This window comes from Nelumbo lutea, chromosome 2 (assembly GCF_056320005.1).
Source record: "Nelumbo lutea isolate HS-2025 chromosome 2, American lotus-T2T, whole genome shotgun sequence".
In the NCBI taxonomy this organism is placed as follows: domain Eukaryota; kingdom Viridiplantae; phylum Streptophyta; class Magnoliopsida; order Proteales; family Nelumbonaceae; genus Nelumbo; species Nelumbo lutea.
In genome coordinates this window covers 25,911,125-26,055,303 of record NC_142685.1, presented here as the reverse complement: position 1 = coordinate 26,055,303, position 144,179 = coordinate 25,911,125, and the positions used below count along the sequence as shown (strand labels likewise).

Below are 144,179 nucleotides of genomic sequence, written 5' to 3'. Positions count from 1 at the left end.
CCTATTATATATATGGGCCCTTTGGAAATCATCTGTAATGAAATCATTCCAATCAAATTTACCTAAACATTTCAGAGAAGAAATTTATCATCCAATATGGAACTATTAGTTCAATGAGAGTGATCAAGCAAAAATAACCATTCCCAAGTTAGATTCAGAGCAAGTTGCATTTTCCTCCAGGGACCATTTTACTTGTGTTCATGCCTTCATGGCATGGAAGGGCATATTGGCCTTCTCAATAAGGATAAGGGTGCTTTTGTCAACTTGAGGAGGCATGGAGGAACATTCAATGAAGTAATATGGAACAAGGAGAGTTCTCTGTTCTCATACCACTTTTATATTCCACGGCATCCCCAATGATTTCAAAAAGTTAGAATACTCGAAAACTGGGTAACCTAGATTTAATCAATGACATCGACATATGTTTCTAAGTTTAGAACTAACTGCCCTGTAAATTATATATTAACTAATTCCAAATCATGTGTGAACTAGGTAATTAACATGATCGGTTGTTGAATGTTAGTTACGGTTTTGTGTCATTTCTTTAAGTGGTTAAATGAAATTGAATCTACAAATACCAATGTTTTCAACTCGATGTTGACTCAATTGGTTAAACCGTTGCATGGGTTTGACTATGATTGAACCATTAACCTATTGATCCAATCAGTGGGTCAAACCCACAGGTTAGTGGACCCCTTCACAGGTTGGGTTCGAGTTGAGCTTTTACCAAAATTTGAATGGCCCAACCCAAAATAGTGTAAAATGTTTCATGGGCCGAACCCGAGCCCAAAACTCGGCCTGTGAACAGAACTACAGGTTAGACATCTTTTTTTTTTTTTTTGTCATTTTTATCCATTTAAAAATTAACAACAATACTTTTTATTTGTTGCATTTGCTTTGTTTAATGTGATCAATAAGTAAGATTAGAGGATGCTCAATTTTCTGTACTTTCTTTTATATTTTTTCTACCCCTTCTGGCCATTCCCATCATTATTTCTATTTGTTATACAAATCTTCTGCATTTACAAACATATGACATCATGGGTTGACCCACCCAACCCAAACGATCAAACAGGGTTGGCCTCTAAGAGGGTTTTTAAAACACTGACAGTTACTCTTCTTTCCCCCTTTTTCTTCTCCAAATCACTTTTGCTACACTGTTAGCCATGATGAGGCTAAAACCATGTCGTAGCAAAAGTGAACTCTTTCCTCTCGTTTGCGTTTGTGACTGAATTCAGTTAACATTAGAAGCCTAAGAAAGTGAAGGAAAATATGGATATAGCTCACCATAACAAAAGGTTTCAAATTGGAGAGAACCCAACAGCAATTACAAGGCGGAGTTGTTTGTTAAAAAAAAAACATTTGTTCATCTATGCAAGAGACAAGAGAGACCCATTTCCATTCGAGTGTCTTCAGTAAAGGTGATCCATGCAATTCCTAGGATTGGAGGGACAGAGACAGGGGACTGTGAGGACTGAGGAGGGACCAAATGGTGCCATCATTATGATCAATCCCGGAGATGAAGAAAAAGGAAAAGAAGAGAATATCATCATTGTGGTTACAGAGCATGTCATGGTGAAAGGATAAGAATGGTGAATACCTCATCTACCACCAGTACAATCCACATGAATGAGCACATGCTTGCACATGCACATGATCTAACACCTTTCAACTGTTTCCCAAATTTAAGGCTTAATGCATTAGTTGAACACATAACAAGTAGAATATTTCTTGGTATTGTTGTTGATGTGGATTTCAAGGGCTCAAATTACAGAGTTCTTTATGACTGATTTCACATCTGCTGCAACCAGATGCTGCCATGGTAGAAAGGAAATGCTGAGATGATTGCAGCAGATCTGGGCCCTAAAGTTCAACATCAACAATAAATCCTATTTTGAAAGGCGAGCAACCTTCTTTCCATCGTAAAGACTTTGATGATTATAAATCTCACCAAGGGTTGTATAATTATTACCACAACCACAGGTGAAGAGGACAAAAAGAGCAATTAAATTAAAATATCAGAAGGAATAGCAAGGACGAAAAGAGCAATTAAATTAAAATATCAGAAGGAATAGCTTAAGAAAGCTGTGTTAGGTAAATTTTTAAGATTTTTCCCTCAGCTTTTTGGTTCTCTCCTACTTTCTAATAAGCCAAACACAACCTTAAGCATAATGGATGCATCTATCGCTTTGTGTCAAGACTGACCCAATTATTATCAAATAAATTAGATCTTTCTCAAGTCTCCTATCAAAATAATGCTAGCATCACAGGCTTAGCCATCACATAGCTCTGCTCTTAAGGTCAGGTCAACCCAGGCCCAACCCTAAAAATTGGGGTTAAGGCCTAAACCTGAACTTAGCCCAAGGTCATGTCCAAACTGTGTAATCGGAGCCCAACCCATACTGAAATGTGATGCATTTAGGTTGGATTCAATGTCTAGGCTGGGATCGGGTTAACCGATCAGCCCATTTTGAAAGAGTACAAATTCAAATATGTACAGTACAAAATACATACAAAATAATATAAAATGCAAAGTTTTGCATTCTACAAATTTGTATTTGTACTCCTTCCAAACTGAATCCACGTGAAAAAAAATAATAAAACAAAAATCCAAACTTTTGTACCCAAGACTAGCCCAAATTACAGAAAAATAGACAGGCCCAATGCAGATTTCTGATTTCCACTGCAGAGTTATAAACATTCAAAATGTCAACAACCCACACTCTATGCACCAATGACCACCACTAAATTGGCATCAATTCCAAGCTGACACCTACCCCAACAGTACTTTGGGCCTACAAATTCTGATCCTGGCCTGAACCGTCTGCTCACAATGCTGGCAGGCCTGTGACGCACGCTTCTAACAATATGTGCATGTAGTTGTGTTCCTGGACGGTTGGACCTGGTTGATTTGCAGTGCAATTTCATTTGTATTGGTGCAAAAGTTTGAGTGTAAATTCTAATTAACTTTTGTTTCTACCTTTACCTTATTTTCTTTGATTGCAGTGAAGATGAACCCAAAGCAAATATAAACCCGAGTAAAAGTAAATCAGAATTTGCATTCTTCTCCTTTGCAATAGTGAATCAGAACTCTCTGCCTGATAGGAACTACGGCCAAATAAGATAATTTCCCTGATTAACATGTAGGAATAGCTATAACATATCAAGCAATTATTTGATCAGTAATAACCCTGCAAAACAAACTGAAATTAACATTCAAGTAGTTCTTGAAGTTTGAGGAGTTTTGTCATAAAAGACATGGCCCTTTGTACATGGGCGTCGCCCCTTTTAATCTTTCCACCCAACTTCAAGAAAAAAGGGGGTGGAAGAGGAGAGAGGTGTTTGAATCCTGAATCTTTCATTTACAAGATATGGAAAAACCATATTTCAACCCCTAAATAGTGTTCTAATATGGTACAATTTGAGCATATCTTAGATCTTACCAAGCATCTGCAAGTTACAAAAACAAGGGAAAAGAAGGGGAGGTGCAGCACAAGAAACAAGACTTGCATAATGCCTCAAAAGGAAACATGAATGTCTTACATTAAGAACCTTTTCTACTCCGGCTACTGATGCCAACAGGAGACCACTGACTAGTCGAGTCTGAAGAATTATAAGAATCCCTCTGACCCAGTTGTGGACTGCCCCGATGCCCATGAGTAGGATAATTCCTAGTAGACTCCATATTTGATTCACTCTCTCTGATTGCATCCATCTCCAATGTCTTGGCTTCCTCCGTCAGCATGGCCAACTGTTTTTTCAGAAAAGCATATCAGTGCCCTACCTTAAAATATGGATAAAGTACAGCATAACTGCAAACACTATCAGTTACATGGTATATCAATGGCATCACAGTACATGCTGGCAAAGTCCTATTAGGCCAAAGTGTTGGGTCCAAACATTTGGTGGGTACACTTCCTTACAGGTAAAAATGGCTTAATTGGGTGACCATCTATTTCAGACTTTGCCCTTTTCACCTGGTGGTTGCACCTCTTTCTTTTTCCCCTTTTCAACCTTCCAAACTGAATCATAGCTCCAAGAGCTAGGATTCACCAGCAGTTTCCTTCTTACTTCGTTTTCCTTTTTCTTTCTTTTGGATAAAGGATAATTCATTATCCCCACCCCCCACCCCCCCAAAAAAAGGGAAAAAAGAAACAAGTACATCATATGCCTTGCCATGAAGCAAATTAACCATCTTTAATGTCTTTGCAGAAGTTGAAGTGAGATTTCTCTAGAGAGTATGGAATTCAGTACCCTAATTTCATTTTCTCTGAAACGGTCCTGAAGAGCACTTATAGCTGGACTTAAACTGCAAATGGAATAAAAAGACGTAGTTAATAGTGATAAAAAAGCAGCAGTTAAAAGAAAATGTGATCTAATCGATTAATTCTAGTATGACTATAAATGAGTGAGCCTTTCTAAAAATATATATAATAAAAACATAAAGCATTGAAACAAAATGAAATGTTCAGATACAATAGTAAAAGAAGAGAAAAATAAGAGGACTTGTCCTAACCAATACTCCATTAACTTGCACATTGAAGCCTGGTATGTTGATGTGTGATGGATGAAGGCAAGGGGATGTATCTTCCCATCCCTAAAATTAGAGATTGAGACAAATGGAATAAATAAATGATGATGATAAAGCCACTAAGAGGATGCTTATGCACGACTTTGCTTTAAAAAAAATAAAATCATGCATATTGGCAAATAACCCCTAAATGGGCATGTAAAATACTTTAGGTATGGAAGCATGTGGTCGGGTATCATTTGTTTACCGCATATTCTGTAAAATGGCTTGGTTATATGCTGCCCTCTCCTCCTCAAACAATACCCGCTGCAACTCCATGAATGAAGTTAAAGGAGAATCGAGCTTTAAAAGAGATGATGTTGGCAAGACTATCAAAGGAATTTCCTTCCTGACATATTCTGCACCACTATTACCCAAAATCACCTAATTAGCAGAGACAAAATTGAAAGCACACTTTTGGCACCTAAAATAACTAGATCATGCATTTTTTTCAGAAACAACAAATCTGGACTTGTATAGACAAGAAGGGTCAAACAAACACCTAAAATTGGAAAAAATGGAGACAAAATTTAAACCCAAACCGCATAAAAATAAAATAAACCTAAACTACATCAGAATGCTCAAGTTTTCCCAACAAGAAACCCCTACTTCTATCAAGCATCCATTCAAGGTGCCTCTCCCACTTCTGTAATTTCTCCTATCCCTGCTCCATAACACTTCTCTCATTTTTTTTTTTTAATTAGAAACTATGATTTGTATTAATCATAAGAAACATCTCTGTATCCAGACACATACAGACAACACGATACAAACAGCTCAAGCTGACTGACATCCTTAATTTTTTGTTACTATCATGGATTTACATCAAAACCCAGACTCGATGTCACCCACAAAAGTTGATCCCTGGATACTCCACTTCTTGCAAGGGCATCTGGTATTACATAGCCATGAAGGGTTTCCATCTGAATAAATGGTTCAGATTGGGTGCTAATGAAATAGTTTCTCTAACCACATTTCGAAGTGCCCAAGTGCAGACATCTCAGCTCTTTGTGAATTTCCTTGTCCAATTGGCCCTGTGAAACTCATAATAACATTTCCATGGTGATATCTAACACCCCCTATGACTAACGGCCCCAGGTTTCCAATGCTGCACCCATCAAAGTTGAGTTCCAATGTCCCTATTTCCAAGAAGTATCGATTCAGTTCAATATGCCAGACAGGGGATATCGGACTTTAACATCACATGCTTTTATTTTTTTTTTAGGTTTTTTAAAACAGGTTCAGGGGAGTCAGTATAAGGCCTCGCTACCCCCTGAAATAAGTCTTACTCTTACCCCAAAACTCCATGTATTTCGCATATCGATGGGTCACCGATACGATATGTATCAGTCAATATGGGCCAATACGTTACAAAATTTTGATCTGTCTCAGTTCTAGCCAAGTAGTAGTAATATGGTTTTTTCTATGGGTAAAGCTAGAAATTGTGGCCAATCCTCTTAATAAATCATCAACAGAAATAGAAGACAATTAGTAAACAACAGCAGGAAAGCAAGGATAGTGTGGAGCTGCATTCCTTTTGCAGTGTACTGGGTTCTTTGGAATGAAAGAAACAGAAGACTCTTTGAGGACAGATCAAAGAACACTGAAACACTAGTTGCTCTGGTTGGGAAGCTAGTAGTGGATTGGGTTTGGGTGCTACCAGAATTTGATCAAATCAGCAGATCTGAAATGGGGAGGAATTTTTGGAATATTCTAGAAACTCAGCGGTTGTAATTTGGATTAATGTCTGCTCTTATCAAGAGTTAGTTTGTTGTGTGAGCAGTGGTGACACCTCGTCACCATTTGGATTGTACTCTTCTTTTTTGATTTAATAAATTTTCATTTACTCCCAATAAGCTGTCTTCACCATGATGTTTATTATTTTAGGCAAGTTTGATATTAAGATATAGAAACTTTAAACTGCTAATATTATTCATTAAAAACACTAACCAAAGGTAGGAAAAAAAGCTGGCGTGGACTGGATGCTTGAATAGATTGCCAATCTAGAAGGTCCTGTACTTGGTGGATGGCTTGGAATATGCTTCCACATGGCAGATAACAGGTCACATAAGGAAGTTTCTACTTGATACAACTAGTGAACCTTTTTTCTATGTCTATGTTCGATTATATGTATACAAATGTGTGGTTATGCATATACAAAAATTTCTTTTCTCAAAAGCTTGAAAATTTTCTTTAAGGGCATTATAGAACATTCTAAATTCTCTCGATATTCTAAATTCCCCCACCTAATCTCTAGCACACACCCTTGAACTTATTAGGTTATTATTTAAGTCTACATGGCACCAATTTAGAAGACTGCAATTGCAATTAGATACTTTTCACCTTCCTTCGGAATCTAAAAGTGGGTTCTTATCATGATAAGTGGAAAGAAGAAGTCCGCCACAAAAAAAAAAAAAGTCGCCTGAATAACATCTGCAATATCAGAACATTGGACATAATAAAAGCAAGAAAAAAGAATGAAACAGTTATCAGGTGATCAAGTACATACTCATGTAATACCTCATGTCCAAATTTGACCGGTGCATTGCCTCCTGCATACTTGCAGTCATGTCCATGGAGTCTACATCAACAATGGCATTTTGTAGGTTGTCAGCATGGTAGTTTCCTCCCATTTTCTCTTTCCCAAGATAGTTGACATCAGCATGAGCAAAAAAACCTTCCAAGTCTGATGCTCTTCCTACACCCTAAACAACCATACAACCATATAACAGTACTCATAATCAGAAGACTAACTAAAAGAAGACTACCATCTAGTATATTATTACAAGTAAAGCTTTACCAGAGGAAAAGGCTGGAATTGTCAACATCCAGAGCAGGCCAATAACAAAGTATTAGCTAGTTTTTTTTTTTTTTCTTTTTGAAAAAAGAATTAGCTAGTATTGTCAATATGCTTTCCATTTAAGTTCTATAGCAAACTATCTGAAATATTTCTTAATACTCCTTGCATCAAGTCCTGCATTATTATTTTTGATAAATGATAACTAGGTCCTGCATTACTATTATTACTTTTTTTATCAATAGGTCATGCATTATTATCAGCTTCCAGGGATTGATGAGATTCCAAATACATACCCAAAAATAATATTTAAGTAGTTCTTTTTATGGGATTTCACACTTCAAGCAGCATTGACTGATTAGAACAAAAATGGAGCATGGTCCTGTCTAAAATATCAGTTAGCAATAGCAATTGGCTGAGCTCTGAATCCAGCCACAACACTATATATTTTATGACTGTCCTAATGAACGGCCACAGTTTCTATAGTTCAATTGAAACAACAAATAGTGAACGCATTGGAATACCATAAGAGCTTTATACATACTTTAGAAGGTCTCATGGTAGTTCTTGAATCAGCAGTATCCTGTTCAAGGCTTTCTGTCCTGACAGAGCCAGATCTTGTTGACACATTCTCTGAAGAATTCCAAGATGAGTCTACCTCTATAATTGAACTGCTATTAACAGGTGATACAGAAACTGGTCTTGACACATGCTTCTGCTTCCCATCCAAGGACTGGAACGCAATGACCTGGATTCTTCCAACCTGAAATAATTGCCAGAATGTTTACATCAAATGCCTAGAAATCCAGTTGCGATATTAGATTCATAAAATAGCATAAATTACAAAGCAGACCTTGTGAGCATCTTCACTGAAACAAGAAAATATCAATCCAATGAACCCAGAATCTAAAAGTTGATACATGGCCTGGGTCCGAACATCTGCAGAAGAAAGACTGCAGATATAAATCTCTTTCTCAAGCAAGCTCATAAAGGAATAAGTACTCAAAAGAGAACAGAGAATCACATTTAATCTTCATGCACTTGACAGGACTTTAACCTATGTTAAATGCATTCATACACAAAGCAGCTTTTATTGGAACACCATGCAATTTCAGAATAAATTATTTCAGCTAGTATTTGTGTCTTACATGATGAACAAAAAATGTCTACCTCTTCTAACTTATTTGATGAGAAAAGAAAGTTTTCATTGTAAAAGGGGAAAAAATCAGCCTGAAAGTTTTTCTGTCAATTTTATATTGAAACAAACATAGCCGTTATATCAATCATCTGGAGATAACTTTTCAGAGCAAAGGTTCAATTTGAATCTTCTGGGTAAAAAAAATGTAACTTCTCTATATCTATGGCCATTGTAATTTACATAGCCACATTAAAATTGACATCATCCAGGATAATGCCAATACAAGTTATGAATTCAGAGCTAGTCACCAATTCTAAAAATATGGGGTATTAGTGTTACATTGCAAACCAGCAGCATTTGCCAGTATTGTTCAGCTTTTTTCTCCATTGATGATAAATAAACACAAACCCCACTTAAAAAGGACACCCATTTTTTGAAGATGAACATGTTGGTGATCATGTTGTATCCACATTCTAGATTCATGCAAATATTTTATTTTGATAATTAATAATGATTTCATTAAATATAAAATTTGAGCATTACAAGCATCCCAAAGAGAGGCATGAGCTGCAGCCTCTCACATTGAAATACAATGGGAAACCTATTTCAGGTTTTCCAGACTCCAGAGTTTCTTTGTCATAAACCTTGTGATAATTGGACATCCTCATTAACCAAGATGCATAGGTAGTTACCAAAAGAGGAACAGGGGCACAACCCTTCAGTTACTGAATCAAGAGACAATTATTGATACTGATCCAATATTCCATAAGCTGATACCATAATTCTACATTAAGTTTTTTAAGCTATCTTTTCCAATACTAGTAACTTGCCAAATTTGGTTAAGGTTATTAACATTTCACAAAGTTCCTTGTAGTACGATTTGTTTGCATGCTACTATAAGTGTCTATTCAGTACACTATATTCTAGAAATATCCATGTCGCAACTCTCTATCCACTGATATCCTATTATCTTCATGTTAGATATACCAAGCACATTAAGGAGCCATGGGATCATAGCTTATTATATAGAGCTCACAAAGAAGTGAACACCCAGTTAAAATTTTATTAAGTAAATGTACAGCATGACAGGAGTCAAGCCCCAGACCTAGGATCAAATCCTGACTTCACCTACTAAACACTGGACATTGAGCTTGTTGATTTGAAAACAAAAAAAAATAACAAAAAAAAAAAAGCCCACAAAATCCAAATACATGCAGTTAGAAAGAAGGCCTAAAATTCCACCATTTACCTATTGACTCACAAACAACGCCCTAGATTATCACTCTATTATGTTTGGAACCCATTAATAGTCAATAACTCCACAAGCTTCATAATGATCAAGATATCCTCCATGCAAGCAAGTAACATAAGCAGGTATAAATCTTAAAAGCAGGTAGAGATCCTTAAAACCTCCATCTATGCATGATAAACTCCAATGTCCATGTACATGTGAAAGAACTCACATGGGACACAAAATCACATATGGTCTACCTCATCAAAAATATGCTACTGGGCTAGTCAGCATCTGCCACATTAACATTTAAGCCTCTTGCGAAGATTAAGTAACCAACAAAATTCCAGTGCCAATGTGATACAGAATTGACATGGTCTATCTTGATTGTCCAAGTACTATGAATAGAACTGTAGACAACTCATACTCACTTATGAGCAGGTATAGAATATAGAATTTTGAAGCCCTTGTATGTGCATGGTGAATGCCATGCACATGAGACATGGTTATGTGTCATGAGGCTATTGTTGATGCATGTAAGAACTGGCCTGCAATAATACCATCAGCACCAGGAGATGGAACCAACACTTTATCTTGAGGGTATAAATGCACCAAGGAAGAAATTACTAGGAAAATATCAAAAAAGAAAATACTAGGATAGTGACATATGCGAACACCCCATTTTTCATTTAAGGGGCAATCTTACAATGAAAAGATAAAAGATACCCTCATTTATGGTAAATAAAAATATTATTAAATCAATCACTTTTTTTGTTGCAAAATCGTGCACCAATTACCACCCAAATCTATTAGAAGTTGTTACTGTTAGAGGTCAGGTAGGCATGTTGTTCTCATCATCTAAGTAGACTTCACTTTCTTACTATAGTTCACACCAATAAAATTTAAGATTGTACATAACGGGGAACATAAAAAGTGGAGTATGCCTAAATAACAATACAACCAAAATAACTCAAATAATAATGTCAACAATATAATGAAATAATATTGTCAAGGTCATAATAGAATAGATTTTATTAAACAGCCTATGTACTTAGTTGTGTAGTTCCCATAAAAAATTAGACAATGGTTACTTTCTTTTCATTGGAAGTCTCCCTAAATCTTCTATGGTTGCACTTTATAATTTCTCCTTTCAAAAAAAAACTTTATAATGACAACATGGTAAAAGAAATGGCTAGGAAACACCAATCAGACAGATTTGGTTTCTTTAAACAAACATAAAGGTGGAACGATACCATCTATCATAATAATAATCCTATTATAGGTTGATGCTCCACACCCCCCCCCCACCAATTTACATAGCACACAAAATTAGTATCAACTAAAGTTTCATAGCTTCAATCAGCAAAAAATATGGCAGTTTTATCTTCCGGTGTTTATTCATTTTGTTAATCCTCTTTATAGATAGTAGGTGCAATAGGGTACAATACAACTCCTCACTACCACAGAAGGTAAGGCAAATACATATAGAAATATATAAAGATGTATCCATATGAATACATATATACATACATATGCACATACATCCATATATAAAAATGGACCACAAAAATGGCTAAATAGGGATCAAAGTGAACCATATTGTAAAATGAGAATAAAAAGAAGCATTTCCTGTAGCATGAAATTGAATGAACTTCACAAAGAACCTTGGTTAAGAAAAAATAATAAAAATTAATAGCTATTAATCATCCTTACCGACATGGGATGGAAGAACTGTAATGTGTGGATGTGAATGATACCACCCAATCACTCTTGTTGTTCTTCCTGTTGCCAGTGTCATTCTGTGCCATTAAAGAGTCAAGTTGAACTTGAAGATGCTAACCAACTGGCTTCAAATTTCAAATATCCAGTTACCAAAAAAAATGAAACCAAATTTGCTAAGCACATAAGAAACAAAGTATCAAGGATATCTCAGCCTGAGCTGATGCAGCAGCTAATTGTTCTGGATTAGTCTCTACCCGATCCTTGCGACGATCAGACCGCGTCTGAGGTGATGCTCCCCAGATTAGTGCGGTTGCACTCCCATTGTTTAAGTACTGAATATAACCAAGTAACCAACATCAAAACCAGAATTAAAGGGGAAACAGTAAATATTGAAGCTAATACAAAGATTCATTGAGCTTGTATTCAACCACTGAACCATTTGCTAGAAAGAATGATACAAAAAAAAAAAAAAAAAAAAAAAAAAAAAAAAAAAACATTGAGCAAATAACTGATCATCAAAAAGGCCTTTTTTATCCCATGAAATGTGCCATGCACCTGGAAGGTTCCATGGCCTAATGTATGACCAAAAGCATAATAAAACAAGACAACCAGCATGTAATGTCAGGGGGGGGGAGGAAAAAAAACCAAAATAAAATAAAATCGTGTTTCGCTTCTTAATCCAGGCTAGTTTCACCAGAATAATGACACAATTATTTTGTGAAAACTGCAGATAACATCACTTTCGGTTATCAAGTCCTGTCAATAAGGCACTCAAGATATACCTCCATCAAGCAATGCCAGCAATATTTCCATTAATGCCAAATCCATGGTTAGATTATACAGAATGACACCTAAGAAATCTGAAGGATAAAATGGAGGGTAAAGAATCTGTTCCCTAGAATCCCTAAATCAGAAAGCAGCAGCCGTTTGATCAATTCCAATCATATGGGAGTTCCAGTCTACACCTTGAGCATAAGGTTGCACTTGTTTCTCCATAAAATGGACATGATTTTTTTTTTTTCTGATTGAAATATTTCAACCATTATTTTTGTCCCTTTTACAGCTAAAACTTTGTTTTTACACCCCGTCTAATCATCTGATGTGATGATTGAAGAAATACAATTATTAGAACTTAATCCATCAAAATTGCATTTAGCAACTCGAAACCACTTGATTATGGCAATACTTTTCATGGAGTGGGAAAACCAGTAGGTCAAATAGAGATCTGATAACAATTTAAAACACCTAAATGAAGACATACAGAACCCATCACATTACTATAATTTACCCAGTAGATATCATAAAAACACTAACCAGAAGAACTAAAAAGAATTAAAAAGAAAAAGAACCAACTTCATTTCAAATTGTAAAGACCAAATTCGTTTCAAATTCCCCAACCCAACCATATTGATCCAATCAAAGAACCTCCAAAAGGCATCACATAACAAAACATTAGAAAACACAGGAGCTTATCCGATACTTTCAAATAAGTAAAAGACAATAATACCAAAATAAATAAGTAAAAGACAATAACCCAGTCGATTCAATTCCTCATATTCAATAACAAAGTACCAGTAAGAAAACCTAGTGCAAAATTCACAAATTACAAGACAAAGAGATGAAGAAAACAATCAAAAGCCACAAAATTCTGTACTTACTGAACTCCATTTCCACAGAAACAAAAATAGGATCTCTTCCATTGTTTTAAATGCGCAATACTCAACAGCTAAACAGAATTAAGTTTGATTAATAATAAAACCACTTATCACAATAAACTCTTTAGAAAAGATCACCAAGTAATAAAACAAGAAAAAACTTCACAAATCAACCCAAACCCCATTAAGCCTTAACTCCTTCCACCCCATTTCCAGCTGAATCACCCCCCCCCCCAACCCCAACACCCCTGAACTGGAACGAAGAAACCCAGAAGCTAAAGTTCATGAATATCGAATCCAACAAATATAAAATCAAAGAAATCAAACTGACCTGGATGTCTCCGAGGAGAAGACCCATGATTTCTTCTGTCTCCGTAGACAATGCATGCGTAAGGCATGTTAACCAGACATCTTCCGACATTTTCACACACGTTAAAGACATTTTTGTTCTCAATTTTTCCTTCGGAAACCTGAAGTCCTGAAGATAGATAGAACCAGATTCCTAAGATCCTCTAGGCTCCGCCTTCCCTGAGCCGAGAGGAAGCAAGGAGAGAGCTTCTAGGCGCTGGATGCCTGGATCTCAGCGCACGCTGATGTGGTAAGACCAGTAGCCCTCAGAAAAAATTGAAACCAGACTTGTATGCGGTTTGATCTGTGAAACAAATCATGGTTCACCGTCGTTGATGATGTCATGGTATACCAATCAAACGTCTATAGATCCCCTGGAAATTATATCAACGTCTGTAATGCTTTCTTTCACAGTTATCGACGTTTTCTTTTCTTTGGGGGACAATTACAGCACCGTCTGGCTGCAGCGCCATGCAGTTGAGGGTGTTTTGGTCATTTTATAAAGGGTGTTTTTGGTCAAATTAAATATGAAAAGCCAGTGTCTTTCCTAAATGTTAACGCTTCTGGACGCCTGCGACGTAGCCTCGTGATAGACAGCTGGAAAATATTTCCACATTGGCATGCACGCCGACAAAAAAGATATCAGAAGGCCGGGTTCGGTATCGGTTAGCTTCGACATCTCATTGGTTTCACAGCCCGCTCATCAATTAATGCGTTCAGCTAAACCTTAATCATGAGATTACACAACACCGGTCACCTGGGAGCTCATCCCCTGTGCCCATGGAAAATGAGATTTGCTCCAAGTCTCTACAATTGAGATACCATGAGTTGGTAGAGGGCATTGCATAGAAGATCATGTGAGATGCGTCTATGAATGTGGTTAAAATTTGCCAAGTTTTGGGACCTCAAGTACTATCACCAATTGGTTGCAAAGTTTTGTAAGAGTTTTCTCAATGTATTTAAAACTCAGTTTGGAAAGAGTATAAAGGCAAATATGTACGATACAAATTTATACAAAATATAAAGTTTTACACTCTACATAATTGTATTTATACTCCTTCCAAATGGAGCCTAAGTGTATTCTTTTCTTTCCATTGTGTTCATATATATCCAACGTTTATTACAATACATATTCATATTCATATCTAAAGGTGCAAGTTTCGGACTCAAACTTTGTCCAACCTAAAGTCAAGCTTCACTTTATCAACCCAAATCCAACTTGAACTTAACCCAATACAAATGATGCGGACTAGAACTCAGCTTGGGGCGAGCCAAGATTATTAGGGTTTTGGTGGGTTGATCAGGTTTGAATGAATTTTATAAATATATTTTTGTATAGTCATCTTTTATTGGGTTTTGTGGACTAACTTAGGAATATAATTGATTAAAAACATGTACAAATTTTATTTACAAATGTATATATTTATCTTATACAAACACAATTAAAAAAATTATTTTATATATCTATAAATACATGTATATATTTATTGAGATGGGCACAGGTTACGTCAGGTCAGACTTAAGCTATCCGATGCCTCAAACCAAGCCCAACTCAAGTTTAAATCAGGCTCAAATATTTTATCTCAGCCCTCAGACCTATCCATCCTACCCCTCACAAGACCTCTGATGGGTGAGACCAGCATAAACATTTTGAACTCTCACGCAAAAAAAAAAAAAAAAAACAGTCCATTATCTCTCCTTTAAAAAAGAAGTGCTCTCGTAACTCTGAACAACAAAACCACAACATTATATTGTGAAAGTTCAAGATTTTGTTGCTTTCATCCATCCACCATACCATGAAAAAGGGGAATTCTTCCTTCCTTATAAAAGGAGAGACGAATTTTCTCCAAACCAAATTCATTACGCAAAAATTGCAGCCTTGCTTTTGCCACGTGGTAAGGGTGTCTCCTACACCTTTTTTTCAGTGGTTCTTGTTGGGGAAGATGGGGTCACTGTAACTTAGGAGGAGAAGCTCTGAGGCGCGTCTGAAGACACTGTCTTTAGAACGTTATTTGCCCCTACTCAGTTTTACTGAGTTTGCTGTTGGGATACAGGCAAATTCGTTCCCAGGATACAACAGAGCCTTGGGTGAGAATCTGCAACCAGCAAAGTTGAAGAGTCTCCAAAGAAACCTTCTGTGAGACTGTAGCAGACCGGACAGAGAGAGAGAGATAGTGAATTTCGAAATTGTGTGTTTTGGAGTATGATTCATGCTCCTTAAATAATTTGTGAAGAGGTATGAGGAAAAGGTAGGTGCTGGTTTAGAAAAGGCACCTTGAACAGTCACAATTTCAACCATTGTGACTGTTTAAAAAGTTGTTAACAGTTGGTGACTGTTAACTTTGAATTTTGCCTCTTGATCACACCCGATCGAATCGTGACCGTTGATCTCATCAACGGTGATCAACGGTCATCAACACACCAAAATCAGAGCCGCCCATCGCGAGCCACGCAGGTGTGCGCGAAGTGCGAGCAAAGTGCGTCTCATTGCCCCACACACACGCGTGTGCGCGCGTTGCGCGGTATCGAATCCCCATACTCTCCTCTACTAATTCTAAGGAGTGCAAATCAGCTCCTATTGAAATACTAAATACAAACCTTGTAATTATCCAATGTGGGGCAAGTTCAAAACTGGGTTTTTTTTTTTTTTTGTAAGAGAAAAACTAATTTTTCAACCAAATGTGCAGGTGCAATTTCTCATGTAATTGACCAATCAAACCCATTGGGTTTAATTTCTTATGAGATTAAAACCCAACAATCCCCCATATTGATTGATCAATTACATAGTTCTCTCTCAATCCAAACTACTATGACACAGTTATGCATACAAAAGGTGTTTATCAACTTAAACATCTTGTTAGTATAGTTATCTCAGAGCCTTGTCAAAGTTATTGGTGGTAAGACCTTAAACCAACTACTCTCAAGACAGACCGAGACACCTATACACATAAAAATGTTCAGTCTCTGCAAGGAGTTTCAAATTTTGCTCAGCACTGTTATGGCCATGTGCTTCTTTCCTGGTTTCATGAACAATCCCGAGAGCAAACTCAAACCCTTATGAGAAGCGGCACCACTTCTATGTTCACATAAGTGAAGTTCCACTATGTGCTCCGTTATTTGACACATTTCAGAACTTCATTAAGAGTTTATCTCAACCTCTCATCATAACGAACAATACCGTTTATGTTGTGATGGGAAATTTCTCAATGTCAATGCTAACAGTCACATTGCTGTAACTTGTTGTTACCCATTAAACCCAATACTGATGGCTTTTCAGTTCAGGTTGGGTTACCATTACAGGTAACTAAGTAAAGGGTTTTAATCTCATCTTTTTGGTTGTCATTCTTACCAATTCTCTAGCTAAACCCTTGGTAAGAGGATCAGCCAAGTTTTTACTTGACCTCACATCGGTTATAGTGATGACTCCATCTTGAATCAGTTGCCTAACAAATTCATGTCTCAGACTTATATGTCTGGACTTACCATTGTAATTACCATTGTAGGCCCTTGATAGAGTTGCCTCACTATCACAGTAAATGGAAATAGGAGGCATAGGACTAGGCCAAAGTTTTATATCCAATAATGAATTCTTAATACATTCAGCCTCTTTTCCAGCAGCAGCTAAGGCTATGAATTCAGATTCCATGGTTGAGTGAGATATACAAGTTTGTCTCTTGGATGCCCAAGAGATCGCACCCCCACCAAGGACAAAAATCCATCCAGATGTGGACTTGTTATCTCCATTACCGATAATCCAACTTGCATCAGTGTACCCTTCTAATACAACTGGATAATCACAATAAAACAAGTCAAGTTCCAAGGTTCTCTTGAGATACCCAAGAACTCTCCTAATTGCCTTCCAGTGCTCTGCACTGGGATTACTTGTAAACCGTCTGAGTTTACTTACTGCAAATGCAATACCAGGTCTGGTACAAAGCATAGCATACATCAAGCTCCCTACTGCACTAGCATACTCAAGTTGTGCAATTGCTCTACCAGTATTTTCTACTAGCTTTATACTAGAATCATATGGTGTGCTATATTCTTTAAACCCTAAATGCTTAAATTTCTCAAGTACTTTCTCAATATAATGTGATTGGCTTAATGCATAGCCCCTACTATGCTTTTTAACTTTTATTCCCAATATGGTATCTACTTCTCCTAAATCTTTCATATTGAAAACAGAGGATAAGTAGTTTTTAGTTTCATTTATGCCAACCATATTTGTACCCACAATAAGCATATCATCCACATAAAGACACACAATTACTCCATAATTTTCAATGAATTTTGAGTAGATGCATCTATCAGCACTATTATGTTTAAAATCAAAAGCTAGAATGCAAGAATCAAATTTCTCATGCCACTGTTTATGTGCTTGTTTTAATCCATATAGTGATTTAACCAGTTTACAGACTTTCTTCTCGTTTCCAAGAAGAACAAATCCTTCTGGTTGTTCCTTGTAAACCTCTTCATTTAAATCACCATTTAAAAAAGCAGTTTTAACATCCATTTGGTGAACAAATAAGTGATAAATTGATGCTAATGCTATAAGTGTTCTAATAGAAGTTGTTCTAGCCACTGGTGCATAGGTGTCAAAGTAATCAATCCATTCCTTTTGACTAAATCCTTTGGCTACCAATCTAGCCTTAAAAATTTGCACAGTTCTATCAGTATTGTATTTTCTTCTAAACACCCATTTACATTTTATTGGTTTTGATCCTAGAGGCAGATCTACTAGTACCCATGTGTTATTTGACATTATTGAATCTATTTCATCATTTATAGCTTCCTTCCAAAAGGCAGCATCTCTAGAGGTCATGGCCTCACTATAGGTTTTTGGATCATTTTCAATGTTTAGGACAATGGGTATTTTATTTAAAATCTTCTCTCTATCAGTTTCAACCAAAAATACAATTGACTGAGTAGAGATAAAATCTGAACCTAAGTGTTTTTTTGTTCTTTGTCTTTGACTTCTTCTAAGTCCTTTTGTAGGTGTTATAGTTGTGTCATTTCTTCTTTCAGTCTCATTATTATCAACAGGTATTGAGATCTGAGTTTCTCTGTCATTTTCTATGGATTCATTTTCTACAGGTTCAGAACACAGTTTATTTTCAAAGAATTCAACATCTCTAGTTTCAATTATTATGTTGGACTCTAAGTTTAGAAGCCTATAGGCCTTGCTATGTTCTGCAAATCCAACAAACATATTTTTCTTAACTCTGAGTCCTAATTTGGTTCTTTTAGGATCTGAAACTCTATAATATGTTAAGCACCCCCACACTTTTAGATATGCTAAATTAGGTTTTCTTCATGTCCATAATTCATATGGGCATTTATTATTAACTCTATAAACAATTCTATTATGTGAATGGCAGGCAGTTAGGAGTGTTTCCCCCCACAGGTTTAAGGGTGCATTAGCTTTTAACAACATGCAGTTTATCATTTCTATAAGTGTTCTATTTTTCCTTTTAGTCAGGCCATTCTGCTGAGGGGTATAGGGAGCAGAACACTGATGTATTATTCCAAATTCTTCACAGAAAGAATTAAACTCATTTTTAAAGTATTCAACACCCCTATCACTTCTAAGGATTTTAATTTTCTTTTCTAGTTGATTTTCAACTTCAGTCTTATATATTTTAAACATGTCAAAGGCTTCATCCTTAGTTCTCATAAGGTAGACATAGGTGTACCTAAAAAAGTTATCTATAAATGTTATGAAGTATCTCTTGCCTCCTCTAGTTAATACACCATTGAATTCACAGATGTCAGAATAGATTGGTTCTAGAAGTTGAGAATTTCTCTCAACACTAGGGAAAGGTTTCTTAGCCATTTTAGATTTTACACATATTTCACATTTTTCAGTTGATTCATTACTGTAAGCAATTATACCCAGTTTGCTCATGTTCTTTATGGATTTAAAATTCAAGTGTGCTAATCTATCATGCCATAAAGAGAAAGAATCAACAATATAAGCAAAAACTTTTCCTTCATTAATATTTAATTTGAACATACCATTACAATCATATCCCTTTCCAACAAACATCCCATTCTTGGATATGATTAGTTTGTCGGATTCAAAAACAACTTTGAATCCCCTCTTACAAACAAGATTTACTGAGACTAAGTTCTTTCTAATGTCAGGAACATGGAGAATATTCAGGAGAGTCAGTGTCTTTCCGGAAGTGAAGTTCAACTCTACGTTGCCTCTTCCAGCAACTTTAGCACATGTTTGGTTTCCCATCTGTACCTCCTGGCCATCAGTCACTTTTTCATATGTCTTCATGGACTGTGGTGCCTAAATCAAACCACCATCCAGAAGACGATTCTGCCGTATTGACTTCAGCAATCATGGCCATGAGATTGTCTTCTACCATGTTTGCAGACTTGGTTCTGCCTTTCCGATATCGGCACTCGGGCATAATGCCCCTTCTTTCCACAAATATAGCAGGATCTTTTCTTATTGTTGCTCTTTTTGAAGTTTCCATCCTTTTTCTTTACTTGTAATGCAGGGTTAGTCTTCTTCGATCCATTTTCCACAAAATTTACCTTAGAGTTCAGCATACCGGTCAGGGTCTTATCCCTATTGTCTCTAATTCGAGACTCTTCTTCAATACGAAGGTGTTGCTGAATTTGCTCCAATGTAAGTTCTTCAGCCTTGTGCAGAAGCTTCTTCCTGTAATCTTTCCAAGAGTGTGGAAGTTTGGCAATGATTGCTTCCACTTGGAAAGATTCAGGAATGATGGTGTTAAGGGATCGAATTTTATTGACTATCACCTGTAGTTCATGAACTTGCTCCAGTATAGGTTTATGGTCATTCATGGTGAAGTCAAAGTATTCTGCAATAAGATACTTATTTGTACCTGCTTCTTGCACCTTGTATTTGAATTCCAAGGCCTTCCAGATTTCTTTTGGAGATGTAAGTTCCTTGTAGAAGTTGTAGAGCCGGTCTGATAAGGCATTCAATATGTGTCCTCAGCACAGAAGTGAGTCATCTTCCCGTTTTGCTCTTTCCTTCTTTAGTTTCTCAGAGTCTTTGTCAGTGGGTTCAGGAAGTGATTGCAGATTCGGGTCCAACAGATAGTATAGCTTCAGTGTGGTCAGAAAGAAGATCATCTTGTCTTGCCATCGGTTGAAATTTGCTCCATCGAACAGGTCTAGTCGAACAAGATCTTGGTTCATCATCTTGATCGAAGTCATGCTTGCTTCCACCTCCATTGCAAAATAACATTCTAAAATTGTTGGGGAAGATGGGGTCACTGTAACTTAGGAGGAGAAGCTCTGAGGTGCGTCTGAAGACACTGTCTTTAGAACGTTATTTGCCCCCACTCAGTTTTACTGAGTTTGCTATTGGGTTACAGGCAAATTCGTTCCTATGATACAATAGAGCCTTGGGTGAGAATCTGCAACTAGCAAAGTTGAAGGGTCTCCAAAGAAACCTTCTATGAGATTGTAGCAGATCGGACTGAGAGAGAGAGAGATAGTGAATTTCGAAATTGTGTGTTTTGGAGTATGATTCATGCTCCTTAAATAATTTGTGAAGAGGTATGAGGAAAAGGTAGGTGCTGGTTTAGAGAAGGCACCTTGAACAGTCACAATTTTAACCATTGTGAATGTTTAAAAAGTTGTTAACAGTTGGTGACTGTTAACTTTGAATTGTGCCTCTTGTTCACACCCGATCGAATCGTGACCGTTGATCTCATCAACGGTGATCAACGGTCATCAACGCACCAAAACCAGAGCCGCCCATCGCGAGCCACGCAAGTGTGCGCGAAGTGCGAGCAAAGTGCACCTCTTTGCGCCACACACACGCGTGTGCGCACGTTGCGCGGTATCGAATCCCTATACTCTCCTCTACTAATTCTAAGGAGTGCAAATCAGCTCCTATTGAAATATTGAAAATAAATCTTGTAATTATCCAATGTAGGAGAAGTTCAAAACTGGGTTTTTTTTTTTTTTTTGTAAGAGAAAAACTGATTTTCCATCCAAGTGTGTAGGTGCAATTTCTTATGTAATTGACCAATCAAACCCATTGGATTTAATCTCTTATGAGATTAAAACCCAACAGTTCTACCATGTTTTTTCTTTTAATTTTTATTTTGTATTAGTTCCACACCATGGTTAAAGACTTAACTCTTAATAGTAATGTTTTGAAAATTGAATCTTATATATATATATATTAATAGGAAATGGGTGTTTTCTACATCCAGGAATCTACTTGTGTAAGTAGATCCCACGTGAGAGCAACTCGGATTCGTGGGTGGCTGTATTTTCCTTTAATTACTGCCATTATAAATTATAAATAATTATTGTTATTATAAATAGTGTTAATAACTAGATATTTACTTTAATTTTACATTAAATTAAAATTATAAATATTGTTATTAAAAAATATTGTTAATAAATTCAGTAACCTAGTTTTAATAATTACTGATTATTACAGTAATTTAATGAATATATAATTAATGATTATTGTTATTATAAATAATGTTAATAACTAGATATTTACTTTACTTTTACTTTAAATTAAAATTATAAATATTGTTATTAAAAAATACTGTTAATAAATTTAGTAACCCGGTTTTAATAATTACTGATTATTACAGTAATTTAATAAATATATAATTAGTGATTATGATTAATAATTGCTATTGTTATAAATATTGTTAATAAATAGATATTTACTTTAATTTTACTTTAAATTAAATTTATAAATACTGTTAATAAATTTAGTAATTAATTTTATATTAAACATAATTAAAAATGTTATTAAAAGTATTGTTATTGGTTATTAAATAAAATATTATAATTATTGACTATTACTGATAAATATTGTTAATTTAATTTAATTTTGGTAATTATTAATTTAATGAATATTGTTATTAAATCCTATTCATAAATTTAATAATTCATGTTATATTAAAAATAACTAAATAATATTATTAAAACTATCATAAATAATTATTTAATTAAATAGTATAGTTACTTACTATTATTGATAAATATTGTTAATAACGTTCTGACAACCAACGGTTCGAACGGATGGCCCGTTTTGACAACAAAAGTTACAAGCAAAAAATTACGGAACCGTTCTAGCCATCAGTTTTTGGGTCAACGATTCGATCATTCAGTTCGAACGAACTATCCGTTCTGGCAACAAAAATTATAGGCAAAAAATTGAGTTTGTGATGTCTATTTAGTATCATGCGTGTTATGTCATTCGAGCGTGTGACTCATACGACTTGAAAACGGAACCACTCTAGCAACCAGTTTTTGGGTCGACGATTCAATTGTTCAGTTCAAATGGATGGCCCATTCTGACAACAAAAAATACGGAAACATTCTGACCATTGGTTTTCGGGTCGATGGTTCAATTGTTCGGTTTGAACGGATGACCCATTCTGACAACAAAAATTACAAGCAAAAACTTGAGTGTGTGAGGTCCATTGAGTAGTATCATACATGTTATGTCATTCGAGCGTGTGACTCATACAACCCGAAAATGAAACCGTTCTGGCCATCGGTTTTTTAGTCGATGATTCGACGGTTCGATTCAAACAAACAGCCCGTTCTGACAATAAAAACTAAAAAAAAAAAGGCCAAAAACCATTGAACTGATCAATGGGTTGATGACTCAACTACTTAGGTCAATGGGTCGTTGACCGATTCAACGGTTTTTGGCCATGGATTGGGATTGGGGTAAAACAGAACCGGTTGCTTGGACGGTTCCCAATTAAAAATAAATAAATAAATGGATGACCCGTTGTGAGGTCCATTAAGCAGTACCATACGTGTTATATCATTCGAGTGTGTGACTCATATGACCTAAAAATAGAACCATTCTGGCCACCAGTTTTTGGGTCGATGGTTCAATTGTTCGGTTTAAACAGATGGCCCGTTTTAACAACAAAAATAAAAATAAAAAATAAAAAATAAAAAAACAACAAAAAACTATTGAACGGGTCAACAGTTCTACCACTCGGGTCAATGGGTCGTTGACCGATTCAACAATTTTTTGCCAAGGACCAAGATTAGGATAAAACGGGACCAGTTGCCTGGATGGTTCCCAATTAAAAAATAAATAAATAATATCCAAAAATCATTAAACGGGTCAACAGATCGATGGTTCAACCACTCAAGTCAATGAATCATTAACCGATTCAATGGTTTTTGGCCAAAACCGGATCAACGAATCAACAGGTCGACAGTTGCATTCCAGCCCCTGCAAGCAGGGCCCCTCCGTTAGTCCGTTAGTTAGATATTAAACCAGAAACTCATCCTTTCTGATTTAACTCTAAACCTGCCAATCCAATCTGTTTTTTTTTTTTTCTCCAAAATATTGATTAAAAATAGAAAAAATTTATATAAGATGAGGCGGCAGTTGTTTGATTGGTAAGTGTTAACGTTCTATTGGGTTGTAGCGTGTGGGAAAAGACCTAGAATTGAATTCCGGGGTTGGGATCTTCTCTTGTATGTTATCCATTCGTCTAGCAAAAAAAATGTCACCTTACGATCCTTAATTCTCTGGATTTTCACCTTGCGTCCAACCAAACAAAAACTTAATGTTCAACACTTTCTCACCATTCTTTATTCTCTGGATTTTCAATGTATTTGGTATAACGTTTTTGTTTTGAAACATTTTGGGTTTACCAATATAGATTAGATATATGTTGTAATATGAGAGCCATTTTTGCTGAAATGTACTGTAGACTTCATCCCTCCCCTACCCGGGAAAAAAAAATCAATTTGATGACACTTTTACAAACAGCCTCCGAGACTACATTTTTAAAGTATGTATGTTTCAATTGTAAACGATCAAGCTCAGTTTAAAAAGAGTATATATATATATATATATTTGTATTCCTTTCAAATTAAGTCCAAGGCTGTATTTGGTTGTAGTGCAAATTTATTTATATTAATACAAATGCATGGGAGTGTAAATATAAAAGATGTAAATTTTTGTTTAATCTTGTTTTGGATTTTACTTTATGCTGTCTCATATCTTAATTTACTTTATTTTTACTGCAATCAAACAAAATAAAATAGAATTTGAAACAAGGTTTTGCATCAGTGCAAATTTAATTGCATTGCAATCAAACACAGCCTAAATAACAATTGTGTTCATGTAAAAACAGCAATAGTAGCAAAATAACCTTTATTGCACTTGATAACCAAACACAGCCTAAATAACAATTGTATCAGATTCTCAAGGGGTTGGCATATGTAGCACGGGTAGAATTCTAAAATATCCTTGCAATTCCAACCATGTTAGTCTGTATTGTATTTGCATCCATTGATGGTATTGATGTCGAAAAACAATTAAGGCTGCCTTTGAAACAATGCAAATAAGTGTGAATGCAAATATGTAGAGTGTAAAACAGTTCATATAAATTGCAAAATTGGGTCAGTTTTGCACCGACTAATTTATCTTCTTACCAAACATACTTTTAGCTGTAATGGATGCAAACATGAATTATTCCAATAAAACATTTTTTTTATCAAAAGCTCATTTGAATACAAATTTACTTCTTTTTTATTAATGTAGTTTTACATCTTATTATCAATATAAATATGCATTGGTCTGTCATTTGTCAATGCATAAATGTAATGTTGTCAAATACAGGCAAAAGTGAACCAGAGTGCAAATTTACCCTGAACCGAAATTTACACTTCATTTGCATCATTTCCAAATGCAACCTAAAGAAAAATTAAAATAAATGATCATTAAAACTAGTATTATACTTGTAGTCAATCAGATTTAGACTGATATTATTGACCATGGGATGATTTTTATGACTTTCTCATGTGCATTCATGTATATATGTGAATTATTCCACGGCATTGTACTTGAGCATGCATCCCTATTTGCATCTTAGGCTCAGTTTGAAAGGAATAGAAATACAAATATGTACAATGCAAATACATACAAAATAATATAAAATACAAGGTTTTACACTCTATATATTTGTATTTGTACTATCCTTTCAAACTAAGCTTTAGGTTCTATTTGCTTGCAATGCGATTCCATTTGTATTAGTACAAATGAATGAGAATTTTGCAAAATTTAGTTTGTTTTTTACTTGGCTTTTAAATTATTCTGCTTTAATTTTCATTGTATATTATATACACTGCAAATAAACAGAATAAAGTGAAACACGACAAAGTTAGACCATTATTGGACTCTAACTCATAGATGATAAAGAGAGAGAGAGAGTTACATTAATGAATAATGAGAGAGAGTGAAATACTCTCCCTTCTTACAAGAATGAAACAACATAACCACCTCCATAAGGGAAATGGCTTAAGCTTATAACAGAATTACAACATGATGGAAAGAAATAGTAATTCTGACTTGTGGGTATAGCAAATTAAGTAGTTTCCTTTTCACATTCTATCCTTAGCCAGGGTAATGCCTGGGTTATCTTCGTTGTTGAGGTTGCCAGGGTTATTGGAATTACCGTCGGTGTTCATCCCCAGAGTGTTCTTCACTTTTTCAGCTGCGTCTTGAGCCATGTTCTTTACTTGCTCCCCAGTCTCCAATAAAATATACATATAACAAGTTAGAATAATACATAGATAAATGACTCTGGTTTGAGAATAACCAATCCATTTTTATTCGATCGACTTATTGTGAACCGGCCTAGTTTGGAGTGATCAAATACATTGCCATGCTTTTTTTGGTATTACATAATACACACTGGTGGGGATTTAGGGGGGCTTGGGCTCACACAGAGTAAATTGAATATCTATTACCATTTATAAAAGTGAGAATGATCAATTTCTTTGGTCGAACACCCTGATTTTTATTTCCAATTTTACTTTTTTTAATATCTTTGAATTGATTGGCGAATATACTCAAAGCCTTTTATTTTGCCCCTATATATAAGAAGAGACAAGTGTCCCAAAATACTAGATAGCAAAAGTCTACATGATTTCTCTCAATTTATTTCTACAGTGAGCATAAGCCACGTGCAAAGAAGTGAGGACCCACTTCTATTTCAAGTACACTTGTTTAAAACTGTATTTGGAGGCTCTACATGAAGGCAAAAAATTTCATGGCAATGTATACGTGGTGCGCTACTGTGGAGATTATGATGTAAAAGAAATGCTAGGACATAATTTCATGATTTGAAAATTGTGAAATAACTTTTAATGTCAAAATTATTGAGGTTATTAATAGTTAAAAAGTAATAATAATAAATTTTAAAATGATTTACAATTATTACAAAAATATTGATAATTTAATAATAACTATTGACAATTATTTTGTTATTCAATAATTTGATAATTTCGTAATGATGGTAATTTCACTAGTCTTCATAAAATCGGTCATCATACCCACCTCACAGTCCTTACAACCGTGCATTAGGAACATCTCCCATGAATAAAAACATACAAGAATGATAATGTTCCCAATGCAATGCATGGCTACAAGGACTGTGAGAGATAGGTGTGAGGACCAATTTTGTGAGGATGAAATCGGAAGCCTTGGTAGAGGCCCACTAGCCATACCACATGGATTCTGCAATTCCATGGGTTTAATGCCATGCCTCCTTTTTTGAAAGGATGCAGAGTGACCATCTCAACTAGTGGGTCATCAGCATAATGAAGGGTCTAACCAGTGTTAAATCCAATTTGGAGCAGCTACTGCTTCAACTTTTGCACTTGGGGTCCTCTCTCTCTCTCTCTCTCTCTCTCTCTCTGAGTCATCTGTTGATGATCTTGAATTGGGCAATGTCATAAGATTGATAGAGATCAGACACATAGGACCAGATGGGTTGGAGACAAAATCATGTACACCAAGTTGGATAACCTCTCACAAGTGAATATGCTAGAATTCCATACACATGAGCCACATGAGACCCACACCTTATCCATATGAACTATTCACTCATACTTAGATTGTTCAGCCCAATGTGTATGATTTTGTTTCTAGCCAATCTGAACTCAGATCACATATATATGTTTTAACCGCAGAAAGATCTGTACCTGTTGAAGAAAGGTTGTCGTTTGGTCCATGGTTTCTTTGGCGGAATTTCTAATAGATTCGGCAGTTTCAGCTACCTTATCCTTGGCAGCTTGGACAGTTTCAGCTACCTTCTCCTGGCTCATCATACTCGTCTCATCCTTCCTAGCCTGCCCAAAAATTAACAAAAAATATGAAAAAAAAAAGTGAAAGAGAAAAAGAAATTGGGAGAGAGAGACAGGGATGTCATGATATTCATGGATTACATCTCAAGTATGACAGTGAATTCATCATTATTAATTATTATTAGGGAAAAGTATGGATAGGACACAGGCCCAATGCAGATTTATAGAATTATAAACATTCAAAATGTCAATAAAATGTTAATAATCACACTTTATGCATCAACGCCCGCCCCTAAATTAGCATCAATTCCGAATTGACACCTATCCCAACAGTATTTTGGGCCTATAAATTTTGACCCTAGGCTGAACCGTCATTCTCCCTCCCTTAATACGAAAAAATTTGTATGACATGACACAACATTTAAACAGATTAATTGAAACTCTCAAAGCATTAAAGAGAAGGAAAGATGAAACAGGATTCATATAGCGGATCCCATATTAGTGGGATAAGACTTAGATGACGATGATGATGTAGAAAATAGGTCAATCACCTGTGCGTGATTGGTACTTTCAATGGCATCGTATCTTATATTCTGCTGGCTTGCCATCTTTCTTTAATTTCTTCTCTGAATCAACACAAAAACGAAAGATATAGAGATATGACAAGGGACTTGAACCTTTTTTAGTCTCCCAAATTCTCTGTGTGAAGCGCAAAGTTCTTTGGATGGTCATTTATAGCTTTTGGTGTCCATCTGTAGGGTTACCACGTTCCCATTAATTAGATGGTTCTTGAGACTTTGGGTAAAGCAAACCCTTCCAATACATTTCCGCTTGACCAGGGCCTTGAAAATAATGAACGCCTCAAACAAGAAGCTCTTTGGGAGGAGAAAGATGTCGTCAAAAGAAAATATTTTAACAAGAAATTCTCCTCAGATCTGAAACATAGGCCTGAAGGAGTCCGATCTCTTAAATTTAAGGCTTTGTGCTAAGTTTTTTGAGTGTGTTATATGCAAGACGATAGTCACACCCTTTAAGCACGCATACTAAGAAGTTGTTTAGTATCGATGGTGTTTATAAGATAAACGTTTTGTACAATTTTATCTTGAAAGGTGAGGCAAAATCTGCTTTAAACGTTTTGTACAATTTTTTTACATATCAGCATCATTAGGCGCCATATAAGCCAAACAATAAAAAATCTGTCTTGAAAATGAAAAACATTAAAATTGGTGTTTTTTAATAATCCGTTCACATGATTTTCAAGAGAGCCATTTATCATGGCTCGACCAAATAACTTTTTAGGAATTTTTTGTTAAACGCATCTCCAATGCTGAACTGGCACCGTTTTTTTCCAAAAGCTATATAGATACCAAACACCATCTAACTAAGCACCACTCTCATTTTTGAGATTCTTGACTGATCATCAAAAACATTCATGATGAATTTGGATGTATTCTTTAACGGTTAATGTACAACTTAACACAAAGACTTAAGTTTAAGTGATTTTACCAAAGTGCCTTCCTGCACATGACTTTGGGCTTGGGCTTAAAAGTTAAAATAGGGCTCCAGTCATCTGTTTCTGAAGTAACAGAACAAGGGTTCTTACCATGGACAAATGGTTCCTAGTCATATGTTTAGTGAACCCATAGAGATATGGGCCGAGTTTGAATTTAGGACAAAAAAAAGGAAATAATGAAGAGGTTCCCTCCCATAGTAAAGGGATACAAAGTTCATAGTTTTGAACTTGAGTCAGAATCCTCTGCACCTTTTTCCTGCACTTGTTGGGTTAAGGAATCAGGTTGTGTTTGGCATGCTTTTAAAAGAATTGATTCTGGTGAATTTTGTGATTCTAAGAATCACTTTTAGGTTTGAATTTATGAAAATTGTTGTAATGAGTTCTTTTTTCTAGGTTCAAAATTTATTCCAGGAATTGATTCTTTGAACCTAAAAAGTCTAAAGATTCTTTAAACCTAAAGGTCTTGATATTAAAGCAGTGATTTATTGGAGCATAATTATAATGAATTCTGATCTGGAGTTTTCCACTGATGTTATTGGTTTAAAGGATGTAAGGACAATGTGAGGATTAAATCTGGTCTGGATTTTTCCACTGATGTTATTGGTTTGGAGCTTGCGTCTCTTGACAACAAAAAGTCTAAGAGCATGGGGTCCAGTTGCACATCAGGAATATTTCCCATACATGTATGTTAAATTCAAAGGAAGAAGAGGGGTCGTAAATTCAAAAAAGGTCAATACCTAAATAATCAAAGGAAAAAGAGGTGTGTAAATCCTCAAAGCCAAATAAAGGTTGTCACCCACTATATTTGACATGATTTTATGTTTTCTTTTTTATCCTTTAGGAGTCTATGTTTCATTGTTTTGGTTCGTTGAGGGGTAAGGCCTATGTCCTGGCGTAATTCGGAAACAAATCACATTCAAAGAAGCTTCAAAGAAAATAACCAAAGCCGTAACCCTACTAAATCTCTTCAAAAAAGCAAGAAAGTCCTAATTGAATACAAATTCGAAAATCTCGTTGAAATGCTAACTTAGTAATGCAAATCAAGATAGATAAATCCTACAATGATGCTATCTTGGTAAATACGAACTGAGATGGGTCATCGGAAGCCAACCTAGTAAATGTTTACTCAGTTGGGCCAAATCCCGTACTGCATCATGTCCCCCCTCTTTTAATTAATAAATTTTCTTTTTTCTTAAAAAATTAAAAAAAAAACTTGGAGAGATATTCCCAATGTGTGATTAGATACCTATGCTTTGAGAGTTTTTTCTTTCAAGATATCTCATTACACTGGTTTGATGAATAATAAGAACTTCCATGATCAACTTTTTTGTTTCTCTCTTATTTTCTATGAAACCAAACATAACCTAAGTTCTAGAGGCCAATTGCTTAATATAGCAAGTGAGGAGGGAAAGTACAGCAGCTTCGGATTCTATGTTACATATGGTATTTGAATTATGAAAAAATATATATAGAAATGCTTTTCATATTTTAAAAACTAGAATCCAATTCGCATATGCAAGAGGAAGCATTTCCCCCCTCTCTTTGTTTTTCTACTACATGACCAATCACCATAGTGTATCTCTCTTCTAACTTGCTTCCAATTCCTGAAATCCCTTTCCTACCTACTTTCTATCTTTCACTTTGAAACATTTTTTCTTCTTAAAATCCTCTATCCTATCTCTTCTCTTACTTTCTCTCTCACTCGAAATTAAAAATCTTACCCTCTTATATTGGATTTTTATTTTTATTTTTTGCCCATGCTTGTGCATCTAGGGATGCAACTTGGGTGGTCTCAGGTTAGGATTTTATCAAAATTTGAATGGAATAAGCCTGAAAACCACGACTCAAGTTTAGAAGAGGTGGACACGAATCAAGTTTTTCACAAGTAATTCGAGCTCAATTCGTGAAAAGCTCGATACGGCTCGGTCTAAACTAAACTTCAAGCCAAACTCAAGTTCAATATATAGGCTCATTTGCTAATTGAGCTGAGCTCAAGCCTGATAAAGCGCTCAATTCATGAGGCTCATGATTCTAATTGAGCTTTTATAAAATATTATATATAATATTTTTATTTTTTATATGTACAATAATAACTAGTTGAGTTGAGCTTGAACTTACAAGCTTTAGAGTCGAATTGAATTTGAGCTCAAGTCTTTAGCTTGAATTGAGGTTGAGCTCGAACTTGAGCCTCATATATTTAGGTAAGCTGAGCTCAAATAGCCAGATATTCGTCTCATCTCGGCTCAAGCCCACCCCTACTCAAATGTAAAATTTTTAAATTAGATAACTAATTTGCACCCCTAGTGCATCCACAAGGATGCACTAGTTGTCCTGCTTGTATCTACTATCTATACCATATATTATATTAATTAGGAAGGTAACTATGAAACTCTCCCTTTAAAATTTAATTCAAATGTGAGATTAGCTAGGTATGTATTCTCTATCCTTTTTCTTTAAACTTTTGTTTTTTCTCTTTAAGTTGCATATGAATGCAGTGAAAAAAATCCATTTTGTAAAAGTTAGTTGATGGAAAAATCCATCATGTAAAAGACCATTGGTTTAAAACTGCATGGACTGTTGGGAATTTTTAAGTGAGAACGGATGTAAAAGTACATCGATTTTATCGATGCATCATTTACATTGATTAACGATGTGAAAGTCAACAAAAAAAATAGGATTACATCGACTTTTTATGTAACTTTTACATGGGAAACAAGTGGCTGCAAAAGTAGATTGGGTGTAGAGTTTTACACTGGTCCACTTTTACACCGAAAACAAACAAAGTGTAAATTGGAACCAACAGTTCAGTTTTACATCAATTAACATTTACACCTCAATCAAGTGCAGCCTTATGTTTTAGTACCATATGACCAATCACTATTGTTCAGCTCTGTTGTAACTCTTAAACTCCTACTTTCTCTCTTCCAATCAAAATGATTTTTCCCTTCCTAAAATTTTCTCTCCAAATTCTTATCCTACTTTCCTTCTTCCAATTGAAAATGGTTTTTCCTTCCTGAAAATTTTCTCTCCTAACTCTCCTCCCACTTTATATTCTCACCAATATATATATATATATATATATATATATATATATATATATATATATATATATATTGTATTCTTTAAAAGTGTTGGAAATTCGATGCATGGGCTCTCATGCTAGTATATATAGTAAAACAAAGCCCTCAAACAAGGGGCTCTTCCTTCAAAAGTGGCTACCCTTCTATATTCGAAAAAGGGGTTTAAATAAAATTTAATTCGAATGAAATATACATAGAAAGAGAGAGAGAGATGGCCCCGTTGTTTTCTAATCTAGTTTCCTAACTCAAATTAAAAAACCCAATACAGAGGATTTCAAAAAATTTTGTTGTCTAAGTTATATTTTCTGAAAAAAAAAAGAAAAAAGATGTTTTACGAATTAAGACTTACATGGATATATAGTGGGTCTCAAATAAAATACTTATGATGATGACCTAGTAGTCCAGATTAGGGGTGCCCATGAAAAATCAAAAAAATAAACCGAATAGAGAAAACTAAACCGCAAAATGTGTTTAACCGAATCGATCGGTTTGATTTCGATTTGGAATTTTTGAAAAACTAAAGGACCGATTCGGTTTTCAGTTAACCTACAAAAAACGACAGTTAACTGAACCAACTGGTATATATATTTATATGTATATTTTATATATTTTTTTAATATACGTCACATATTTTCTATATATTATATATAAATATATATATATTCATTATATATATAAATACATTCTTATATTATATTTATAATAATCTGTTTATAAATATATTATATATTATATATTTTTAAAATATTTATAATATATTATATATCATTTATTATTTATAATATAATATTATACATATATTTATATAATATATATTATAAATATAAAAAAAATCGAAGAACCAAAGAACCAAACTGGTCAAAAACCAAAATAGGCGGACCAGTTAACTGGTGGTACCGGTTTGGTTTCAGTTTGGAGAAATGGAAAAACTGATACCACCGGTTTGATTTGCAAAAATTGCCCATGGTTCAGTTAACTGAACCGTGAACACCCAGATGATATTGACACTCCTCCAAGTGGGAGGTGTGGGATCAAATCTCTAGAACCACAATCTCTCCTCCTTGGTATGGCTAATGAACCTTACGTGCACCCTGATCAGCCCCATTCATGTTAATTACCTTTTAGTGTGTAGTATGTAATACCAAAAAAAAAAATACAAAAATACTTGCTTATAGTTGTCTAATGCATAGTAATTAGCTAACGAAAATAAAAGATAAATACCATGGTTTTCAAACCGCCATTGACCTAAACAGTCAAACCATTCGGCCTGGGAATTGTTTAGGCAGTTGGTTCCGTTTTATTCCAAACCCGGTCCCTGGCAAAAAAACAGTTGAATCAATCAATGACCCATTAACTTAGGTGGTCGAATCGTCGACTCATTCAACGGTTTTTGGCCATTTTTATTTTTTATTATTTTTTTAATTTTTTTATTAAAATGAATCGTCTATTCAAATTGGATGATCAAAACATCAACCCAAAAATCAGTGGTTAAAACAATTCCATTTCCATATCGTTTTTTAAAACCATAATAAACACATGGAGAATCCTAACAAAAACTAATGGTAATAAGGCAAAATCAATAATATATTCTATGAAAATTGTTACAACATAGCTCAAACATGAATGATGATATGAAAGTTGTTACAACATAGCTCAAACTAATAATATGCGTCTCTTTTAGATTATTCTTTTTTTCAGGATTTTTAGGATTCCAATTATAGAATTGGAAATCAATGTAAGACTCCCTAAATCCGGTTGGATTTCACTTCAATTACGAGACAGGTTATTTTGATAACCAAATCTGAATTTGTCTGGAAAGAACCCAAATCTGTCTGACTCAGTTCTTGAGTTATACAGCCCTACTCAAAGCTAGCAATACGTTAGATATATATTCAACAGACCATGATCCATAATATCCAGGATTTAAACCTTTATCTCCACGGTGGGTTCAACCAGCTCAGTAATGGGTCCCAATCGTCTGAGTTCTGGACATCTAGCAAGTGATGTGTCATGCGCCATGGCGGTGCCAAGGTATCAAAAGAGGTTTCTGACTCTACAGGGACCCATACTTTGGCTCTGAGCCCTCGTACTTAGCTTGACGCCAACCATTTCGATCAGATTGCATCCACCTAAAGTTACCATGGCCAAATAATCTCCACCGCCCTTCAGAAGAAATTACTTAAGAGGATGAATACAAAAACAGTCACAAACATCCATTTTTTTATTATTAATCTTTTCGTGAATGCTGCAGCCACGTTTCCCCACCAAGAACCCAGATGATTCTGAAGATTCTATCTCCCAAACTTTCAACAAAGCAATGTGGCAATCAAATATAGAGATTGCTCATCCTCCTAGATCTAGATGTCTTTCTGCTCGATCTTCTAGGCTCTAGCCACAGATTATTGTGTTATTCTGTCTTCTAGCTATTTTAATCTCTCCCTAGAAAAACCCATCTGACCAATATCAGCCTCATAGCTTACACTTGTTGAGAAGCTGGACACGAGTCCAACATTTTTAATTTTGCAGAGGTTATAAATATGCATGCGCAAGAGACTCTAGTCGTTACAGAAGATCTCGATCAATCTATTTATCGGCGATTCCAAATTCGAAAGTTCTGTTGAGTTATTTGGTGCAATCGTTCTAATCCAACCTGCGCAGGAGGAGAAAGATGGCAGATCAGGAGCAGTTGTACAGAACCAGCGAGGCTGAAGACCAAGCTCAGGTAAGTACTTGAACACTCTCTAAGTAGTCATGAACCAGAGTTGCATGTTTAATTGGTTTCATCTACCCATCGATTGAAACTGTAGCACAGTGGTCACCAGAAATAGTATTCAAGTTTTCTGCGTTTGGTAAAAAATGCTGAACCAGCAAATTTGCATTCTGGTTCAGTTTTAATTTGCAGGTATTTCCTGTATTGAAAATGAGAGTAAATTTTCTTTTCACGTATTTGCCTTCAAAATCGGAGCAAAATTTAGATATATACCATTCAAAATTTCTCCTAATTTCCTTATGCATCCACTCAGTTTGTCCTCTGCTTTTTTAATCACAAGTGTGTTAATGGAGTGTTCGGATGTCTTACCCACACATCACTACACTACAGCCTTACATTCAGAACATCTCACATATTTGCATGTTATCATAGATATTAATTCTCAATATATAACTGTAGTATCCTTTGCGTACTTACCCACACATCACTACATTGAGAACATCTCACACATCACTCAATATATAACTGTAGTGTCCTTTTGGGTGGGTGTGCTTCTTATGGGTAGCGTCCTATGGGTATGGGTGTATGGGTGTGAGTAAGACTCTGGGTAGCGTCCTATGGGTGTGAGTAGGATTTGAACCTGTCCGTTTTTAATGGATTTAGATTAGATTGAGTTGGATTGAACCAATATCATGTTCACAAGCGCCAATGGACTAGGTTTGGGTTGGAAGCAATCTAAATTAAAACCAATTTTTTTTCTGGTTTCTAATGATTCAAAATATTCTATTCATCAGTTTAAAATGGTCCAATTTGGGCTGGAACTAAATATAATTAAAATCAATTTCAACTTAATAGATTTAGGTTCAAAATGATTCAGAATATTCATCCATTCAAAATGATACACATGTTAATTTTGGAACCAATCTAAATTAAAACCAATTTGAACATATTCTGGTCTAAAATTATTCAAAATATTCATCAGTTCAAAATGTTCCACATTGGCTTTCATTAGCGCAAACCTGTTGTTACACCGTTTTAACAGCTTTTTGTAATGGATACGCATGAAATAAAGTACAAAAGTATGGAGATATTTTCCCCGAATGGGCTTTTGCTCTGACTGAAGCTGACTCGTCAATGAGCTAGATTTGGGTTGGAACCATTCTAAATTAAAACCAATTGAAGAGATTCTGATTCAAAATGATCATTTATCAGTCCAAAACGATCTAGATTGGAACAAATTTGATTCAATTGACACCCTGCCATTCATAACAGACACAAATATACATCCTAAAATATATGGGTCAACATCCAAATTAAAACGAGAGATTGCATATATACACTGTACTGTAATCTTGGAGAGACCTAATTCGAAATTGCTACATCAAGTGATACTTACCAGAAAACCCTTGATATATATATATATATATATATATATGATCATCAAGTTCTTATCTGTATATCTAGATTCCCCAGCATTTATGGGTGTTGTCTGTAGCAGTCGACATCAAGCAAACATTTAATTTTCACTCAATGAATGTGTTTTGTAGAATACAAATAAAACCTATTTACATGAACTGTATGTATATATTATATTTATAGTATTTACATGTATTTTCATTAATCGACATTTACATATGAACGTATTTACATTTGCACTCTGATTATGATGAATGGTTGCTTATCAATAAATGCAATGAATGACACATTTAGTTTATGTTTGGTCCCGTTAGAGTTTATTGAGAGGCCATTTATTACTTTTAAGTTTATTTGTATTATTCTACTTTAAACATTTTTTCATTTTAAGCATTTTACTGTTTTTTGTTTGGTTGAACATCACTTTAAAGGTTTATTGTTTTCTACGTCATATTGCATGCCAAAATATCGGGGTGTTAGGGGAAACAAATTTGACATTTCTTCAAATGTCTTATGCACAAAAAACCAAACTTTTTAGATTTTTAGTGTCTATTTGATAGGTGGTGAAATCAAGCAGTGGTTTCATAGTTTGGCATGCCAAACTATGGTGGTGTTTTTTAACCAAACATTGACTTAGTTTGGCATGCCATAAATGGTTTGGTATGCCATAAAGGGTTGTATATTTGTAGTATGCATGATAAATATGGATAGTCGGATGTTGCATGTACATTGATATTCATATGCTGCATGCATGGTCGTGGTTACGTACTAGTGAAGTAAATTGAAAACCATCATATTTCATTCATTGTATGATGCGTGGTTCATGTAATGCATATGCATGCAAATTGTTATGATGCTTCCTACTCTTTGCATGGTGGGTTTATAGGAGGAAATGGATCACCAGATGATGAAAGAAAGAGAGACCCAAGAGGACATGAAGGACAAGGCTTACGAAGCCCAGGATACACAAGAGAATGCCCAAGTTGTAGGAGGCCATACCCAAGAAATCAATAAGGATCCAAAGGAGAAGATCGATGAAATAGAAGAAAATAAAGAGTTGATGAGCATCCAAACTACTGAAGACCCTCACCAAGAGATAATTGACCAAACAAAAAGTCATTTCGATGACACCATCGACAAGCCAAAAGACAATAACATATCAGAGAGTGCACAAAGTTTTGACGATCATTCTGTGGAGAAGATGGATGAGCCAAACAACAAAGCATCGAAGACTGTCCAAGTTCTTGAAGGCCACGAGGCATCAAATGTTCAATTTTTCAATGAGCCAGAAAGTAAAGAATCATCAATTCTTGTCCCAGTTGTTGAAGACCACCCCCAAGAGAGTAAAGATGACCAAATAAAAATGGAAGAACCAAAAGACGAGACATCAGAGATTGTTGGAGCTCTTGAAGGTTATGCTCAAGAGACCGAAGACCCAATAGATGAGCCAGAAGACAAAGTATCAGACACTATTCAAGTTGTTGAAGGCCATCCCCAAGAGACTAAAGACCAAATAGATCAAACAGATGAGGCATCAGACATGGTTCAAGCTCTCGAAGGTCACCCCCAAGAGATAAAAGACCAAACGGAGAGTTATTTTGAGAAACAATCTGATGATTATTTCGAAGATAGTAATCTTGAGGACAAGTCAAACGAGTCAAATAACAAGATGAACAAGCCAAAAGATGATGCATCCCAGATTGCTCAAGCTCTCCAAAGTCATCCCCAAGATCAAATTGATAAAAATGAGGCGTCAGACATTATTCAAGCTCTCGAAGGTTACCCCGAAGAGATTAAAGACCAAATAGAGAATTATTTTGAGAGACAAGCAGATGATTCTTTTGATGATAGTAATCTTGAGGACAACGCAAATAGATTAACAATGGATAAAGTAGAGAATATTGATGCAGAGAAGGACAAGGCGTTGGAGACTACACAAGCGGCAAAGAATGAGGCATTGGATGCTACCCAAGTTGTTGAAGGCCATGCCCAAGAGACCAATGATCAAACAAATAATTATCTAAAAGAGAATAGGAACGAGCTAGAAGATTGTGAAGCATTGGAGACTATCCAAATTACTGGAAGCCATCCTCATGACAAGGCATTTGGTACTACCAAAGCTGCAATAGGTCGAATTCGAGAAATTAATGACCAAATGGATAGTTATCTCAAGGACAAGGTGTTGGATACTGCCCAAGCTAAAAGAACCTATGCACAAGAGGCTAAAGACCAAATGGGCAATGAAAAAGATGAACTATTAGACACAGCTAAAGAGGCAAATGAAAAGGGGTTACAAAATAACCAAAACGTCAGAGGTAATGCTCAAAAGGTTCATATGAGCAATCTTCTCAAGGAGGAAATGGATAAATCTAAAGATAAGGCACAAGAGAGTGCTCTAACTATGAAAGGCCATCTCCAAGAGACAAAGGGCCGAATAGATAGTTATGACAAGATGGATTCAACAAAAGACAAGGCATTGGATATTGCCCAAGCTACACTAGGCTACACCCATGAAGCTAAGGACCAAACAAGCAAATATTTCAAGGATAAAATGGGTGTTACAAATGAAAAGGTACAAGAGATCACCGAAACTGTTGAGAAAAAAGACCAAATGAGTAGTTATCTTAAGAGTAAGATGGATGCTACAAAGGATAGGGATTCAAAGATTGCCAAAATTGCTAAAGATCTTGACCAAGAAACCAAGGATCAAATGGTCAACTATCTCAAGGAAACGATGGACATAGCGAAGGATAAAGAATCAAAGATTGCCCAAGATGCTAAAGATATTACTCAAGTTACCCAAGATCAATTTGGTAGCTATCACAAGGACGAAGCAAACATAGAAACGGACCAAGCTACCAGAGGCTATGCCGAAGTGGCTAAGGACCAAAGGGGAAGTTATCATAAGGACAAGACATGGGGCGAAACTACTCAAGTTGTTGGAGGTTATTCTCAACCAATCAAGAACCAAACAAGTAGTTATCTCATGGACAAGAGAGACACTACCAATGATAAGGCAAACAGGTTGGATATGACAAAAGACAAGGTATTAGAAACCTCTCAAGCCATTAGAGGCCGTGCCCAAGAAAACAAAGAGCAAAGAATAAATCTTCTTAAGGACAACATAGATGCATCAAAGAAGTTAAATGTGGATATCAAAGGTCGTACCAAAGAGACAAAGGGTCAAAGAGGTAACTATCTCAATGAGAATGAGAAGAATGGTGCAACAAAAGACAAGGCATCAGAAACTGTTCAACCTACACAAGACATTACCAATTCAGATAAAGAGAAGAGAGGAAATTTTTTCCAAGAAAGGGCTGAGGAAGTCAAGGGGAAGGCGTTGGAGGCTGCCCAATTTGTTCAAGGCACAACACAAGCAGGCATGGAGATGACGGGTGGTTTTCTACAGCAGACAAACGATCAAGTGAAGAGCTTGGCCCAAGGTGCTGCTAATGCAATGAGGGAAACACTTGGTATGGATGACAAAAATGAAGATGGAACAACTACTTACAAGGACTAGTTGATATGCAACTACTTTAGTGATCAGTGCCTCATTTGTTGTGTTGGAAGTGTTATCCAGGGGCTGCTTTGTTTTCAATGTTTTAGGCAAGTTGGTTGAAGTTTGTGTGTAAGTGGAGTCATTTGGTGTAATTAAATAGTTTGAAAACTATGTTATGGCCAAAAGTAATTTCTTTCGTGTGTAATTTAAAAAAAATGCAATTTTATATTTCCTTTTTCTTAGTGGGTAATCCTATGGTATATATAATGATTTATTCTTTATTTAACAATTAAATACCAGAAATATACCACAATTTAATACCATTGAAATGCTTGTTTACGTTCACAATTTGCTTTCATATGTTCTTAAGTGCATCCTACAAAGCCACTCTACTCATTGACTATCTGTTTTCTGTAGATGATGAAGGATGGTTTGTTGTATAAGAAACAAAATTGATTAATTTTAAATTCCATGTAATAATGGCTACCATACAAATTTTCTTCCATATACTTCAAGCTCAAATTTTCTTGTAAGAAATGAAAACATTTCGTTTTGAACAATTGATTTATTTACTCTTTCTTAGTGCAAATACATCATGTATAAATTTCTAAATTTGTCTTGATTTAAGGTTATCATGTTTCATGTTTGTGTCTAATTAATTCTATCCCAGAAATTGGACTACGTGACAATTAGAATTAAAAGTTATGGGAAGGGGTGTTTCTAGAGGGACTGATTGGTGACATTTCCCTACCACCCCTAGAAGGGGATATATGGGCAATTCCTAGAAGCACGATTATGGGCATGTTTTCTTGTATGAAAGTTCTATAGTTTCCTAGTTGGACTAAAGCTCCTTTTTCCTAGGTTCGACTAGGTTCGAGACCAATTTCCTAGGTTACAAGCATATTTTTTACTTAAAGAATCTTCATATTCAATACTTTCTCTAATGGTCTTTGTTTGTAAACAAAAACACTAAACTATGCAAATATTTTTCTTTGTGTCACTGCTTTTTGGTTTTATCTGTTTTCAAATTATGCATGATTCATTTCTTCAATACCTCTATTATTAAGACATGAAGAAGTTAAGAGCATTTAATTTTATCTGCCTTCATCTTACAGATGTTTCCTAGTCTTTTCATCATCATATGTTAAGAATTATTTATTTTCCATTTAATAGGCATCTATGAACAGTCTCTTAAATCAAACTATGTCTACTAATTCCACTTGATTTGAGTGGCCAAGATTTCTTGAGGAAAGGTTATTATGTTATAGGTAGTCTTGGGGATATTCTATAAAAAAGGAATATTCTCATCTAAGGGTAAACAGCTTCGAATGGCCAAGTTTCTTCAGGAAAGGTTATTATGTTGATGTTATAATTACAAGAAACTTGTATAGGTGAATGACAACTCACGAAGCAGAATCTTGTCCCGTTTAAACGCTAAAGAAGGAATTTTCATGTGAAATTTTGTAGGGTGGGGTTTTCAAAGGTCTTGGAATTGTTGGTGGGGTCAAATGAGAAGAGCCAAAAAAAAGATTCTTGCTTTGATGAAGGGGTAAACAAAGGAATATCGAGGTGAAATTTGACAAGAGGGATTTTAGGGTACCTGGAGTCTTTAGGGGGTGTCAATTAGTCATGTGAAGCATTTAGGGGGGATTTGCAATTCAAAGGGGGTTATAGTGTCCACTTTTTGGTTGTTGACAACAACATTTCTTCTGTATATAGGTAAAATATCCACGGAAAATGTGCATATATACAACACTCTCTAGCTCTTTACCTGACTTCCTCGCTAACCAACCTCCTCGGCTCGACCCAATGGCCCCTTGCTCACTTACTGACTTAAGCATCAGAAAACTCACCCAAGGACATAATTCGAGACTCTTAATTTAACCCTTTTATAGGTTTTTGGAAGTAACTCAGTTTAACTACTCACCTTAGTTCACCCTTTTTCATCCTCTTTAGTTGTTGGCCAAATTTTCATAGCAACAAGGTGAGACCATGGTCTTAAATTTGAAACCTTTAGTTGTATAATAGGGTATTTTATTTCTCTAAGTTATATCAACATTCATACCTGTTTCATACATTATTCTTCACCTAGTATGCTAGTTTACTAAATGAGTATTCTTACTACTACAATAGTTGTAATTATAGGTAGTCTTTCTATCTTGTCATCATCCTTGACCACAAGGGTCTTCTTTTTTCTCCCAAGAATCTTCCTTTTCCATTAACGAAAATGGAAGCCACATTGACAAAAAGAAAAGAAAATACCAAATAGCAGTGTTCTCTTTATACCACAAAATTACAGATGTCTGTACACTCCTATAGGCATAAAATAACACTTTGTCATCTTCCAATTTGGGAAGGTAACAAATAGGACAATATCCATTAAAGGCAAGTCCTTGTGAGAAGAAATATCTATTGTTTAATTGGTTGGTTCCCTTCATCTGCTGCTTTGATTTTAGAAAGATTAACTACAATTCTTGATCCATTGAAAAAGCTAGAATTTTATCCCTATATAGAAATAACACCCCATATAGGGTGTTTCAAGCTCTAAAGAACATGATCATATGTAGTAGTGTCTAAGTATATCAACACAAATTTATATATAAAAAGAAACATCATGCATGGGGATGATTTCACTTGAAAAATCACAATTTTGCTAAAGGATCTTCTTCTGATTTTAAAGGTGTGTTACATCACACTTTACATTCCTTTTTGGCTCTTTTGCAATGTGAATTTCATCTACACTGGTATAAATGCAAGGGAGTGCAAATATGCATATAGCCCATTGATATTTATATCAAATCATTAAATGGCAAAGTGAGGGTGTCAATGGATCGGTATTGGATTAGACGGATCAACAATATATTGAATTGGATCAGTCCATACTTAATGGTTCAAGGTATTTATTGGATTGGATTGGACCTGGTCCATTTGTAATGAATTATATTGGATTGGGTTGGATCAAGACCAATATCTAGTCCATTTATAGAGGATAAAATTATAGGTTTCAATGAGCCAGGTTTGAATTAGAACTAATCTAAATTAAAACATATTTGAACAAATTGGATGATCCAAACATTGAATTGGACCAATCAAAAAATTCATTGAATTGAATTGGACCTGATTCATTTGTAATGGACTCACATTGGACAGGATCGGATTGGATCAAATCCAGTCCAATTGACACCATGGTGGGCATGGCCAACTACCATCTGTCGAATTGGTGGCACAAAACACTATATGTTTGTTACAACTGAGGGTTGGCTAGTTGGTGTGTTAGTTGGTTTGTTACAGTTGATGCTGAATTGAACCCCGCAACCAATACTTTGGGAAAAAAGGGGTCAAGTGGAAGTTATTAATGGTGCATGGCAACGAATACCCAAAATAAAAAGGGAAATTATCTAAAACTCATAATGAGTTTTCAACATTTCTCTTAAACTCACAACAACTTTTCAAAATGTCTAAAACTCACCATGTCGGTAAGTTTTTATTTTCCAAAACTCACCTTCCATTAGTGCACCGTTAATGCTTCTTAACAGAGGTGTCCACATCAGCATAAAATGACAATTTTCATGACCAAATTACCCTTGAATGGGGAGTTAGAGAAAATTTGGTCTGTTTTAGTTTTCAGTTTTCTTTTTTTTTTTTGCATTTTTAATGTTTTGTTATAATTTTCAATGTTTTTTACACTTTTCTATTTTCTACTATCTATAAACTTTCCTGTATTTTTGTTATTTATTTACAATTTCTGTATTTTTCTATAATTTTTGGTTTTTTCTACAACTTTTATTTTCTAATTTGTTTTTCAATTTCTATAGATCTATAATTTTGAAAATAATTTATTTATTTGTTTACAATTACTATAATTTTTTATATTTTTTGTAATTTCTATGTTTTTATGTATTTTATATTTGAAAATATTTTTTTTAACTTCTTCTTTTTTTCATGTCTAAATATTAAAATGGTAATATATTAACACCTGATAATTTATTTTATATATATTTTATAAATATTAAAAATGATAATATATTAATGCCCGTTAATCTATTTAACGTGAAATTAATGACATGGTGGTGAATTTAAGAGAAATACTCAAAACTCATGATCATGAGTTTTTAGACGATTTCCAAAAAAAAAGTTCACGCAGCATTTAAGCCTTATTAATCAAGCACACAGATAGCGCATTACAGCCTTATTAATCAAACACACAGATGACAAGATTCATCCAGGTTTTCCGATTTCTGAGGGGAAATCACGTGCCGAGCCGTACCTGACTTCAGGTCAGCCGCTGAAGTGCGTTGTTTGTTGTGTGGGCCCCAGAAAGAATCTTGGTAGACTAGGAATCTATGATGGCTGGCCAGCTGGGGAATCACTTTTGGTCATTTTCAGATGACCGTCCACGTGTACATGTCATCGTTTTTGGTCCACCTAAAATGGGGTACGTCAGTTGTCATGACGTGTCTGCGTTAAACGGTAACTGGCGGACTTTAATATAATTTGACTTGTGAATGCTAAGTTACGCCAATAGGCCCAAGACCCCATTTGAACGCGCAAACGTGACGGGATCTGCTCTCGCAAATGGGCGCTCACAAGAACATCTACCGTGCATTGGGAATATCTTCCGTACTCACGGGAGATGTTCCCAATGCATAATAGGATGTGATTGTTTGGCGCATGTAAGGCGCTAGGTGTGAGGAGTAGATTCGATCTCGCAAAATACACGCCGAAATGCTGTGCCGTCCGGTATGGAGGTTGAGTTTTGAATCCATATCGTAAGGAAGTTAGGCCGTGTTTGGTTAAAAGAAACACGTCTTCAACTGTCACTACCACCCGCATCCACACCCTTTTAACCGAGTTAAAATCAGCCCCCCACAACTTCCCACAGCATCCCCGCCGTGTATTGGGAATATTTCGTGACGATGATATCATTATTTCTGGTATCATCATCAGCAGATGTTTTCAATACACGGCGGGGATATGCTGTAGGATGTTGTGGGGGCAATCTTGTTGGGGGCTGATTTGTTCTCCCTCTCACCCTCTGATTGGAAATAATTTTGGCTATCTACATCCAATGTCCTGTGTGATCCTGTGTGATGTCCACGTGGGTCTCTTTATATGACACTTAATCCATACAAACTCCATGCAATAGTAATAACTAGCGAAGGGGCCTTGCAAATGGAACCGTTGACCTGTTGACCTATTGACCCGATCCCTAGTCAAAAATCATTAAATCGGTCAACGACCCATTGACTTGAGTGGTCGAATCATCGACTCGTTGACCTGTTCAATAGATTTTGGCCTTTTTTTTTTTAATTGGGAACCATCCAGGTAACCAATTTCATTTTATCATAATCTCGTCCCTAGCCAAAAATCGTTGAATCGGTCAACAACCCATTGACCCAGGCAATCGAATTGTTGACCCGTTCAATGGTTTTTGGTCATTTTTTTATTATTTTTTATTTTTGTTGTCAAAATGGGCCATCTCTTAGAACTGAACCGTCAAATCGAGAACCGGTGGCTAGAACGGTTCCGTTTTCAAGTCGTATGAGTCCCAAGCTCGAATGGCATAACACGAATGGTACTCCTTAATAGACCTCACATAATCAAATTTTTTATTGTAATTTTTTTTGTCAGAACGGGTCATCCATTTTTTATTTTTTTAATTGGGAATCGTTCAGGCAACCAATTTCGTTTTACCCCAATCCCAGTCCCTAGCCAAAAGCCGTTGAATCTGTCAACAACCCATTGACCCGAGTGGTCGAATCGTTAACCCGTTCAATGGTTTTTGGCCGTTTTTTTTATTTTTTACTTTTTGTTATTAGAACGGGCCGTCCGTTCGAATCGGATGGTTGAACCATCAACCCAAAAACCGGTGGCCAGAACGGTTCCATTTTCGGGTTGTATGAGTCACATGCTCGAATGGCATAACATGTATGATATTGCTTAATGGACCTCACACACTCAATTTTTTGCCTGTAATTTTTTGTTGTTAGAATGGATCATCCATTCGAACTAGATTATCAAACCATCGACCCGAAAACCAGTGGCCATAACGGTTCTGTAATTTTTTGTTGTCAAAACGAGCCGTTCGTTCGAACCGTCAACCCAAAAAAAAATCGATGGCCAGAATGGTTCCGTTTTCAAGTTGTATGAGTCACACGCTCGAATGACATAACACATATGGTATTACTTAATGGACCTCACAAACTCAATTTTTTGCCTATAATTTTTGTTGTCAGAATGGAATCGTCGACCTGTTGATCCTTTGACCCAGTCTTTGGCCAAAAACCGTTGAATTGACCAACGACCCATTGACTCGAGCGGTCGAACCATTGACCCATAAAATTAGCCATTTTTTTATTTTCTTAATTGGGATCTATCCAAGCAACCAGTTTCGTTTTATCTTAATCTCGGCCTCTGGCCAAAAATCGTTGAATCATTCAACGACCCATTGACTCGGGCTATCGAACCATTGACCCGTTTAATGGTTTTTGGTCATTTTTGTATTTTTTTTTAATTTTTGTTGTTAGAATGGGCCATCCATTCGAATCGAACAATCGAACCGTCGACCTAAAAACCGATGGCCATAACGATTCCGTTTTCAGGTCATTTGAGTAAAATGCTCAAATGATATTACACGTATGGTACTACTTAATTGACCTCACACACTCAATTTGTTGTTTGTAATTTTTGTTGTTTAGAGCGGGTTGTCCTTTTTTATTTTTTTAATTTGGAAATGTCCAGGCAACTAGTTATGTTTTACCTCAATCCCGGTCCCTGGCCAAAAACCATTGAATCGGTCAACAACCCATTGACCCAAGTGGTTGAACCGTCAACTTGTTGACCCGTTCAATGGTTTATGGTCATTTTTTATTTTTTTTTAATTTTTGTTGTCAGAACGGGCCATTCGTTCGAACCGAAATGTTGAACTGTTGACCAAAAAACCACTGGCCATAACGGTTCCATTTTCGAGTCATATGAGTCACACGCACGAATGACATAACATCATGGTTTTTAAAATCGACCTAGAGACCGATCAGTCAGGGGTTTGGTTACCGGGTCGAATGATTAGCCCATTCTGACAAAAAAAATAAAAAATAAAAAATGACCAAAACTATTCCAATGGTTTGAACGATTCAATATTTAATTATTAACTATTATATAATAACTATTATATATTTATATAATAATAGAATTAGATAATTATCTAACAATTTATATAATTAATAAGAAATGGGTGCTCTCAAAATCTACTCGCACGAATAAATTCCTTTTATCATCCCAATCGTATTAATATATATATAAAATATGCTCGAGCAAATGGCTGTATCAGGCATGAAGTATTATCTATCGTGTCATGCGTTGAGAGTGTGTAGACAGCCAAAGTTTTCTTCCTCTCATTAGTGGTTTTTACTGTCCGATGTGAAGGTTGGCTCTCTATAGTGACTTTTGATTTGATTCATTCCCCCATGTATCAATTTTTTAATAAAAACCTTTTTTTTTCAATAAAGTACATTAATAAAAGAGTTTAAATGTACCATATTATAAGTCTTGATAAGAGATATCTGACTTCAATAAATAATTTTCTAACTACCTTCATACAAAAAATTCATCAAAAAACTACTTTCATACAAAAAGCAACAATGGCTAAAGTCTTGTCCTAATTTTTAGGGCTCTTTGATATTTTATTAATTTTCTCTAAGAAAATAGGCAAATTACACTTACACGCTCTGTATTCTCAAATTTTTTATCCACCTCGCTTGTTTCTGAAAAATGATTTTGACCTCCACTTATAATAGTAGTAACACCCTTATGCCAAGTTGGTAAGAGAAAGGACATCACTCAAAATAAACTTTTAACTTTGAATGCCGATGAAAAATCTTATTTTTGAGCTTCAAGAATTATTTGAAATTACTCCATGACCTAGTGGTAAGATGGTCATGTACACCCTTCCAAAATTGCAGGTTCAAAGTATTAATACTCTTGATACTCTTTTTTTTTTTTTCATGTTTTGTTTGGTGATTCAACAAGGCACTAGACACATTAATTATTAAAATTTGAATAGTTAAAATATTGTAATTGCATAAATGCGTTACCCAAAAAGAGACCAAAACATGTAGTCAACTAAAATTTTCAAAACCATACGGAGCGTATTGTTAATTTACCCTAGGAAAATTGTATATTAACTATCATTTTGCAAGAACATCTATCTCTCAGGGGCCAATAATGGACTATTAGTGGCTGAACGGAATGATTTTTTGTTTTGTTTTTTAGTTTGTGTTTGGTTATAATGCAAAGTTTATTTGCATTGATGGTAATACAAATGATTTGAGAGCAAATTTTGATTTTTTTTTTCAAATTTCATGTTACCTTGTTTGATTGCAGTAGAAGTGAAGTAAAATAAGACTTGCATTCTTTTCATTTGCACTCCCATATTTGTACTAATCAAATAAAATTACAATACAACCAAATGCAGCATTAGGTTCAGTTTGAAAAGAGTGTAAATACAAATTTGTCCATACAAGGTATAAAAATATCATTGCAAGGTTTTGTAATTTGTAATATACACATCTGTATTTACACTCTTCCCAAACAGAGCCTTGGTAAATAAATTATTAAATATGAATATTCTATAGGGAAACTTCCAGATTAGTACCTTGTACTTTAGGCCTAGTGTCACTTTGGTCCTTGAACTTTAAAACGTGCCGATTCAATACCTAAACTTTCAAAATGTGTCAATTTAATCTCTAATGTAATAATGTTAGCAACTCGTCAATTATTTGTATTACATGGTGATATATGCGACTTAAAGCATTTAAAAACATCAAAACTACCCTTCAATAAAAGTCATTGTTCATTATCTTTTACCTTAAGACTGAACCAAAATAGACATTGTAGTCGCACTTAGGAGGTAGGGATGGCAACGGAGCGGGTTCGGGGAGGGTTTTGTAAATTCTAGACTCTACCCACCTCAAAACTTGTAGTGGGTTAGATTTTGAGAATCCAAACCCTCCCCGCATATGAAAGTATAAAAACCTCCCCAACCCTACCCTCTCCGCATTCAAGGGTAGGGGCGGGTTGGGCTTAAAACACACATCTAATTTCCTATTATTTCTTGTCATACATAAACAATAAACAAGTAAAATAACACAAATAAACATCAAAATTTCTAATTATTAGATTAACATAAATAAACTATATATCAATTATCATTCACATAAAATTCAAAATATTATTAAATTCAACAGACCTAATACATAAAATTTATATGTTTTCTAATATAATGTGGATCGAAAGGTGAGAAAGATTGGGTTTAACCCAATACCGTATCTTAGCTGATGGCTCTGGTGCATGTTCAGATCTAAAATCACCGACTGATCCCACCAATAATTTTCACTCGAAATGCATCGTCGGGGCGCTCTCATCAGCCGCCACAGACAACGGGCACTCACAGGCGTCAATCTCAAATCCTGTGTAAGAGGCAACGAACCTTGGGTCCAATTTATTTTGACTCGATCGGCCATCCTGGGAGGCCAGTCATCGACTTTCCATATATCGAGCTGTAAGCCTGTAAATACCCATTGGCTGGTCCTTGGGGCATGGTATCCCCTGTTTCTCTTTGTTAGTGAATGCGCGTACCAGCGTTTCATCCACCAGAAATTAAGCTGCAACCAATAACATAAGGACAATAAAGGAAAAAAAAAAAAAACTACTTTAATCCGTTTTTATATCAAACACTCTCACACAATTATCAGCACCACAAGATTCTCCCATCTCCACTCTTTTCAAAGCTCCTCCATGCCAAGCGGTACACAGTAGAAACATGACACATGAATGGGTTGAACCCTACTGCAAGAGAAGCTGGCAGTGTTGTATTCTCACTATCTGTTCTTCCAAAAAGGCTCCGAAGTTTGATTAGTCCATTTTCCATTCCAACTGCAACAAACCCATGATTCATGGAAGATAAGGCGATTACACCACTGTTGGACTGTGGCAAAAGCCATGAGCTGCTTCACTGAAGATCCATTCTCTACTACAGCCCATACCTTCACAGTTTTGTCCCTTGAGCCTATTGCAAACTCATCCAAATGGATTTCATGAAGAGATATCTTATAAATATAATGTGCTGAAACTAAAAGTGCTGAATTTACCTGTCCTATAAATATAATGTGTTGAAACTAAAAACCTAGTGACAACAAATTATTAGACAGTGCTGTAAATTAAAAGAGCTCAATTTACCTGACCTTTTAATTGAGAAGACTGAGAATTGATGATCCCTTCAGACAGCTAAAAGTAAAGAGTCGTCCCAGCAAAACTCCATTTGTGTCACTGTTAAGCTATGAGACTGCAGGTGACCCACTGCCTTCCAGGACTCCTCCTGCCATAGCCAGATTTCTGCCACCATTGTTGATTGTGCCTGTGAAATATTATAGTCACTGGATATATAATCCAACAATAATTGGGTAACATATATATGCAAAAAAAGAAAAGAAAACAAACGATGTATCTAGCCAGCCTATTTAAGAAGTATCTGATGGGAGGGAAAGGACTCGAATGCACATAAAACCTATTGATGTGATTTCTAGCATTGAATCAAGCAAATCGTTAACATCCAATGGATAATGATGGTGCTTAGGTCGCCCACGATCTTTCTGGATGACAACTCGAACAAAGAGATGTTGAGGTTGGCAGGCCGATTTGCAAAGACAGATGAAATTAGATTATAGTACTCGGGGGTTTGGACCAGGTTATTGGGCACTTGGATGCTTAAATCAGTCAAACTGGTTGGAAGAAGGTAGAGAATTTGAGAGCAAGAAAGTAGTCTTAGTTTGCACTTAATTGCGTGTACCTTGTGGAGGAATGAAGAAGTCTTTATATAGGCTCCGGGGTTCAGGAGCCGTGTCTAAGATATCTAATAGAAAAGTGTTTCAATAGGAAAGTGTACTAATAGGAAGGAGGATTTGTATCTTCGACCCAGCAAAATTAGGAGTCCTAAATTAGGTAGGTGATCATTGTTAAGACTTACTATTTTTTTGCTTACTATTTTTTTTTATCTTGTAACTTGTACATATGCTGTAGCCAACCTACCTTTGGGTTGCAAGTTTCTTATGAGAATATTTTTCTCCACCGGAACTCTTCTCTTCCACCTCTGAATTCCCTGAATCGGTTAGCATCTCTTTCATGGGTTTTGTCATGGTATCAGAGCTGTGGTGATCTTCACCACTGATCCATTCAGAGGGCACGCGCCCATTGAAGAAAGCGAGTTGTGTAACTCGTAGCAGTGAGGTTTGGTGTGTGCCGAGCCACTCATTCAACCCAGCAATTTCTAGGTAATTTCATGTCTGAAGCGATGATTGGCAACAACTCATCCGCCTCCTTCAAGATCCCATCGATCAGTGATCCCACATCTGTGTATTATCTGAGCTCCTCTGACAGTCCAGGTATGCTTCTGAGCCAAATCATTCTTAATGGAGAAAATTATCATGTTTGGGAAAAGGCTTTTCAAAGAGCTCTAAGATCTAAAAACAAATTGAGTTTCATTGATGGGACTCTAGGGAAAACTAAGGCTGATGATAGTGATAAGAATACTTGGGATAAATGCAATGCTATGGTTGTTTCATGGATTTTCAATTGTGTTGATAAAAGCATACAAAATACTATAATTTCCTTTGATGATGCTAGAGAGTTATGGACTAAACTCCAACAGAGTTATCATCAAGGGCATGGTCCCCGAATATACCCATTGAAAGGGGAATTAAATGAATTCAAGCAAGGGTCATTAAGTGTCACAGATTACTATGCTAAACTGAAAGAAATTTGGGACCAGCTGGATCAGTATACTAAAATCGATACTTGTGTGTGGATCGATGTGCAAAACGTTGATCAATATACTGGAAGAAAGGGAGAATGAAAAAGTCTATAAATTTTTTATGGGTCTCGATGATCGATACGGTACTGTCATATCAAATATTATAAGCATGGACTCACTACCTTCACTCACTTGCTGTTTTGCTATGATATCAAGAGAGAAATTGCAGTTGAAAGCGGGGCAACGCGAAGATCCAAGGATGCAAGTTGCTGCCTTCACAAGCCAAGGAAAGTTAGATCAAAAGATTTAGATGGAAGAAGGACGAGACTCTGCTGACCTACCCGTAGTGTGTGCTCATTGCAAAAGACCTGGACATGACAAATCTCGCTATTTTGAAATCGTTGGGTACCCGGAACACTGGAAAAATTGAAGTGGAGGTAAAGCAGGCCGTGGTCGAGGACAAGGCAATGGAAATCGCGGAGGCAAAGGAGCAACGGTCAATGCCATCCAGGGCCGAGCTGGTGCTGTTACTGAAGAAGTGGGAGCGTCGAGCAACACTATACAGATGTTGTCTCTCACACAAGCTCAACTTGATCGTTTAATGTATCTTGTGGGTACAGGTGATTCAGAAAACGCGATTCATGATGCACTGCCTAGTAAGAAAATTTCCTTGGTCCACTTGTCGAATTGGATTATTGACAGTGGTGCATCCCACCACGTCTCTAGTAACCTTAAAGCTTTTGAGAATGTTCGAGAAGCTGGAAGGGATGAAAGAGTTGTCACCCCGAATGGAGATTCTTTGGTAGTAAATAAAATAGGGGATATCATGATTGACAAGCATATAAATTGAAAGATGTTCTTTATGTTCTGGATTTTAAATGTAATTTGATATCATCAAGAAAGTTAAGTGAAGATGTGGGTTGTGCTATTACTTACTATTTTAATGTTTGTGTAATACAGAACCCCACCCGGTAGATGCTGATTGGACTGGGTGATCTTAAGGATGGCCTATACTATTTGCGAAACACATATAGTGCTCATGCAATGGCCGTCAAGAAGAATACAGAGAAGTTGTGCCACAAACGTTTAGAACACCTTTGTGACAAAAATTTATCATATTTATCTGAAGTGTGTGGTTTCAGCCGTAATAATAATTGTATTGAGTGTTGTGATGTATGTCATCGTGCAAAGCAGACACGAATTTCTTTTCCTTTAAGTGACAATAAAGCTTTTCATGCATTTAAATTAGTACATTAAGATCTATGGGGTCGGTATCACACTCCATCTCTCTTAGGAGCTCATTATTACTTAACTATCGTGGATGATTTTACACGTACTACGTAGATGTATCTTTTGCATGATAAATCAGAAACTCAAAATGTTTTCATGTCCTTTTGTGTTATGGTTAGGAGACAATTTGGGGTTGACATCAAGATGGTTCGTAGTGACAATGGAACAGGATTTTTGGGGACTCTCAATGAATTTTTTCTCAGCCAGGGAATTATTCATCAAACTTCTGGTGTTGGGACACCGTAACAAAACGGGAGAGTAGAAATGAAACACCAACACATCATCAATGTGGCAAGAGCATTACGTTTTCAGGCTAATCTACCTTTGAAACTTTGGGGAGAGTGTATTATGGCAGCAACTCATCTGATTAACTACACACCAAGTAGTGTAGTAGGAGGCCACACACCATTTGAAGTCTTGTTTGGAAAAACACCCAAATATTTTCACATTAAATTATTTGGGTGCCTTGTGTATGCCAAAAGACAAAGTATTGGAAAGGATTAGTTTGGAGAGCGTGCTGAAAAGTGTATTTTCTTTAGATTTCCGTATAGGAAGAAATGATAGAAAATGTACAATTTAGAAAAGGGAGATGCCTTTGTATCTCGAGATATATATTTTTATGAGGAAGTTTTCCCTTTCAGCAATAATGAGGCACTTGGAGAGGAACAACTTCCAAGTGAGGGGGAGCATGTGGTTGTGGAAGATGAAATCGATCCATTTAGGAATTATAAGAGTCTTGTTGGAACTAATGGAAACCAACATGTGGGCACAAATGAAGAAAGTGTCCACACAACCGATGTGGAAATAAATTCGGAAGAGCAACAAGGAACATGTACGTCCAACCAAGCTGTAGTGAGCACACCACAAAGAAATGAAAATGAACAATATGTTTTGCAACAAGAGTGACCTCAATAGGAAAGAAAATGCCCTAGGTATTTAAGAGGCTATGTGTGTGACGCGTTGTTATCGCCATCCAACGTGAACTAAGTTCGAAAAGCGCCCACAAGTAAGGCCCATCCTTTAACACATTATATTTGCTATAGTAAGTTTAGTCCAACTCATAAAGCTTTCTTAACGGTCATCGATTCTCATGATGAGCCAACCAATTATGCATAGGCAATCAAAGATGAACGATGGATTTGAGCAATGGACAAAGAGATTAAGGCCTTTGAAGAAAATAAAACATGGAAAATTATGAGTTTGCCCCCGGGAAAGAAAGTAGTCGGATGCAAATGGGTCTACAGAATTAAGTACAATTCGGATGGGAGTATTGAACGTTTCAAGGCCAGATTGGTTGTGCAAGGCTTTACTCAAAAATGGGGAGAAGATTATACAAACTTTCGCTCCAGTGACGAAGCATGCATCTGTTCATGTCTTTCTAGCAGTGGCAGTCGCAAAAGGATGGAAACTTCATCAAATGGACGTGAATATTGCCTTTCTTCATGGTGACCTCAAGGAAGATATTTACATGAAGTTCCCACCGGGTTTCAGTTCCGAAAAACCAAATGCAGTATGCAAGTTGCAAAAGTCTCTGTATGGCCTAAAACAAGCCTCTAGAAACCGGTTCGCAAATTCGGCAGCATCCTTGCGTGAGTATGGTTTCAAGCAATCCACTGTAGAGAGTACTCTTTTCATATACAGAAAAGGAAACATCTTCCTTGGTCTCCTAGTGTACGTTGATGATATTATACAAGCTGGGAACAATTTAGAAATGTGTGCAAAATTCAAGGCGTATCTCAATAGTTGTTTCAAGATAAAGGACTTGGGAAATTTGAAATATTTCTTTGGAATAGAGGTGGCCAGGTCTACTACCGGACTGTTTTTGAATCAACGCAAGTTTATCCTGGACATTTTGAAAGAAACTGGACTGATTGGATGCAAACCCGTAGACACCCCAATTGAGAAAAATCATCGTTTGGGACACGCCAATGGCAGTTTTCACTCTGATCCAAATCAGTACCGAAGATTAGTAAGACAACTGTTATACTTAACAAACACGAGACCCGACATCACTTATGTTGTGCATGTGCTTATTCAATTCGTCCAGCAACCCCAAATTGAGCATTGGAACAGCCTTGTACGTGTTCTGAGATATCTTAAAGGATGTCCAGGGCAATGTATACTACTAAGTGGTGAGAATGATATGGTGTTGCGAGGATACTATGGTACAGATTGGGCAAGTTGTCCTTTAACCAGAAAATTAGTAACCGGTTTGTACTTCTAGCTTGGTTTCTCTCCTATACTTTGGAGGAGTAAGAAACAACCCATAGTGTCTAGATCTTCGGCAAAAGCGGAATATGAAGCCATGGCTGTAGCTGCTAGTGAAGTGATTTGGTTGCGAAGGTTATTAAGTGAATTGTTAATGCCGCAGTTGGGAGCTACTAGTCTTTTCGGTGACAACAATGCGGCATTACACATTACAAACAATCATGTCTTTCATGAAATGACTAAACATATTGAAGTAGATTGTCACTTTGTTCGTGAGAATCTACTTTCTGGCGAAACCTTACCACGTTATCTTCCATCACATTTACGGTTAGCAGATTTATTTACTAAAGGTCTTGGCAAACGCCAATTTCAATTTGTTCTTTGCAAGTTGGGCATTCCGGATCCTCATGCTCCAACTTGAGGGGGAGTAATAGGAAAGTGTACTAATAGGAAGGAGGATTTGTATCCTTGACCCAACAAAATTAGGAGTCCTAAATTAGGTAGATGATCATTGTTAAGACTTACTATTTTCTCTTCCACCTCTGAATTCCCTGAATCGGTTATCATCTCTTTCATGGGTTTTGTCAATATCCGGGAGCGGGAAGCCTCATTGGCCCGTTATCTTCGGGGCACGTTGCACAGGTGTTGGCAATGATCCTCGTCATCCAGTCTCTCCAAAGTGTGCAAGGACCGGGGTCATCCCATGTCCCCATGTGGCGCTGAGATGTTAGTGAATGGTTCGGATTAGCCCTGTATCCCGTGGTAATTGATTGGCCAAATCGCCTCTCATCTCTCATCTGGTAACATAGAGAAGACTGTGGAATCGCCACTTATATTAATTCAATTGGACTTTATTCTATCATGACATGACATCCATTAGCATTACAAATTTAGCAGACAAGAAGTTCAATGTGTAACCAATGAATGCTTGTGACAGATACAAATAAAGCAAATGGGAAGCTGAGTGCAAAATAGCCTGTGTGTCTAGTGTTGCATAATAGTCCAAATGGATTCCAGATAAGGGTAAGCTTTCTAAGACTTGGAATGAAATGAGGTGTAATACAGTGACGCAATGGAAACAGAAGTGCAGCTTCTCTTTGTTAGTGAATACACGTACGTACCGGCGTTTCATCTACCAGAAAGCTGCACAAAACAACACCTTCACCTTTCATGAAATGGGGCCTATTACTGTGACAGAAGAGAAGAGGATGGAATAAGAATGGAAATCCTTGGTGGTTGTTACAACTTTGGCTTTGGGGAATAAGGGTATTTTACAGAATGCGAGGTTTACGTGGATATGATAAGTAAAAGAAAATTAGATGACACATAAAGGGTATTTATGTCTTTTTATATACCACCTAACATTGCCAAGTAAGCATGTTTGGACCAAAAAGTGATACCATGCTCAAAATAAAATACAGAATATCATTTTGTCATTTTGTAATATCACTAAAAGACAAAATAATAAAATAAATGGTTCAGTTCTCTCGCTTCAGTCGTTATCAAATGGCCCAGATTCCCAACATCACAATTTCGCGGAGAAAAAGTGTGTCGTTTTATTTGTACGTCCTACGCTCTATTCTTCAAATCAAGGGCATTCTAGATATTAAGATGAAATATAAGGTTTATAATATATCTCCCTTAATATTCAGTTTCCGCTTTCCAAACAATCAGGGGCCCCAACTCCCAGGTATCCAGGTTTCCAACAAGAAAAACAGCTGACAGGCAGGTATTTTGGAAATTAAAGGAACCCAGAAGGGCAAAGATGAAAGGCGCCGTCCTCCAATCCAAATAACTATATAAAGCACCATCTCTCCCTCCAACTTCGATTTCATTTTCACATCACTCTCTCTTCTTTTCTCTTTGCCTGTGCAAGCCATGAAAGAACCTCCGCTTTCCCGTCGTAAAGAACCGCCTTCTGTGCAGAAAATCAAGATTTTGTGCAGCTTTAATGGTGCTTTTCAACCCAGACCCCCTTCTGGAAAGCTCCGGTACATTGGCGGAGAGACTCGTATCGTTTCCATTGATCGAAATATCGGGCTCTCGCGATTTCGGTCCAAGATAAGGGAGCTTTGTCCTAATATCCCTTCGTTTTCTCTGAAATACCAGCTTCATGAACCTGAGGGCCCCGATGGTGATGCACCTCTTGTGTTGATTGCTAAAGACGACGATTTCCTGAACATGATCGATGAGTTCGACAATATGGAATCAGATGGGAAGCTTGCGAGGCTCTGGGTCTTTGTTTGCATTGATAACGGGTACGTGGGTTTGAAAAATGGTTCTTCTTTTAGTTTTTCTTGTGTCGAATCTGGTAATATGAATGTGAGGAGTGGAATTCCACAGGGAGAAACTCTATTTCATGATAAAAGAGAGAAAACCCGCTTGAACATCAGTGGTGGTTTGGGTGGGCATCAGACCCATGTGGCCACTGTTTTTAGCTCCGACCATATAGCCTTTTTAAACCCTCATGAACCCAGGATTTCAGTGAACGTCACTTCCGGAACTGGGAATGATGACGATTCACTTAGAAAAAGGTTGTTGGAACAACGAGTTTTGACAACCCATGAAACTCAATTTCAAAACTCCTTTCAATTTTTGCATTCAGAACCCTTGGGAACTGAAGTCCTATATAACTGCCCTACTGGAACAGAAAGAGTTTATAAATCACTTAAGGAAGTAACCCGTGAAGCATATGTTCCAACACATTGCACAGCTACAGTTAATAGTTTTGGTGATTCGTGCAGCATCAACATTCCAGTGACCCATATGTCAGGTCAAGGTTTTGGCACTTCAATTCCATTGGCAGAATCCCGCTTGCAGCCCTTTGATGTGAGTGGTGGAGATATAGGATTAAAGGCAAGCAATTCTATGCAACTTATGCCAAGAGGTTATGGTGGAGTTTTAATTGATGGATGCGGGGATAATGTTGGAAGATCTTATCAATCAGTTGCAACAGTACAGTTGCTTAACCAGTCACATATTCCTACTGTAATATCAACACCAACTACCTCCAATATTAAACAGGGTTCTAAAAATGGTGGGCATGTTTCTATGGGAAATTTTAATCGGGAAAATGTTATGTCATTGACAGGGGATACTCATTTACCTTCAGTTTCCTGCAGCAATCCATTGGTTGGGAAAGTCTCACCTTCGAAGTCTTCTATTTCAGGCAACAGGAATTTGGACTGTCATCAGTTAGGAATTCGAAACCATCGATTTGGTAATGTTGATATCATAAATCATCGGATTAGTGCATTTTCCATGCAGAACCATCAGAACTACCCTCCTGTAATGGTTAACCATCGAGTCACTGCACTTGATGGGAAGCCTTGTCCAGGGAAGTGCTATGCTGGGCTCAGGCCAAACCCAAACATTTCAAAATATGGGCAGGGTGCGAGATCACACTATGTGCAAATTTGGAAGCCTTGGCCTTCTTCCCATGATCATACATGGGAAGGAATGACATGGATGCTAGAGTCTAGCAAGAACACCCATTCTTCCTTCAATCTAAGAAATGGTAGAGGAATTTTGAGAGAGTGCATTGCTCAACCTATTGGTGGGAGATACCCTGCTGGTGTTCTAGCTATGAAATCTAGAAATCCAATTCCTCATGTAGGTTTTCACGGTCTATCCCATGGCACATTCTACCAACCTCTTTGTTCTGATAGGGTTATTGAAGACCCCGTACTCTGCTTCAGGCCGATGACTACTTCAGGAGCACCAAATTTTGAAGTTCCTTCTCAAGCTGTATGCAACAATTTCCATGGCATGTCTGGGAGCACCAATCACTCAGTAGATAGTAAACCTGGTTATTATGAGTTAAACAGGAAGCCATTCTTCATGTCCCCACAGAAGGATGTTGAGATGCCAGAATATTCCACTGATGCAGGTCATGTCAATAGTTCAGGACTTGGATGTAGCAGTGAATTTCCTTCATTTAAGCTCGAAGTCCAAGTAGGTCCACAGTCAAGTGTTAAAGCATTAACCAATGATTGTGATGGTTTCGAAACTTTATCCGGTGATATTGCAACTTCAGTGGATATTTCATTATGTAAACTTTCACTTTCTCCATTCAAAGAAGCAGAGCCCCCTGCACTTCCATCTTCTCCTGTTAGAGATGATCTTTCAGAACCCCTGGCAAGACATGAGATGGAGCCTCAAATAAATCTTTTGGATTTCATGGGTGAAGAAAAGTTGAGTTCAAGCCCATTTATTGAAGAATCAAGTGGAGTTGCATTTAATTCTTTCGTTAGTGGAGGAAATGTTTCCAAATCCTTGCCAAGACATGAAATGGATGCTCAGATAAATTCATTTGATATCATTGACATTGGAAAATTGAACCCAGGTCCACTCACTGAAAAATTGGAGAGAATTGCATCTAATTCAGAACAATTGGGAAACCACATTTCTCAAAGAGGAAAGAACCAACAAGAAAATGCAACCAGCTTAAGCATAGCTCAGAAGGTATTTGTTTATTGGCAAATAAATAAATAATAATAGTTGACTTCTCTTGGTTTCAATTGACCAAATATCTTGTTTTGGCAGGTTGAGATTAAGGGATCAATTAAATGTTCTAATGCCGTCGGTGGAGTGTATAGTGACCTGGCTATGTTCTATACTCATTTGGCTACCAAGGAGTTGCAGGTAGTTTATCATAGATAGTTTGCTTTTATACCAAAGAAAAAAGATAGTTTGGTTTAAGAAGGTCTTGTTGTTATTGCTGTTGCATGATTGAATTTTTTCTTTCATACTATATGCAGACAATTAAAAATTCTGACCTTGAAGATATAAGAGAACTTGGTTCTGGCACATATGGAACGGTTTTCTATGGAAAATGGAAGGGTTCTGATGTTGCAATCAAGCGGATAAAGCCAAGTTGCTTTGTTGGCAGTGAGAAGGATAGACTGGTGACTTTTTCTTTCTCCCTATTTTTTGAACCTTTATATTTTCCTTGTATGATTGTCAAACTCTACCAAATAATTTATTCAAGTTCCAAGTCAAACAATGAGTTCTTGAAATACAATATGTCCTAAATTTCCATTTCTCTTCATATTGTGCATTATTGTGAAGGTTAATAGTTTACCATGTTGCAACTAGCCAAAAATGACTACCCCCGGCTGCAACCCCTGCTTCTCTATTGTCACATAGCAGCTTAGGCTGGCAAGCCTGAAGAGCACCAAATGTTCTACCATCCATTCTCTTCACTTGAGAAGTTTCAGCCTAATAACCATTGCCATGTTGGGAGAAGAAAAGGATGATTGTTCCATGGGGGATAAGAATGAATGTTGTTTTTTGCCCAAAAAAGAGAAAGAAAAGAAAATGATATTGCTACATGGCTGATGTTTATTTGGCTGGAAAATGAAAAAAAAAATCTATAGAGAGAGAATGCAATTGGAAAACAGGTGAACCCTGTTTGGTGGACATGTCTTCTGCCATGCAAGGTTTTTAAATTGTGGTTCTATATTGAAAACCTAAACTTCTATCAAAATATTGGCAATCTAATGAAATTTTCTAGAAAAGTTTTTAGTACCTTCAATGATATTTCATCTCTTAAAATTTCTTTTTTTTTTTTCAATTTCAGTTATATTCTGTTTTTTCCATTATTATTGTCTAACACTATTTTGGCAAGGTATCTAAATTTTGTGTGTTCACAGTGATTAGATCTTCTGAAGGGCTACACAATGGGGGGTAGCCCATCCCCCAACCCATAGCCCCTCCAACCCAGGTGCACGCGGGATTCGATCCCAAGTCTCTGCTACGACCAGCAGGAGACCTTACCAACCAGCTGGTTGGCACCTTGCGTGATTATATAGTATGTTATTATGTGTAGTTCATTCTGCCTTCCTCAAAACTGGAAAAACATCTAAACTTCAAAAATATGATTGAATTTTAATCCTTGCTTCCATGTGGCAAATACCTCTCCTTGGAGACTAGATCTTCTGTGCTGTCCCTGCAGATTTATACATCTAACCTATTGAATTATTTATTGTCCCGATTCTCTATTCCTTGCAGATTGCAGACTTCTGGAAGGAAGCTCACATACTAAGTCAGCTTCACCATCCAAATGTGCTAGCATTTTATGGTGTAGTTACAGATGGGCAAATGACAAATTTAGCAACAGTTACGGAGTACATGGTGAATGGTTCCCTTAAACAGGTCCTACAAAGGAAAGATAGGTGTGGTATCTCATATTTTATTGGTTGTAAAACCATTGCCCTATCCAATGGAATTTGTTTACTTAAACCTCTTTGCTTCCTATTCTGCAAGTTTGATCATTTGAATTTACTGCATAGATCCTTCTAGAAATAGTTTTCTCTATTGTGTATGGTCACGGATGGAGGCATTATCACCTCTTTAACCCCTTCTAATATAGACTTTATATACCCATGTTATGCTGTATTACACAATGTCCCCAAAATAGTTCTGACCTGTTGACCCCTTCCTTAGTCAATTTATCAGCCAAAGCATTGGTTGACCTGTTTACCCATTTGATGACAATAAAGTCCCCTTCCCAATTTTGTATTTCCCTCATTAAGGAAGTCTTTCTTTAATACTGACAAAAAAAGATACAAAGGTTAGAGCTCATGTGCACCAAGGCACCCGTACACTGGGGACACAAAACACATAAGTTCCATTAGGAATCAATTTATAAACAAGTTGTCAAAAACACAATTGTAAGATATTCTTTTGAAATATTTGTGAACTGACAAACAAGAAAAAAGAGTGCTCACTGCCTGTTTCACAATTAATTCTTCCGAGAAAGTCTTGTTTTCAAAAATATGGGCTCCCCCCCCCCCAACATTGTCCACGATATAACTGATGGTATGCTTAGCCTGAGATCACCAGAGATCACTGTTCCTTTCTTTCTTAGGCTTGTCATATTCCAACTGTGAAAGAGGATTCTAGTGCCTATGGGAAACAACTTTTCAATCAAGAATGCTTATAAATATCACCCGTAGTAAGTGTGCCACATTACAATGAATGAGTAGGTGTATGTTGACTTCTTGGCTGCTGAACACGTGACACATTCTGCAGAAAATCAAGCTCCATATCTCTCCTGTGTAGGCTGTGAGTTAATTATCTTCTCAGAACGTCTGTTTGACCCAAAAATGCCACCATTAAGGGAATGATGGGTACCCAGATTTTTATGCTAGTGAAGCTGCTGCAGGCTGAAGAATTTAGTCTCTTGAAGAAGGTTTACACATGAAAGAGTTTGATCCATCCCATATCCAAACCCTTCTGTCACTCATATTTAAGCAATACCTCTCTTTATGGATCTTTGGATCTTCATTAGCGTTGTTAGGGGTGCTTTTATATATGTTCTTGGTGCTAGGGGGTTTTCTGTAATTATTATTATTTCAAGGGACTACTATGCAATTATTATTGCTAATAAATTATGGTGAAGTGGGTGCTGCCACTAACCCAGTTCGACTTCTATTTCTTTCTTCTCTTCTTCTCCCTTCCTCTCTTCTCTCTTGATTATTCCATGACTGATTACATAGTTTCTGAGCAATAACCTGTCATAGAATAATCAAGCTTTTTTCTTCTTTTCAGTTTGTATTCTGCACTCATTTTTTTCAAATAAATCAAGTGGACACACAGGCAGCCCCTTGATCTGATCGGCACATTCAAGACTACTCTCTTTTTTGTTTCTTGGTCGTAGGACCAAGTCGTTTCTCTGTTTCTGGGTTGATGCTCATGTAGAAGCATGTAAGAGGGCTACAGAAGGTACAACATGTGTGGTTGGGTGACCCGTTGAAAGAACAATTTCCCTCCATTTTTAGACTTTCTATTTTTAGGCCCAATTTACAACATGTGTTCATACTGCACATATTTGTATTTGCATTCTTTCCAAATTGAGCCTTAAGGGTGAACCTGTGTCTTCCTTTTTGTTACCTTCTAGCTCAGTTTTAGGCTTTGCTTGGAACTTGAGGTTTAGAAGGAGTCTTAGGGAGGCTGAATTGAGTAGTGTTTCAGTTTTACTTCACTATTTGGATGGGGTATTCTTGAACCCTTCAGAGTCGGATTGTAGGATTTGGTGTGTTGATTCTTTTTTTTTTTTATATATGTTTTGAAGGGCTACACAACAGGGGGTAGCCCATCCCCCAACCTAGGTGCAGGCGGAATTCGATCCCAAGTCTCTGCTATGACCAATAGAAAAGAAACCCTTCCGGTTTCTTTTCTTGTGCTTCCTTCTTTTCGACTTTGACCCAACCTTTTGATAATTCAGTGGTGACCTTTCCGGTGAAGGAGGTCTGGGATAAGCCAATTCCTCCTAGGATAAGTGGTTTATGTTGGGAAGTTTTCTTGGGTAGAATTAATACTTGTGATCTTCTTCAAAGAAAGAGACAAAATTGGTGCCTTTCCCCAAATTGGTGCATCCTTTGCAAGGCTAATGGTGAGACTAGTTACCACTTATTAATTTCCTGCCCTTTTGCTCTTTATATTTGGGTGGGAATGGTTTCTCTCTTTGTTTGGGTGCAGGTGGAACACCCCCCCTGCCAAATGTTCAAGGGATGAGATTGGCGAAACAATGGGGAATGCAACAATTAGAAGTGGAAGGATACTCCAAGCTGGTAATAAGGTGGATGCAATCTGGAAGCTTGGGAGTTTGGTCACTTAGACAGCCTCTAAGAGAGATTATTAGCTTAGCTTTGAGAACCCCCTATTTGCTAATGCTGTTCATTCATTCATTGCAATAAATATTTTCTTAAAAGGCAATGAAAATTATAAAATCATTATTTTTTATGTAAGAAATAAGAATTTCAGACCCTAACATAGACTCTTCGGGCTTGCCTCAAGGGGCGTGGTACAAAGGCGACTCATAGAATCAAGAATGCGATATGTTTTACATTACATTAGCTACTTGAAGCAATGCAATTAAGGAAAAAAGAGATTTTGGTTTTTACATGCTTGAAAATGCTTTATATGTTTGCTTTTATTTTTAAAATTTCATTTGAATACGCTTTACATGTTATGTTTATGTATTTTAATTTTAGATAATAGGTTTTTTAAAACATTTATTTTAAAATTTAAGTTTATATTTTTTATTAACATTATGTTTAATATTTTTTGCATTTTTTTGAATTTCTAACTTTTGTATTTTAAGGTTTTTTTTTTTTTTTGTAATTTTGTGCCTTGATTAAAAAGCACGCGCCTCACCTTGTGCATTGTGCCTCATGCACAAATTGGCCCTTGTGCTTTTAAAACACTGGGAAGAAGCTAGAGACAAAAGGGTTGAGCACACCCAAGGGGGAATTCCACCTGCAACCAAAAAAGAAGAGAACAAATGCCATAAATAAGAAGCAAAAGGATAAGAAATCAAAAGATGAGTCGGCGTCTCACCATTTCTTAAGCAAAGGCAACAAACATGTGGGGAATACCACACTTATTAGGAAAAGAGGCAAGCATAACAAAAGGCTAAGCTAAGGCATTGAAAAGAGAGGAACAAGAGAAAGTCCTTGAAGAAGAATCTTTCCAAATTCTACTGTTAGGGTAGGAAAGATCTAGGAAAACTGAACTCAACACAATGAACAACTCATCTACATAAGCCAATTCTGAATCCTTCAACCCTCTTCTCAAACCCAAATCCTAGGTCCCCTAAAAGACATGGAGTGAGGAGATGGTTTTGTATTTATTTAGAGAAAGAGAATACATTACCGGGAATCTATCTTTAAGGGGGGTATTCCCAGACCAAAGATCCTCCCAAAACAGAATTTTATTACCTAAGCACGCCAGCATCCCATCCATGAGTTGCCATCCCGTGAATACTTTCCCCCACCAAGTGCCACAAGCTGTCTTGCTCCAAAGGAAATCTCCACAACCACTTTCCTAACAAAGCTACATTTCTTAATCTGATATTGCCAATGCTTAGACCCCCGACTTCCTTTTTCTTAGAAACTACTTCCCACTTCACTAAATGGTCCTTTTTTGAGTCATCCAGTTCCCACAAAAAATCTCTCATGAGCTTCTCTAACTTATTGGCAACCTTGTCAAGAAGCTTAAAGGTGGACAAAAATACATTGGAAGGTTGGTCATAGTGGACTTGATTAAAGTGCTTCTACCCCCTAGTGAGATATAATTTCTCTTCCAACTTGCTAGATTCTTAGTGAGTCTTTCCAAAACTGGGTACCAAAAGCTTTCTTATTACAATTGACTTTTAGATTGGAGACTCTGTTAAGAACTCTCCAGATTCTTCATCTCCCAATGGAAGTATATCCTTGATCTGTTGAAGGACACTGGAAAGTTAGGGTGTAGACCAGCAACTTCTCCCATGGATCCAAGTCATAAACTTGGAAGTTGTGAGGAGGAGATAGTTTTCAGACGTTCATCAATATCAAAGACTCGTTGGAAGGCTGCTATATCTCCATGACAAGATCAGATATTGCCTTTGCTGTAAGTGTTCTAGGTTAGTATATGCACTCACCCAAACCTACTCAATTCAAGGCTGCTGAGAGAGTTGTGGCCTTTCTAAAAAGGTACCCAAGTAGGGGTCTCCTCTTTACTAGGCATAGTCATATGAGGGTGGAATGATACACAAATGCCAACTGGTTTGGCCCTATTGATGATAGGAGATCTACTACTGGTTACTGAACTTTTGTACGAGAAAATCTTGCCACTTGGAGAAGAAACAGTTTGTAGTGGAAAAGTCAAGGGCAAGAGCTGAGTATAGACTATAGAGCTGTCTCAAGGTGTTGCTGAATTTTTGTGGTTAAAAAATCTCCTTACCGAGCTGGGTATGTGGAAGTCAGATGCTATGTTATTGTACTGTGATAACAAGGCTGCTATCAGTATTGCTCATAACCCAGTTCTCCATGAACGGACCAAGCACATTGAAATTGGCGAACATTTCATTCGGGAAAAAGTGGAAAGGGATGAAATTTGTTTACTGTTTGTTGAATCAAGATATCAAGTGGCTAATATATTTACAAAAGGATTGAATTTCATGTGCCATGAAGAGTTATGTATCAAGTTGGGTATGCATGATATCTACAACCCAACTTGAGGGGCAGTGTTGTCATGGTTGTTTTTATTTATTAAGGTGAAGTGGGTGCTGCCACTAACCCAGTTCGACTTCTTCTATTAGCATTGCTGACATTTCTTTAATATCCTTATCATTTAAATTTCTTTATTCCTAGGATTCCATTACCACCTGTTCATTCAGAATTTCAATGTGGTCAGCTACCATAGCATTCCTATTACTTGCTACTGTAAATACTGCTGGGAACAGATCCATAAGTTGGTGGTTTTCACACCATGGGTCCCTCCAAAATCTCATCGTCAAGCCATTACCAACCTTATATTCAAGTATTTAAACCTTTTATAAAGTGTGAATAGCTCCTCTACGGGATGGGATGAGCTGCCCACAGAACGTGCCCCACAGCCCATCCCATCCATGCATTGGGAGTATCTCCACATGACAAACATGGGAGATGTTCCCAGTGCACGGAGGGGATGGGCTGTGGGGTGCCTGTGGGGTGCGCTCTGTGGGCAGCTGATCCGATCACCTTATCTACTCCTTTCCATGTTGCACATCCATATACCTCTAGCTTCCCCTGGTTCCCAATCAAGATTCTTTCTTCTGTATTTGGTTGCTATCAGATATAGTAAACTATATTGTAGTTTTGGCTTCCTACTTTTTATGTTGTTTTCTTCCCTAAAGATCTATTCAAAATAGTTGTGTGTGTCATATTGCTCAGAATCAAATAGAGGTAAATTTTTCAGTATTTGATACATAGAGCCTTTTGGCTCCAAAAGACAAAAAAGAGTTTATGAATTCAGCAAGATGTGTCATCCAATGAATTTGTTAGAAAACTTTACACAATGGAATATGTGTTCAAGGAGGAGATAAGATTGCAGGTGAAGCTCATAATATATGTTAAATTTATTTATATTTTCTTCAGATTACAAGTATAAAGGAAAAGAGAAAAGAACTCCACTAGTCTTCCACCCATCTGTGGAGCATACAAAAATAAATCTCACTGTCAGAAGAACTTGTTCAACATATTGTCCTTTTCCCTCAAAACAATTCATTTTTGCTTAAGTGGATTGTGACACACTATGATGAAATGTAGGTCAATTACCAACTGAAAGGAGTCATGAATTGTATGTAACCCTGAAAGAAGAAACTTTAACTAAGGAATATAGAAACATCCTCATGAATCTCTGGAAAAGGTGGGAGTATTTTCTTAATTAAAGAGATTGATATAAGACACGACAGATGCTTATAAAAAAATACATATATAAGAAACATCAGATAATGGGTGTGAGGTGGGGGAACTGCACAAGGACTGCAAAATGGACAAAAACGTTTTAGGTTGTGATGACAAAAATCATGAATGCCATCATATTGGCTTGAAGTTGGTGTGTACTTGAAGATCAAGAAATAAGAAATGACTGGAAATGGAAAAAGTTGGATAACCAGATTTAGGGAATAGTTTCTTCTGGTTGTAATGAGATCATACAAGACAAGTATACAATTTACAGAGAAGGAAAGAAATGCAGGGAAGATACACACTTGGCTAACCAGCATAATTGTTGGTAACTGAAGAGCTGAGCATATGGTATGTTGAGAAGATGGATAAAGAGGAACATATCAGCACCATTTGCAGTAATCAAATGTTCATCATGATATATATCCATACTATATAAAGGGGATACACGCCTTGGGTTCCATGCAGGTCATAAAAGTTAAATCCAAATAGCATATATCATATATATGGTTAATACATACTTGCACACATGCATAGAACATGCTCTTACACTAGTATATATAAACAGAATGGAATGACAAAACAGGATTCATGTGGCCAAGCCCATATACGGTGCACCTTTGTTTCAATTTCAAGGAACTCTTACAATAATGAGGGCATGAGCAATTCATGATAGGATCTTCAATGAGAACCATGCAAAGGTTTTTATCTAAATCTGACCCTCATAACTGGGTTTCTTCCTCTCAATTGTTTTCCCTTAAAACCTTTCAAGAAGCAAGAAGCCATAGTAGGATTCCTAGTCAGAATCATGCGACATGCCAAATTTTTCTGAAATTGCTATTCATAACTATGTTTAGTATTCTGAATCTTTTTCGTACTAAGATATTCAATGCAGTATTTTGTGTAATGCAAAAATTCTGGCTTTCTCTTTCACAAGTCATAGTACATCTCATGTATAGACCATACTAGCACAGTTTTGTATAACATGCGTTATGGGTCCTACAATTGGTGCATACTTGCAATTGTCATTTTCTTTGTCTAAAATTTTCATACTTCCCATGTACAGAACTATTGATCGTAGAAAGAGGCTAATCATAGCAATGGATGCAGCCTTTGGTGTGGAATACCTCCATGAGAAAAACATTGTCCATTTTGATTTGAAGTCCCATAACTTCCTAGTGAATATGCGGGATCCTCAGCGACCAGTGTGCAAGGTAATCAATGAAGAAGATATATGGATCCATTTATCATAAAAGAGAAAAAAAGAAAAAGAAAGAAAGAAGGTCCATGGGTCGACAGTTTGTCTTGGCATTTCTTATACATTTGGCTTTTCTTCTTATAGCTGTTCTGGTGCATGGATATTAATTTCTATGCCTCCAGTGATTAAAGCTTCATTATTTAAGCGGCTAATATTTCAGATCTTTCAATTTCTACTTCAGATTGGGGATCTGGGCTTGTCAAAAATTAAACAGAAGACACTAGTGTCTGGTGGGGTGCGTGGAACTATACCATGGATGGCCCCAGAGCTCTTAAGAAATAAAGAAAACATGGTAACAGAAAAGGTAATGTGAGTACATCAGGGAATTACTTAAAGCATTATGTCAGATTTTTCTTATCACCAGCTTCATTACCATCTTTATAACTACCCTTTTAATTTACTTATCTGTAGGTTGATGTGTACTCATTTGGGATAGTCATGTGGGAACTTCTAACTGGGGATGAACCTTATGCAGACCTGCGCTCAGAAGGAATAATTGGTAAAATTCAATTTGACATTTTCTGATGCTTATTAGGCAAAGTAATACCTTTTGCTATTTTTACAACTTAATGTGGTAAATAAGTTAAGAAGCCAATCTTAACAATGTAATTTCCTTACTGAACAAAGTTCCAATAATTATGCCTATATTTTTACTGTTTCTGCCATTTCCTATTTATTGCACCTTACCATAAGAAAAAGATTTTTTTTTTATTGCTTGATGTTTGATCATTTTGGCTTCTTTATCACTATGTACAAGTTACACAAAAAAAATTACAGTGCTACAATAGTTGTCTCAGAAACCATATGATTTGTACTTGCATCATAATATATTAGTATACGTTATAAAACAGTGCAATTGCAGATATCTTCACTCATTTGATACTATGAACCACAAATTGCATGCTGAAAAAATCCATATCACTGATATATAATCACAATATTCAGAGTGGAGAAATTTGAGTAATACACTTGCAGTGTATACCTGCCTGAAAGAACCTTACATCTTGGGTTTATATGGAAAGGAGAATATAGCTATCTATTAAGTGTCAGGAGATGTTATTTGCCATAAATCCTGACAACTTGGTGATATTTAGATACTTCAAGTAGAACGGAACAAATCATTGATGTTTTCCTGTACTGCAATAAAGTCACGTTATCCATGATGCCAAGGATACATGTGCATGGTTGCCATGTTGTGGCAGACAACAATCTTTAGGGTCAATGCTGTTAGTAGTGCAACTTGGGTGGGTTGGGCTGACCTTGTAGGCCCAGCTCGACCCAACCTTAACCTAAACACTTTTGGGCCTATGTCAGGCCAGGCTTGGGTTGGGCCTGCATATACAATAATTTTTGTGATATAAGAAATGAATTAAATTTGGCTTAACTTGTTGGAGGGCTGCTTACTATAGATGAGATTTAATGTTCAAATCCTTTTAAATGAGTAGTTTGGCATTATATATTGTAATTTACATCACACTTTTAGCATGTATAAATTCAATGAAATCAACCTAAAAGCAAACTTGGACCTACATTGGGCCAGGCTTTGGTTGGGCTCAGGCAACTCAATGGCTCAATCCAAGGCCAGGTCAAAGACACAATTTGAACTCAAGCCTGGGAAAAGTTCAGGTTAGGTTGGGCAATGCTCAGGTTAGGCCTGCCCAAGTTGCAGCCGTTAATGCTGTGTCTAGCATGTTGTCCAACTGTTTCCTTGCCATTTGGGTTATAGTGCACTATCTACTTGTAATAAATAGGAGCTTGTGCACTAAGGCTCCACCTCTTGAGTATATTTTATCGGATGTCTCCTTGCAGATTTCACAGAAAAAAATAATTTTTGATAATAGAAAGTGATGGTTCTTTTTTTTTTTTCCATTTCCGTCTATCAAGTTCAGTTCATCTCATCTCAACTTAGTCTTATTCCTGAGCTGAAATCGCACTCTGTCGACTGCAATTCAGATGTATCTGGGAAACAGATAAAGTTGATCAACAGAAAATGGATGCTTATTCCTCTCTTGCTAAGTAAAATTGCATTGCTCAAAAGAGGGATGGATTCCCTCAATAGAATGTCTATAATATTATTAAAAGTGTGGATGAGAGTGTGTAACTTTTGTTTGACTAAAATACCCCAATTTTTGGATTTGGTCCCTCTACAAGGACGGAAGTGTAATTTGAACAACCACTTTTCTCCTCGTCTTATATTTATGGTATTAATTCCCATTCTTTCATTGAATCCTGTATTAATCAACCATATTAACGAAAAACCAAGGAATAATTGTTATCATTGATAGTAGAAATAAAATACAAATTTAAAACCAACCCAAAAAGTGGAGTTGTTTTCTAGGTGGCAAGTCAGCAATTCAATCTTTTGGTTCAAATGTATCAACCCTTGATATCGTAATTAAATAGTAATAAAAATTTAAAAACATGAAAACACACAAAAGTATATAAAAATATAAAAAATTGTAGAAAACATTTGGGCACATCTCTAAATATGTATATCCATCATATGATACAAAAATAAGTGTGACAAATAAAAGTAATCTTTATAGACAAAAGTACAAAAAATTAAATTGTAGAAAACTTTGGAAACATATTATTTACTTTCATCATCATCATTATCAAAAATTGTCACGTGCAAAGCACGTGCACACTTACTAGTGATTATAAAAAGATATAAGCCCCAGACACAATGGGGGAAAAACAGAGATATCATCATTATCATCTAAGCCTTGTCCCAAGTCCCAACTTATTGGGGCCAGTTTCATGAATCCTGTTTCACCATTTCATTCTGTTCAGTGCCATATCCATTGTTAAATTATGGGCACATAAATCATTTCTTAATACTTCCATTCAAGTCCTTTTCAGTCTGGTCCTAGCTGGCTAGCTCTTACAGCCCCTTAAACCTTCTAAGAGATCACTTCTTCTAACAGGTGCAAAACAGGGATGTTTAAGGATACATACTTCTTATCAGTTCATGCCTGTTCATTGGAATCAAAAAGGATTTGCTCCCACTGGTTAGTAAACTGGGAAGGACTGAGGTCTTTAAAACCTTTAAGAATGTTTTCGCATCACATCAAACACTCTTCAACCTTCCATCTTCTGTCCTCAAAAATTCCTTTATTACACTCCAACCAAATGGACCAACAAAGGGATCCAGGGGCAAGTTTCCAAAATGGACACTTATTCTTTTTACCTAGGGCCCGTTTTGCATGTCTTTCCATGTGGTCTTTTGGCTGTTTACAAGCTGGGCAGACCAATTTTTGGTCTATTTCCCGTTTGGCTCGCGGAAGATCTAGCTGCCAAAAGCCGGAGAACCAAAAAGACGCGAGAAGCCCATTTTGGGCTGATTTCGGGAAGCTCCAAATGAAGATTTTTGTGTCTTTCGCATTTTATTCTCATGCAGAAAGGCGCACGGAAAGACATATGTCTGCCAAACTAGCTTCGGGCTGCTCAGATCTTCATGCAAAAGCTCAATGCGTCTTTTGACTATCAGAGCTACCAGAAGATCTTCCCAAAAAGACTTGCCAGACGGGCCCCTAGTTTGCCTGGTAATTGTGATGAAAATTTATTAAGTTGAAGTTATGGAAAACAAAGTATACAAGGGGGAAGAAGAAAACAAAACTAAGCAGATTATTCTGGCAATACTGCTTTACTAATGAAAAGCCAAGGAAACTGCTTCATTATGTTTTCCACCCCAACAAAAGTATCTACTTGGTATCCCTCCAAACCATTTTGGCAAAGAGTTGACTGACTTCAGTGTGGTCTGATCAGATCTCAACCAAGATAAATTAGTACGGAGCTGTCAACAACCTTGATTTGGTATAGTCTAATCTTGCCAAGTGAATGGGCTTTGTTGCACTGCCACCATACAAGAAAGAAAACAACAACCTGGGTATATCTATCCCAGCTAAGCACTTTCCATCCTGTATTAGATTCTATTTCTTCTTATATTATATTTTGTTATTCAATTTCACCATACTTTTCAATCTGTTTCTTGCTTATCAAATATTGATATTACCAGAGTTGAAGTTCTTTGGCTGCATCTGCCAAGTCAGGTTCAGTAAACTACCTGAGAAGACAAAGACTATGCTATAGTAGTTGCTATTAGTGTGTCATTACATGGTTGATGCCATTTTAGTCTATTCCATTTTTTATATTTTCAGCTGGTATAATCAAAGGTGATCTGCGGCCTGAGGTCCCTAGCTGGTGTGACCCTGCTTGGAGATCATTAATGGAGAGGTGTTGGTCTTCTGACCCTGATTCAAGACCAGCCTTCTCAGAGATTTCTAAGGAACTACGTGCCATGTCAGCAGCCATGAATATCAGGTGATTATGAAGCAAGTCTGGCTGAAAATGGAAACCTACATCAATTGACTGTACTGAAGTGGGCTGTAGGTTGAAACGGAGATCTGATTACATGGTTAATCATATTTGATCTGTCCGGCAATGTAATTACATTTAGAATACCAGGCACAGAAGCATGCTGAGATGTGATCAATTTTGCCATCCGGTGTTCTGTGTTTGACCTGAACATATCCATTATGTTTGAAAGGGTTGGATATGGATGGATTGAAGTGTATGAAAGAGATGTCTGTTTGTGGAAAGACAGCATTTTCATGCACTGTTGTATAGAGATAGACCATGGCAGTTGTCTCTAAGTGGTGGTCTTAACTGTTTTTCATATGGGTGCATGAACACGCTACACCAGGACAGCCATCATCATCTACACACTGCAGGCCTTACAAATTCTCTCAATAGAAGGGTGCTAGATACATGGTTTTTATGAACACATTAAATATTTCCAGGATTATGGCATCCACTAATGGGATCCATGATACCAATGGTTGATGATTGACCTAGACCCATCAGGGATGTGACAATTGCCTATATATCATAACTGCAAACTAAGGGATTGCTTTTATTTTGAAAAAACAAAATTATACGTATTGCCGAATACCCCTGAAGGATGTATTCTCCATGGTTGTTTTCCTGTTTTTCATTTGGCAGGTTCTTACTAGCAATAAACTTCTGTCACAAAATGCAGAAACCTGTTTTCCATTGCTGTCCTTGATTTTGAGTTTTGGAAATTGTCTACTGTCAGGAAACTGATTCTGGAGATTGGAAGAAGAAAGCTTCCAAAATGTGAAACCAAGTTGCCATCTCATGGAAATTTTTAGCAAGTCTACTAAAATGAGACCAACAGATATCATGGATTTGTGTTTACTATTTTGGCTTGTAATTCTCTCTTTAACTGCACTTTTCTATTAACTACTCTCCAGTGTTTTAAAAACTGACCCGGAGGCCAAACTGTTTTTGCCTCTGGGCGGGTCACTGGTTCGACCGGCTCAGACCATGCCATGTCAGCATGTATATGTATATGTGTATAAATATATATTTTAGCAATAAGTAATGTATAAATATCTTTTAGATGTGTTATATGTATTATTTTATATTTAATATATGTTTTTTAATTCAGTTTTTTATTTTTTATTTATAAAAAATATTAAAAATTACAATTTGAGGTCAAAAAATGTGTTTTTCGAAAAAAAAAGCAGGGCAAGGCGCCTATGGCCCCTTAGGATACATAGATCTCAAAAAGTAACCCAAGATCAAAAAAAGAAAGTTTGCATGCATTTAGTATTTTAGTGTGCAGGAATGGAAGAGTGTAAATTCTAATTCACCTTTACCATGAGTTTTACTTTAGGTTTTATTTTGCTTCATTCACACCACAAATAAATAGGAATGGCAATTTTTCCTACCTCTATTGGGTACTCAGCCTCCCCGACTTGATGGGGTCAGGGATGGAGAGTGAAGTCCCCATCCCGTCCCAACCTGATTATATATTAAATATAATTTACATTAAATGTGTATTATATATTAAATATATAATATTAGTTATATCAAAATATATTTAAACAATTATTTATATTTAAGATTTTCTTTCATTTTAAGTAAATCCATATTTTGAAAAACTTTTAATTAAAAAAGTTTGGGAATTGAGGTCTCCAATGGGTAACCCATCCTCATCAGGGATTCGGAATGGAGTGTAATTTTATTTCTAACGGGGATCAGTGTTGAGGACGAGGCTTATTTCAAAGTCGAGGTTGGGAATGGGGGGTATGGTCCCCTTCCCATTGCCATTCCTACAAATAAATAAAACAAAGAAAATTTTAAACATAAATAAATCAGAATTTGCATTTAACTCATTTGCACCACTGCAAACAAATTGCATTGCAAACAAACTAACTAGGCCTTGGTGTTTGGGAGAGCTTTCGTACTGTGGCTTTTAGCTTTCCAATGTGGGACCCATGCAGAGAGCTTATAAACAGGATTCAGATTTTCTATCACGAATAAGCTACCAACATGATCTTTTAACCAGAGTCACCAGACATCTCAAACTTGATTGCCGCATCAAAAGTATAAACCATTAACGAAATCATATAAGTGGGAAACCTGTTTGAAATGTGCCGCTATATATCATATTGGAACTTGGTAGGTATTGTTGGTAGCAATCCAGGTTCCACTATGTCCAGAGATGGTGGATACCATAAAACATTGGTTATTTGACCAAACAGCGGTAACAAAATTATTCTATTTTTCTTCCCCCCTTTTTTTATCTTTCCTTGATACATTTTCTTTCAAATTAAACAAATCCGGTGGCTTTACTAGTACATCGAGCTCATGATTGGGCTCAGGCCCATGTAAAACTTATGTTCATTTTTACCAATGCTTAAACCTTCTGAAAGACTGAAAGTTTCATTACGTGAAGCTCTTATCCTCCTAATAGTGGCCTAGTGAGTCTTATCTAAGGCTCCGTTTGGAAGGATTTTTGCATTTGAATTGAACTGGTACAGTGAAGTTGTTCATGTTAGTGTTTTCAAACTGCCGTTGACGTGAATGGTCAGATTGATCAGCCCGGAAACCATCTAGACAACTGGTTCCGTTTCACCATTAACACATTCATGGACCAAAAACCGTTGACTTGGTCAGAGAACCATTGACTCGGGCGGTCAAATCGTCGACCTGGATAGTGGTTCACGATTTAATAAAATTGCAAGGAGATCAGAGAGGGGAGAAATTGAGACAAGAACGATCTCAGATACGAGATTGCTAGATCCCAGATATGACAGAGAGAGAAGAAGAAGAAGAAGAAAATTGCAGATGTTGAAGAGAAATTAGATCTCATATCTCAAATCTGATATGTGTTTCTGTTATTGCCACCTCGTCGTCGCTAGTGAACGTCGAATCCTTCTTCTTCCCTCCTCCTTCCTTCCTTCCTTCCTTCCTTCTTTTCTTTCCTTTCTCCCCTTCATTCCTTTATTTTCCTTTCTCTTCTTCCTTCCTTTCTTTCATTTTCTTTCTTTCTTTCTTAGCTTCTTTTCTTCTTTCTTTCTTTTTGCTCAGCCGACAACCAGCCTCTCTTTTTTCATACAAGACTAAAAGTCTAAGAATAGGTAATAATATTTTCCCTAATAATCAAATTGTCCAGACCGTTCGACCCAGATGGTCGAACCACTAACGTGGAAAATTGGTGGCCACAACGGTTCCTTTTCTGGGTCGGTTTTTAAAACCTTGGTTCATGTTGAGAGCCCATTTGGCATGGTTTCTACCTCAGAGGTGAGTTTGCAATGCCAGAGTTGTAGTGGTTGAACACTTGCATTCTGGAAAAGTTACCTAGAGTAGCTTCATGTTATAGTCGCATTTCTCACATCTAAAATGCAGTGGCACATGTTTTGATTTTCACCAAATGTAGCTTCTAGCATTCTTGTGTGGGGCTCAACTTGGAAACACAAGGAGTAGTGTGCCAAAAGCCCTCCCAAACGGGCATTGACATCCTTATTCCAAATAAGGTACTTAGGCCATGTTTGGGAGTGCTTAAGTTAAAAATAAGTGCCTATTTGAATTAGCATTTATTTGCATTTGGTGCTCAACTTTTTCAAGTGCTTATTTTACTTATTTTATATTGGGCATTTGGTAGTTTTTTTCTCTAACAAGCACTTAAAATAAGCATTTGTGACTATTGTCCTTCACTTTCTTTCAAATTTTCAAAATATACCCTTTGAAAGTACTTTTATTAAATTACTCTTATAAAAACACTTTTATGAAAATACTTTTATAAAAATACCTGTGCTTTCATAAAAGCACTTTCGTAAAAGTGATTTCACAAAAGTGCTTTTGTAAAGTGTTTTCATAAAAATAATTTCATAAAAGTACCTTTATAAAAGTACTTTTACAAAAACACTTTATAAAATTACTTTTATAAAATTCAACTAAGGATAATTTTATAAGTGGTAGTTTAAAATTTAACTAGGGATAATTTTGGAAGAAAAAAATTGAATAAGTGCTTATTGCATAAGCACTTGAAAAAAGTTGAAATTTTTGACTTAAAAAATAACTACTTATTTCAGACTTATTTCCCAAATACCAATAAATGCTTAATGATCCAAATAAACACTTACTTTTAAACACTCTCAAACAAAGGCTTAAAGCATCTTTATGTTTTAGTCGTTCAAATTGCATTTCAAACGTTGATGTGAAGGTTAGATCCAACAGCCAGTTGGAAAACATGGACTGTGTTTGGAGAATTGCAGTCAGAAATTTTTACTTCAAATGCAATAAAGAATGATGCATTAAAAGTTTGCCATATACAATCAACCATCGAAAAATATGATGGCTCAATTGGTAAGGTTTCTGCCTCGTTATAGTGGAGACTTGGAAATTGGAATGGCATTTGTGCTATCTCGTTCAACCCCTATTGGTTAGTTTTCTTCTCTCCTCTTTCTTTCCTCTAAATCCCAAGCTTTCTAGGTTTTTATATTCCTTTTTTCTCTCTATTACATAGAGAAATAAGTCAAAATGTTGAATCCTTTTTATATTCCTTTTTCTAGGTTTTAGGTTGATCCTTGATCAACCGGATCCCACCCATCTTCATTATGTTTTGTATCAGTAGACCTATAGTTATAGAACCCAGTGGAGGTAATGCCGTTGTTTGACTTAGCTTTCTTTTGAATTTTAATTTTTTTAAAGAATAAATTTTATGGAGAAGTATGGATACATAAGATGCAGAATTCTGAATTCCAGTCCCCCCTATTACTAGTCCTCTCCTATCCTATAAATCACATCATGCCTGTAAATTTGGCATCAATTCACGGCAGGATGCATTCCCCCTTTACTTTGGGACTATAAAATTCTGATCTGGGCTGATTGGTCATTCTCCCTAAATTTTATGAGTCTTTGATTAATTAATTGCATATATAGTTGAGTACACTTACACATAGTGTTTTAAAAACCGCCTCTGAGGCGGAAACATTTTTGTCTCTAAGTCACGGGTCATTGGTTCAATCATCCAAATCTGAAGGGTCAGACCAGTTCACATCAGTCATATAGAAATTCAAACACACACACATCAACCATATAGTTTAGCTAATTGACTAACTCTACCTTACTGTTTATGGTATTGTCTTAAAATACTCAATTTTTTTATAATTGTCTAAAATCTTCCTTACAATTAACTTTTTATCACACTCAATTTACATGTAATATCACGTCACTAATATATTTTTAAAATTCCTAAAATACCCCTTTATGATTCCTCTCCACTTTTCGTCTCTAATTCCGTCTCCGTCTCCGATTTTGATTCCGTCTTCGTCTCCATCTCCGATTTCGACTCTATTTTCCGAGTTTGCTAAATGACGATTCGGATTCCATTTCCGATTCCACTAAACCTTCTAGTTCTAGTCTAAGTCGGACACGAAAAGGGGATCCGAATCCATTGACGACTGAAGCACCCCTGTGGCCGATTGTAGTATATTCCTTATTTCTCTCTCTGTCCTTTTCTTGTATCGTCATCGCGGCGGACTTGGATTTAGCGGTCCATCCCGTCCAAATTAACCACTCAAATGTGGGGTTTTCATGAGACATGACCGACTATGTCTTGGAGTTCTTTTTACCTGTAGATTGCATGGATACTGTGGAGCAGAGGTTGATGCTTAATTCCTTGTCCACCATCGTACAATGGATTTGCCAGAGTTGACGGGTTGTCACAGACAAGGAGCTAGAGGATGAAGTTGGTTTGCAAGTTCATGAAGTAGCGGTTCCCTCAAACGGGAGCCCTGAGCAAAAAATACTAACGGGCTTGGGATCTGGCGGTCCACACCGTCCTGTATAACTGAGTCAAATTAACCATTCAAAGAAGAAGCCCCATCAACGCCGAATGACCAAAATCGTTAGTACATCCTGTCCAGAATTGGATTGATTGTTGAGCGAAGATCCGGTGAGTATTCTTAGTTCTCCCTCTCATTGTTTATAGCTGCGACTCATGACTGGATTTCCGCCATGAAGGTCTCTTAGCGTCCGAGTCTCTGCGAGTGAAAATACGACTGAAAACAAGCCACGACGTCGCTCTCCTACTCTTTTTTCACTACTTCCAAATATCTGAAATTGTATGTTCTGCATTGCATCCACGCAGTTAATAAGGTCAACTTCACTTCTACGGCCACCGAATGTATCGATTTTGTGAAACGATCAGGTTCTTCACTTTTCCAAATCGATCTAGATCTTGCATACTCGTCGGTTACGTCTTTCTCTCTTTGTTCGCTATGGTAAGCATCTGACTGGTTTTGGCTGCTCAACGGGGACGAACCCTCCTTGACTCTCATTTATTTGTCGATGAAGATGTTCCATGAAGTTTTTTCCCCATGGACGATAGCCGGTTGGACAGTGAAGAAACCCTCCTTTTTTTTTTCTCTCCGCTACAAGGAAAGGCATGACAATCTTGATTGTAAATCCAACCATTATCTGAGTTGTTATGGTTTTATTTTGAAATTTTGAACTAAAATAAAAGGTAAATTTGACATTTCGTTTTTTCAATGACAATTATTGAAACAGTACGATACTTTAATATAATATATAAACAGTAAGAATAGAGTTAGTCCATTAACTAAACCGTAGGATAGTTTAACAAATCTGCCTTATATTTTATATTTTATATTTTAATTTATCTTTTTTAATTCAAGTTTGAATATTTTGTATTTTATATAAAAATTCATTTCAATGGGACATGGAAGTGCAAAGTTATGGCCTCTTCAAGTTTGCATACATAGTTGGTATGCAACCCGTGACTTAATTACCAGGTCAAACGGGTCAATGGTCCAACTTTCCAAGTCTAACAATTTTTTATCAAGTCAACAATTTTTTTACCTTCTCCAGGTTTTACATGGTTTTCAAAATTCCCACTAAAACTTTTGTTTGTCTTTTATTTTATTTTTCTCTTTTATACCTTGTCTCGCATCATAAATTACAAGACTTTACATGTAGGCGTGTGTGTAGCACAATGAGGCATTTAAAGGCACACTTGAGATACACTCAAAAGAGGTGCATTGAAGTTGCAAATGAGATAAGATGACCATCGAAGATAAGATAGCTCATAGCATGTGAGATGGCCCATCGCAAATGGGATTACCATCACAAATCCTCATCGCAATTACATGCCATCACAATTCCAGGAACAATAGCAATCGTAAATTACATTTGACTTGGGTTGTAAATTGCACAAATTCATGAAAATGTGAGACGAGGCACTTCTATGAGGCCAAAACATGATGGTTGACGTGTTAAGTTAAATCCAGTGGTAATGACTTGATCATGTCTGAAGATGAAGGGATATAATTTAAATGTTAATAATCATTAACTATGAATAATCATATAATTTTGAATACTTGACTATACTAAGAGAATCTTCAAATAGATTTCTTGCTTTTCATGGAAACTCTCCAGAATCTACACTACAAGAAAATTAGCCTTTAGTCATGACTTGAATAAGATTAGATCGCAACACAAGGTTTCACTAAGAGGGGGAAGGGAGGAAATTTGACTATTGGAGAAGATAGAAGTTTTTGTGCATACATGTATTTTGAGCTAGGGCTCGAAATATTACTATATTAAGCCACGGCCCAGGATTGAAATTTGTGGATTTGGTATGAGCCCAGGCCTAAGCTAGGCCTGAACACAAAATGTAGACCCAAGATTGGAATTTTCAAGAAGGGCCATGTTGAAATGTCACCCTAGCAATTTCATTGTTCTATAATCTATAGCCATGGATAACTAAATCCGTAGCTATAGCTATAAATATCTTTTACCCACGGATAATAAGTTCGTAGCTAAAGGTTAATTTTGTTTGCTTACAACTTATAGCCATAGATAACTAAAATCCGTGGCTATAAACAAATTCTAGCCACAAACAAAATGGTTGTAGTTAAAGGTCAACGTTTAGCCATTAACATAAAATGTCTGTGGCAATATCCTACTTTTAGTTACTTTTTTTTTTTTTTTTTTGTAGTTACATTGCAATAGCTACAGTTCACAACACATAACACTCTTGTCTCTTTCAATTCGAATTACTACTTTTCCTTGGAGATTCTTCAACTCTACTAGTTGTGATTTCTCACTTGAGGCTCTATTATATCCTAAGAACGAATATGGTTATAAACATGTACCCAATGGACTTGAACCAATTATAGCAGTTCCAATTCTAGGATTTTGTGTCAATTAATAATTGGGTCATTTTGGTTCTTACATATCCCAAACCAATTCAAACATGAGATTGATTATTTTATTAAATATATAATATTTTCTTAATCTTATAACTTTTATCATATTTTATATTTCAATTGTAAATTTGATAGATAATAGATAATGTATTATTATTTTAAAATATTTAATTTATTAACATATAGATAATATAGTATTTTCTATCAATTTTCTATCATAATTAATATAGTATAATCGGGTCTAGAACCAATATCCTTCACTACTGATTAGGACGATTCTATGTCCATGATTTTGTCTCGATTAATGATCGATTCAAGGCTAATTCTACCAAGACCTAACCTAGACCTGACCTATTGACATCCCTAAGAGCAAATTTTCCTGTAACTCAACAGCAAATTTAATCACCTAAGTGGGGGCAAATAACATTCTATATACAATGTTTTTAGATACACCTCAAATCTTTTTCTCCAAGCTTTCTAAAATTACATATCAAACAACTTGCATTATTAGAGATTTGCTAAAAACTTGTGCATTTGGCAAAGTAAGGTAGTTGCAGTTGAGTATTTCTCTATACCAATCAACCCATATCATAAAAGTCGTAACTAATCAACTTATTTGATTGGCCAAATCTCTTTTGGTATCACTTTTTAAAAAGGGATAAAGCTACGATGCCAAAAGGTATACTAGAAGAGTTTTGACCAATCAAAACCCTTTGCCAATTTTGATAAATACCCCCTAATTAATTACCACTTTCATGATACTATTGATTGATTCTAAGTTTTTTCCGGAATCATGTCTTACCAATATCATAGTAGAAACCTACATACTTCTTTGTGTATAATACCTTTCCAGCATCGTAGATTTACTCTTCTTTTAAATCAGATTTTATGAAGAGGAATCTTTTACTGTTATAGGTAGAAACTGGTTGTCTGTGATTTGCATCTACAAACTTTTGACAGATAAACTATTGTTTGGATTCCAAGGAAATATTTCTTTTAAGGGATTTTTAGCCTGCATTCCACCTCAGAATTCAGATTTGAACTGCAGATCTACAATAATTCAAATTTATGAACAGCTCCACCTATAACACTCATACTCGCCCGTGAATTGACATCAATTCCGAGCTGGCACCTACCCCCAACTGTACGGTGGAGTTAGGATTTCAGAGGTGGACTGAACGGTAAAAATCCCTTGTTTTAATTCCAAATGCAAATGATCCAAACTTAGAGCCCGGAGAGCTTAAACTTTTTTGATTGACCTACTGAAAACAACTCTATTGGAAAGTTGATTTACAAGTTAAATTAAGGGGAATCTCTTAAACTACCCCTAAGTTTTGGGAAATTGATTAATCCTGCCCATGCTGTTTAAAAAATCCTTTAAAGTATGCCTAAGTTTTATGATAATTGGCAATCATCATAACCCTTAATGGGAAGAGAAATATTGATTATTTTATCCTTCATTACTCCTTTGGTTTGAAGGAAAATGTAGGGAAATGAAGTGAAAGGTAGAGAAACCTTTACAACCTTGTATTGGTTTTCTTATCTTTCATTTTCTTTTCCTACATTTTCCTTCAAACCAAACATAGCCTTAAGTTTTCAAAATGGAACCATTTGAATAAACAATGTGGTATGATGGATGACGGTAATTCACAAACGTTGCACAACGGGTTGTGCTTCCTTTCTTGTGGATGGCTGAAATCTCTTTCTTTTATGTTCTTTCCAATGTTTTCAACCCGTTATTGATGCGATCGATTGAATTGTTTGGACTGTCACCTGATTAAATTTTGGGTCCAGTTTAGTCAAGACCTATTAGACGGTCAAAAACTATTGACTTGGTCAAAAATCGTTCAATCTAGTGATCAGGTTGCGGGTCGCACATTCAATACATGCAAACTTTCAGAGGTCATAACTTTGCACTCTGATGTCCAATTAGAGTAATTTTTTTTATTATTTTGGGTAACTTTTCGAGACCTATGCATCCCAAGGGCTGTAAGCGCCTTGCCCCACTATTTTTGCAAAAAAACCCTTTTTGGCCTCAAATTACAATTTTTAATATTTTTTATAAATAAAAAAATTAAAAAACATAAATTAAATAAAAATAATACATATAATATGTCTAAAACGCATTTATACATTATTTATTACTAAAATATATATTTATACACGTATATATATGTATATAAATATATACTTAATAATATATATATGCGGTGACATGGCATAATCTGAACCATACCGGTGACCCATGACCCAGAGGCAAAAATGGTTCAACCTTTGGGTTGGTTTTCAAAACATTGATTCTCTCTCTCATTCTTCATAAGCCACTCACTGCCCCGCCCTTTGTGACCACCTCTACATCTAATGTACTAGTTTTGTTCAAGAAGACCATCTAGACCAACTAGGGAAACCAAACCATGGGTTTTTTATTTTTTTCAAACAGAACCAGTAGTATCGATTTTTGGAAAATTGGTAACTGAAATCGACTTGAAGTCGATCAATTAACTAGTTGATCGGTTCAATTAACTATTGGTTCGGTTCATCAGTTTTTTATTTTCATAAGTATATAATAAATAATATTAATAAATATAAAATATTATATTAAATTATAAAATGACCAGAAGTACATATAAAATATTATATTATTAATAATAAATAATATATTAGATATTATATATATCGGTTCGATCGATTAACCACGTTTTTTTTTTTTTTTTATATCGGTTTTAACCGAAAACGAATTGATCAGTTCAGTTAATCGAAATTTTTGGTCCACTCTCATCAGTTTGGTTCACTTTTTCATGATCAACCCTAAGAACAACCCAATAATTGTTTTTGAAGTTGGATCAACGTGAACTTTGGTATCTTTGTCATTCCCATTCAAATACCCAATATATGCCAAATCTAAGCTTTAACCTTCAATGGGTAACTCGTAAATGTTTTACGTTTTTCCACATTGCTTCAACTAAAGTAACCTTTTGATCCTCTAATGACTATGGCTAACAAAATGATGTAGGATAGTAATGATCTTTTTTGGCCCGAGTATATGTATAGAGAGAGAGACTAGTTAAAGGGGATCATGGTCAAAGGCTTAGAGCAAATTGGGTTTTAGAAATGTTTTAATAGTCAACTGCTATCATATGCAAATGCAATGTGGCGACACACTAATGGTAGGAGTACAGTAGAGTTAGTTAATTGTTAGAAAAAAAAAAAAAAAACTTTGACAGTAATTTAAGGGATTTTGAAAAAACTTTGACAGTAATTTAATTGTTAGAAAAAAAAAAAGAAAAAAAGAAAAACTTTCACAGTAATTTAAGGGATTTTGACAGTATATAAATCTATTTCCTAAAACTTAGGAGTAGTTTAAGAGATTTTTCCCTTAAATTAATATATATATATATATTTTTTTTTCATGAAGCTACACAAGGGGGTATCATCCCCAAAATCCATAACCCCCCAACATAGACATTCGATCCCAAATATCCAATATAATCAAGATAAGGACCTTAGCAACCAGCCAATTGGTATTCTATGGGATTTTCACCAAATATGACTTGTTGCTTTCCATAAAACCTCAATACACTTTCTTTCAATCATAAAATCCACTTTGTAGCGAAATAGCTTCTTCAAACCTTTTCTTCTTTTTTGGTCCATTCACTTTCACTTAACCTAAGAGGTTTTACCGAGGCAAGTGTTTCCTATGCAAAAGTTGCCCGAGTAAGGTCAATGCCAGTGTTCTTATGTGTTTTCACTTAGGTAAGGTGGGAGGGGATTAGTGTTATCAGTGGATGAGTAAGCAACTTACCTACCCTCCAAGAGGTTATCAGTTATCCGGGTAACTAATATTAAATCTTTGAAAAGTTTTATTAGTGTGGGACCCATTATAGTAGTATAAAAATGAGGAGGATTGTGGTAAAATACTTGGTTGATCAACTTACCCTACGAGATACTAGCAATTGAGTATTTCACCACAATCCTCACATTCTCATGGTAAACAAATTTTTAGGAGTATCAGATGCTCCTCCTGGAGGGCGGGTAAGTTGCTTGCCTGCCCACCAATAATACTAATCCCCTCCCACCTCTTTCTTTACTCGGGTAAGTGAAAATGCACAAGAACACTGGCACTGACCTTAGCAATAACTTTTGCCCCATAAAAACTTGTCTAGGTAAACTCACTTGCCCAAATAAGTGATACACCTGAATTCCTATATGGGCCTTTTTGGGTTGTCCGGTCCAATTGTCAAAAAACTTGCATTCGAATCCGATCTAAAGTCCAACCAGATTTGAAGATCTTGAATTCGAGTAGACTTGGATCGGGTTCTGGTTTAATCCAACTCCACTTTAATCTTTTAAAATACAAAAAATGCTAATTACTTTTCAATTTTTATACATAGTAAATTAATGTGAATGCAACATATTGAATGTAATATATAATATAATACATGATTTTTGAATCTTCATTGACCTAGACGATTGGACTGTTCAGCCCTGAAACTATCTTGGCAATCAGTTCCGTTTCACCCAAAACTCGATCTTATGTGAAAAAATGTTGACTTAGTGAGCAATCTACTGACTTAGGTAATTGAACCATTGATGCATTTAAATGATTTTTTACCTTTTTTTTGTTTCAATTATTTTTTATTTTTTAAATTGTGATGGGCCATCCATTCAGATCAGATGGTCGAACCACTGACTAAAAATCGGTGTTCACAATGCAGTTTTGGTTCTAGGTTGGTTTTTAAAACATTGATATAATACATATATATATATATATATATATATATATAAATTACGTAAAATTCATATACTAAAATCAATAAATATTATAAACATGGTGGTTGGAAGTATGGGTGCTTTTTGGAATCAATTTTCAAGAAAAAAGGCCCATGTTTCAAAGACTTGTTTTTCACAAAAAAAACGCTTCTACCATGGAGGCAGTGAACAACACTATGTTGTTTGGTAAGGTGATTTTCATCTATATGTGCTGACAGGTAAACACCACATAGGATACACATGAGTCAACCGTTGAGGAAAACAATTCACCGATGCACATCAATGGGATCCCGATTTTTTAGGCATGCCCAAATTTTTAATAATCAACTGAACCAAACAATGAGATACATGCGCCTATGTGAGTCCAACATGACGACACCATTTTTTTGAAAAATGACCACGATTCCAAACATCCCAAAAATAATCGAATTAAGATGGAATGAAATCCAAATTCGATTAAGAATCGGATGAAATTTGTAAAATCCAAATATGAATATGATCCAATTATATAATTGAATTGGATCGGGCCTCGAATTTTTAGAATCATTGAGAGGCGTACCCGACCTTTGGATAAGGCAGCACCACACTTGTAAGTTGTAACCCCTCCTCCCAAATTTGGTAGCAGCAGGAATCGAATCCCATCTGGAACGAGCCAGCTAGAGCCACCTCTCAAACTGGTTCAGTCAACGTAGCTCCATCAAAGCTGAGGCCCTCCTCAAAAGGGCTTAACCAACAGCGTTTCCCTCCAGAATTCATTTAGCTGATCGAGGGGTAATTTCGGATATTCGCTCGTTCAACCCCAAAGCGCTAAAACCCTGGTTCGGTTGCCCTCTCTCGTTGTTTGCTCGCTTGCACACACCGAATAGCAGCAGCAGCAGCAGCAGCTCTTCTGCTTGACGGAGATGGTGAGCCATAACTTGAAATCTGTCCACACTGCTTTCACTCCCGACGGTGATTTCCTCGCCATATTATCTCCAGATGGGGTCGTTAAAGTAAGTGCTCTCTCTCTCTCTCTCATGGGGATTCTTGGCCATCAATACTTTGATTTCACGTAACCCAGATGCTTTTACCTGAAAAGGACTTTGGCTAATGCCTTTTTCTCTAGTTCATAACTAGTGCTTGTTCAGAAACCAGATTTTCTGAATAAGTTTGGAAACTGCCCATTGTAACATTAATGGTTGTAGTTGTGCAAAAATCCGTCCTAACAAATGCTCTTTATTGATGAATTGGACCAACGATGAAGCTTGTAGGGGAAATTTTCAAAATAAACATTATATGAGGTTACCGGCGGGTTCTTGAACGATGTCATATTCGTCGAAGAAACCTGCCTGGGAATTTCTCTTAATAGGCTAGTTGAAAGTAAAGCCTAAGGGCTGATTTGGGATTTAAGTTAATTGAAGAATACCTAATTTTTTTTTTGCAATTACCATTTTTAGTATTCTAAAATTCGTAGAAGTCAGTGATTCTCTTTGATTCATTTTTCGTTTTCATTCTTTGAATGGTGGTTAGTGGTTTTAACTTCATCCTTATGCAATTATAACCACTAGAAGTTATTGCTTGTTCTATGTTAACTGGTTGGTTTGTAACACATACCCTCTTCATTTTTGTTTTTGGACTTGTTGTGGCTTGGGAGTGTTCTGCTCTTCTGTACTCGGATATGCCTTCTCTTGCCTCATTGTTGGTTGTTAACATGGGCATCCTTTGGTTATTGTTATTTGCTTCTGTAATTCTTTTTTACTTATTCAAGTAGACAATTTAGTTGGTCCATTTTCTGATTACTTTCTAAAGAAAACAAAACCTGCAACTTACAGATCTGGAGCACAAGCAATGGAAATTTGTTCGCAGAGTTTAAAGAGCAAGATGAAGAATCTGACCGTTGTTATTCTTGTTTGGCATGTTGCTTCATTGGGAAAAAGGTATTCTCAGGCAAATGGGTCTTCTGTTGTGCAACTTCTGTATTTTGGATATGTAATACCTAGATGGTTTCTGATTATATTTTTATTTTCAGCGTAGAAAAGGCTCTGGTACAATCTTACTTGCTCTAGGCACAACTACTGGCAACATTTTGGCCTTTAATGTTTCCACTGGTGATAAGAAGTGGACATCTGCTGAATGCCACCCTGGGTAGGTTTATTCCCATGTTGGATATTTTACTTAATATTTTGAGTAAATGTGGTGAATTGTTAGGTAATACACTAATAACAGATCTTGCAATGCAGACCGGTAAATATAACTTATATGTGGATTTTTCCTTTATTTCCTTTTCAGTAAAAAATAATATTCAGAGCTTCAGATGTAATAGGATTCCTATGTGCAATTAAACAAAAGATACTTAATAAAGCATGGCTAATATTCTTTTTTGTAATAAATAAAAATTCATTAAAAAGAAAAGAACAAACAAACATGATCTCTATTTATTAGAGAAAAAGAAGTCAAAATAACAATAACAGCAAACCAGGAGGGTTTTTGTAGTTGGAAGAATGTGGATTTCATAATTGGAATTGCCTGTTCAGGTATAGTTTTCACTTTTCACCTAGGGGTGATTGAAACTATTTTTTGGATTCTTAAAAGATCAGGAGGGCTTCAATCTCTCATTAGGTAAGCTGAGTGAGCACTCCTTGATCAGACCATTATACGTATGTGTTTCGTAATGTTCAAGATAAGTCGTGGTAGTTGTGGCACTATATCCTTTTGGCCTAGCACTACGAACGGTTAATATGTTAAATTGGAAGTCAGGTCTTCCATTGTGCAATAGGTGACTAGTAAGCTTCATGAGCGCACCTTTTCTCATATATCAATTAATTAATAAATAAATAAAATAGGATGACATGAAACCTGTAATAGTCAATATGCACTCTATTGGAATTTGAAAGAACTTTTATTATTATGTTTAGGGGGGATCGTTTGCTTTTCACTAGGGGAACATCCTCAGTTGTCAATGACAAGATGCCCCGGTATTATTAGCCATAGAATATAATTGTTTTGTTTGTGTTGTGTGTGCTATTGATACAGCTAGACTAACACGTGCTTTTTACATATATCAACGAAATCAATAGCTGTTGCTGAGCAAGAAAAAAAGAACTAGATTAACTCATTAACTTATATTAAGACTAATTGTGTTGTAAAGTAACTAGAGTTAATTAAAGCAACCTAATTTCTGCAGTTCTTTATTTTTTCTTCATTTTCTTCCTTCCTTTAAACATACAAGATATGTTCATGAGGTGCTCACCTACTAATAATGTCACACTTAGATATGCAGCACACTTGCAAACACCTTAAAAGACAGGATACCTTAGACCAGACTGATATAGATTAGATGTTCTTAATTAAATAATTTTATTTGGTTGGTGATATTTGTTCTTTAAACATAGATGGTATTAAGTTGATCAATTTTATGGCATTGCTGTTTCTTAAAATTTTCTATTGAATATCAGATGCTAGCAGCTAAACTTTAAATGAGGCTTATTTGACTTAAGTTAGATAATTTGTTATTATTCCTCCACAATTATTTATGAACTCTTAAAAAGGAGCTTCTCATAGGGACGCTTGGTTTTTTCTCTCCTTACTGGGAGGTTTGTCATTTATAACTTATTGTTACAAAGCCACATATCCATAGTTTGTTAGTTTTGTGGATTACTTTTCTCTGTGATTCAGTATTCTTCAATGTTCTTTTTGTATAATCCATTACATGTTATTTTCTAGATAATAACATCCTTCTCCCACTTTTCTACCCAGTGGAACTTTGGGTCTCTATTTTCTAAATGGAGGCAATGCCCTTCTCTGTGTTGGTGCTGATGGAATGGCATCTGAAGTGGATCCCCAAACTGGAGAACTTATGAGAAAATTCAAGGCCTCAAAAAAGTCCATATCATCGTTGTCTCTTTCTTCTGGTTAGTAAATTGTCGTTCCTGCATGTCATTAACGTGATACCTTATCCAAGCAATTATTTCTCTTGTTTGAAAAATTAATCATTTCTTTTGATGCCAGATGAGAAAGTTTTAGCTGTAGCATCTTCTAAGATACGGGTATTTAACTTAGAATATGGGAAAGAGCTTCAGAAGTTTCCCTTTGATCTGGTTAGTTATTTCTTCCACTATCACATATCTAGTCAGTTTTCATCATGATGGTAAAACATTTGAAGCCTTTTTTTGCTACAGGATTCTGTTCAATATATGGCTGTTTCTGATGGTGCCAAGGCCATTGTTACTTCAGGATTTGGGGATAAGCAGCTTCAAGTGTGGCACTGTGATTCCAGCACCACAGATGTAACTACTGGGCCCACACTTTCTATGAAAAATCCTCCATTTATGTTAGAATGCAAAAATTCTTCCGAGGACAAAGATGGTTTGGTTGTCCTATCAGTTACAGAGTCGGGTATTGCTTACTTGTGGGATTTAAAGACCATTTCACAAGACAAGGTTAGCCCTACAAAGATCATGGTCAAGTCTATCAAAGCAAAAGCTGACCGACAAAAGAGTGGAAGTGCCAAGAAGGGTCGTATTCCTGTTATTGCTGCTAGATTGAAAGCTTTAGAGAAGGATAAGCCAATTTCTATCCTTATTGCCTATGGTTCCATAGACTGTCCACATTTTAATGTATTGGAGATTACTATCCCAGGGGAGGATATTATTGTTACTGCTGGAGATATGATGTCAAGAACTATAGCTGGCAGTCTTCAAGAGAATGAAGATCTTGGAGGTAAAGGTATGACAAATGGATGTCCTTCTTCTGCTCCATGATATATGTAAAATGATACAATTTTTTTTTCTATTGCTTAAACTTGCTTTCCCCCTTATCTATCTCTTGGTTGTATTTCATTCTCTTGCGTGCTCATAGATGGTCATCATTGCATACTTTTGATATTAGCATAGACAAATCTTCCCTTACCTTTTGTTATGTGGTCTTTATGGGTTAATAACTTATAATGGGGAGTTTATGTCATTTGCTTCTGTTGAAATGCTTTTCTTATATTATACTTTGCTTTTGGAGGATTGGTTTTTGCATTTAGTTATAAAATTTTCACTTCAATATAAATTATGCACCCCATAAAGTCATGGAAGTTTTTAATGAGTTGGATTTATTTGCACAAGTCATCTTTGAATTTACAAGAATTATTGACATTTTTACCCATCATTGTTATTGAACTTTCATCATTGTGATGCATCTATTGATAATTTCTATTCTTTTGGAGCTAATACCAGTCAATATGTAAGCTAGATGATATTAGTTGCATGTATGAGATATCAAACTCAAGCTTTATTTATATGCTTGATTGGAAGTTGGTGTTATTATCATACTAGACACATTAGAAAATGTATATCACTTATTTGTTTGGAAATATCATTGATACCTCTCTTTAGATTAAATTGATTTTCTATCTTGCTATATTTTATTTTTCTATTTCCACAATGTGACATGGTTGATATTTTAAGATTTTGTGCATAATTACAAAGTCGTGCTTATCTTGGCTGCTCGGCCTTGCCTTTTCTATTGTAATTACAAAATGTAGAATTTGTGCCCAATTCAGAAAATTCTGCTCCGAGTATCCAGAAGCTGGAGTCAAAAGCAGCAGATGAACCAATGCAGAAGAAAAAAGTAAATAAGAAAAGGGCTGCACCAGATCAAGACATTATAACTACAGGGAACACATTTGGTTTTGGTAAGGTTTTGTCTTTCAATTGGAGTTAGAATTTCAGTTTTTGTTACTAGATTTATGGGTTAGGGATAACCTTTTTAATGGAAATCTTGCAACCACTGTACCAGAATAACTACTTGATGACTGAAATATCTGCCTGCCTTAGGCATGGAGGGCTGTACTTGATTTCCTAAGAAAGAAACATAAACTGTTAAATCTACAAAACCACAAGAAATAATGGGTGGTATACATAACAGCTGCTGTAAGTTGTTGTGAACTCAAAGATGGATGTGATTATATGAAAACAAACAAGAATGCCCTTTTTTGGACTGTGCCACATTTGCACTACATATCCATGGAGGCTGATGTCACTACTTTATTTGCAATTTGAAGTTGAGTCAATCAGATGTACTGCCGTCCATCATTACCAGAAGTATATCATGTCCTGGACAATGGTACTCACCAAATTGATGGTCCTGTTTTATGTTTATTATACTGAAAGTTGCTTTACCATCTCTCTCTGCACTTTTCAAAAGGTTGTTTTCCATTTTCTTTATTCATTCTGATTTTTGAGGGCCAATGCCTTTTCCTTTTGATTGTTTTCTGCAAAAGTTGTTTGTGTTTGGTTCATGTCTCTATCACCATTAGATGTTCGGCTGATGAAAAGAGGTCTTGGCCAAGTGTCACTTGCAATTGGCTTTCAGCAGAAAATATACTGTGAATAAACTCCTGCAAAAGCCAGGATGGTTCATCTCAATAAAACTCTATGGGTGTCTGAAAACTCACTCCTATCCATGGTGAAGGCAAACACTGTCTAACCATTTTTTCGAACCCTGAATCTTCCTCTTATAACCTTCTCTCTTCTAACTCTTGTTTCTTCTCTTCTCTATCACCGATCACTCTTTGTGATCTCTTGTGATATATCACCAATTTGATGTTTTCTGCAAAGAAAACACATAAAGCAAGGGGCTTGGCAACCAGGCTGAACAGCTCTTTCAGATGGAGCTCTAGATCTTCTAATGGTATTGCTGAAACATTAGCAAGGGAAGGAATGGTGGAGTCAAACCATTTTTGACACACTAAAACCTGGGACTTATCCCACAGGGCTGATTGTATCTTTTAATCTTTATCTTTTTCTGTCATAATTTTTCTTTTTCTCAATATGATTGTATAGTCGGCATATTCTCATGTTTCTCACCCCCTTGAATATCTTTCAAAGTGGGGATTGTTTTTCATTCTTTTACCTACTCATCAAGTTTTTAAAAATGAGAGACTCAACAAAGCACATGGGCTTCTAAATCTCTGAATCCCATTGTCAGGCATGGCTGCATGCACATGAACAAAATGTTTTAAAAATGAGCGATGTTTTAAAACACAGAGGCATGACGGGAGGCATTCCACCACCTAGAGGTGTGAAGCGTAGTTTAGAACGTAAGAGGCATAAGCCTCCTTAAGAGGAGGGGGATGAGGAAGAAGAAAAGGAAGGAGGAGCTCATTGTTTTTTTATTTTGAATACAAATCTTTTATATTAAGAAGAATGAAGATGCATAGCACTAGTTGAAAGGGTGGGTCTTGTTGAAGTGGAGGCAAGTGAGCAAAGTGAGCAAGCCGGAGTGGGGGGGCAACGCCCCCCAGCCAAGGGGGTCTGAGGGCTTTGCCCCGGGCCCACTTTCTTTTCCCTTATCTTTTCATTCCTTCCCTTCCCTTATCTTTTCTTTTCTTTTTTTTTTTCTTTCCCTTTCCTTCTTTTTCTTTCCATTCCCTTTCCTTCTTTTCCTTTATTTTTCTTTTTTCTTTTGGCTTTTTATATGAGGTGTGCATGACAGCGTGAGGTGCATGAGGCATACGCCTCTAGGATGCCTCATGAAAAAAGCGTATGAGGCATATGTCTCAGAGGTGTCAATGCCTCGAGGCGCTTTTGGGGCGTCTCACCTGGAGGCGCACCTCCAGGTGTATGCCTCCCACACCTTTTAAAACAAATCATTAGTTAATGAAAGTAAATTCACCCAACCCCTAAAGAACTACTAATCAAACTATGAAGAAATTAAACTGCTATGAAGGAAAGAAGAAAAAGTTTTGTTAGTTCAACAAACTTATGGAAGAAGGGGACAACCAGCCTGATAGGGCAATGTTTAGAATTGATAGGCTCATAGTTACTGAGTTGGTTATCCCAACTCCAGGTTTTCTTCACTTTCTCTGGGCAACCAGTAATAAAGAAAAAACGGTTGTAACATCAGAAGAATATGTTCTCTAATTAGATTTAAACATTAGACATCTCTTGTAACACATTACTTATATTCATGGTTAAAGTATTGATACATCTCTTTGTATTGGCAGAGGTGTATCAGTACTTTAAATCATGTGCATTTAATGTTTTTTTTATTTATTTTTTTTCAAATTTCAATTTTATATACATATACGTATATACATATATATATATATATATATATATATATATATATATATATATATATTCATAAAAAAAGGTTCCTGAAAACAGGTGTATCAGACCCCTAAAGATATGATACGATGTGCCTGATGTGGGGTGTATTGTATTGATACTGTGAACCTTGCCTATATTGTAAGTTGCCATAATGCTAGATCTGTATTGGGTCTTGTTTGTGGTCACCTAGGAGGGTGCCTACGATATTCCTGAGAAAAAAAAGTGAAGACTTAAGGTGCTCTTGTACCTATAATAATTCATAGACTAACCTATTGTGGACTTCTGCCAGAGGCTATGGATGGGATCCGTGTTGATGATGATTTAACTGAGCCAACCATGGGTGAGAAGCTTGCAAGTCTAAATTTGATTGATAATGATAAGGCCAATGGCCTTGAAAAACAAGAACCTTCTTTTGGAACAAAGCTCCCAAGTGCAGATTCAGTTCATGTGTTGCTCAAGCAAGCACTTCATGCTGATGATCGTGCACTTCTCTTAGATTGTTTGTACAACCAAGATGAAAAGGTCAGACTTCCACAGTTCCACTTTGGCTATATAATTAACAATTGCATTTTCTACAGGTTGTGCTATCTGTATTGTTGCTTTTGTTATCTTATTTGGGACATTTGCAGGCTTGCTTAGTGTTTAGCATGATATGTTACTGGCTTGCAGGTTATTGCAAATTCAACCTCATTGTTAAATCCATCTGATGTTCTCAAGCTATTGGACTTTCTGATGCCTATCATACAGTCGAGGTAAAAAAAAAGTTGTTGGACCCCATCATGTCTGCATTGTGCTGCATGTGCATCTAAGCTGTTTGTTAGCATTCCTTTTTCAAACCATGCCTTTGGCATTTACTTGTTAATAACACTTTGAAGCATGCCTCTGATATTGTGTTATGCAACTGGATCAATGGGCCTAAAGAATGGTATGCATTAGGGACAGTAGGTCCACATGTCAGTCAGACCATTTTTTTCCCTCAGTCAATATGACAACTGGGGCAGGCTGTTTAGCAAAGTGGGCAGGCCATTCTGGTCCACGATAATCCATGAGTAGGTCCTGTCTAGCCAGCCCTTGGTCAGAGTGTTTCTTCAATCAGTTTTTGTTGGCTAAGAATTTTATATTAGTATCTGTTCCTTTTAATTGGGTTTAAAACGCACTCTAATTGCAAGCAATAAGTGAGGGATTTTACATGATTTTGAATCTTCTCCAGTTGGTCGTGGAAAAAACTTCCACTAGTGCACAGCCAACAAAGTTTCCGGTACTTACATGTGAATCTCACTAAACTACCCTCTTTTCCCATGTGTTTTTACCAAACATACCTTGTTTGCAGTAAAGTAGCAGGATTTATTTTGAGTCCAACAGGAAAGGATAGTTTGTATGTGTGACATTGTATTCACCTCTTTAGTTCTTCATTTGAAAGGTTTCATGAAAATAGATGGTGAATGAATCATGTATGTAGTTGTGATTGGTCTGTTTCATGCTGATGGTATAATAAATAGCCTGTAATAAGGTTTGAGTAGGTTGGTTTTAAATGATCCTCTAGGTGCTTGAACCTCAATGAATGCTGATCCAACTGTCTAAGGTTTATAATGAGTCTGATGTATGTGTATATCTGAATTTGTACAAATAGGGGTGCAGTTTTGGCATGTGCTCTTCCATGGCTTAGAAGTCTACTTCTTCAGCATGCAAGCAGTATAATGTCCCAGGAGTCTTCGTTTTTTGCACTCAACTCTCTATACCAGGTCAGAGCCCGTAATTAAATAGAAGATGCAATGTATTTGAAAGGGGAAAATATAAATAATGGAAGGTGTCATGCGGGTGACAGGCTGGTAGAAAACACATGCTGCAAATAAGCAAACTCATTCCTTGAACTTGCCAAAATTCAGGTGCCTCTCCAGCCAATGTATTATTTATATAGAGACCTGAAGAGTGAAGACTTGCAATTTTACAGTAGATGGCCTCAAAAGTGGAATGACAAAACAAGATTTGTGTAGTCTGGATAATGCTTTCCAAAGTTGTTTTGGCTATTAACACTTTATTGTATATCCTTTTGTATAAATCCTTGTTGGGAAAGAATTCTAACATCAGTATGTTGTATTCATCCCTAAACGTGCTCTGTGCTCTACAGATCCAACATTGGCATGGCTGTGTCGTTGGGTCTTTTATTGAATCAAACCCATAAAGGAGATCTATCAAACAATAGTCATTTCAAAATGAACAATCATTACCATCTATGTATCTAGGTTCAAGGCATCTGAACATTCTCTAACCATGTTTTATTACCCCTTTTCAGCTCATTGAATCTAGAGTCTCAACCTTTCAGTCAGCTCTTCAACTATCAAGCTGCTTAGACTACTGTTTTGCAGGGGTGAGTGTTATAATGGATTAAGTTTGTACCTTTTTCATTTATTGATCATCTACCTAACAACATCTTTTCCTACTAGATTTTGGAAGATATGGCTGATGAAGAAAGCACAATGAAACCCATTATTTATGAAGATAAGGATGAAAGTGAAGAAGAGGAACCTGAAGATGATATGGAAACTGATGAAGAGGGTGAAGATGTCAGTGAAGCTATCATTGGTTTTAGTGATTTTGAAGGAAGTGATGGCATGAGTGATTAAAGAGAGAACTGATAAAATGAATGTCTTGAAGGCTTCTTGAGAAGGAAGAATCAACCAATACCAGATTTGGAAAATCTGATCGCGGGTACAGAATGACTTCTTCGTTTTCCGTAGCATTGAGGTTACATAGTGAAGAATCAATTCATTGCTTACAGTATGCGGAAGTGTTGTATTGGGCACATCAGGTCATGTGCTAAAATTTTGACTTTTTTCCAGTATTATCATTGAGGACCTTCAAGCTATAAGACAAAATTAGATCCTTGAATCAATGACAAGTAGGTTCATTTTTCATCCTGGACCTCTTGGCTGTTGCCTGTTGCTCAAGCTTGAAACACCATAAAACTGTACCCTTTCTCAGATCCACGGTTGTTTCACGCGGTGTCAAATGGGCGGATTCATTAGTACTTTGTAAAGAAAATATTGTTCAGGGTTTCTAAGTAATCACAAATGCTGTACTTATATCTATTCGCCCAAGCTTTTGAATTTGGGTTATGATGTGTTTATATTGTTAAACTTCTCACTTCTGTGGCACCCCATAATGCTTGATATTCTCTTTTCAACCACATAAGACGCTACTCTTAATAGAATTTGGTTAGAACACTGAAATATCCTTGTTGCTGTGAACTGAGGCTCAGTTTGGGAAGAATACAAAATACAGATACAGGGGTCAGCATGTGATCCATGTGGAATGTTGGAATCCTATGCTACTGTCTGTTTTTATTTGGTCCATAACCTAGCGCCATAAGCCATTGATGCTTTTTAGGATTTACATTATCTAAGCCTTGTCCCAATTAGGGATTTGCTGCATTAATCCTGTTTTACCATTTTGTTCTATTCAATGTTATATTCACCATTAAGTTATGGGTGCTTATATTATCTTATAACTTTAACCTAAATCCATCTCTTATCTAGAGAGTACCGGAAGAATTTATATCGAATCAACCAATATCATAGAAGTGGCAATCAATTAGGTGGTATTTATCAAAATTGGGTGATTGCCCTCTTCAATGTGTGGACACCAACTCAGCTTAACTTTTGTTCAGTCACCTCGTCAAAACCTCAAAAGCCACAAAAAAACAACGGACTCTAATGTGGTGAAGGTGGTTTTAGTACGCACCGACGGTGTTGTGGCAATTGAGGCTTATGTCAAGGTTTGATTTTGAAATAAATGAAATTGAGATGCTATTTTACATGGACACTTTTTCATTGATTTGAGATCCTATCCACAGATTTAAGATGTGCGCATGATATTATCTTCTCCCAGTGTTGGATTTTTGTCAAAGTTAGGGTGCAAAACCCTAATTTCCTCCATGAAACATCCCTTTCTAATGCTTATCCACCCAAACTCTCCAGAATTATGAAAAATATTCAGTGGACAATGGTTTATCAATGGGAGAACACTTTCACGTTTCTAGTTCCCTTACCAAGGAGCAATGGACCCTTGTAGCAAAAAAGAATGGAAGAGAACCATGGAAATGGCTAGAATTGAAGGTGGGTGTACATCTTCAATGTTTCTCATAGTTTACTCTTCACCCTCAATATAGTCCAAATGTTCCTCATATTTTATTTGGGACCCACGTGATGGAGGTATTGGTCAGGAATGATTTCGTTTTTGAAAAACGAAAAAGCAACTTCCACATTAGATGATATGATTGATACCAGTTGATTGGTCGATATCATATCTTTCCCATATCATAATCGAACCTTTTTTTACGTGAAACTCAAATCAAATTTAATTTGTTATCAAAAGATATGAATCTTGTAACTTGAATCAGGAAAGAAACTAACAACATGCTTGAAGAAGAAGCTAAAGGCTTTGTTTTAATACATGTATACACCCACTCACACACGTGTGATTGAGCCATCGGGGATGTATAACATAATTCTGAAAGACAGAAAAAAAATTTACAGACTTGTTGTGAAATTACCAAACTAACAGCTTGTCACTTCTAATTGTGTTGATATAGCCACTTATTGGATAAATAAGTACTTATCCTAATAAATGTTTATTAATATTTGGTGAAAAAAGTTTATTTTAAATGAGATAATAAAGATATTTTAAAAATTATGTGGCAAGCTAAGTAATCCCAAGCAGGGGCTAATTGGATAAACTCAATAAGTCCATTTCCTAACAGGATCAGGTCCAGATCTATTATTTATAACGTGTATTTTTAGATGTACTTGTCTTGAGCCAGCCCACATTCAATCCATCCCAACCCATTGGTAGTTCTAAAACCCCCTTTTTCCATTTTAGTGCAAATGGAATTGGCGCCCACCATTATAATTAATCAGTTGTGTTGTAGTGCACTAGTGCCCATATGAGAGGGCTTTTAGGAAGCGGCTTCTTGCGTTCCAAGCTGAATTTACATCTACGCCTCACAAACACTCTACAGCATATCCCAACCGTGTATTGGTAACATTTTCCACCGATAATTTTGAGAGATATTTTCAATGTATGTTAGGATAAGTCAATGATGTGGGAAAGATATTGATGGTGCACGATCTAGAAGCGCCCTGTTGGAGGACAGTTGCTGGACTATGTAGGTTGCTTGGTTGAGTTGTAAAGAAAGAGAGAGGATCATTGTACCTGAGCTACTTTACTCGATTTGGGTACTCTGATGCTTAAATCAACAAATTAGAATTTTTTGAGAGCTAGAGAGCTTTTGTGCTAAATTGCATGTACCTTATGAGGTTGGAGGTGAGGCCCTTATATAGACAAGATGTCGTGAGCCTCACGAAACGCATCCGGGATCTCTAGCCCATCTAGTTCGGAGGTGGTTTCCACGCCTGGAAGTGGACTCCTTATAAGCAGGTAATGTCTATCCAATCACGCCCAATGCGAGTGGGGTGATAACTAACTCTTCCTATGTGGTGTCATGATCCCGGAGAATTCGAGGCAATAGCTCGCTTAAGGGGGAGGTCGCTTGGCACGTCAGGCAGGTCGCTAATCGGAAACAAGTCAGATCGGTGGAAGCAGGTCGCCTCTTACACCGACATAAGGTCTTGCCTAGCTGTTCACAATTCGGCCTACTAGGGTGGTGTCGAGGTTGCTGATGTAGTTGTGAAGTGTCCAAAGTGCTCCTAGGGTCTGCTTACATGGTGCCGAGGTGTCATTTTGTTATTTTACAATGCCACATGTCGGCATATCATTGCAGGACCAAATTATCCATCATCAATTGCCTCCCACTTCCAACGTGATCAGTCCGATGAGGGAGTAGTCTTAACCCAATGTGATTTGATCCGATTTATGTCCTTGTTTGTGGTCCGACCAATGGCTTGGGATCGGGTTAGATCAGTCGGTCTGACTTTGGCCTAGGCACAAGGTAGCATACCAGGGACACACAGATGCCACGCAACCATTAGGTTGCATGGACATCAAAAGAGTGCTAAACTGATTTCACCTTAGAATACGAACCGTGGCACCCTTGTAAACCATCGGATCTAACCGATTTCAATCGTCCATAGTTTGGTTCATCCGTTTATAAATAGGACCATCAAGGGCCCATTTCTCTCATCCCAATCTTTGGAGTTCTAGTGAGATTGTGGAGCTCGATGTTGTTGGAGTTGTCGGTGTTGTTAGTGAGATCGATTTATTTGTGCTAGGCGAGTCATCTCCCTTAGTTTTGTTATATTCATAATATCTGATAGTGAGTCTAGGGAAGAGAGGGGTCCGCCCTTCTAGGCCGAGGAAGGGACCTTGGCTCAAGATCGATGAGGTTCTCATAAAAGGGCATCGTCTTCCCGTAAGGTTAAAGCACCGAACTAGTTTAGTCTCAATGAGCTTTCTGCCGAGAACGTCTTTGAGCTCGCATCTCAATATCGGATTCCAAATCAGTTTAGATATTCCCTTCCCCTGGGGAAATACCCATGGGAGCAATAGGAAGATGAGGTCCCTATCTTCGAGGAAGCCCTAAAAGTGGGTCTTCGATTCCCCCTTCATTCACTTATTCCCGAGGTTTTGAACTACTATAGCATTAGCTTAGGTCAACTTCATCCCAATTCCATTAGGACCCTAGTCGGAACCACCTATTTCTATCACCACATCAGCTTCCCCTAGATGTTAAGACCTTCACTGCCATATGCCATATAATGAGAAACCCCTCTAGTACTCCCAAGATGTACAATTATTACTTGTCCTACCTCCCTGGGTGTAAGCTACTGAGTGGCTTCCCTCCAAGGTACCAACCTAGAAGAGGAAGTATTTCTTCCTTGACCTAAGTAGCAGATAGTCGTTCTTGACAACCTAGAGAGAGGGAGTGAGGGACACCAGGGAGGAACCTCTAAGTGAGCGAATATAGGCAAGAGTGTTGGTCCACTACTGGAAGTCAATGCTGAGTGAGCACTTGGCTAAGGAGAAGCTGATCCAGGCTGGGTTGAGTCTTCCGTGTAGGTCATCGTTTTAGGCTTGGGCATTTTCTTTTCCTTCTTTACTTTCTTTCTTTTTTTTATTTTACAGTTTGGCTCACCTTTAGATTTCTTGTGTAGGAAACATGTCGGGCATGCCAACTTCTAGGCTGTTCAAGGCCATGAAGATGAATAAGAGGAAGGTGGCTCACCAAGAGGCTCCTCAGGTCGCTGCTCTAGAGACTATCGTGCAAAGTGCTATTGAGGTCATGCTGGTTGTTGACCTGGTTGAGGGAGACTAGCTAGAAAGGACCTTGCTAGATCCCAAGGCTGCTCGTACACCCGAGGAGCCCCTTCCACCACCCAAGATCAAGACGACTAGTAATTTGAATGCCAAGACCGATCCTGAGGAGAGGCGCACCATCATGAACTTCTGGACTACCTTGGTGAAGAGCAAGGGGGTCGTCTTTCCCGAAGAGGTCACGAGGCTTCACGAATCACATCCTAGTGAGGTTGGTGGAAAGCTTATGTGTTGCCTCATGGTGGTATGTTCCCGACATTTCCATCGCATTGATTCTAATCTCCATTCTGGACTTATTTTCCTTTTTCTCTTTTGTAGGCAAACACTTTGGCTCACTCCTTGTTGGCGCAGGCTGAGGGAAATTTAGCGAGGGCCCAAGCTGTTGAGGAGGAAGCAGCAGAGTACATGTCCCAAATTGAGTGGGCTATCCGTCTCATCGGTGACCTGAAGGACGAGCTCATGGAGGAGTGAGCCGCACTGTGGACCTGAAAAGGGAGGTCAAGAAGATGACCGAGGAGCTCGAGCTCAAGGACCAAAAGTTGTAGGAGAAAGAAGTCGAGCTCACCGAGGAACAATCGAAAGGGAGGATGCCGAGGTCCATGATGAGGCTATCCGTCTCAACGACATCCATGATGCCAAGGTCCATGCAGTTGATGAATTCAAGACTTCACTCGGCTTCTTGAAGGAAAGGGAGGAGTTCAGGTCCAACGCTTTTTGTCAGGGATTCAAGCTGTGCTGGATGCTAGTGGCCTTGGTGTGCTCAGAGTTCAACCACATCAAATTAAAGTCCTCGGCATGCATGAACAAGATGATGGGTCAAGTCGATCAAGAGCCCGACTCCAAGAAGGAGGACGAGGTCGATGTTGTAGGCAGATCTGATGCTGTTGTGGAAGGTGTTAGACAGTTTTGTATGCCCTTAGCTTCAATCCAATTTGATGTATTTTTGACATTTAGTGTAAATAAATAAAGTGCATGTTTGATTCATGTTATTTGGTATAATTCTGTGTAAGACCCTAAAACTGGACACTTATAGAGACTCGTGTTAGTTTTAAATGTTCACAGCCATTGGATAAGTCTAGGGAGATTTATCCTGCCAAGGCTGATACTGGTGTGCCACCAAGTGTTGGGATGGCTTGTCTCGGCCACCAGGGTAAGACCCAAGGCACTTGCAATATGGGATTACTTGAATCTTTGAACCGGACCAAATTTCTAGTATTGCCCTGGACCTTGGAGACAGATGGGAAAAACTGGAAAGTTACACCTGACCCTTAGACTCGATTATGACACTTCACTAGGTGTCGGATCGGGCTGTCTTTGATATCTCAATCAGTGAGATCCTTAGCGGGGGTCAAAACCTGGGCATGTTGGGGGCAGTCTGAGAATTCATCAGAGTGAGTGATCATAGTGACAGGATCAGCCCCTTTGTCGGACAATGGTAATGATCAAGAATGCACTCTCTCTGATGGAAACCAAACTGCCAGCAGTTGATTTCAATCGTTGGAATTTTGTTTTGCAAAATATATATATATGTATGTATGTATGTATATGTACGGTTTCAAAAGGTTTGCAAATGGTTTTAATTCCTGGGATCCATGTGAGTAGAGAGTGCGACACTATTCCTTGCAGCCGAGGGAGAGGTCCTCTCTTGTCGGGCAGTGCTTGATCATTAAGGCCTGAGAGGTTAAGTGTAAGACCATTTGGGATAATACCTGATGGACAAATCTTGCACCTGCCCACAGTCCCTGGGTTTTTATAAGATGGCTTGGCCCAGGGACCACTTAATGTAAGTGTTGGGCCCATAGGGTCCATGTGATGGGCTCAAGGGTTCACTGAGCTTTTCAATGAATTCGGCTGGGCCTTGTAATAAAGGCTGGGCCGAACCCATGTAGCTGGTGTGTAGATCAATGCTTGGGTCCCACACCTTACAAAGAAGCCCAATTGGGCAGTAGATTGGAAACTAGTTAAACACTGAACACTTAATGGGCCAAAAGCCCATTACGAGCTGGGCTGATATGATCACCCATATATGGGATGAATCTGAGATTAATGCTAGTAAAAGGATTGGGCCTTTAACCTTATCCACTCTAAGATACCAAATTCAAATCAGATTTGAATCTGGTAACCTCCTTATAAGATCAGGAGTAAACTAACTTAATCTGAAGATAGGATTAAAATAATCCCCTATCCAAATACTGATTTGGATTGGGATAACTCCTAATTAGGAGTTTTTCTTAATCAAGAAGAAAGGAGGAGAAACCCTAAGAGAAATACATCAGATTTCGAACCAAGGGTTTTTGAGTAAGCAAGAAAGCATCCTACGAATTGAGATAAGATCTCATAAAGACTCTAGAGAGAAGAGAAGCAATTCAGCCATCTTCATCCTAGGAGTTCTCCTCCAACCGCTGCCATTTCCTCTTGCAAGATTTGATCTTTGCAACAATAGGAAGTCAAGAAATCAGTTCTTGACATCAGTCTTGCAAGAAAGATTGAAAAAGATTCGGTGTTTAGAGTTTCCAGAGGGTTCTTGCGAAGGATCCAGTGTGTAGGACACACCCTGCTGATTTTGTTCCATCCACAACTGTGTCATCTTCAGCAGGAGCGGATCTTGGTGTCTTCTTTGGGCGGGAACACCAACTTTGGGAGATACTGTTTCTTCGGATCAGGTATAATCCTCCATTTTTCTTTTTGGTTCAGATCTGGTTCGATTATGGTTCAAGTAGAATCCTTGAATATTGTATTCTAAATTTAGGGAATATGATTCCCAGTTGGGAGAAAGTAGGAAAATTTTTGAAATTCACCCACCCATTCCGCAACCATCTTGGCATCCATTAGATGGATCCTACCATTCTTTCAGAAGGTGCCGGTGTAGAGGGCATGGGGGCAAACAAGCCCTGTAATGTTTGACTTTCTTGCCTCTCTTCTTGGATCCCCCATGTATATACATTGTACGTCGAGCCTTCAATCTCAACTTCCTTAATTTTTTTCGAGTAGCATGTACTCTTTCCTTCTTTTGTTTAATGGGATTGATTTTTTGTACATCTTGTGTCTTTATCTTTTTTTCCTTAAAAAGTAGGCTAAGTCTTGGAAACGCAATCCAAAGTGCCAAGGTAACGAGGTGCACCAGTTGCCTAGGTGCCAAAGCGACTAAGCTTATAATTTCGGCTAAGTTAGAACGATGTTGAGTTGTCGAATTGCCGACGTATACCGAGGTCGACGTAGGGGGCCTTAGAGCTTAAAGTGGTTTGGCTTCCCCTTATGTAAAACTTAGTTGAAGTGCTCATAGCATCTATCAGCTAGACCAGGTTGCCAGGGCGAGCAGTCTCATTTTTCACACTTAGTGAAAAATGATATCCTTAGGTTGCCAACATTCCAAACTCTTTATAAATAATATCTCCTTATGTTGTCGACAATCCACACACGGGGTACCTACCTCTCCTCCAACGTTTTGAGCTCGTACGTACCCTCACCGATCACCTTGAGAATTCTATAGGAGTCGTCCCAGTTCAGACCTATCTTTCCCATGCCAGGATCAAGTACTATAACCTTCCAAAGTATCAAGTCGCCAACTCAAAATTGGCATCTCTTAACTCAGGCATTATAATACTAAGTTACTTGTTGATGGTATGCCGCAGTCCGAATATAGGCTAAGGACTTCTTCCACCAGGTCGAGGTTGATCCACAACTCGTCCTTGTTAGCCTCCTCATCATATGTCTCAGACCGCAAGGTTGACACCTCGATCTTGGTTGGGATGATAGCCTCCGCCTCGTATGTTAGGTTGAAAGGAGTCTTGTCGGTTGTAGTCTTGATTGTAGTTTGGTAAGCCCAAAGGACACTAGGCAGTTTGTCCACCCACAAACCCTTAGCTTGGGAGAGCCGAACTTTGAGTCCATGGAGTATCACCCTCTTTGTCACTCCTGCCTGACTGTTTGCTTGAGGGTAAGCCACTATAGTGAAATTTTGTTGGATTCCCATCTCGGCACACCAATTCTAAAATTTCACTTCTTCGAACTTCTTTTTGTTGTCCAATATCAACACCTTGGGAAGTTTGAATCTATAGACGATGCTCTTCCAGAAAAAGTTATGCGCGTTTCAAGCTGTGATGGATATCAATGGCTCAGCTTCTACCCACTTCATAAAATAGTCAACTATGACGACCAAGAATCTCCTCTGCTCGATCGCAAGTGGAAAGGGACCAAGGATATCTATCCCCACTGTGCAAATGGCTACGGGATGGTAAGGTACCTCAGGTCGGTAGTGGGCTAATAAGGTTTGTTGGCATGTCGCTGGCACTTGTCACACTTCCAAACTAATTCCAATGTCTCCACCTTCATCATGGGCCAACAGTAGCCTTATCGTAGTGTTTCTGGGCGAGTGCCCTGCCCCCCAAGTGTCCTCTGCAGAGACCTTCGTGGATCTCGCATAGCACCTGGTTTGCTTCAGTTGGGCGCAAGCAGCAAGTAGGGAAGCATGAACGACCTACGATACAATTATTCACCAATGATTACATAATGAGATGACTGCCACTCTACACTCCGAGTTGCATTATGCTCTGTAGGTAGGGTCCCGTGGCACAGATAGTCAACAAGTGGACCCATCCAGTTCAGCTCTGCAAGCAAAAGAGGAACAACCTCTTCTGCCACCCTTTCTATGCTAGGTTATGGTAGGTCTTCAATGTAAACCATTCTCTTCTTGATGTCTGTTGCACCAACCAGCTTCCAGAGCGCGTCAACCTCAGTGTTTTTGGACTTTGGAATTGCAGGATGTACCAAGAGTGGAAGTTAGACAACAACTCTCTAACCTTGGCTTGGTAGGCCAAGATGGCAGATTCTCGGGCCTCATACTATCCATTTACTTGGTTGACTACAAGCTGTGAGTGGTTACAGACGACGAGGTGTTTTGCGCCAACCTCCTTTTCCAGGATAACCCTTCTATCAGTGCCTTGTACTCAACTTCATTGTTCAATGTTTAGAATGCAGGATGGAGAGCATACTCCAGCTTTACCTCGCTAGGTTCATAGAGTATCAACCTACCTCCACTTCCATGCTGGTTGGACAAGTCATCCACATGGAGGATCCAGGGCTCCTCGTCCTAGGTCGAGTTGGGTGCCACACTGGTTGATGCCTCCAAGGTGGTCACAAGCTCAACAACTTCAGGGGTTGGTGTGTTGAACGTGCACTCGGTGACAAAGTCAGTCAGGACCTGTGCCTTCATCACTAGGCACGACTCAAACCGGATGTCATACTCACTGAGCTCGATTGCCCATTTTGTCAACCTTCCTAAGACCTCGGATTTCTGAATGACTGATTCAGAGGTCGATCGGTTAGGACTACTATGGTGTGGACTTGGAAGTAAGGGCGTTGTTTGTGAGTTGCTAACAGTAGCAAGAAGGCCAGCTTTTTGGTAGTGTGCAAGACTTTACTTACGTGGTAAACAGGCCATCACACCCTATCTACCTCATGAATTAAGACCGAGCTAACTACCTCGTCACTAGCCGAGAGTTAGAGTTTGAGCTCGTCCCTAGGTTCCGACCTAGTTAACAAAGGTGATGAATTGATGTACCTCTTGAGCTCGTCAAATGCGAGCTGACATTCTTCAGTTCACTCGAAATCTTGGTTCTTCTTAAAGGCTTTAAAGAACGGAAGGCATCGCCCAGTCGACTTAGAAACAAGGTTTAAAATTTCAATGCAATACACCTGATATGGGGTGTATTGTATCGTATCTTTGAAAAATAGATATGGGATACACATGGAAATTGAACGTTTTGTCTTTTTTCATGCGTATCGGACCTGTATCAGGGGTGTATCGGTAGCGTATTGACGAAAAAGATACAATAAAAAATGAAAAAAAATAATAATGGGGAAAAACAAGCTTCTTTTCCCCGAAATAAGCCTTCTTTCACCCCAAATGCCTTTAAAACTCCAAACTTCTTTCTTAGAGTGATAGATTTGCAAAAGTTTGCAAGAAACGAGTGTGAATAGTTATTTTTTAAGATTTTTTAAATTTTGAAAAATATGACAAAAATAGGTAATTTTTTTCAATTTTTTATAATATCTTGTTATTTCTTTTTTTTTTCTTGAATTTTTAAATTTATGTTGATCTACATTTCTTTCATTCAAAATCACTTTTTGTGTGTTATTAAAATATTTATGGAAATTTCATGAAGATATTTGGGGAAAATATAAATTAACAAAAAATTTTGAAAATGTAATTTTTCTCTATCTATAAAGACTAAATATGTTTTAGATCTATGGACTTATCTATCATATCCATAAAGCAATTGAAATTTCTTCTTATATAATGATTATTTATTTTTTATAATTTTTGGAAATGAACAATAAATAATTACTAATTATATTTTCACATAAAAGTTGTGTCAATGCATGTTTTATGGTTGGACAAGAGAGTTGGGTTTTTCCCATACCATAAAACATTAAATTTTAAAAATTATAATTTATAAATTATAGTTAGGCATAGAATTTTTTATGAAATTATAACTAACTACAATATATTTCTTCATAAAACTATTAAAATATATTAATTTAATGTATATACACCTCATTGAGGTCTTATATTTAGTGTTGTTGATGTATTTTTATGATTTATTAAAGTATTTATAGTGTTTCCAAGTGTATCTACGTGTATCTTAGTTTTTCTCAGATGTGTATGTGTATCCAAGACATATCCTAATACGTCTCTTAAAATTGTCTTTCCGATACACTTGGCATTTCCAATACTTTGAACCTTGCTTAGACATAAACCGGTTTAGGGCGGCTATCCGACCCGTTAGCCTTTGTACTTCTTTTATTGTTCCAGGAGGTCTCATATCTAGGACTGCATGGATTTTATCCGGGTTGGCTTCGATGCCATGTTGGTTCACTATGTACTCGAGGAAATTGAAAACGCACTTGTTTGGGTTGACTTTCATTTTGTATTTTCTTATAATGTCAAAAACACAATTAAGATCATAAACTAAAGAGTTTGAAAACTGGGTTTTCACAACCATATCATCAACATAAGCCTCAATTTTATTTCCAATTAAGTTAGAAAAGATTTTGTTTACAAGGCACTACTAAGTTGCTCCAACATTTTTTAAATCAAAGGGCATAACTTTATAACAATACAAGCCCATTTTGGTTACAAAGATAGTATTTTCTTCATCGGCCAGAACCATTTGGATTTGGTTGTAGCCAAAGTATGCATCCATGAAACTCAACAGTTTGAATCCCGAGGTCATGTCTACCAAGCGATCAATCCTAGGGAGTGGGAAGCTATCCTTTGGGTAGGCTCGTTTGAAGTTGGTGTAGTCGATGCACATGCACCACTTGTCATTGGCTTTCTTCACGAGCATTGGGTTGGCAATCCAGCTCGAGTATTGGACCTCTCTAACAAAGTCTTTTGCAAGGAGATTTCCGACCTCCTCATCTACTATCCTCCACCGCTCTTGGGCAATGTTCCTCTTCCTTTGTCGGACTAGTTTGACTAAAGGGTCAACATTTAGCCTATGAGTTATGACAAAAGGGTCTATGCTAGGCATTTATGTTGTCGATCAAGCAAAAACATATATATTTTTAATTAAAAAACTTCCCAACTCAAAGCACAGTGGTTCCATGAGGCGAGCTCTGATATGCATCGTCTTCTTGAGGTTAGTATCCAAGATCGGCACTAGGACGGTGTCCTCCATGGGGCAATCTCTCTCGTCATCATTCCCCAAAGGTGGCTCAAGTCGATGTCGATGGCCTGCTTTCCCTTCCCCTTCAATGCGGCCATATAGCACTTGCGAGACTCAAGCTGATGAACTCGCACAACTCCTACTCCATAATATGTCAGAAACTTTTCGCTAAATCCGATTAGGGGGACGTCATCGGCTGCAAGTCTTTCATCTCGAGCTCCATCTGCTCGAAAGCCTCCAAGAAGATGATATTGGTCGAGCTTCCAGAGTCAACCAGAATCCACTTTACCTCGAATTCGTTTATGACTAACTTGACTACAAGGGCAGCGTCATGTGGTCTTGGGGAGGCTAGTCTCTGTTCTGGTCCCTACTCGACTATGACACTTCTCTTGCTTGGTCGACTGCTTCAAATAACCTCGATGGGTCAGCTCCTCAATCTCATCCTTGAGGTTACGACAATTCTTAGTGTCGTAGCCGATGTCCCGATGGAAGTGGCAATATTTGTTAGGGTTCCTATTGGTAGGGTCCTCTCTTATTCGAGGTGGCCATCTAACATACTTAGCTATTTTGATCTGCATTAGAATCTCTCCCCTCTTCACATTTGGCGTGGTGTAGTTATGGTTCTAGATGGGAGGGGTGCAAGAACACTGACTTTAGGACCTGCTGCTTCTATATAGAGATTTGCTTCTTCTCCGCAGCAACCTACTGCGACAGTTGCGGGGGGACCTATTATGCCTTGGTGACTTGCTCTTCCGACGTTGTTTGCTGCTCCCCAGCTCGTCTTCTAACCTCTTCCACTTGCCGCTCAACTCTAACCAGGATTTGAGCACTTCTTTGGCCTTCATAAACTTGGCCACTTGGTTGAGGAACTCCTCCATAGAGGCCAGAGGGTTCAATTCAACCTCCTAGTGCAAATCGAGATGTCGGACACCGTTGACCGCTACAGTGAGTTGGATAGCTGGGTCGAAGTTGGGAATAAGTCACTCCAAGTTGAATTGTTTGATGTAGTCCTAGAGTTTCTCGTCTATTCGCTGAACGACATTCAACGAATAGGTCACTGCCTTCGGGCATTGCTTGCTTGTCGCGAAGTGTGTAGTAAACAGGTTGGCGAACTAGTTCCAACTTTTGATGGAGCTCGCAGCCAGCCCCAAATACCACATAGGACTCTAGGCCTTGCAAAGGCTCACATCGTTTGCCCCGTGTAGTTGCACCAGGGTATGGAAGTTGTCGAGGTGGCCAACTGGGTCGGTTGTTCCGTCATAGGACTCTAGGCTAGGGGCCTTGAAGTCTTTCGGCCATGGGGCCATGGGGATCTCAACAACCAATGGTGAAGTTCGGGACACTAGCTGTGCTGACAAGGTGTCGATCTGACTCACCTACTTTTCTTCCTCTTTCCTTTCCGCCTCCTTGTTGTTACTCAGAACGAAGCAACTCCTTCCTGTGGTGCGGTGTGTGCATCTTCGACGCCTTCTCCATGACCCCTCGGTCGAGTTGGTTGCCTCGGTCTCGATCGGTGCTGTGGCCCGGCTCAGTTCCTTGACTGAGACCTAGTTCTGGTAATCGGAATGACGAGGTAGGTCAAGTACTGGGTTTTGATTCTAGTTGTCAGGCTACTAGTTCTGGTTTTGACCGGCATTCTACCCAATGGCCTAATCTTGTTGCTGTTGCTGTTGTTGTTGCATCCCTGCTAGGGCAACAAAGTGTCTTTCTCATGTCCTCATCTGCAAGTTTATCCCATGGATGTACTGCATCAACTCATTGAACTAGTGTGCATTGATCCCAATAGGGACTATAGAGGGTTGGACTAGCGAGAGAGGCACGTTCACGTTGGGATTCTACATGACAGGGATGCTTGGTAGGGTCAAGGGCACAGTAGACTACCCAATAGTCACAAAGGGGATATCGGGATGCACAATGGGTTGATCCTGCCCCCTATGATCGAGTTGTTGTTGTTAACAGGGTTGTTGACAGGAATGTGGTTGGAAGATGCCATTGAAGATATACTTGGAAAGGAAGTATGAGAGTATGGCTTTTGCATAGAGTTTCCTACGGATGGCACCAATTGATGGTTTGCGATCTAGAAGCTCCCTGCTAGAGGACAACTCAGACACCAGACTATGTAGGTCGCTTTGTCGAGCTATAAAGAAAGAGAGAGGATCAGAGTACCCAGGCTACTATACCCGGTGTGGGCACTCCGATGCTTAAGTCAGCAAACTGGAGTTTTTTTAGAGTTAGAAAGCAAGAGAGAGCTAGAGAACTTGAGTGCTAAATCATGCATACCTTATGAGGTTGGAGGTGAGGCCCTTATATAGGTGAGCTGCCGTAAGCCTCACGAAACACGTCTAGGATCTCCAGCCCGTCTGGTTTGAAGGTGGTTTCACGCCTGGAAGTGGACTCCGTGTAAGCAGGTAATGTCTATCCAATCCCACCTGAAGTGAGCAGGGCAATAACTAGCTCTTCTTACGTGACGTCATGATCTCCAGGAATATAGAGGTGATATCCCGCTTAAAGGGGAGGTTGCTCGGCACGTCAGGCATGTCGCTAACCGAAAATAAGTTAGATTGGTGGAAGCAGGTCACCTCTTACGCCAACGTGAGGTTTTGCCTAGTTATTCGTAGTTCGGCCACTAGGGTGGCTGTATGGGATCTTCTTATGTGGTGCTGAGATATTATTCTATTATTCTGCAATACCACGTATTGTGATATCAAACACAACTTCTTACGTTTTTTGTATGGGGCTTTTGGTATGGAGTGGGTTGTGTTAATTGAGCTAGAGTGGTTGAGCACTAGTGTTCTATTCAAAAAAAAACTTCACATTTGAGTTCAAATTGATTTTTTGATTACGAATGGCAACGGGGCGAGGCGGGGCGGGGATGGGGAGCCTCTCCCCATCCCTCGCCCTGCAAAAATCCTCATCCCCACGGGGATCCTCATTTCCCATCATTTTTTATAATGTTAACCATTTTATTTTTTTATTTTATTTAAAAAAATAAAAAATAAAATAATTAAAATTTGTAATCCTATTAAAAAAGATTCAAACATATTCAACCATATTTTTAAAATATTAATATATAGATGTATGTATGTATATATACATATATAACATATGCATACATATATACATATATATTAGTGCGGATCCCATGGGGCAGGGATCGGGGTCCCCGCAAGACGGAGAGTGCTCTCCCTGTCCCCGCTAATGGGGATGAAAATCTCCGTATATATGGGAGAAAATCATCCCCATCCCCACCCCATTCGAAGCGGATCCACACATAAATTAGGGAAATGGAGAAAATTGTTATCCCTATTGTTTATGTTCATGTGGGTGCCCTCCCAAACGGGCTATAATTTTTTTGTCGGGTTTTTAGATATGGAGTTATGGACAGTCGAATTGGTGGCGCCTACTTTTGATCGATTGGTTTGGTGGCCGACGATTTCAAATCGTCTACGGTTTTAATCGTTTATACTGGGCGAATCATAATGTACCACGTCAGTATATTGGTCCTCCTTAATATATCGTCGGTCGCCAATCAAGTGTATGTTCCAAATCATTTGATACGATTCCTATCAAAATTAAAAACATTTTATAAGGGTGGTCAAACGTCAAAAGTGGGACCCTTTGATCAACATCTACGAACTTACCTGCATTTGTCTAAATGTGAGAGCATAAAAAGTATGGACCGTAGGATCGTTTAGACCGTCAATCTCGCGACTTTCCCAGTTCTAAAGATAAATGACTCCCTAATGAATGATCTTATACCATTGGATGCGTGGACCTTCTTCGGAATGTTGACCTTGTTAGGGTGGGCCCAATGTTCGAGCCTTTTTCCTAAAGTGAGCAAAGGCCGTCCACCGGAAGTCTTACGGAAATTTCCAATGTTTATCGTGCCAAAAAAACAGAGATTTCGTTGTTTTAACTGACTGTTTTACCCTCGTTTCCTTCTGTAAATAGGAAATCGATTTAGGCCAGGCAAACCTTTAAAAGTAAGGGTATTATGGTAATTTAAGCATAGGAAGCCGACTTATGATTTTGTTCCTCGTCTTGTTTTGATTTTTGAAAAATATTTGAAAACGAAACAAACAGCGCATTCCAGCGCATTCCCCCTATAAATACCCCCATCTCATCTCTGACTTCCCTTTTTTCTCATAAAATTTCTCGTTTCTCTCTCCTTCTCAGATTCTCTCTTCGGGAGAAGGAGCCCTAAGGAGCTTTTCTCTCTCTCCCCTCTGTTAGGACCGACTCGAAGAATATCTTTAGAGATTAAGTACTCTGTAGTCAATCGAACCAGTGGAAGCGGCCGTCTGAGAAGAACACCGATCTAATTCTCTAATCTGATCTTTGAAGGCTCTGGTAAACCCTCTAGCAGAACGCTTTAGTCGGCTTTTATGGCTTTAAATCCAGTGGAATCTGGTGGTTCTATACTTTCCGTGGGTGGTTATACCTTCGTATTTGCTTTTGCTAGGTCTGGGTTTGGGGGGATGGTTGGCTTCTTTCCTGCGCCGGTTAGGGTTTTGTGTCTGATGATTGTGATTTGTAAAGAAGGAAAGAAATTTGAATCTTCTCGTTGTCTGTGATTTTATCTTGTTTCGAGATGTGAAAAAGGGACAGCCTTGTTATACTAATGTCCTCCAGCTTCTTGGATTTGTGGAGTCATAGAAAGGCTGGAGCTAATAAGACATCTTTTGCTAATATCTTCTATCTTCTTATTGTTCTAGGTTGAATGGTTAACTGAATTGTAGATTTATTCCTTCTCTTCTGTGAATTAGGTGATGATTTTTCTTGTATTCCTATTTCTTACCCTAAACCTCAATTGTTATGGATCTTTCCGTGTGTATGTGTAATTGTGTGGATGATATCGATATTACATGTTATTGTTGGCGTTGGGGTCCCAGATTCTCAGGATCCCTAGTTGCTTGTTTAGCTGATTGTTCCTTTGCATTCAACTCTAGAATAGATAAACTAATTTGCGTGTCGGTATGATGTTACAGAACTTAAAAGATTTGGTGCTGCTGCTTCAAGAGGGTTAGTCTACATAGTAAGCATCTGGTGGTATATCCTATAGTAGCAGAATGCCGAAAGAGAGAAGAGGTCGTTCTGTGTCTGTTGACAGGTCCAGGGCATCTCCTTATCCTTGCAGCAGTTCTAGTCATGCCAGGCGGTCTTCATCCAGAAACCCTTTAGAGCCTGTAGAAAATGTAAAAGAATGGGAAGATGCCAAGAGGTCTTCATCCAAACAACCTTTGGTAACCCTGGAGGATGTGAAAGAATGGGAAGAAGCTAGATGCCCTGTCTGCATGGAACACCCTCACAACGCAGTACTTCTTTTATGTTCCTCCCATGACAAGGGCTGCCGCCCCTACATGTGTGACACAAGCTATCGCCACTCAAACTGTCTTGACCAGTTCCGCAGAGCATTTGCAGAGACCCCATCAGTGGTGCCACCGGAAAATGAGGCTCCTCAGTTGAGCGGAGCCTCTCAGTCGTTGACGTCGGAAATTGCTGCAATGGATGGTCAAAATGAAGTGAATGAGGAAGAGGATCCTGAAGAGCAAAGCCTGTTCTGTGAGGGGCAGTTGGAGCCAAAGCTCCTGTGCCCTCTCTGTCGTGGGAAGGTAAATGGCTGGGTTGTTGTTGAGGCTGCTCGCCAGTTCATGAATGTAAAAGCTAGGAGCTGCTCCTGTGAGACATGTGATTTTATTGGGACTTATGCAGACCTCAGGAAGCATGCGAGACTCGAACACCCCCTTGTGCGGCCTACAGAGGTGGACCCTGAGCGGCAGCGCAATTGGAGGCGGCTAGAACAGGAAAGAGACCTTGGCGATGTGGTTAGCACGATTCAGTCAGCTTTTGGGGATGAGATGGGAAATGAATATGTTATTCCATTCAGTGGAAGATTGATTGTCTTTCTATTGTACCGAGTCCAAAATGATCCCAGTGCAAGTCGCAGCCCGTCTGCTGCCTCGAGAATTCGATGGCAGTCTGGTGCCTCGAGAATTCGAGCACAGCCGAGGAGCAGAAGGCAAACGACTCTATGGGGGGAGAGCTACGATAGCGATAATGTTTCTGCACCTAGAGAAGGTGACAACGAGACACTAGAAAGTATGCCAATTTTGTGGCAACAGCGAGAGAGGAGTCGACGACGACGAACAACACCAGATAACGAGCCATGACAATGAATGCCCAAAACTGATCTTCCTGCATTGTTCGTGGGCTGGTTTGGGGTCATAATCTCTAGTCTAAAAGGTGAGCTGACTTTCTCACTCAGCTCTCATTTGGTGGTTTCTCATCTCATGTTAGCAGTTCTCAGGGTTTTGTGTTGTTGCATTCCAGGTGGAGAAGCGAAGAGAATGATGGCAACTGGCAAGCCTTTTCTCTTCGAGTAGGGAATTCATTCAGCTGAGTGCTGAACTGTTCTTGCATCTTGCATTCTCACTCTCGCTTGAAGGGATTTAGGAGTGGAGTATACATAAAAAATAAAATAAAAAAAAAACAAAAGAAACCAAATGGGGAAGAAGATCGTCCGTAGTTTGAGTTTTCTTTGTCACCATTTTTTTCCTTTAAATTTTTGATAGATACTTGTCACCATTAATTATACTTTATTTGATCTACCAAACTCTTTATTGGTGATGTTGCCAATATCCGAATGCTCTACCTTTAAACTGTTTATGTCTGCACTCTGTACAATAAATACGAAGTGGCATTGGAAATTAATTGTTGAGACTTGAGAGGGTGGACTGGGTTGTAGATACAGACTAATAAAAGTCTACCTGTTGTGGTAGTGTCACCTTAGGAAGGATGTCGGTTGACTCGGTTCTCAGTTGGTCTGCTGGGACTTGGGGCTTTGGGTTACTACTGCAGTTTCTCTAACATGACTGGTGCTAGGAGCCAGTTTCTCTAACATGAGTGAGGATGCCAACTCCTTTACGGGGATGGAGGTCTTCATTATTATACTAGCGGGCCCCGTGGGATGTCCGGGAAAAAAGATGCCAACTCCTTTATTGGGTTTAAAATTTAGGGATAAGTGGACTGCAATCATGGCAATTTTACCCGTTTTCATCCGAGTATATGGCTTCCAGAGAAGGGATGGGATGGAGACTTACTTAGGCTCCGTTTGGTTTGTGCAATGGGATGAGAGAAACGAGGGGATGGGATGAGAAAAAGATGGGATGTGAGATCTTAAAATCGTGGATTTGGGGTCTTACCAAAATAGTGACCCCGGTGGAAAAACTAAGAAACCACTGTTACACAGAAGTAGAGCAGCGGCAGTGGCACCCTCTCTTAGTCACTTGCTCTCTCCTCTCCTCTTTCTTCTTCTTTCGTATTTTGTTTTTCACCCAAAAAAGCACTATTCATCGTCTTCTTGACAATGAACACATTAACATTGTTCATTGTCTTCCCCTTTCTTTTACATCTTTGCTTTCTACCAACAAACTACTATTTGTCTTTCTCTTGGTGAAACAAAGCACCCCATAGTAGTTATTCATCTTTGATCATCCTCTCTTACATAGAAAGTGAAGAAGGGGGGATCATTGCACAATGGTTGATTAAACAGCGGCGGAGAAAGGGGGGCTATCGGTGTTGAAGTACATCTTTGAAGCTTTAGTCACAGAGTTCTCTACCTCTCCCTCCATCTTCCTCTTCTCTTTTCTCCCTTCTTCTCTCTTCTCTTTTGTAATAGTGTTTTTCCATTATTTTTTCATTTATAAAACAAAACAATGAAAATACCATTTTTGCCCATCCCCTCTCAAATCTTCCCACAAACCAAACATGGCCTAGTGGAGATAGGGTGGGATGGATGGGATTAATAGGAATACCCGATTGAGGATCGGGACGGGGAGGGGGAGTGTAGTCCAAACATTGCCTTGACCTTGGTTATATATATTAAATATATTATATTATTTATATTATATATATCTAAATACATTTAAAATATTATTTGTATATTAATTTTTTATTTTAATAAATATTATTTTAAAAACAAACTTTTAATTAAAAATATTTGGGGATTCAAGACTCATCTACATTGGGGATCAAAGATGTAGGTTAAATTTTTTCTTTGATGTGGATCGGGGTCTAAGATGGGAAATAATTTATAACATGGGATTGGGACAAGGAGTATGATCCTTGCTTTGAACCCACGCATTGCCATTCTTACTCGAGGGGTCATCCTCCAAATCCATAAACATAGTTTCAATAGTTATGATAATTATAAATGTAGTATCAAATACTTATGGAAATTATTAAAAATTTTTAATTATTTATTTGAATAATTGGAAGTTTATGATTTAATTTTTACTAAATTAAATTACCAAAATCAGTAATTAGTAATTAAATTACTAAAATTGTAGTAAATATAAAAAATTATTGAAAATATAAAAAAATAGATTTATATTTATTGAAATTAACTTTCCACTAAAAAATAAATTACTAAAAAATTTTAATTAATATCTGATAATATCATTAAATATTCATAAATTGACGAAATTACTGAAAATATCAATAACTACTTATTGCTAAAAAATTATTGATAATATCAAAATTATTGAAAATGTTAAAAATAAATTCATATTTATTGAAATAAGCTTTTCAATGAAAAATTACCAATAAGTTTTAATTAATAAATTTGTATTTATTAATATTTTAATTAATTATCAGTTTTCAGTAATTAGTGGTTTCAATAATTAATTTCCAAAATTTTCTGAAATTAAATTACCAAAATCAATAGTTTTCAACATGTAATTTTTAGTAATCAAAATTTTCAATTTACCAAAATTATGAAAAATTATAGTTTATGTGTTGATATTTGCTGTAATATTTAATAATATCAATAATTATTGAAAATATCAAAAATATTTCACAAATTAATTTAACCACGTTTTTTTTTGTTTCTAGTTGGTTTATTGGGCACGTAATATAGATTAAGAGTTGTTTTAGGATGAGTTCTAGGTGAGAGAGAGAGAGTTTAGGAAAAATTTTAGGAGGGGGTTGACTAAGTGTTTTAGAGCATGAGAGAGAGAGAGAGAGAGAGAGAGAGAGAGAGAGAGAGGGAGTAGAGAGTTGGAGTGGTACTCTAATGAAAAAGAGAAGACTGCCACGTGACTACATGGGAAGTCTAGGTTTTAGACAAGTTCTTCATTTGTGTGGATTGGGGGAGATTATAGGAAAAGATGAGAGAGAGAGAGAGAAATCATAGGAAAAGATTTCCTAAGTTAATGGGTTATTTTTCCTAAAATAATGTTAGTGGATTTTCTTCCTAAATTAATGGGGCAAACAAGGGGAGATTGCCATTAGTGGCAACTCCATGGGCTTGTAGAGGGAACCTTGCACTCCCTCTAAAATTGCTCGGTTTGGGTAATGGGGCAAAAAAAGGCCATCTAATATGTCAAGGTCTACTTTAGCCACCATGGTAGAAGATCTTGTAAATGGTGTCTTTTTTTCTTTTTTTGTTCTAGAGTGGTTACTTGGATTAAGTTTTGATTATATCCCGAAAATATATGATATCAGAAAAACTTGTAATCAATTAATTGTTATCATAAATTTGATGTTTATCAAAATTCACAAGAGGTTTTGATTGGTCAAAGCTCTTTTGTGTATCATATCTTTCCAATAGCATATATTATTACCTGTCTCCCTCTAACAAGTTAAAACAAGAAGTATGTTTTTGGTATAACTTCCATTTATTCACGAAAAAAGTAATAATGGAACTGTTTATTGCCAATTAGGCGCCATTAGGCACCACATCAGCATAACAGTGAATAAACGCCTAACTATTGGGGGAAGCTTCATTTATCACCCACGATAGGTGTGCACATAAATCAATGCTAGTTTTTGCAAGTCTATATGCATAAGGATCAACATGATAGGCTAAATGTAGGGGTGTAAACAAAGCAAATCTGAATTGGATCAAGATTGATTCGAATTCAAAACCAATTAAATATATAGATATTCGAATTCGATTCAATATCCAACGGTTTTTTAAAACAATACACCATATTTAAATTCGTCGGGATAATCAAATATTCGATTTCGATTAGAATTTGGAAAAATAAATCTCTCCAACTTCACCAAAGGAGGAAGAAGAAACTTGAATCTAAGATTATGCCCTACAACTTAAAAATAAATAAATGAAGCATAACCATCTATTTAGTGTTGCTACACTGATATGCCCTACAACAAGCATCGTCGGTGATGTAATCTACAACAAAGAAATCGCCGATTGCCATGTTAATGCCTTCTACAACATACACGAGAAAGAGGAATTGAGAAAAAAAAAAAGAAAGCGCTTGAGAAATGAGAAGTCTAAAAAAAAACTTAAATACACAAAATAAAAGTAAAAAATGAATGCTACCAATTAAAGTTTCAGAGGACTTGCCAAAGAGAAATGTTGAGACGATGCGGAGAGGATGAAATAAAAGTCATCATTTGAACCTTGAAAGAAGGCGACGGCATCGGCCCCACTTATCCTCTCATTCCAATCCAAATCGGCTCTGCAAAAATACGCATCAAATAGATCCACGTTCGGCGCTTGGGCTTGCCCCGCCATTTTCAACCGGTAGACCCCTATTTCTCACAGAAATTCGCAGATCATGGCAAAATACGAACCCCAAAACACAGTTCAAACATCACAACAATTGAGAAACAACAAACAAATACAAACAGTAAGAAGTAAATGTTAGAAGAGATAGTCGAGAAATCAAAACTCTATAATTGAATGTCGGAGAGATGATGAAATGATATTTTAGAAATGGGTCTTTCCGACGAGATCCAAAGATTGGAAGATCCTAAATGGTTAGATGGATGGTAGACGACAGTGGAAGGTTGGAGGAATTGAGATTTTGCGCAGATTTTGGTGACTAGGAACATGGATGACAGAATAGAGCCCTCCTCTCCTTGGATATGCTTCGTTGGGTGAGGCACCTTCTTCTCGCTCGATCGATAGAGAACGGATACGGAACCATAACCTGGAAAGCAAGGGGGTATTTGTATCATTATATTTGTCGGTTCACAGGTAGGGACCAACCGTTTGAAAATTCGGATATTAATTTGACATACCTCCAAAAAATTTAGGTATAAAGTGAATTTTTTCTTAAAAAATATAATGAGGAAGAACGATCTTCATCTTCGTCAATAGTAAATTAAGTGAGCAATACGAGACCAAGCAAACTGACAAGAAATTATAAGGAAAAACTTAACAACCATGTGAATCCACACGAGTATCGCTTTGCCAAATATGACACGAGACCAAGTAAATAATTTTCAAATTTTAGCCAATTTTTAGGTGAATAAATAATGTTTTTAATTGAAAAAAAATAGTCGATACTTAAATGGAACAAAAATATCCTTTTAATAATATTTTTTTTATGATAAAAATAATAATTTTCTTATTTATATGAAAAATAAAAGAAAATGAATAAATGCATTAACCCAAATAACTTACTGAAAATATCCCTTCAGAAGTGGTCATATGTCCTAACTCCCAGCTTAACTTGGTGGGTTTCATCGACACATTGAACCTTGCCCACATGGGCATTGAAATTATCTACACTTTTGTTAGGACACAAACAGATTGGATGTATCTGGATCCAAATTTAATTTGTTAATATTTTGAATTCCAATTAAATGCTCCAAAATAAAATCTGTTTTGGACCTACTGTGGAATTAGGCCAGCTTGTGCTTGGACATAAATCGTAGACCCAGGCCAGGAAATTTGCAAGTCAATCAGATGAGCTTCATACATCCTCTTTGCTGAGATTTTTTTTTTTTTTTTTTTTCTCCCAATTAATTCACTGTTCATGCCTTTGTGCCTCTTTCCCTTATGTCAACTAATGTTCCTATTTTGTCCAATCTGGTGGTATTTATCAAAACTCGTCTGATATTATATCTTTCCGGCAGTATAGATTTTTTTCATATAGATTATAAAATGCACATATAATATTTTATGCATATATATTGTATGTCATATAATATAAATTATTGAGAAATTGTTTAAAACTCATCATAAATTTTCAGCATTTCTTTTAAATTTATCATAGATTTTTAAAGTGTCTAAAATTCACGATGTTATTAACTTGACGTTAAACATACTAACAGTTGTTAATATATTATCATTTTACCTTTCATATAAAAATATAAAATATATACATATAGAGTGTATGATTTTGCTTTTCAAAACAAAACAAATATAATATATATATCACATAACTGTTTTTTTTATTTCAAACAAGCAAAATCATAAGTAATGGCCAATTATATTAAGAAATGAAAGCATTAAGCATTCTAAGAAAATAAACTTCTCTTGATTATGTAAACACGGCAGCCATGATATTCCCTTCCCTGATCACAACTTTGATGGCAAACCCCATAATATCTACCAATCTTCCTCGATATTCCCTTCCCTAATCACAACTTTCATGGAAAACCCCGTAATATCTATCGTGATCTTCCTCCCTTCTAGCACCAGAGACCGGCGAGGCTTACCGCAGAAAGTGAGGAGCACCAGCACAGTAATCCGTGTCACCACGGTTGCAAGGACGGCAACGGCCAACGCAGCCACCATAGAAAGCAGACCGAACACAGCGCTGAAGAGCACCTAGGCATAAAGAGCTGGCCACCCAATAGCTCCAGCTCCATTAGAAGAAGTGGAAGAAACGTTGGAATTGTACCAAGACATAATGAAGGAGATTCCATGACGAAGATAGAAGAAGAGTGTACACCAACACCAACAGGCGCGCCCATGTTCTTCGAGCTAATTTGCCCTTGTTCATCTTCCTTTTCTCCTTCAGAGTCTTCTGCCACCGAAGCTTGATTTCTTTTGTTCATTAGGTTGATTTGCTCTTTGTTTTATTCTAATTTTTTAGGAGGGTTTTGGATTGGATTGGATTTCCTCAGGACTGGGGTTCTACTGTCTCTTCAAGACCTCACTTAAACCAAGCCAAGCCACTCAGAAGTCATTACAGAACAGTGAATAATTTTCTTATTCACGACCCGGAATTTTGAAGAAGAAAGCAATCTAATCTCCTCCAAAATCAAGATCTAAATCATGTCCAATATATTACAATTCCTAAAGAAACAATAAATATATATAAATAAATAAAGAAATAAGAAAAATCCTTCCTTTCTATTCTACTTTGCTGATTTGCGAAGCGAATCAAAGAGAACCCAAAAGAAACGAAACTCTTTTTTGGGTTGAGAGTGAAGAGAAAGAGACACAGTTGAGGGCTGGAAGTTCTGAGCGGAAGAGGAAGAGTGAAGATCGGCAAAATGAGAGAGAAAACCCCTAAATGATCCTTTTTTTTTCTCTAACTCTTCAATCAGGGGCAATTTAGTCGCTGATGTGGACAACTTCTATTAGTGAATATTAACAATCTTTAAGAAATGTAAGTTTTAGAAAATAAAAACTCATTGACACGGTGAATTTTAGACATTTTGAAAATGAAAAATCATGATGTATTTTGAACAATTTCCCTAAATTATTGTATGTATTATTTAATACATAGGTGTAAAACCCGGCAGAGAGGGAAATCGCCTGTCATTAGTAAGTGGATGCAAATCGGTAGAGAGGAAGATCCCTAAATTTAGGGTTCTCTCACAACAAAGGAGGCAGGGTTATTGAGCAATGAGCATAGTTCAGGATGCAATGTATTTTCATTAAATCAATTTTTTTGCGTAACCTATGTAGTTTAATTAAATAAATTTATTTTCTTAAATAAGAACAATGTTACCAAAATAACAGTGGAAAATCTAGTTCAAGCATTAAATTATTGATTAATAATTTTAGATGGGTGAACGAAAAAAATATGTGATATGATGGGTGATTGTAGCGACTAAGTTTGATATATTCATTTCAATGGGCGAAAATGCCTAAATAAGGAAAAATTTTCCATAGATACCTGTAAGTTGAATGCCGATTTAGCACTCAGAAATCTAAAATATGAGTTTAAATAATTTCGTAATACCAAAAATAACCTTAATGATAATGTTGGACTATTTTACCTTTCTTCTCCCTTATTGTACCCTATTCCCCTTTCTCTTCAATCTCGGTTGAAGGAATGACTGACAACGATCCTCAACCTTCAGCAGCACTGCCGGCAGTGGAGGGAGCACCGGCGGTCGAACCCCCCTAATTCCTCCACCTTTGCCAATGCCTTTGATGACAGCACCAGAAGATCCCGGAGCAAGTGAATTCCCGTCACTGAATAGAGGAGGGAGAGCAGAATGATCCCCTATCGGTCGCTCCGCAGCTCCATCACGAGGAGAAACCGAAGGAAACCCTTGATCTTCCGCCGACTGCTTCGCATCTTCATCTGTAATTCTCTCCCTATGTGAGAATTAAGGGGGTTCGGCCGCCATGCTCCCTCGGAGCACCGCCTCTGCTTCGCACCGGCAACCGAACCCTTTGATCTTTCGCCGACTGCTTCGCACTATTATCATTGTGGTGACTGTGACTGTGGTTCTCGTTGGCGTCAACGTTACTTCTATTGCGATTTGCATCTATCTTTCCAAAAGTATGCTTGTTGTTATGCATCCAAACCTTCAACACACCTTTCTCCACCCCAATCTCATTGCAGAACTCCTCAACCACCTCTTCGTCTCTTTTCTGCATATTCCATCCGAGCCTCTCTGAGAACACATACATCTTCTCTTTCTGTTCCTGACTAAATTTTGTGCTAAACCGTTTTCTCCCATTTGGGTTTGGCGTCACAATCGCTGTTGTTGCTGCAGCAGTTGTGTTCACATGATTTATCGGCGCTCCCGATAGGCCGGTGCTCAGTGCCAACAACATGTGAGGTGCAGGTGGTGGGGAGAATGAATTCGGGCTCCTACAGCGAGCTACAATTGGTTTGTGTGGATTGTGCTGCTGGGGCTGGTGATGGTAGTCCAACGTATGGGCACTCTCGTCAGGTTCACGGCGGTGGAAGTTGCGATGGCATCCACACGCGGCACATTTTTAGGGAAGTTGGGTCGGTGGGCATAGCGGAGGGGGAAGGCATAAACTCTCCGCACCCGTCCACGGCATGGCCCCTAAACTTGCCGCATGGTTTTTTGAGATATTCCTTGTAAGTAATGACCGCGGATGGGGTGTGGTTCCACCTGTTTATCATCTCCATCATCAATTAGATGAGTCAATCGCGACCTCGAAAAGATATCAGACAAAGACCGGACCTTCCTGGCCTCCCATGGGGCGGTCGGAATCGCGAAGTCCTCCAGACCGGAAAGCCCCAAACTCCGGCAAATTTGGTTGACCTCATCGGTGCCTTCGATTCGGAAGCTAGTCTTGTTGGTGATAGAAAAGATTTTGAGGGAGCGAGTAGCGCGAAGAGAAGGGGAGAGATCACTAGGTGGTGACGAAGACGAAGGGGAGAAGGCATCGTAGTCCATGTTCTTCACGGCGTTCCGAAGTTCCAACTTCAGCCTCCACTGGCTGGAGAAAGAAGATGATAGAAAACAATAGCAAAAAAATATATCCTGGTTGTCTCCTCGGGCGTCAGCAATAAGTCGTCTTCTTCGACAACGGCTGAGTAAAAAAGGGGACGCAACAATGTTCCAGCGAGGCAGCGACAACAACAAGAGTCGACACTGGATTCTCCGATTTTCAACTTTTCGGTGTCGAGTTCGAGCGTCGATTTTAACTTTTTTCGCGACGCATTCTGATGGAGCGCAATCCGGCCGGTCTTAGCTGTCAACGAATTCGCCTCTGAGCTGGAGCGACGGGGAGTCTGAAACGGGAAAGATGAGAGAACTCCGAGGGAACCCGATGAGTTAATTCCGAAGCTCAAGTCATTAATCTCTCAAAGGCAAAGTGTAGATCAGATAGCACAAGATTCACATATCTTGTTTGTTGGGGGCAGGGGCCTTTTATAATCACTTTGTGCACTCGCTCCGAGGCCCTTGTCAGGTCGGGTATGATTACCCTTGCGCTTGTCAATTCGGGCGTCGTCATTTCTGTTAGGACAGAACCGTCACTGCTTAACCGTCTCTCTAACTGGAGACGGCGGTGTCAGGAGGTGGTGGCAGGTGACCGTTTAGAGTGCGGTCGTCAAGCATCAGATCCCAAGTCAGTTAGGTGCGCCGCCCTTGGGTACGGACTTCCTCGGTGTCAGGCATAATGCGGTTTACTTGGTTTTGGTGCCCTGAGGGCGATGTGGAGTGGTGAGCGAGGCGAAATCTTGAGTTCGGAGATATGTATAGGGCAGGTCAGTTCGGTGAGGGGTATCCCGAATTGTTGCACGGTAGGCCGGTTGGGCGAGGTGTATCCGGAGCTGTTAGGCAGGCCAGTTCGGCGAGGGGTATCCCGAACTGTTATAAGGCAGGCCAGTTCGGCGAAGTATGTCCCGAACTGTTACAAGGCAGGCCAGTTCGGCGAAGTATGTTCCGAACTATACAAGGCAGGCCAATTCGGATTACTTTCTGGTTTGGGGCAAGGGTGAGTTTGGGCCCCTAGTAGGGAGTTCGGACCGCTGGTTTCTCCCCTTGGTGCTTGCGCCTTACGCTTGCTTTTGTGCCGAGCTGTTGCTTTTGCCACATGTCGCATAACTGTGAGGTCGGGCCAAATCTTCCTTCATCAATTGCCCCCCACTCCTCGCGCCGAGGGTCTTGCCCTGGTGCGGGGAGTTTTGCGAGGTGGTAGGTGGATTTGTCCCATTCTTCGAATCTTGACTGTGCGAGTTGCTTTTGCCAGGGTTCTTCGGTTTTCTGGGGTGTCCGAGAAGGCGGGAAACGTGCCTACTGCTCATAAATGTTGACGGACGTGGCAGGGCGCATTTATTTTAAATTTCAAGAATTCGCGCCGCTGGGACGTGACGACGGGTCATTTAAATTTGAAAAAAGCGCGCAACTGTCCTTCTGAAGGGACGTGCGCTGGCGGTTTTGTCAGTTGCAAGGAGACGTGCGGCGCGTTGCAAAAATATCTAAATTTTGGAGTAAGAAACTCACCAGTTCAGTTCGCAAAGGCTCCTTGACGGAGGCACCGATCTGGAGTGTTCGCGTCGGATCTGTAGCCGAGGTCGGGACTACGACTGTTTCCTCAATGGGCGAAGCTCGTTCCTCGCCCTGCTCCGCAGGCCGCTCCAGTTCGAGGTCGTCGGCTACCTTGGTTTTTCCCTTTAGGGCGGCAACATAGCATTTGCGGGACTCAAGTTGGTCGCCCCGCGCTACCCCCACACCGAAGTCTGTTGGGAACTTCATTGCCAGATAATAGGTGGAGACTACAGCATGCAGAATATGCGTAATTTGTCGCCCTATTATGGCGTTGTATGGGGAGGGGGTCGCGACCACCAGAAAATCGTGGTTGAGTCTTACCGCGCATGGCCATGTGCCGACTTCCACAGGTACTGCTATCTTCCCCAGGGGTCTGACTTCCTCTCCACTGAAGCCCACCAGAGGAGTGTGTGCAGGTTTCAACTTGCTTTTCTGCAACTGCAATTGGTCGAACACCGATTTGAATAGGATGTCCATCGAACTGCCTGAGTCTACCAGTACGCGCCGGACTTCGAAGTCGCTGATCCTTAGCTTTATGACGAGCGCGTCGTCATGGGGGTAGTGAACACCTCGCGCGTCGTCTTCTGTAAAAAAGATCGGTTCTTCCTTCTTCGGCCTCTTGGGAGGGTTCTGCTGAGCTGCTTCGCGAACTGACATCCTTGCTGACGCCGAAGTGCATCCTGCCACCACCGAACCACCCACTATCACGTGGATGGTTCCCCGGATTTGCCTTTCTTCTGGGGGAGGTCGCTGCAAGTCTTCGGTCGGTATGTTGCTCGGCTCGGGGACATCCTTCCCATGTTCCCCTTGCTGACCTGCTTTATTACTATTGTCATAATGTACAAAATTTCTTAAGTACCCGCGACGGATGAGTCATTCTATCTCGTTGCGGAGATTATTACATTGCTCGGTGCTATGACCGTGATCTTTATGAAAACTACAATATAAATTTTTGTTCCTCTCGTTTGGATTGCTCTTCAGGCGAGGTGGCCACTTTATGTAGGGGGCGTCCTTAATCATCATCAAGATCTTGGTCCGCCTTGTGTTCAATGGCGTGTAGTCCGTCCAAACTGCTAAGGGAGCTCGGGACGGTTGGCTTGGCTTCGCCTCTCGGTTCTGGCTTCTTCTGTCACTAGGGTAGGAGGGCTCGCCTTCTCTTTTTCTTTTTTCAACCCCACATTTGTTTCTCTGGTTGATCTCTTCCTCTGTTCTCATAAACTTGTCCACGAGCTTGAGGAAGTCGGCCACGGTTGCTGGCTGGCTAGCCACCATGTGCCATTTGAACTCTTTGTGTGTCACCCCTCTTTTGGCCACAGCGAGCTATACCGCGGGGTCTAACCGAGGGATATGCAAACATGCTTCATTGAACCGTTTGATGTAACTCTGGATGGGTTCTCCCTCTCTTTGGATTACCCCAAAGATACTTTCCTCGGTTCTGGGACACCTTTTGCTGGTAACAAAGTGCACAGTGAAGATCTGCACGAACTGGGGCCAGCTTCTTATTGACCCAGAAGCTAGGTTCCGGTACCAAGTGCGGACCACCCCTCTGAAGGTGGTGGTGAAGGCCACGCACATGCATGACTCGCTTACCCTAGCGAGGTGCATTTGCGACTGGAACGCGTCGACGTGGTCGTTGGGGTCAAAGGACCCATCATACTTGTCCAGAGAAGGGAGTTTGAAATATCTAGGCAAGGGGACTGCCAAAAGTTCTACTGAAAGGGGGGAAGGAACTGAGAGAATGGGGACGATTTTTACCTCGCCCGAGCTCGTTTCTTCCTTGCCTCTGAGCTCGGGTAGCACACGGGTAGCAGTTCGGCAACTTCGCCGGCGCCTTCTTTGAGTGGGCCTAGTGTTGGCGCTGCTGGCCTCCGTGTTGCCGAGCTCGATGGGCCCGGAATGTTGGCTTGCTGCTAAGGCACTGAAGCGGTTCTCCGTGAGTAGGAACTCGGGCTTGGAGCACCGAGGTGACTTTGTTGGCGAGGTTCTTGACCCACCAGCGGGTTGCGAGGCGGGGGTGATCTTTCTTTGCTTTCGGCCCGGGGATGAGGCCTGACTGTTAGGGGGGTTTTCGGTCGGGAAGCCTCTCCTTGGTGAGGTCGTCCACCTTGAGGGGAGGCCTTGACCGGCTTTGAAACAGGGTGCCGGGGGAAGCAGTGGTTGGTTCAAGGGTAGCTGAGGGAACTGTTGTTGATAATGGTGTTGGGATAGGTGGTGCAACACCTGGTGTTGCTGGAGTTGGTGCTTCTGGAATTGCTGCATTTGGGCCTACATTGCCCGCATGCATTGCATGAGTTCATCTAGCTGGTTTTGGCGGGCTGCTAGTGGGACAACAGTTAGTTCCGCGAAGTTCGTTTCGATGGGGAGTGGAAGAGGAATGTTCAGCGAGGGAGTGTTCAAAGGTGCCACCGCCTGTGGCACATTCAAACTTGGGATCCCATCCACTGAAAGGGGGATGGTGAACTGCCCAATGCACACCGCCGGAACATGGAGTTGCTCTCCGGTAGTGGTTGTTTCTGTTCCACGTCCGGCACTGCTGGAGGTGGCCATTTTGGTGTTGGAGTGGGTGTTGGAGTTTTTGAAAGAAGGGTAGGTAAAAGAGATTTAGAGGGAGGCTTTTAGAAGCGTTTCCCACAGACGGCGCCAATTGATGGAGCGCAATCCGACCAGTCTTAGCTGTCAACGAACTCGCCTCTTAGCTGGAGCGACGAGGAGCCTAATAGCGCAAAGTTCACATACCTTGTTTGTTGGGGGCAGAGGCCTTTTATAATCACTTCGCGCACTCGCTCCGAGACCCTTGTCAGGTCGGGTATGATTACCCTTGCGTCTGTCAATTCGGGCATCGTCCTTTCTGCTGGAACAGAACCGTCACTGCCTAACCGTCTCTCTAACTGTAGACGACGGTGTCAGGAGGCGGTGGCAGGTGGCCGTTTAGAGTGCGGCCGTCAAGCGTCAGATCCCAAGTCAGTCAGGTGCGCTGCCCTTGGGTACAGACTTCCTCGATGTCAAGCATAGTGCGGTTTGCTTGGTTTTGGTGCCCTGAGGGCGATGTGGAGTGGTGAGCGAGGCGAAGTCTTGAGTTCGGAGATATGTATAGGGCAGGTCAGCTCGGTGAGGGGTATCCCGAACTATTGCACGGCAAGCCAATTCGACGAGGTGTATCCGGAGTTGTTAGGCAGTTCAGTTCGGCGAGGGGTATCCCGAACTGTTACAAGGCAGGCCAGTTTGGCGAAGTATATCCCGAACTATACAAGGCATGCCAATTCGGATTACTTTCTAGTTTGGGGCAAGGGTGAGTTCGGGCCCCTAGTAGGGAGTTCGAACCGCTGGTTTCTCCCCTTGGTGCTTGCGCCTTACGTTTGCTTTTGTGCCGAACTATTGCTTTTGCTACGTGTCGCATAACTATGAGGTCGGGCCAAATCTTCCTTCATCACATTCGTTTGACATCATCGGCGTGGAGCTGATTTTCGAAACCTCAATAATTGCAGAAATAGAGATGATGGGGTTATTTTCATAATTTTATTCAGTGATTCATACATTATTCGAAATAGCTGGGGTATTTGGGACATTTTATCTTTTAATTAACGTTAATTTAACGTCGGTTACTAAATTGTCCTAAAGTAAAAATTCAGGTACTACATTGTCATGATTTAAAGTTTGGGTATTAAATTGACATTCAACCTAAAATAGAGGGTACCTATCAGAAATTTTCCCTAAAAATAATTTAAATTGAGAACAGTTCAGTGTGAGGGTGGGTCCCAATTTAAGGGCAATTCAATGCACAAAGGTTCCTCTTGATGTGGGGTTTTGAGAGGAATAGATGTAAACAATTTTACCCTTATATTATATGAAAATACTGTTTCCTGGTCACCTATAGGAACAACCCAAATGGTAGGGCTGCCCACTTAGCGAGCCCCACAGATGTCCCACTGCCCATCTCTTCCGTGCATTGGGAATGTCAATTTATGAGTAGGGGTGAATATTTGGTTTATTCAATTCAAAATTGAATTAAAAAAACCAAAATTTTTATAACTGATCTATCGTATGCTAAAATCAAACCGAATCGAAATCTGTTCAAACTGATTAAATCGAACCAAAATTTTATTCGGCTATTTCGGTTTTAACTGAATTAGAAATCCACCCCAACTAAAAGAAGAAGATATATAGACAACAGTGTGTGAATGGTAAGGTTACAATTTGTAAGCTAACATAGAAGAAGAAGAAGAATCCAAGTCTCATGAGATGAGACTTGAGAGTATGAGACGTTGGTTTCTACCTCCCTCTTTTGTTCTTTGTCTACGGTCTGCACTCTAGACCGATTGGGAGACTTGGATTCTTTGAAAGTTGGAGAATTGGAGATTTGGAGGAACTTGACAAAGAGGGTTAGAGACTTAGAGGTGCTCACAAAGGAAAAGAAAGGACTGAAAAGGGCTTTTCTTACTTTTTTCGTTAAACTTTTTAGTCTTAGATGTGCTCACTAAGCAAAAGGAAGGACTGAAAAGTTTCCTCCTAATTCGGCTTGATAGTTTCCACTTTCTATTAGGTCCCATGCATCGATCGAGGTATAAACTAGAAAGTATCAATAATATTAAAAATTTATATAGCTTTAAAAATAAATCGATTTTTTTTATTAACCGATTTGTGAATCATAACAACAAAAACCGAAAACCAGTTAAACCAAATCAATTGAACCAAAATTTCAGTTTGGTTTTTCAGTTTTAACTAAATTATGCTCACCCCTAGCTGGTAGGAAGGTTGACTCGTAGGAATGGAGACCTAACATCAAATCCCAATGCTAGTAGGGTTGGGGATTAAAGGGAGGGGGATGGGTTACCCCCTTTGTGTAGCTATAGGGTGCAATTCAATCAAATAGGATTGGGTTGAGTTCAACCAAAGCCCAACTCTAAAGCTACAAACCTTGAGCTCAGGCTTAGCCCAACCTGAGATTAAACCCAAGTTTATCAACCCATGCCCAACCCAAACTTAACCTAAGACAATCCAGTTTGGACTCAAGGTTGGGCTAGGTTGGGTAAATAGAGCATGGATAGGTTGGTCAAGTGTAAAAGAATTTATGTATTATTTTTACATAGCCATCTTTTATTGGGTTCTATGGCCCAATTTATTAGTAGAATTGATTCAAAATATGTACAAATTTATTTACATATATATATATATATATGTAAATTTGGACCCTCTCCTCTTCTTGATTCTTCGCTTGTGTTTCTTTCTTCAAGGCCCTAGCTTATCCCTTGCTCCTAATGCAGCCTTTTCTAGTGAAAGAGTTCTGGGAGAGACCTATCCCTCCTAGAGTAGGTGCTTTTATTGGAGAGGTTTACCATGAGAAGATTAATACTTGTGACTTGCTACAAAAAAGGAGACCTTACTCCTATCTTTCTCCTCATTGTTCTTTGCAAAGCGAATGGGGAGGTCTTGCTTTCACCTACTAATCTCCTGCACATTTGCTAAAGGCATTTGGGGTTGGTTCCTTTCTTTATTTGGTTGCAGGTGGACTCCTCCATTTGGCATGGCAAGCCTTTTTGCACCCATTTCATTTCTGTGGCTGAAGAAGAGAGGTAGAATCATCTGGAGGTCCCTAAAAGCTGCAGTTTCATGGACACTTTGGGAGGAGAGGAATGCAAGAATTTTTAAAGAGGAGAGAAGCAAGGAAGCTATAATTGAATGCATAAATTTTAGGGTGGATCACTGGCTAAAATCATTGGAGTTTTTCTTGGAACAGTGGATGATTTGATGAGGAAGTATCACTTACCTCGATTTTGAGGTATATGATTGGCTGTGTGTGGACACCACCGGCAGATGGGTACATTAAACCTAATTTTTATGGAAGTAGCAGAGAGAACCCAGGCCCTTCAGGTGTTGGAGGTACTTTAAGGAATGAATTAGGGCATGTGTTGGTAATTTATTCAGGACCAATAGGCACCAGTGATTCCTTGAGAACTGAAAATATGGAAGTTGTGGAAGGGGTAAGAAGAGCAAGGGAGCTGAATGTGAGAAAACTGAATGTTGAAGGAGATTTACAAGTGGTGATTAATTGGTTGCTAAACAAGGGGAATGAGTTGTTGGTATACAAAAATGAATTAAAAAGGTTTAAATGGATAACCCGAGGCATAGGCATAAATTCAATGGGTGCAAAGGAATGCTAGCATTATGGCTGATTCTTTGGAAAAACAGGGGTTGGGAGGAATCAAATGTTTTGGGCTCAGTTGTTATGCTTTTGGATTGGAGATAAGATGTTTTATCTCCAGTTGCCTTATGCACATATTGTAATTCTCTCTTAATATTTTTATGAAATTTACGGTTATTAACACTCCCATATTCTCAATTTTTTTATGTACCTCCAAAGGCATGCTGCCCTGATTCTAAAAGAAACACAAGCAATTAATTCAATGCTTCCAGCAATATAGCAATCTGATTTTCTTTCACTCGGTCGTCATCAACAACTTCACAAACTTGATTAGTCTTTTGGTAAATCTGGTGAATTCCAGAAATTTTGTAGGAAATCAAGCAACTTGTCAGCGTTCATGTGTCATGCTCTGTAAACCCCTTGTGGTCTAGCAATGAGAACAAGAGAAAGCCCAAGTATTTTGAATCCATAATAGGCTTGTTTGGAACTGAAGAGAAATAGCAAGATAGATTATGCAAGTGGTCCAATTTTTCTGTCAGAATTGACCTCAATATAACAATATCAGCCATGACAAGGATGTTGGTGGGTGGGTAATTTCCTTTCCTGACCTATCTTGGACTCTTATCAACCCCAGTAATAAGATTGGGCATTCCACACACATGTTTGGGCAATCTGGTGATGTGTCTCATTTGTAGTTGGTTGCTTTCTTGCCTTCCAGAAGGCAAAAGCTTTCTTGGAGCTGTATTCCTTTTGTTTGTGTTGGGGCAATTGGAAAGAAAGAACTAGAAGAATTTTCTATTGGAAGCAAAAGGATCTGGAAAGATTGTGTGCTGAGGTGGGCAATATGATCTTGGATTGGCTCTTTGTGCATCCGGGATTTCTGAATGTTCATATTTTTTAGTAATAAATAAAAAAGGAAATTTTATTAATAAAAGAGAAAAGAGTACGCCAAGCCCTGTGATGAGAGATCACCAAAGTACAAAATAGCTCCAACACAAGAAAGAAAAAAAAAAGTACAAAATAGCTCCACGCGAAAGAAAAAAAAAATGCATACAAAGAAAATAGACAGCAAATACATTCAACAAATTTCTTAATGTTCATAGACCTTCATTCAGTTCAAGTTGTTGGTCAAGTCACAAGAGTTTGATTTGTATTTTCTGTTTTGTTACTTCACCCATTGCTTATAATGTATTACTATTATGTTTTAATGAGTGCCTTTAACAAAGGGATTGTTTTGGTCATGTGGCATGGGATTGTTTTGTTCTTCTCGTATATGTTGTCATGTGGCATGTATTTCTATTTTTTCTACTAGGTTTGCAACTTGGGCAGGCTCAGGTTTAGCACTTGCCATATTTTGAATGGGCCCAAGCCCAACGCTCTGTAAATTTTTCAACTCGGGTACCCGATTTGCACCCCTAAGTGGAAAGTGATGAGACAAAATATGAGCAAACACATTGCCAAACGGAAGATAGAGAAACAGGATGCTGTCTCTTATGCTTTTTCTTTTTAATTTTTTTTATTTGGTACATCCGTACATGTGATGCAGCTTCAGCCCCCGTAAGGGCAGGTGTGCTAGACCCAGTTAGCTGGGTTAGTGGTGGCAGGGATGCATGTGTGGGCTCACTCGCATTCATGATTCGGGGAGCATGCCCTTTTGTGGGTTTGAACCTGAGTCTCCTCAAATGGAGGGATGTCGATGGACCAACTGAACTACTCTGGGTCATCAGTAGTCTTGTATGTTCTTGTATTCCTCTTCTCTATGATTCCTAAGATGTATTACGTAAAATTCTGAGAAGTGTTGATATTACTTGTACTACTTTTGGCCTGTGCACTTTTTTTCCTATCTTCTTCCTACTATGCTTCTGTTGTATTTGTACTTTCTTTGGCCTGTGCAGAGGAACTGTTGCAAGTTTGCCCACCTGCTTTGGTTCTGAGCAGTGTGGTTTCTTTTATTATTTAATGAAATTCAAAATTCACCCTGTTGCTTATCCAAGAAAAAAATAAAGCATTACTTGTACTAAATTAATATTCCTGCTTGTGTCTGGAAAGAAACAACAAAACAAATAACAGGCAATTGAACCTAGCAAGTTATTGTTTGCAGGGTAACATCTAGAATCTGCAGGAAAAAATGCATCCTCCTTTAACATTACACAGGCATCCAATGTGCGCAGAAGTAAGTCCAGCCTTCTTCCATGATCTTTTGCATTTTAACAAATTTTATTGTAGTACTCGTTATTTTATATGTTTTCTTAACTAAAAAAATAAAAAATAAAATGCCCCATTCTCTACAAATACGTGGACCAATTTTATCTGCCTATTGCCAAATCAAGGGAAAAAAGAGGAAGAAAGATCTGAGCTCAGATGAATGCCATGTGTGGAGTTTTTGCTTGCAGAAGACCAGAGCTCGGATATTTACAAGTTACGACCCAGTTGCTCTGCCTTTGGTGTTTGCAGATCATTGAAGAATTTCACAAGTGTCATGCGGACCACCCTGTCAAAAAATTCCTTGGCGAGTGCACAGATCTTAAGATAAAGCTTGATCGCTGTTTCCGGCAAGAGGTGAGTTCCTCTTTTTATGGGATTTCCCCGTCTTCACAAAGGGTCTTTTAAAGTAAGTTTCTTCTATTGGATCTTATGTTAATATATTCCATTCATTGCACAGAAAGCTTCAAAGAGGAAGGCAAACTTTGAACAGAGTAAAAAGTTGAGGGAGAGACTACAAGCTTACAGGAGGGAGAATGCTGAGAAAACCTCGTAACAGTAATCTGGACGATAGCCTTCTGCATTGAAATAAGAATCATTGTAGATGATTGTAACAGAAATTATGGTCTGTAACCTTGTTCAAGAAATAATCTGGGATTTCGGCCATTTCATGCTGTATTTTAAAAATTTAATACACTTAGCCAAGATAAAATTAGAGAAAACAATTTCTTTTGGCCATCACGAGCATGAGCACTTCGCGTTTGATTTATGGAAGTCGGCAGTGGAGCTTCTAATATTAGTTGCTGCCCTCATTTGAAACAATAGGGAATTAGGGATCAAACTCCAATTCAACATAGGGTGGTATTGCGGTAACAAGCAGATGAGCCTTCGCAGATCCATGACCACTTGACCAGGGTATTTCTTTCCTGTTTTTTTTTTTTTTTTTGGTAATAACCAGGGCTGAGTATACAGAGACATCAGTTGGTTTTCTTCTGAAATACTATTTAGGTAATATGTTTAAATTGCAACGCACATTTTACATGTACAGTTTTTTAATGAAAACAACTTTCAGTGGGTCTATTTTTTCCCATGTTTTTTAAATCATGGTTCAAGTTCAGGTCTTAGTACGTTTCTTGACCTTTCGGGCTTGATAAAATATTCTGCACATTGGATCTCTGGAATTGTTATTGCATAAAGATGAGTGGTATTTAGGCAGCTTCTCTCTATGCTACATTCACTTGGCAATTTGGCATCCACATGGAAAATCTTGTTGGCCCTTCTAACTTCTGAGGGATAAATATTTAAAAACAAAAAAAAAACAAAAGAGTGGTTGGAGAAGCAATATCAACTTCTCAAAAACTCCATACCTGTTGCTTCGGTACTCATTAACTAACTTTCACTAGCAATTGTTGTGATTAAATTCGGAGGGTTTTCCCTTTTTCCATCAACAGAGTCGGTTCAGGTATAAACTCTTCTCATGGAGAAAGAGCAACCAACGGAGGATGTGCGTGAACGACCGAAGGGTAGACAAATCTCATGGAGAAGCAGATTGCAAAACTAGGGCATGACCCAGCGCAACATGCAAAAATCATGGGTTCATATATTGAAATATCTACCGAACCAGTCGCTGGAGCAGAGGAACTCCTACAAAGAACTTTGAGAGGAAGGAGTTTCCCCCGCATTCAGGTGAGAAAAGAAAGTGTCAAAACTTTTGTTAACAATGCGTGGGAAGTGGGAGCCAAAGGAAGTTGTTCAGGTAGGCCACGGTGACAGTGGTGGCCGGATCTAAATGCATAACATCCCCAGAACGTAGAGATGTACGATCCAGTCCAACACTTGCAAATGGATTGGACCCAATCCATTCCAAAGCCATTAAAATGTAAATGGACTATATTGAATCCAATCCAAATTAAATGAAATATCAAAAATTATATAAAAAAATATAAAAATATATTAAAATAAAGAAAATATGAATATTATAAAAATATAAGTACTTTTGTAAACGTACTTTCATAGAAGTGCTTTTATAAAAGTGTCTTCGTAAAAGTGCTTTTGTAAAAGTATTTTTATAAAAATATTTTCATAAAAATGCTTTCGTAAAAGTACTTCCGTAAAAGTGATTTCATAAAAGTGCTTTCGTGTAAAAATACTTTTATAAAAAAGTGTTTTCATAAAATTACTTTTATAAAAGTGCTTTCGTAAAAGTATTTTCGTAAAAGTGATTTTATGCTGAATTCAATTTTGATTGGTTTTGAATTGAACAATGGTTTGGGTTCATGGATGATTGGAAATTTGGTTTAGGTCCAATTCAGACCAATAAGAACATGAACCAATTTATTTTGAATTGGCCCAATCCAATAATTATAATGGACCGTCTAAATCCAATTTGATAAGGTTTGGATTTGATTGGATCCAATCTACATTTTGGATAAAAACTATAAGCTTTTTATTTATGGAGCAGATGAAATAAAAAATGGAACCCCTAACAAGGGTAAAGCGATTCAATTAAGAATAGAAGTGGCCTTACGAAAATCTCTTTTTTTGGGGATTTGCTTTAAACAACAACAACAATCCCACCTAGATTTGCGTCACCTGTGAAGGTTTGACCAAACTATGTATCTATTATGGGCTAGTTGGTCACTCCTAGAGAAAATGCAGGCAACTTCCCGCTGAAGCCTCACTTGATGCGATTCAAAGGGAGCTAGACGATGGGAAAGTTGACTCGATAGGAGAATGGTTGAGGGTAGACTTTAAGTTGGACCAACCGTTAAAATGTCCAGATCTTAGAAAGGAAGCCACTCCCTGCTGACAACTCCAGATAGTCAGGAGGGAATGGAGCTCAAATGAAGACTCTAGAGATGAAAATGGCACGAACAAATGACAAACAACAGCTAAAAATGCTCTTCAGTCACTCCACTCACTATCCAACAACAAAGGAAAAACCTACATACAACTTGGAGGAGGTGAACAAGGTGAGTCTTCAAACAAGAGAAAGCAAAGCGACAGTCAAGCTATAGTGCAACCATGAAGAGACAATGAAACCCAAGGCAGGGAACTGATCCTCAAAATACAAAATCATTGTCAGTGTCAGATAAAGAGAATGAAGAGAATATGCAAGCTCCACTATTTTAGGAGGCATTGACCTAATAAATCTAACAACTATGGAAAAGCAAAGAGGTAGGCCCTTCAAGTTCTAGACTTTTCTAAAAGACCATCTCAAAGGGAAAATGAAAGCTACAAAATTAGTAGCACCCTTGGAAAACTATCTCCAACAGAAGCGAAAAAGTCCAAACAAAATTTTAAACTGGATTGCAAGCATCAGGGAGGATTGCATTGTCAACCCCATGATGGGGGTGGAGTCGGGAATAAATCATGACAATATATGCCTAATCTCCGAAGAAACTAATGCAAGCCTAAAGCAATTGGACCCTTACGTACACCTGGATGACTTTAATTGGTGGAAATAATGGGAAAACCTTCTAACTCTTGATTAGTAGTTGGCAACACTAGCCTCGTTCATTCTTCAGGTATTTGAGTGTCTTTACACAATGTATTTCACATTTGCGATATGAATATATTATTTATATTTCTTTTTTTACTTAGTTGTCTATTCTACTTTATATTCGATGAGAATCCTTGCTTGGAACATTAAAGGGGTGGGAATAGAGAAACTCAGAACTATCAGGAAACTCTCCCACACTTGCAACCCAAATATCCTTTTCCTATCTAAAACAAAACTGAATAAAGAAGAAACCTCAAAACTTTGCAAAAGAGTGAAATATTACAAGTATGAAATTGTAGAAGCAGCATGGCTTAGATGAGGCCTACTTTGTTGCTAGAGTGATGAACTATAAATTGGAGTCACGGAATATACTACTTGAGCTCAAAATCTCCCAAGGACCTGAAAAACTAAATTGGTACCTTTATGTTCATCCATGGACATCTGAGTAGGGGAGATGGAGCTTCTTTCTGGGAGAATTTCTCCATCATGAAAAAACTTTATAATGTCAAAACCTTGGGTAATGATGGAATATCTCAATGATTTAATCTCCTAGCAAGATTATGAAGGGTCAATCTCTACGATCCGAGCCTCTCGTCCCCTACCAGAAATCCGAAATATTTTTTTCTCTCTAAAGTTGGAAGTTCTTGTCCCTTCTTCACCTGGTCAAATAAATAGAAGGGTAGGAGACTTTTGAAGGAAAAGGCTAGATAGGGCTCTAGCAAGTGGAGCTTAGTTGGAAACTTTTGTGGATGCAAAAATAGAGACTCTACCAGCTGTAAATTATGACCACATTCCTATTGTTCTTAATACTCTTCCTTCGACTCACTCAAGCAAGAAAGTATTCCACTTCCTCCCATTGTGGGCTCAACATGAAGATTGTGAGAATATCATCTCAAAGAAAGAACTGGGATCAACCATTCTAAGGGTTAGAAGCCTACAAAATTACCCACAAACCCGGAGTCATTAAGAAAGAATTAAAACATTGGAATAAAGAAATCATTGGCATCATAAACAATAAATTATAAGCCCTAGCAGAGGAGTTAGTTGTGGAACAACAAAAAATCAATAAAGTCAATGGATCACAAGAGGTTGGAAAATCTGCAAAGGCAATATAATCAATGACTAACTTATGAGGAGAAACTGTGGCAACTCAAATCAAGAGAATTGTGATTAAGGGAATGAGACAAAAACACTAGATTTTTCTAACTTCAAACCAAACAAAGAATGGGATGGAATTATATAGGGTGGCTACAAGACATAAATGGATATTGGGTCTCTAGAGAAAATAGCCTAGGTTTTTAAAAAACATCTTCAAAATATAAGCAACCAAGAGGAAAATTTCAAATCCTCTTGGCTTGAAGACCTAATCTCACCAATTATCTCAGAAGAGTATAGATCCACCATAGTTCTCTTACCGCAAGAAGGTGAAATTAGAAGTTCTCTCTTTGAGATGAACCCTCACAAATCCCCAGGACCAAATGGTTTCACTCCATACTTCTTCCAAAAAATATTAGCATGTTTTGGGGATGAACATAAATAAAATGATCCAGCTTCTTAGGTAGTGGGAAATTACTAAGAGAACTAATCCACACCTACATTGTTATTATTCCTAAAAAGGAAGGGGCAAATTATGTAGATCAATACAAACCCAACAACCTCTGCAATGTCTTATATACACTTATAGCCAAAATTATAGCAAACAGAATGAAGCCCCTTCCGCCAAAGATTACCAGCCAAAATCAAGTAGCCTACATTAAAGGAAGACATATCACAAACAATATAATTCTAACAAAAGAGGTTATACACAAATTGAAAATCAAAAAGGAAAAAAAAAAAAAAAAAGATAGGCTACTCTGGAGATTAACATGGCCAACTGGGCATTTCAAACTAGTGATGCAAGTTAATTCAACAATGCATCACTACCACCCCCTCAATTAAATTGAATAGAAGCTTAGTTGAACACTTTTATACCAAAAAAAGGCATGAGGCAAGGGGACCCTCTATCTCTATATCTCTTTGTAATCAAAATGCAAGTCTTATTTGCACTTTTGAATCAAGAGGAACAATCAAGGGGACTAAGAGGGCTAAAACTTGATGCAAGAGCAAACCCTCTAACTTATCCCCTACTTGTCGATGACTGCCTAATTATTTATGAAGCTTCACCAGATTCCTTCATAGCAATAAAATATGTGCTGAAGAGATTTGAAAAAATAGCAGGATAGAAAATAAATTACAACAAATCAAGTGTTATCTTTAGCAAAAACACTCATAGAATTCACCAAAAATCCTATGTAGAGACATGGGAATGGAAATAATGAGCATAAAATCCAAATATTTGGGAGCATGAATAGAGGATGAAATAAATAAATCTCACCTCTACAAATAACTAACTTTCAAGTGGAAAGTAAACTAGCTCACCGGAAAGCCAAAGTTCTCTCCTAAGTAAGAAGAACCACTATGTTGCAATTTGATGACTTGTGGAGGTGCTGATTGGCAAATGGCAGTGGCTAGTGGTTCATCTCATTAGCAGAGTGTTACTAACTTACTATAGAATGGGTTCACCTTCCTGATGGGACAACGGTAGCAATATTATAGCTTTCTTCTTGAGTTCAGTGGGAAGTGGAGATTCTACCTGGGTAGAATTGCTAGTAGCTTTACATGGAATTCAACTAGCAAATCAATTTGGTGCAGAAGATCTAATAATTGAAAGTGACCTCAGGTGGTTGTGACTCGGTTAATGGATCTAGACTCGACTATTTGGTGCTTCAAAGAACTCATAAAGAAAGTCAAGTGGTTAACAGGAAACCTAAATGTAAGATGCTTAGGTTCATAAGTTGGCAAACAAAGTGACTAATTTTCTTGCAAAAAGAAAGGGTTAACAAGAATAACTTGTTTTGGGTTGTTTTGTAATTGTTGTATTAATATATTATGTGTTTTTTTTTTCCTTTTTGGCTTAGTTTTAACATCTATAAAGAGTGAGGCCGCACCTCACCCCTCCTTTAGGGATGCTTGGAATTGTTTTTATCTTATACTTAATGAATTAATATTTCAATATAAACAATGACATCTAGACAAATACAAAAATAAAAACAAAGTGAACTTACTATTTTCAATAAAAATTAATAAAAGAGGACAATAACATGAAGGAGCTCACCTTTGAACCCTTAGAGTTTTGAAATGCCAACAAGTGTATTGGAGCTTAGATGATTTTCAACTATCAATCAAAGCACTTGGGTAGAATGGCATAACTAGATCAGATGGGCATTAGTTTTCAAAGAAGAATAACGAAGGGAGAAATCTATTATAGATCAAAGAAAAATGCCTAGTACAACTTCCTCCTAGTCAAAATTGTTCCAAATCGAGCAAAATGAAAAAAAAAGGGAGAAATCTAAAAACATGGTAACATTTAATCAATAGGACGTAGCAACTTCTAATGGTTGACCAACAGTGACATTGGATTGAAGCAAGAAGAAGAAAAACTCAATTTAAAGCTTGTAAATCACAACAAGGTGTATCAATTGGTTTTAGGCCACTTTTGATTTGAAAGATGAGTTCTTCCTCTTTCTTATGTGTTTCTCTCAAGGCAAATGACGATAAGAGGGGATTAAATGGGTGGGGGGGGGGGACATAATCTAATGCGACAAAACCTATTGTAAGATGCTTGCACCAGATGCCATTGTAAGGTTGTACTTGAATCCAAAGCAAATATCACTTGAGAAGAGATACTTGTATTCAATCAAATGGATCACAAGACACTTGAACAACTAAGAAAGTAAGAATGATCCAATTGGGTGGGTTGGGTTAGTTTGGGTAAGGGTTGAATACCAACCCACCCATATTGATTCACCAATCCACTATGATCCCTCATCAATCCTTGCTAAAAGGTCATAACCCACCCTAACCATGATCCATCCATATTGATCCTTAACCACCCTCACCCATACTCCCACTTACCCTCACCTACAAATACAAAAATGAGTCAAGACAACCGGCATACCTAAAACAATAAATTTTAAGAGGAACATTTCCCTAAAGGTTGTCACATGGCAAAAATGGGTTGGGTTGACCTGTATACCGAAAATAACAAAATTTGGAAAGGAACATCTCTCAAGAGTGCTACACGGAAGAAATGGGCCGAGGCAATCCATATACTTGAAAATAACAATTTTTTAGAGAATAATCTCTCTTAAGGATGTTGCATGAAAGAATCAAGCCAGATTGACACGTATACCCAGGAAAAAACACATTTTGAGAGAATCATCTCTCTTAAGACTGCCATGTGACATAAATGGGTTACTTGACTTATATATCCAAGAAAACATTTTTGAGGGAATCGTTTATCTCAAGACTGTCACGTGACAAAAAAAATGGGTCAGGTCAACTTGTATACCCAAAAATGCAGAAAATAGCAGAGAATACAAAAAAAATGCAAAAAAGAATGAGAGAAAATTATGAAAAATGCAGAAGAATACTATAAAACTGCAAGAAATGCATGAAGACACTAGAAAAATGCAGAAATTATGCAAAAAAGCACAAAAATTTTGTAGAAAATGCAAAAAAAAAACCAATAATTTTTTTAAAGTAGGAAATTACCAAAAAAATGCAAAATAATGCATAAAAAAAAGGAAATGCAAAAATTGCACAACTTTTATAAAGTGCTTTTGTAAAAGTACTTTCATAAAATAAATTTTATAAAAGTGCTTTCATGTAAAAGTAATTTTATAAAAGTGCTTTTATGCTTTCATTAAAGTACTTTCATAAAGTGCTTTTATAGAAGTACTTTTCATAAAAGTACTTAAAAGTACTTCTATAAAAGTGCTTTCGTGTAAAAGTACATTTGCAAAAGTGCTTTCGTATAAATACTTTTCAGAAATTTACTTTATTAAATTGCTTTTGTAAAAGTGTTTTCGTGTAAAATTACATTTGAACACGAAAGTTAATAAAATCTATTTTATTTCATTTATAATCACAAAATGAAATGTGACATGGTGGTTTGGATTTGTAATGAGGTGTGTGCACTCTAAAAGACCTGAGTTTGAATCACTTCAACTGCTATATTTTTTAGATTTGGCAAGCATAGACCTAACCCATCTTGACCCACACAACACAACCCACCCTAACCCTTTTCCATTGGCCCTAATGGGTTACTCAACCCAGGTCAAATCGGTTGGGGTCAAATCGGTTGGACTCAAATCGGTTTGAGTCCTGATATAGAGTCTCGATTACTATTGGTTTGGAACTTGTCCCATCTAGCCACGAACGATTTAGGCCTGACCCAATATATATATATATATATATATATATATATTTATTGTAATCGGGTTAGTCAGGTCAAGCCTGATTGCCCCGAGACTGATCTATTTAGTTTTGAATCCAAAAATCATCGACCCAATCGGGTATGTTCTTATTCTAATTCCGGTTTTGGATCCTCAAAATTTCATGTTGGATCGGTTTCGATTCTAACTAATTCCGACTTAGACCTAACCCCAACCCGTTGATAGCCCTTTGCTTTAGCTCAACAATATAATCAATCTACTAGTGGGGACCCATGTGATGCACGAGATTTATTAAGCGAAAGTTAAATAATAGAAAGGGTCATTTCCTAAAATACCTCTTATAGTTTCATGGATTTACTAAAATATACCCTATAGTTAGCATTTTACTAAAACACCACTTATAATTTGCACTGGATTTAATCAATCTTCCATTAGATGATAACGGAAAATGATAGTGTTGACCCTAATGCTCACTTAAATAAATTGAATCAAAAGAAAAAAAATAAAAATACCATTTTTGCCTTTGATAAGACACGGGAAACCACTCTATTGGCTATATTTGGTCAATTTTGTGTTATATACAAAATAAAAAGTGTTAAAGGTATTCTTTGAAGAAAAAATCATGGGTCTAATGGCAAAACAAGCACTCCTTAGTGAAAGGTTGATTAAATAAATAAGTTGTAAAATATATGGGATGTTTTAGTAAAGTGAAAATTAAAAGGTAGGTTTAAGTAAATATGTAAAGTTATAAGGTGTGTAAGAATGGCAATGGGGTATGTTTGGGGTAGAGATCATATTCCTCGTCCCCGACCCCGATTTTGAAATTAACCCCCATCCTCGATCCCCGACGGGATGGGCTCCCTATAGGGACCCAAATCCCCAAAATGTTTTTAGATAATAGTATTTTTTAAAATAAATAAAAAAGTTTAAATTATAAATAATGTTTTAAATATGTTTTGATATATATATATACATATATAATATAAATAATATAATAGTATATTAATATAAATAACACTTAATGTATATATAATCGGGATCGGGATGGGGTGGGAACCTCAATCCCCATCCCCGACCGGACTGGGGATTCCTATTAATCCCTATCCTCATCCTATTCCGCCAAAACAATCCCCACCCCGACCTCCATTGGGTCGGGGAAATCGGGTCCCCGTCAGGGATGGGGAAAATTGCCATCCCTAAAAGTGTGTTA

General features: G+C 37.7%; 7 protein-coding genes and 1 pseudogene across 21 annotated transcripts; 5 read left to right on the top strand and 3 right to left on the bottom strand.

Annotated features, from left to right (window-relative positions):
• Positions 1–3,171: 3,171 nt before the first annotated feature.
• LOC148869342 (uncharacterized) lies at positions 3,172–13,864 on the bottom strand. The gene is made up of 10 exons (XM_088967638.1): positions 13,445–13,864; positions 11,665–11,790; positions 11,450–11,537; positions 8,221–8,306; positions 7,912–8,130; positions 7,091–7,275; positions 4,779–4,937; positions 4,517–4,597; positions 4,255–4,309; positions 3,172–3,751 (listed from the first exon to the last, which is right to left on the bottom strand). Exons 1-10 carry the CDS (start codon positions 13,553–13,555, stop codon positions 3,545–3,547), a joined length of 1,317 nt encoding a protein of 438 aa, XP_088823764.1. The 5' UTR covers positions 13,556–13,864; the 3' UTR covers positions 3,172–3,544.
• Positions 13,865–25,651: 11,787 nt separating this feature from the next.
• On the bottom strand, positions 25,652–28,328 carry LOC148869341 (uncharacterized). Its single transcript, XM_088970966.1, has 3 exons — positions 28,104–28,328; positions 27,451–27,597; positions 25,652–25,995 (listed from the first exon to the last, which is right to left on the bottom strand). Exons 1-3 carry the CDS (start codon positions 28,158–28,160, stop codon positions 25,846–25,848), a joined length of 354 nt encoding a protein of 117 aa, XP_088827092.1. The 5' UTR covers positions 28,161–28,328; the 3' UTR covers positions 25,652–25,845.
• A 6,378-nt stretch (positions 28,329–34,706) lies between these two features.
• On the top strand, positions 34,707–40,003 carry LOC148869340 (uncharacterized). Its single transcript, XM_088970965.1, has 2 exons — positions 34,707–34,867; positions 37,155–40,003. The coding sequence occupies exons 1-2, from the start codon at positions 34,814–34,816 to the stop codon at positions 39,786–39,788; spliced, it is 2,688 nt and encodes an 895-aa protein (XP_088827091.1). The 5' UTR covers positions 34,707–34,813; the 3' UTR covers positions 39,789–40,003.
• Positions 40,004–56,824: 16,821 nt separating this feature from the next.
• Positions 56,825–74,009, top strand: LOC148869339 (uncharacterized). Of its 8 annotated transcripts, XM_088968158.1 has the most exons (11): positions 56,825–57,329; positions 57,816–59,535; positions 59,617–59,715; positions 59,832–59,978; positions 61,084–61,247; positions 68,350–68,497; positions 68,723–68,845; positions 68,953–69,040; positions 71,469–71,552; positions 72,702–72,864; positions 73,640–73,941. In XM_088968158.1, the coding sequence occupies exons 1-11, from the start codon at positions 56,950–56,952 to the stop codon at positions 73,713–73,715; spliced, it is 3,192 nt and encodes a 1,063-aa protein (XP_088824284.1). In that variant the 5' UTR covers positions 56,825–56,949; the 3' UTR covers positions 73,716–73,941. The 8 variants fall into 8 exon arrangements, with proteins under 8 accessions (XP_088824284.1, XP_088824285.1, XP_088824287.1 ...); XM_088968159.1 differs by lacking the exon at positions 71,469–71,552; XM_088968154.1 differs by having other exon boundaries at positions 56,905–59,535.
• A 12,594-nt stretch (positions 74,010–86,603) lies between these two features.
• On the top strand, positions 86,604–97,075 carry LOC148869338 (WD repeat protein). Of its 3 annotated transcripts, XR_016107378.1 has the most exons (13): positions 86,604–86,848; positions 87,668–87,772; positions 87,865–87,980; positions 89,592–89,746; positions 89,844–89,932; positions 90,014–90,560; positions 91,384–91,515; positions 94,224–94,456; positions 94,604–94,686; positions 95,565–95,676; positions 95,760–95,820; positions 96,228–96,302; positions 96,379–97,075. XR_016107378.1 is itself a non-coding variant. In XM_088970513.1 (12 exons), exons 1-12 carry the CDS (start codon positions 86,759–86,761, stop codon positions 96,556–96,558), a joined length of 1,911 nt encoding a protein of 636 aa, XP_088826639.1. In that variant the 5' UTR covers positions 86,604–86,758; the 3' UTR covers positions 96,559–97,075. The 3 variants fall into 3 exon arrangements, 2 of the variants coding, with proteins under 2 accessions (XP_088826639.1, XP_088826638.1); XM_088970513.1 differs by lacking the exon at positions 95,760–95,820 and having other exon boundaries at positions 90,014–90,554; XM_088970512.1 differs by lacking the exon at positions 95,760–95,820.
• A 15,875-nt stretch (positions 97,076–112,950) lies between these two features.
• On the top strand, positions 112,951–115,509 carry LOC148869337 (uncharacterized). 2 transcript variants are annotated; one of them, XM_088970511.1, is made up of 4 exons: positions 113,019–113,223; positions 113,336–113,639; positions 113,862–115,116; positions 115,204–115,509. In XM_088970511.1, exon 3 carries the CDS (start codon positions 113,943–113,945, stop codon positions 115,041–115,043), a length of 1,101 nt encoding a protein of 366 aa, XP_088826637.1. In that variant the 5' UTR covers positions 113,019–113,223; positions 113,336–113,639; positions 113,862–113,942; the 3' UTR covers positions 115,044–115,116; positions 115,204–115,509. The 2 variants fall into 2 exon arrangements, with proteins under 2 accessions (XP_088826636.1, XP_088826637.1); XM_088970510.1 differs by lacking the exon at positions 113,336–113,639 and having other exon boundaries at positions 112,951–113,223.
• Positions 115,510–118,866: 3,357 nt separating this feature from the next.
• On the bottom strand, positions 118,867–124,132 carry LOC148869336 (zinc-finger homeodomain protein 11 pseudogene; annotated as a pseudogene). Its single transcript, XR_016107795.1, has 3 exons — positions 122,866–124,132; positions 119,246–119,834; positions 118,867–119,068 (listed from the first exon to the last, which is right to left on the bottom strand). The product of XR_016107795.1 is annotated as a zinc-finger homeodomain protein 11 pseudogene (transcript).
• A 9,449-nt stretch (positions 124,133–133,581) lies between these two features.
• Positions 133,582–134,916, top strand: LOC148869335 (uncharacterized). Of its 4 annotated transcripts, none has more exons than XR_016107842.1 (4): positions 133,588–133,723; positions 134,091–134,162; positions 134,320–134,548; positions 134,652–134,692. XR_016107842.1 is itself a non-coding variant. In XM_088972527.1 (4 exons), the coding sequence occupies exons 2-4, from the start codon at positions 134,118–134,120 to the stop codon at positions 134,745–134,747; spliced, it is 246 nt and encodes an 81-aa protein (XP_088828653.1). In that variant the 5' UTR covers positions 133,595–133,723; positions 134,091–134,117; the 3' UTR covers positions 134,748–134,916. The 4 variants fall into 4 exon arrangements, 2 of the variants coding, with proteins under 2 accessions (XP_088828653.1, XP_088828654.1); XM_088972527.1 differs by having other exon boundaries at positions 133,595–133,723; positions 134,444–134,548; positions 134,652–134,916; XR_016107841.1 differs by having other exon boundaries at positions 133,582–133,723; positions 134,320–134,916.
• The last annotated feature ends 9,263 nt before the right edge of the window (positions 134,917–144,179 follow it).

Coding starts and splice junctions, on each gene's coding strand:
- LOC148869342 (XM_088967638.1), bottom strand. CDS start 13,555: ATGTCTTTAACGTGTGTGAAAATGTCGGAAGATGTCTGGTTAACATGC. Junction 7,276..7,911: donor CTACCATGAGACCTTCTAAA/GTATGTATAAAG, acceptor ATGGTTGTTTAG/GGTGTAGGAAGAGCATCAGA. Junction 4,310..4,516: donor TGCAAGTTAATGGAGTATTG/GTTAGGACAAGT, acceptor TTCCATTTGCAG/TTTAAGTCCAGCTATAAGTG.
- LOC148869341 (XM_088970966.1), bottom strand. CDS start 28,160: ATGGCAAGCCAGCAGAATATAAGATACGATGCCATTGAAAGTACCAAT. Junction 27,598..28,103: donor AAAGTACCAATCACGCACAG/GTGATTGACCTA, acceptor ATTTTTGGGCAG/GCTAGGAAGGATGAGACGAG. Junction 25,996..27,450: donor CGACAACCTTTCTTCAACAG/GTACAGATCTTT, acceptor ATTTTATTGGAG/ACTGGGGAGCAAGTAAAGAA.
- LOC148869340 (XM_088970965.1), top strand. CDS start 34,814: ATGGCAGATCAGGAGCAGTTGTACAGAACCAGCGAGGCTGAAGACCAA. Junction 34,868..37,154: donor AGGCTGAAGACCAAGCTCAG/GTAAGTACTTGA, acceptor GTGGGTTTATAG/GAGGAAATGGATCACCAGAT.
- LOC148869339 (XM_088968154.1), top strand. CDS start 56,950: ATGAAAGAACCTCCGCTTTCCCGTCGTAAAGAACCGCCTTCTGTGCAG. Junction 61,248..68,349: donor GTCCTACAAAGGAAAGATAG/GTGTGGTATCTC, acceptor TCCCATGTACAG/AACTATTGATCGTAGAAAGA. Junction 69,041..71,468: donor GCGCTCAGAAGGAATAATTG/GTAAAATTCAAT, acceptor TTCTTCTAACAG/GTGCAAAACAGGGATGTTTA.
- LOC148869338 (XM_088970512.1), top strand. CDS start 86,759: ATGGTGAGCCATAACTTGAAATCTGTCCACACTGCTTTCACTCCCGAC. Junction 91,516..94,223: donor AGGGAACACATTTGGTTTTG/GTAAGGTTTTGT, acceptor GACTTCTGCCAG/AGGCTATGGATGGGATCCGT. Junction 94,457..94,603: donor TGTACAACCAAGATGAAAAG/GTCAGACTTCCA, acceptor ACTGGCTTGCAG/GTTATTGCAAATTCAACCTC.
- LOC148869337 (XM_088970510.1), top strand. CDS start 113,943: ATGCCGAAAGAGAGAAGAGGTCGTTCTGTGTCTGTTGACAGGTCCAGG.
- LOC148869335 (XM_088972527.1), top strand. CDS start 134,118: ATGCATCCTCCTTTAACATTACACAGGCATCCAATGTGCGCAGAA. Junction 134,163..134,443: donor GGCATCCAATGTGCGCAGAA/GTAAGTCCAGCC, acceptor TGGTGTTTGCAG/ATCATTGAAGAATTTCACAA. Junction 134,549..134,651: donor ATCGCTGTTTCCGGCAAGAG/GTGAGTTCCTCT, acceptor TTCATTGCACAG/AAAGCTTCAAAGAGGAAGGC.